General features: G+C 34.1%; 5 protein-coding genes and 1 pseudogene across 6 annotated transcripts; 4 read left to right on the forward strand and 2 right to left on the reverse strand.

The window, feature by feature from the left end:
- The first annotated feature begins 270 nt into the window (after nucleotides 1-270).
- LOC128158632 (MAM and LDL-receptor class A domain-containing protein 1-like) lies at nucleotides 271-13371 on the forward strand. Of its 2 annotated transcripts, none has more exons than XM_052821563.1 (6): nucleotides 271-685; nucleotides 4536-4590; nucleotides 4807-4892; nucleotides 5173-5299; nucleotides 6675-6853; nucleotides 13276-13371. In XM_052821563.1, the coding sequence occupies exons 1-6, from the start codon at nucleotides 389-391 to the stop codon at nucleotides 13354-13356; spliced, it is 825 nt and encodes a 274-aa protein (XP_052677523.1). In that variant the 5' UTR covers nucleotides 271-388; the 3' UTR covers nucleotides 13357-13371. The 2 variants fall into 2 exon arrangements, with proteins under 2 accessions (XP_052677523.1, XP_052677522.1); XM_052821562.1 differs by lacking the exon at nucleotides 13276-13371 and adding an exon at nucleotides 7854-8195 and having other exon boundaries at nucleotides 275-685.
- Nucleotides 13372-17998: 4627 nt separating this feature from the next.
- Nucleotides 17999-27614, reverse strand: LOC128158626 (uncharacterized). Its single transcript, XM_052821555.1, has 2 exons — nucleotides 27521-27614; nucleotides 17999-19878 (listed from the first exon to the last, which is right to left on the reverse strand). Exon 2 carries the CDS (start codon nucleotides 19876-19878, stop codon nucleotides 18145-18147), a length of 1734 nt encoding a protein of 577 aa, XP_052677515.1. The 5' UTR covers nucleotides 27521-27614; the 3' UTR covers nucleotides 17999-18144.
- Nucleotides 27615-31372: 3758 nt separating this feature from the next.
- Nucleotides 31373-38295, reverse strand: LOC128160980 (inhibitor of nuclear factor kappa-B kinase subunit epsilon-like). The gene is made up of 7 exons (XM_052824256.1): nucleotides 38200-38295; nucleotides 34588-34717; nucleotides 33784-33853; nucleotides 33556-33646; nucleotides 33144-33301; nucleotides 32679-32789; nucleotides 31373-31592 (listed from the first exon to the last, which is right to left on the reverse strand). The coding sequence occupies exons 1-7, from the start codon at nucleotides 38293-38295 to the stop codon at nucleotides 31565-31567; spliced, it is 684 nt and encodes a 227-aa protein (XP_052680216.1). The 3' UTR covers nucleotides 31373-31564.
- Nucleotides 38296-40885: 2590 nt separating this feature from the next.
- LOC128160981 (uncharacterized) lies at nucleotides 40886-43075 on the forward strand. The gene is made up of 7 exons (XM_052824257.1): nucleotides 40886-41260; nucleotides 41383-41442; nucleotides 41683-41766; nucleotides 41904-41954; nucleotides 42073-42135; nucleotides 42413-42490; nucleotides 43013-43075. The coding sequence occupies exons 1-7, from the start codon at nucleotides 40886-40888 to the stop codon at nucleotides 43073-43075; spliced, it is 774 nt and encodes a 257-aa protein (XP_052680217.1).
- Nucleotides 43076-46763: 3688 nt separating this feature from the next.
- LOC128158628 (uncharacterized) lies at nucleotides 46764-53008 on the forward strand (annotated as a pseudogene).
- Nucleotides 53009-55441: 2433 nt separating this feature from the next.
- LOC128160982 (uncharacterized) lies at nucleotides 55442-56770 on the forward strand. The gene has a single exon (XM_052824258.1). It carries the CDS (start codon nucleotides 55442-55444, stop codon nucleotides 56768-56770), a length of 1329 nt encoding a protein of 442 aa, XP_052680218.1.
- Nucleotides 56771-125857: the final 69087 nt, after the last annotated feature.

Raw genomic sequence — 125857 nt, forward strand, 5'->3', positions numbered from 1 at the left:
GTACGTAAAACTGGGCCAAGCCACAGTCACATATATATCATCAGTGTGTTTGACGAATAAATCTGGCGTAATATAATTTTATTTTTTAAGTTGATACGTATCCAAAAGTGGTGCAAGATATTGTAATATATAATTCATTCTGTCTGCTTTTCTGTAGATCCCGTGGGGGCATTTTAAAGATCAAACATGTTGTATACAAAATAATATCTCCCTAAAGACGCACCTAACCTATGTAGTATTAATGTAAAATGAAACTTTTTAATAGCGTATCCTCAACCGGAGAATCGCTTAATCATCTGTGTGGTTTAACCGTACACTGTAGGTCAATCAACACTATTTGTTATATGCAGCCCACAACACATCTCAACAACTCATATACTGGAGCAGAATGAAATTTCTAAGAGCTTTGCCGATGATGGTCGGTTTTGTTGAGTTAATCCATGGCTGTATTCAGTTTGACCTCTCACGTGAGGTGTCTTTCTTTGCCACTGCTCAAGTGATTGGAACATACCCAGGAACCTCTAGAGAAGAATTATTTGGCGTGTGTGCTTCAAGATGTACCAAAGACATACGATGTAACGCTATTGACATCTGTTCTGAAAATTTGAAGTGTAGATTAATCAGAGGCTGGACACCCCTAACGCCAGGAAACGTATCTGGAGGAGTGTGTCAACGATTCCAAATGGTAAAACAATTAGCCTCTTTCAATTTAAAATTATCTTTGATAAATAATATAAATATGCACTTTTGCTAAAAAATCTGTTTTGTTTGATAAGATATGACATTGTATGAATACATTACCTTTTTTATTTTAATGTAATTAACAAAATCTTGAAAAAAAAGTTTTTAAATGGACGATTTTGCCTCTTTTAGTCGATTGGATAGTCTTCTTAATAAAAGCATTTTAAGATTCAATTGTCATTTGGTTTATTTTTATGCACTAAATTTGCTCTCTGGCCTTTAAAAAATTCTTTGTTCTTCATTAAAAAAAAATTAAGTCGGGTTAACTCTCTTTTGAAAGATATTTAAAAAGGTACGAATTTACGAATTTACGAATTTACGAATGAATCTCGAATTTCATCAGTATTAAAGAAACAATAACGCAAAAACAATTAAAAATACGAGTGTCGTTAGGAAAGTTCGTGGAAGTAGTAATTTACGGAAACATTGCTGTGTACTTTGAAAAAAGGCGTACTGGTATGTTTTATTAAATGATTATCAATTGAAAATAAATGTTCAAAAATCAGATGATGTTAATATTTTTTTCTTTCAAATTTTACAGCGATTTTCATTTAACATGAATTAAATTTACGGAGCACAATGTCATATTTCAATGAAGTCAGGTAACGTCAAAAAACTGGAAGGCAAACCTATCACTCTTTTCGGAAGTAAACACCTTTCAGTTCCACACACTTTTCATATCTCTGTAATCCACTTATAAAATGCATCTTATTATAAACTTGTCACGTTTGTTTAACAAGTATTTTCGGGCGTGTCGTAGATCATTTAGATCCAAAAATCTCTTTTCAAGCAGTTCTAATTTTAGAGAAAAAATTAAGCGAAATCCATAGGTGCAAAATCCGGGCGGAATGGGACTTTTTTCGTCATAATAAATATCAGTCTTTCTATCTTTAAACCTTTGATGCCATTTGTAAACCAATTTTCTAGACTTATGTGGGTCATGTCAAGCAGCATCTAAGATCCCTTTTGTCTTCATCGTTGATTTTTTTGCTCGTAGACAAAATTTAATGACCGCCCATTGCTCCAAGATGAACTTTGACCTGAACGTTTTTGACAAAATGTTCAAGCGTTGGCCATCCATATTCGGCAATAAAACAGTCGGAAATTATTCAATTTAATTAAAATTTCTACAAATTGCAGTTTTTATGTTATTGTAATGTCATGCAAAATATATATGGAGGGTAATCGTGTTCAAAAATCCAGACATGTAAACTTGTAAATCTGAATATGCAATCGTGTTGATGTGTGAGCCTGAGCATGAATATGTGTAATTCTGATCGTGTAACCTATAAAACTCGGGCATAAACACGTGTAAGATTTGACTCAGTTCCTTCGCATGATGCACATTTTGCAACTTTATTGTTTACATTAGTTAATTAAACCTTAAACTTTGCACACTTTCAATCCGTAGTTTCTGCATTTGTAACTTCAGGCTCGGCAATAGCATATCTGACATGATACAAATTGACAAATGTAAAGTCTACAAGTTTGTCGAATTTTGACATGACCTTACATGGAAACAGTGACGTCACTGATAGAAAAAGGCTAGCTGCAGGTTAAGGCATACCGTAATCGCCGGAATAGGGACGGAATAAATAAAAAAAATATATTAGGTAAGCACATAATCATATTATCTCTTGATAACAACATTTCATAGAGTTTTATTTTTCGGAAAATTAAATTATGAGATTGGTATACATTTTATCAAGAGAACGTATAAAAGATGCGAGTAAAGAATTCGATCGGCTTCAGATATCCTCTTAGAACTGAAAAAAATTACATTTAAAGACTTTGTTTGAATACACGTGTATAAAGATATATACGCATTTTTATTCATAGGCGTCTGAACCGGGAAAGGGGGGGGGGGGCCTACGGGGGGGACTTAGCCCCCCCCCCCCCACTTTTTTGCCAAGTTAGACCTAACCATTAGGAACATAGCAACAGGGAGGATTCGAACCCCCCCCCTACTTTTTCCTCGCAACAAACAAAATTGTTCCTTAAAAGACCTTAAAGAGAATGAAATATTAATAGTTATATTGAAAATTAGAGTCATAGTATGTATACTAGCACCCCCCTCCCACCACCACCACCACGGGTTAGGAATTTCATGATTTTGGGGGGGGGGGGATTGGGCAGGTAAGATTGGAGTTATTGGTATACCCTCCCCCACGGATTAGAATTTTCATGATTATGGGAATTCTTGTCAATATTTTTCATGATTAGTTTAGCCCCCCCTTTCAATTTGCTTCCGACGCCACTGTTATTAGAGTACATGCAACAAATTGTTAAAGTATATACCTCGGCTGATTTAAGAAAATATCTCCAAATGCATCCTTATCGCTACCACAAAGTTGTGACAAGACCCCCCCCCCCCCCCTCCACGCGAAAAATTACACGGGGTCCGTCAGCTGAGTTGCAAAGTTATTGATAAGAAAAACAAACTATGTAAAGACATTGGTTTTGAGATTGTGATTACCCGGTAATATGAGACATAAGAAGCGACACCCTCTTTAAAAAAAAGGAATAAAAATTCCAAAGATAAGGTTAACTGTCGTGAAATTAAAATGTGTATAAATTATTTTAAGAAATGTTTCTTTGCAATTTTTACTATTTCAATAACGGAAACCCGGTTAAAAATTCACTCTCATAATTCTTAGAATTCAGAATCAATGGAGTTACATGGGACCTCACGGCGGTCTTCGAACCCCATGCCGCTCAAAATATATTTACCCCCTTAGGAAATTTCTTGATCCGTCTCATTTCTAGAAAAGAGTACGCATTTACTTATATTCCAGTTTAAATTACATGTCAATTTTTTTTTTACAGATATAAGATATTAGGCATTTCCTTTTATAATACCATCAGAATTATATTACGGAAATTAGCGCATTCGTCACATCGGCAACGATTTTTTTTCTACATGAACCTCGTCCTGTTTGGTCCAGTTTCAATCATACCTCAATTTTTTTTCCAAAAATAATACCGGTGTTTTCGATAGAAAAGTTGTCGTTCATTAAAAACTTATTGCAACAGTTTAGCTGAATATTATGTTTATTTTTCGTTCATTCCGGTCCGGCGGTTACGGCATGTCTTTTCCCGCAGCAAGGCATTTGCCATATAAGGTCATGTCAAAATTCGACAAACTTGTAGACTTTACATTTGTCAATTTGCATCATGTCAGATATGCTATTGCCGAGCCTGAAGTTACAAACACAGAAACTACGGATTGAAAGTGTGCAAAGTTTAAGGTTTAATTAACTAATGTAAACAATAAACTTGCAAAATGTGCATCATGCGAAGGAATGAGTCAAATCTTACACGTGTTTATGCCCGAGTTTTATAGGTTACACGATCAGAATTGCACATTTTCATGCTCAGGCTCACACATCAACACGATTGCATATTCGGATTTACAAGTTTACATGTCTGGATTTTTGAACACGATTACCCTCCATAAATATAGTGCATATTTACTCACTTAAACGCTACAATTACATTTCAAAAGAAAAAAAATGAATATAAGATATCAAATAATTACAAAAAACTGAATTGCTCCATAAAACATATCTTTTAATGCTATTTAAGCTGTATATTATTATGGTGCTTTTAAAAAAACAAACCTTTACATTTTTATTAGAAAATACGTCAAGTTTAAAATTGGTAGGTTTCACTGATATCACAGGCCGCTCACAATTGAAACCGTCTGCAAACTTTCCGAACAACCCTCATATAATGTTTTAAAAGATTTTTTTGATGAATTGTTGAGTTAATGTTATACAATGTACATTTTCCAGATGTGCCAAGATGGATATTTTTATGACAGACAAAACGAATCTTGTCTTCAGCACTGTAAGTCTTAAACATTATCCAAATGTCATTTCTTCACAAACTAAGAAATAGTTTCCTTAATAAATCTTCATACTTAAAGGATAGAAGTGTACTAACCGTAAATGATACAACGCCGCTCAATGATATAAATACCATTGAGCGTTGCAATAGACTAGAGGCTCAATTTTACTTTAATCTTTGTTTTATATTTCCTATCTTGACTTATCTTTATTTCAGATTATTGCGACTTTGAGAGTAATCCAGAATCGGCTTGTTTTCTCTCCGAGAGTCCATCGGACGAATTTGATTGGACCATTCTTTCGGTGGGTAGTTAACAAAATTATTAATTATAGCAAAGCATTCCTATTTCAAAAGCCTGCTTATAAAGGAGTAGGTTGGAGGTAAAGTGAAAAATTTGGAATCAAATAACAATGATTATTACCTTTATTGGGGCTACAATATCTGAATGCAGCAATTAAGGTTTTTGTTTTATGTGTTCATCTTTACAACATTATGATTAGTTAATAACAATCAATTATCTGTGATTGATACAAAGGACCAATTTTCAAGTCCTTTCTAATAAATAGGGTTTATTTAACACAGGGTTCGACAGGATCCGTAGGCACGGGTCCTACCTCAGCGTATCATGGATTGCATTACAAATACATTGAAACATCCACAATTGCGTCCGGACAAAGAGCAATACTGGAGAGCTCAAAGACATTTCAAGGTACACTGCACTGCAATGGCTTTCCAATAATTCTTATAAATCATTTATACACATAAAAAAATATACCAGTCAGCGTATTATTCAGTTTGTAAATATATTGAGGAGTCCAATTTCTGTCAATAAAGGTTAATTTACTAAGATGAAATCAAAAAATAGTTTTGTAGGTTTTATTTTAAATTCTTTTAAAGCATCATCTGATTTTTTTCCGAATTAAAGTACAATATTGTTTAAAGTATTCCAAATTGTATCTCTAGATTTTAGTTAGAGAGTCTGAGGTTGAAATATTAAACAAAAAAGGAGAATAGTTATTTTGATTGCCATTTCTGGGACATTTTTTCCAAATGATAGCTTTACGTTTCTTCAAAAGTACTTTATTTTATCCACAAGTCTAAGAAATATGAACAACAGTTGTATTATTTATTGGTAGATTTATTTTCGATTAAATGATAATAAAAGGTCTTATTAACAATACTAAGCATGGTTTAATGGTAAGAAAATAATATCAGGCATGTTGCATCAAAGGGCGGGGCGGGGGACAGGGACCATGGGGCCTTCTGCCTCCCCTGTTTTCGCAGCAGACGTTTATCGGATATTTACATACAAACAAATGAAGTACATGTACCATGCCCCCCCCCCCCCCCCCCATCAAACACACCCTTTGTGGGAGTATGTAACAAGTTATAAAGTTATAAAGAATTTACTACTCACCCCTACACTCTTCCCACCCTACGAATTAAGAATAGTTCATGATTTTGAGAATTTCTTCCTTTTTATGTTTGGCAATTTTTTTAAGGTACCACACTTACTTTAAAACGGATGCTACTTGCCTGAATATCATGCATCTATTCACAACAAATTTTGAACTGTCTAGTGTGTAATTGTAACGATAACAGATTTTCAGTTTTTCATACCGATGAAAATTTTTTTTTTTCAAATAATTAAGAGTATATATATAATTTTTCTTGAACAACGAAATCAGTTACATGTATCTGAATCTACTTTACCGATACATAAAACAAAATTTGGATGTGTAAATGCAGCATCCTACTTTCAAGAATGAAGTGGCATTACTGCCTCGATTGAAAGGTTTGATATTTTATCTTTCAAGAGGAATGATGCGTAGATTACTTTTTTCATTGCATTAATATAATTAAATTTAAGTGTATTATTTAGTCATAAATGTAAATACTTTCATATACAGTTATGTCTATTATATGTCTTGAAAGGAAAAAAACCTGTAATAAATATATAATGAATATACCAATCAATCAACTTTGTATAAAAGAGAAACTATTTTAATCTTGTCTGGTGATTTTTTGTATCTTATTCAAAATCGCAATAAATGTGCAAGGACTTTAAACTTTTATTTAACAAGCGCAAACCTACTGCCTGACGATGTACTACCACATGTATGGGGACACTATAAACACTCTCACCATCAGAACTCAGAGAGGAAGCAACGCCGCCATAGACCGCTGGGAATTGTCTGGTGACCAAGGCAACGTCTGGCACCATCTTTCTGGGGCCAACCTTCCTTTGGACTCCCAAACAAAAGTAAGAAATTAAAGGCAAAGAGTTTTTACAACAACCAAAGTTTTACAACTGCGAAAAAAAAAACTACCAGTGTGACATATGCTGCTCTTCAAAACACTATACTTGATAAATAAAGGAAAATATGCTATCCGGCCATCTTGTATATATGTGGACCAAAAATGGATAAATTTTTTGGACAGACTTGTTTATATCCAAAACTGATCAAAAAGTCTTTCGAAAGATAACAAAAAATATATTTATAATTTGATTTTTATCTTTTGACAAAAATGTTGGTCCTGCAATCTTTGGCATAAATTAAACGAGTCAGATAAAAACAATTAATAATTTTGGTCCATAAAAATGTACAGACGACCGGACAACCCCCCTTAAACAAGTGCCGAGGTAGCATTTTTTTTTAACCGACAAAGGGAAATGTTTCGAAAATGCAACTTTGTCATATAATAAACCACTGCTTACAATGTTTATAACCACTTTTTAAATGTAACTCACCTGCCAGATTAGATTTTTATCTTAAAATTAAAAAAAATTCAAAGGAAAAGGTAACTTTTCTCATCAGAAAATAAGAATTAAAGAAATTCCAATAGAAATTTAACTTCCGATAGATTGTGAACAAAGCATATACAGTTTTTTTAAATTTTGATAGGAATTGGATTTCTTGTTCTAAGACTGGGTGTCTGAATTAATTCCAGGAGGAATGTTTTTTAATCTTTAGGAAATAAAATTCCTGTAGGAGTTTTAGAAATCCTTTTTTTTTTTTTAAGTTTTATATTAATTTTATATTAATTTTCAAATGTAATTGCCTTACCTGTCATGCGAGACACACGGAATACAAAAGTGCCAATAGACTGGTCTATCATTTGATAATGTTTACACATCTTTTACGAAACTGTATCTTAAGTGGTTGCGACAAATTCCACATTTCCACCAATTATCATCCTGCACAGTGTTACTAGATAGTATCACTGAACTTACAATAAATGTGTTTTCCTCCGTATTTTAGATTATCATCGAGGCTACTAAAGGATCCAGTTTCACTGGCGATACTGCGATCGATTACGTTGAACTTTGGCCATTTGCATGCCCGTAGAAGATGACTTCATGAGTAAACAGTGTACTGTTAATCAAAGTTAACAACTTGACGATAAACCGCAGAAGACGTAAACATGACACTTTTATATTTTTTAAAAGGAGTTTCGATCCTAAGGGGGGAAACATTCTGGAGAAAGTTGTACTATTGATAAACATGCCAGTGTTTTAAAGCTATTTTATGTACTCTTCATTATTTCGATTTACATTTTTTTTTGTTATTTCTTTACGTATGTTGCTCTTTAAATATTTATTTATTATCAAATGATACATCATGCTCATTTTAATTCATTCCCGCTGACGTTCAAATAAAAAGATGGATTGCAATTCCTAGGCTTATTACATTTTATACGACAAGATAAATTGAAAATGTTAAGTCATTTTAAGAATAAAAAAAGAAGTTTTCAGAAAAAAAACACCAAACTTTACCGTTTAAATGATGAAAAAAAAACGAACGACAATGAGAAACGGGCATCATCAATGTGAGGACATTAAGGAATAATATTTTTAAAGAAGCTCAGAATTTTAACTTGAACATACTTAAGTAATTAAAACTTTTCATGGTTTGACAATTGAAGAGAAAAGAAATTCAGTTTTGAAGAAGATGAATACAAAATTGTTGTAAAATATACCTTCTTTAGATTGATAGGGACAAATTTAAAAATTATAGTTTAAAGATGCTTAAAAGGAAAAAAAATGTTTTTGAGATTCATATTACAATGTGCGCGCATTAATTCTGAGAATCAGATGTATAATATCAGATAAAAATATAGTAGTTAATATAATGTTCTCGTACTAATATATTTTAAGACGTTGTTGCTCACGTAAGCCACGTGGCCAAGGGCTTTTTTTTTCAAAACATACTTATTAGACATAAACATTTTTAAATAGAAGCTTCAAATTCATACTTTCATTTACCTTTCATGTTAATTACATACAATTAAGATTATGACAGATAATCGACTTTTACGTATTATACAATAAATTAAATGCAATTGTACAATACAATTTTTGCTAAGACATTTGAGCAAAGTAAAGAATGATAACTCTTTGATGATTTATCTCCTTACAAGAAACGTTGTTAAATAAACAGGGGACCCAAAGTTATACTGAGTTACAGATTGGTACAGGTGGTAAAAGCAAAATCAGAGATATTATAAAATATATTTATAAAAAGGCCATGCACTATTTTTGCTAGAAATTATTAAACACAATGTACTAATGTTGTATAAAAGGCATGCTTCGTTCACATGATTGGCCACGAATTATTTTTGCGCAATATTTGTACCGTCAGCAAAAATGTTAAGAGAAACAAGTGGAAACTTTTATGTTCATTTTCCAATAATATGCGCGTTAAAAGCACGAATTGCATTGCCGTGGTTTATGAGTTGTACTCATTGATTGACAATTCCTCATACTACGCACTAAAATGTATATTATCAGATATTCATTAAATTTTAACGAGAAAATTGGGTGATTTGACATGTCATTAACCCCATACAAAGAATACCTTGATGACGATATGGTGCTCAATTAGAACTGTTACTAAAAGCAATTGATTTTTACAGTAATTTTACTGTAATCTCAATCATGGTGATAATCTCTTATCAATATTATTATACTCATATACAAATATGGGATTTAAGAATACGGCGAAAAAAGAGATGATTTTAGAATCCAATGCATTTTCTTTTTTACAATATCGTAGTTTAATCTTGAAAAAATCAGTCGGTAACGAATTAAGTGCATATATATTGTATGTATTTTTCTTTTGGCTGCTGTCACAGTATTTTCAAAAAGCTTTCATCCCGTAACTTTTTTTAAGGTCAATGCAATAGAGAATTAAACAAAAATTATAAAGTCGTGATTACATTTCCTGGTTTCAGTAATTGAGCTCTTTTGTGACATTGATTCCAAGATTGGAATTTGACCATGGCATCATCCGAACATGGTGGCATGTGTATCAAATACTCAGATCTATCGTGTAGAGAGAAGATACCTAGCGTCATATTTCGAATTGATTTCATAGTTGTCATCATGGACTTGTAAATTATTCATCATAGTATACGTACCTTAAATTCTCGATAAAAAAATATCTTAAAACGTTCAGTTACCTGCATGTTCACCATGGCACGGGAAGTTATTATTTTGTTATTATTCTCTATGTTTTACGGAACGGAACATTGTGAGAATTTCCGGTATACGAAAGATGTTGCTGTGCCAAACGCAATTCAAATCATATCCAATATATCTACGGAGTTTCTAAACTATCTCAGCGTTGCGTGAATCACTAACTGTATGTCTAACATTGACTGTAACGCCATAGACGTCTGCGGGACGTATTGTCGTCAAATTCGAGGCTGGGACTCCTTGTACACCGAACAGGACGTGTCAGCGACCTGCCAACGATTTCAGATCGTAAGGATATTTTGTTTGTTAACCGGGATTGGGGGGGGGGGGGCTTATGTCGTTTATACTATAAGATGTATAGGGGTATGGCATATTCTATTTAGAGCAGAGAAGAGGTCAGTCGTTCATAGAGAATAGATAGATTTTGTATTTGTACTACTACTAGTTTTTTTATGAGAGAATTACATGTATTATTGTTTTTTTTCTTTTGCTCTTTTTTATTGCAACCGTAATATCTGGTTTGATTTCTGACTTATCAACATTTCAAAAGTATATTCGATTTAAGGTCCATAATATCAAGTTGTAACTTAAGGAAACTAAATGAGCGTAACCCCCCCCATTTTTTTTTTTTTTTTACAATATTTGTTATTGTTATAACTTGTATAAAAACAGGAATCAAAAGTTACAATCTAACAATGACTTTATTTTTTGCGGAACAAAGGCCTAGAAAAAAAGTTCTTGTAATTAGGGATAACTGTAGATTTTTTAACGTGATTTTCATTTTAACAAAAACAACAACAATGCATTGTATTTAGCTAAAGATAACTCATATATAGAGACTTAGTTTTCAAAGCGTATTTAGAATACGATTTTCCAAACAATTACAAATTTTATTAGTTTTTCAATTGTTCAATCAATTAAAAAATAAGTGGGAAGAATGACAAACCCGGATTTTTCAAACTTATTCAATTATCAATACATTAGCTTTTCTATTTATTAAGTCTTCATAATACACATGTCCAGATAAGAAATTATATAACAATATTGGAAACAGGAAAATGATCAAAATACCTTAGCAATTTAAGAAAATTAGAAGAAAATTTGCTCGAACCTGGAAAAAAAGTGTTTATTCTGTTCTAGGAATGTGCAGCGGGGCAGTTTTACGACCGTGCATTGGAGAGATGCGTTGCTAACGGTATGTAGCATATTTACTTTTATCACATGTTTAGCTCAATATACGATGGATTTTTGATGTAACACTGTGATGATGATGTGATGATGATACATGTGTATTTCTGTTACAATCATGTTAGAAGTTTTGCATGTTTGTAACCATCAATCTGATTGGCTAATACATCCAATGATTAAATAGTGGTTTATAAAACAACTGTTCCAATCCATTTTATGTAAAATCATGTACAAGTATAACTTTGGTAGCCATTGACTTCATATTTTATAATTTAATTTTTTGCTATAAGTTGTGGTCATTAGACCTTTAAAATAAGTTAAGATTTTATATGTTAGTAAAAATAATTTTGAATACTTTCTGTTGGTTTTATCGCACTTTTTCATTTAGATAATCGTGTGACACGCACTATAAAAATATTAAAAAATGCTTAAAAACGATAGAACGCACTATATCTCAAAACTTTGATCATTGACATCATATAAATTTAATGCCAGCAGAGTAAGGTGAATATGATTAGTTAAATACTATAAACGATTTAGTATTATCATCATTCAGTATTTTTTTAAAATCAAAAATGGGTAGAGATTTGAAAACTGATAGAGGATATTCGGACAGGAATATTTATAAAAATTGTGAATGAAAACTTTATGCTTTGTATATATTTCTTGTCACTATCATTCATAAACTGAATTTTTTTATTAAAAAAAATGTAGCAATTTGTATTATTTCCACAATTAAGAAAATCTAAATCATAGTGTAAAATTTTTAGGGATTTTACTGAAGTTTAAAAAAAAATGGCCATTAAATCCAAAAGTAGGTCATTGACCTACTTTTTTGAAAGTGAAAAATAGCACTACCATGATAGTTCTATAACACACAATATATTTTTTTTCAGAGTAAACGTATACCTTGAATTATTTTTCGATAAAATAGTAATTAACACATTAATTATGATTAGAACATGATTAGAACATTTGATTAAAATAATCTCTCGTGGTTTGTGATTTCTATTTGCAACGTACGTGATAGTTATCGTAAAAATGCAAAAAAAACAAAACAAGACCATAATTGCTAAATTTACCAGACATGCAGCATATGTCGTATTCAAAAGTCGACAATATTTACCCCCGTCTAAATCTTATTACTTATCAATTTTACAACACACTCAAATCTAATGTTACATAATTTCTGTAATGAAGATTACTGTGACTTTGAGGCTGACCCCGAGGTGTCGTGTTTTCTGACGGAGGATCTAGCAGATGATGATGGTGACTGGATACGAAACACGGTAAACATTATAAAAACATGTTTTAGAGTTGCAACTCTTTTTGTACATGGTACTGTAACCTTTCAACTGAGAATTTTTAGTCAACAAATTGTTTTGTTGGGAGGAAATACATTTTAATTCATAAATATGATTTTTACAGGGCCCGACAAACACTGGCACTACCGGACCAAATGGAGCCAGATTTGTTAGTTTCTACAAATACATGGACTCTGCTGCAATGAAGCGTAACGAAGTGGTAACACTGATTAGTTCCAAAGTCTTCACAGGTTTGTTCTCCGCATGCAGGGAAAAGAAGGGGGGGGGGTCACATATGTGTTTCTTGTATGACTTTATTACGTGAACAATTTTCTTTTATTATTGATTCTCCTCTAGGTTTTCAAGGATTGTAATGTACATAATTACTTTCTGTGTTCCACGTTCTATTGACTTGTTCGATCACAATTATTAAATAGAATCATATATATGCGTCATGTTTTATTTATAAGTACATATAAGTTTCAAACAAACTTTGTACATAAAAATTCTTATATTGCATTGCAACGAACAACACCATTTATTTTCAGAGAGAGAGAGAGCGAGAGAGAGAGAGAGAGAGAGAGAGAGAGAGAGAGAGAGATAGAGAAAGAGAGAGAGTGAGAGAGAGAGAGAGAGAAGCTTTTCGTGTTTCTGAATTTCCTCCGATATGAAACTAATGAGTTTTTTAAGTTGCTACGTATTTTTGGATTTCAGATTTTGATCACGGCTAAGAGAGATGGAAATGCGGCCGACATTGCGGTAGATCTGTTTGAGCTGTGGCCATATCCCTGTTAACAGAGGCGCATTGACTGAATATCGTTAAATTGGTACATGATAATGGTCCCCAAGATTTTCAAAGTTGTTATTTGTTATGGCTGTTGTTGTTGATGTGTTGGTTATTTTAACAGAATTAAATTCCCATTTTTATAAAGAAAGGGAACAGAGCAGCCGGGGGGGGGGGGGGGGGGGGGAGAGAGAAAAAGACAAATAACCACGATTTCAGGCAATTCAATCATACTTTCTCTCCATCTCCCATTTAAGTGTAAAGGTTTTGAATACGCCTTTAATATTACAATCTATAAATGTACCTCTTTACCATTTTTTGATTGTATATTATAAGTATATTGTTTGTTGGAGTTGATGCATGTATATATGTAGGTTCTGGTTAGCAAAGGTAACCAAACGCGATCGGAAAAACCTCACCAAATTCGATCTGATAATAAACGGAACGTGCAGATTTTACTCCTGTCAGTTTGTACAGAGCTATGAATATACAATTAATGTTCGTAATACTAAAGGGAATCATACGTACTAAGTCTTGATGGATTTAAATACCCGCAACGTTATTTTTTACAAGATAAACGAAGGGTAGGATTTACGCACGAAACGATAGGATTAACGCACGATAGAACAGTATACACGCACGATAGGATAGGATTAACGCACGAAAGAACAGTATACACGCACAATAGGGTAGGATTAACGCACGATAGAACAGTATACACAGGCGATAGGATAGGATTGTTAAACGATAGGAAAGAATAAACGATGTTCATGATAAAGTTAACGTATCATCGCTTTAAACGATCTTCCCGAATAAACTGATAATGGCAGAATTTGAGAAAGAACGCGTACAAATAAAGATTTACGTGGAATTTCTTTTCAGTAACAATTGCCGAGTTGTAACCATTTTTGCATCATATATAGAATGTATAAAAATGACCAGTTAATTTTTTAAACTAAAATTATGAGCATAAATAATCAATAAATTTTCTGTATTGTTAACATTGTTTGTAATTACCGAACACCCTAGCCGATCACTGCGAATATTTCAGCCTGAGATCAAATCACACGAAAAATAGCGTGTTCAATTATAAAAATCCAACTCTTGTTTAAAGAAAATATAAAATATATAATGAAAGTTTAATACATTCTTTCTATATAAGATAATGATGCATTAAAATGAATTATATTACATAGAAATTAAATAAATATTTAAGATTTTTTAACAATCTTTTCATTACCACATACCCTGGCCGATTGCCGAGAACATTTCAGCCCGAAACAAATATCACACGGAAAATAACAGGTTCAATTAAAATACAATTAGGTTTTAATTAAATATAAACTATATCATAAATACGTTTGTTTTCGTAAAAATATGATGCATAAAAAAACAAATTAAACTGCATAAAAATTAATGTTTACGCAGGTATTAAAATGAAAGATAAACCTGATAGGATTAACGCACGATAGGACAGAATTAACGCACGATAGAACAGTATACACGCATGATACGATAGGATAGGATTGTAAAAAATAAGGTTGCGGGGACTGTTATGTAAGGAAGTAATATATGAAATGGGAAAAATACTGATTGTTTTTATTTTTTCATTTTTTTTTATTTATTAATTGTTTTTTGTTTTTTTTTTGGTATTTTACGATTAAACCAAAATAAGTGTAACCATCTTATTCGCCTATTCTAATTAGAATTTAAACCTCTTTATAATACATGTACATTACTTGCATGATAGTAAGGGAGGTAAGGAGATTCGCATATCTCCAGAAATTGTTTTTTATGCCGAAGGAGAAGTAGTAATATAGAAAACATCGCCAGGTCTTATTGTTTATCATTTCTCGTAAAGCTACATACATTATCCTGAATGTTTACCGGTTTCTTTCTATGTTAGTTTTTTTTCAATTTGCAGTAACACGTAATATATGTTATACGTTTTTTAATTATAAAAACGATTAAAGGTTTGATATATATAGATTTAGAAATAATCTTTTGGTTGCCTAATAAGCTCGTCCTCGGAAGTTTTCATACGATTGAGAATTCACGTGGTTTCCGAAGCGGTGAAATGAACATGTGAGGTGAAATGAAAAATATGACGATGACAGGGAAATTAGAAGTTGGATTGCCCTGACACGTGACTGTCTAGAACAAATCAAGTATTTACTCTGAAGCTTCATATGAAAAGAAACTGCTAATAAGTGTGAGTTTTGTAAACTACATTGATTAATAAATTATTAACAAATGATTACGATATTTTTTTTTAAATTGTGTTAAGTTTTTACATAGTTGGCCTAAATTGTTAATTCTTTTACAAAAAAAAGAAAAACTTATTGTTGTGTCTTACCATTATAAACTTTTTTTTTCTTTTTTACATTATGCCATGTTTGTAAGATATATCGATTTTGGATTTGGATTTTAAGAGCACTTTGATAAAATATGAACAAAATTATACAATGAAGTACATGTACATAGGCAATTTCGCCACATATGATTCTCATATGATTCTCATATGTATTGCTTTCCACATGAGAATCATATGTGTATCATATGTGCATCATATGCATATCCAATCATATGAGTATCATATGAACACTCATATGTGGATCATATGTGGCGAAGTTGCCTGTATACATTTACCTGAATGGGAATACCTGGCTCATTCGATCTTTAAGTTACCAACAGTTCTAAATAATATAGATTAATATACATATGTAAATACCTCTGGTCCTCAGTCATGTTCGATAACTCGAAATCTTTCGGATTTTTTCTTTATTTGTACCAAAAATCTGCCTTTTCTATAAAAAGTGTTTGATTAGTCTTCTATGTATGTCCCAAGATATTTATGCAGTACATCCCCCCCCCCACACACTTTCAATTTGCTTCTGACGCCAGTGTACTCAGGCGTTTCACATTACATTAAAAATGAATGTGTAAATAAATGGATTGATGTTTTGCACATGTGGTACAAATTAATTAGACTTGTGTTGATAAGTCAATATATACTGATTTTAACTCAATGCGATATTTGAAAACAGACTCGAAAACCCATGTTTTTTTTTTTTTTACATGTACATGTACCTACATACATATAATAGAATTACATTTCTGATTGACGTTGGAAGTAAATCGAAAGTGGGGGGGGGGTGTATTATCGGCGTAAACCCTGTAACGTTTTAGTACACAAGCTCCCTCAGTGATGATCGAAAAAAACTTATGTAAATCGCACGAGAGTTCCGAGCGATAGGAGGGCGGATAAACTTACTTGTCCAAAATCTTGAATAGCAAAAAACAAAATAAATAAAAAAAAATGAAACAAAATAAAGTTAATTAATCAATTTAAAAAGGAAACCCATCATCGCCATTTCTCAAACTCCTAATCTGTGGGGGGGGGGGGGGCAACCACAGTGCTTTTATTTAAGGTTAATTATCCGGTTATTTTTTATTCAAATCTTCAGTTTTAAACCAGGAATGGATCCCGGTTTTGAAGTTAAAGAGGGCACTAGTTATAAACAGGGGGCCCAAGAGCCTTGAGGGGGCCCTCGCTTGTCCATGGCAAAGCCCATGGAAGCTCCTGCATTTTGAAGATAAGTATACTAGGGTATAAAACAGAATGACGTATTTAAAGTTACACTGTTGTGATAGTGATATTTCCTCTCGTAATTTGTTTTTCTCGACAATCTTAAGAAAATTACTAGCAGGGAGAGGATCCAGGATTTGAAGTGGGATGGGGGGGGGGGGGGCTTCAGTTCAAGGCAAAGGGTCTGAGCAACCCTGATAGGGGCCCAGGGGACGATTGTAAATATAAGACCTGCAAAATCCCAGCAAAGACATCCGCCATGCAGAAATATAAGGAACATTTCTGTTTACTTTTTTTCTTCTGAATGGCTGTAAATTAATCAGTTTAAAAAAATCAAGTTCAATTGGACGATGTTTAAACAAAGATAACCATGCCAGCTAGTAAATATTATAATAAACATGGAAGGGTCGTTTTAAACCCTACCTAGTATAACAAATAACTTAAAGTCGAATGACTGGTCACATTTAAACCCAAGGAAAGGGTAGTTAAAATGGGCTTTCTGTGTACGCTACACACGGGACTATTTTTATTTTATACTCATCGTTGAAATCAGTTTAATGCAGAGAAATCCCATGAGTTTTCAAAAAGTTCACATCTAAGACTTGCAAGTTGTACATCTTGTTTGATCGAAGGAGAATAATCTAACTTTATTTTGACAATTTATAGGGGGGGGGGATGCGCCGGGTACACCCCCCTCTGACTCCGCCACTGATTAGATTAGGACAGATAAAAAGGAAATATGGAAAAAAAGGAAAAATATGTTATTGTTTTAGCGATCAGTGCGTATGAAAAATAATTAATGGATTAATATTTGCTTTTTAAATGTCACTGTTTAAAATATTATTTGAAAAATATTCTAAATAATTAAATCATTGTGCGATATATCATATTTTAAAAATCATATGTAAAGCAAGTATTTTTGATAGCATTTCATTGTCAAGATTGGGTCGGGCAATTTTTAATAGCTATAAAAAAAAGTTAATACTTGTATATTTATTTGTTAATTCAATAGCAATAAAAATATTATTTCATTACAGTAATTAAAAAAAAATACATAAACGAATAAACATGGTTACATAAATGATGTACATGTACTTCAATGTACACTGTAGATACCAGTAACTGTACACTATCACAGTATTGTTGTTACATTGTCTCACAACATACACACACAGAACCTAGTTGTTGTATGGACATACATGTATAATGTTCACTGTAGATACTTGTACACTGTCACTGCGTTGGTGAACCACCGTTGTCCCACCCAAAGATTGTTCGCATCATCCACACACACACTACGGGGATCCTCTACCTTTTTTTGTGATGTGAGTAGTAGAGACAAGAACTGACCGTCCTGATCCAGGAGATGAACTGTGTCACTGATTCTATCACACACCAGGATGTGACCGAGTACATCAGTACATATTCCAAACGGATTTAACCGTGACCCCTGACCTGTGTAGGAAAACCTGTGTTGTCCTGATTTATTCACCACCACTACAGCATGTTTGTTAAAGTCTGATACACAGACATCACCATTGATGTTTTCTGTGATATAGAGTGGTAGACCATACACTGTCTGTCCTTTGTTGCATCTCTGTATGTTCTGTATTTCTGTCCCTGTCTTGTTGTACCTGGTGACTTTAGCCTCTACACCCTTCATCATCCCCACCAGTAGCTCCCCGTTGATGTGGGAGGAGTGTATACTGATTGGTTTCCAGCCTCCTGTTCTAATGAATTCAGTGATTGTATTACCCAGTGTTATCCTATTTATGACATTGTTGTCTCTGTCTGTATAGATCAGATCCCCGTCCCGTGTGACTGTGTGGTAGCCTTCAGATTCACCACTGGTTTGTATCTTCTGTAGCTGATTCCCCTGTAGATCTGTTTGGACAAGGTTACCAATATCATCACTGACCCAGAGTCTGCCTGATTTACCCAATGATATATGAAATGCACTGTAAACAACTGGTACTTTGTACTCCCTGACCTTGGTGACAGAGGAAGACAGAGACAGTGTTTGTTTCACGTCAGATTTCTCTCTGTCTTGTTTTCTCTGCTTTCCTGTCGGTTTCAACTGTGTAGAGGTTGTCTCCATGGGTTTAATTTTTCTGTTTTCTGCTTTTGTGTTGGGAACAGTTATTATACCCAGTAGTTTGGCGACATCTTCCTTGCTATGTTGACCAGCAGTAAATACGGGTGGGACTAGTTTGGATGTCTCTGGCAAGGCTCGAATTTTAAGGCTTTTTGATTTGAGAGATAATGTTAAATTTTCTATGTTTGAGGGAGATAGGTAACCATAATATGTTTGGATTAAATCATTAAGATAGTTGAGGTAGTCATCTATTTCTTGGTTTTGGCCGTTTAATGTTTGTAATAATGACTGTTCTATGTTGTTGACTTGTTCACTATTATCTGATGTGACTGCATCAACCATTCTTTTCACAGACTCAGCTTCAGCCCTCATTGCTGTTCTTATACCGTCCATGATCTTCTTTATTTCTGTGACATCTCCAGCAATTTCTTTTTTCACGTCTTGAGAAACTGGATCAAAATAGTTTCGAATTTTGTCAATTTCCTCTTGATATTGCGATACCTTTTCAGCAAAGACAATTTCTAGATCAGTAAATACGTGGCCGCGATGTTCTTTTGTGGCTGTGCATTTAGAGCAAAGGGGAATCTGGCATTGCTCACAGAGAAGATCTATGTCTTTTGTGGGGTGGACCGTGCATTTCTCTACAGGAATTCGGCGTTTGCGTTGTTTATAATGGACCACTTCATGGTTCTTGGTTTTCTTATTCTTCTGATGTTCATCTCTGCATTGTTCACACATTGGTTGGTGACAATTATTGCAGTAAAACTGGCAGTTCTTCTCACAGTCTTCAGTGCCACACACCAAATAATGCTGGGCGTCGGGTGGTGCTTGGGATTCAGATAATGCCATCTGAAATGGTAAAAGTGCCTATAAGTTAAGAGAGCTAGGCTACATGTATTTCATTAATTGTATTTGTTATCAAAAATCATTAAAAACTCTGAATTTAAGACCAATCCACCCCCTCCCCCCTACACACATACAGATACTCAGATTGATATGTTTGTATTGAGTAATATTTACATTTTCAACTGTCTTTGTCTGTAATAACATTACGAATCAAGGATGAACCCTAAAACCCAATATCTTCATAAAACATGAGTGGCACTAAATGGGTGTGTCTTATAGCATGACCAAAAAACGGTATTGGCTGCGCCGCGTAGAATTACAAAGCATGTCCTACATAAACAAAATAGTGGTTTTAAGTTGTTTTAATGTGTACAAACTGAAAGCAATTTAAATATAAGTAATAAGAAATCATTCTTTGAATATTATGAAGTGATAATTTTGGTCGGAGCGTGGTCAAATCTACTTCGGGATTTATTGGATTTGAATACCTCCCGACCGAAATTATCACTTCATGATACTCAAAGAACGATTCCTTATTCCTTATATAATCTTCAGCAGATACATATAGGGATTATGACATTCCGGTACATGTATACACTGTAATGTCACACTTTGAGGTAGAGACAATTTATTTGTCCATTCCGTATTATTAACTTATCTATCTTAGTTATGTACATGCCCGAATCCGGAATTCTTAGTGTACATGTTTTAATATTTATATAATAATGATCATAAAATATAATGCCGGTATATTATAAGGTGTATAGCTTCCCTTTGCAAATCATTTATTTGTTTACATCAAAAACTCTCAATTATAGTTGATTTATTAACACGTGAAAAACAAATGGAAGATTTAAAAAAAAAATGATATCTGACCTTGGCACTATATAACTATGAAAATGTTATGAAAATGAAAAACTTTCGGTTAAGTATAAAGAAAATATTACATACATATATATACTTTAATATTAATGTATATTAACTACGTGTAAATCCAATATTACGCCAGGAAATATGTCAACTTCTGTACCGTCAAGGGAAATAGATGTTATGATTTTACAATTGTATCAAACCAAATTATTCTAATTTACCGTTAGGTCTATAGAAAGGTAACGTGGTAACGCCCTAAAATCAGAGTGAGAAAATACTACACTTGTGTAATTTACCTCCTGGTTAAGATAAACCTTCCGGTGTAATGAAGAATAATGACCCCCGTAGAATAATGACCGGGGGTCATTTTTCGACGTAGAATAATGACCCCCCGGTCATTATTCTACGCAGAAAAAAGACCCCCCGGTCATTATTCTACGTAGAAAAATGACCCCTTTGCCTGAAGAATAAGTGTCATTTTCATAAAAATGAGCACACTCCACATGAAGAAAAGTGACCCCTGTAGAATAATGACCCCCTTGTAGATTAAAGTTTTTCAGTATATTTTTTTATTATTTGTGAAATAGTCTTTACACTATTGTAATTTTTACTGCTGCAGTTTACAGAAAGTAATATAAATTATAATTCATATTCAAATAAACTTAAAGTGAAAGAAGGGGTATATCTTAGAAAATAAAAATACTTCCGTTATAACAAGACATTGACGTATTGCATTGGGGTATGGTTATCATCTTAAAAGGGCATGGTCACGATTTTAGTCAAAAATTATTTTTTCCGATTTAATGTTCACAATGCTTCAGTAAGGCATTTTCAATAGGCAACTAAAATTTGAGTTGTCATTCGTTGAGTTATAAGCAAGTTGCAGAGCTTGAAATTCTTTGCTATGTAAACAAAGCTTTTGTTTACATTTTGAATGTTGAAGTGAAAATTCCAATTTTAGACCTAATGAATGTGTTAAACGTAAGGAACTGTTTATTTATGCTTAAAATGAATAAGAAGATAGACAAATCAACTTTAAAATTTTTTTTTACTGGTATATTGAACCTGTGTAAACAACAACAGGGCACGAGCCTTGTTTACATGACAAAGAATTTGAGCCCTGTATCTTGCTTAAAACTTTTCAACTGACCCTCAAATTTCATTTGATCAGTAGAAATGCTTTCCTTAAGCATTGTAAATAATGAAAACAGAAAATTAGAATTTGACCAAAATCATGACCATGCCCCTTTAACAATTACATTTACATAGATCTATATGTTCCGATAGGGCCACTTCGACCTTAGGGCGAAGATGCGAAGTTGCAAAGGCGATAGTGAAGATGTGATGCCTAAAGTGCGAAGGTGCGAAGGCGAAGGAGCGATACTACTGTCGCTCCTTACCAACTTCGCACTCTGGCCTTCGCATCTTCGCACTTTCGCCTTCGCCTTTTTTGATTGCATTCAGCAAGTCTCGGTCTTTTACATAGAATTTAATGCAGGCACCGTACTCGCCAAGGTTTTTCGATTAATCCAGGCTATTAATAGTACGCATGCGCTAGGCCATCGCGCTTTCTATGAATGTTTATAAATATTTTAATGTGTACATGTGACATATATGTTTACCAGTGCTAGCTATGCCTAATCATTATCTACCCCACACAAAATTTAATGTCCACCATAATGTGTACATATGCACTTCCAGGCTCCTGTCACTTACCAGCCGTCTGTTTACCGTGGACCAAACACAGTAACTTTCTAATTTCATTATGCGACACTCCTTGCTCATGTATGGATCTAGAGGGAGAGAGGGGTTCCGTACCCCCGGAAAATTTAATACCGGTATATTGATAATTTCACGTAGTGAAAGGGGAGAGGGGGTCCGGACCCTATCCCCCTGGATAATTTAATTTAATTAATTTTATAAAAATAAAATTTTCAAAATATGCCTCGTATCCTTAAACGATAGAGAGCTCCGCAATTATAGAACATAGGTAATCACATTACAAAGCTCACCGAGACGAGGCATCACCTTTATAAGGCATCACCTTTATGAGACCACCTTTATCATATTTTATGAAAACCATCCTTTATGATCTTGGATATTCATGGATTCTGTTTTGACACAATATCGTATATCATCTGTTAAAAAAATTGTACGATAATCATATGATCATATGTTAATCAATACAATAATATAAAATTAAAAATTGCATCCAATCATACTTACAATATCTATCATATAATACCATAAAATACCGAAAACAAATTGTGAGATATGATATATATTGTCATGTATGATATGACATTGTATTTTGTTAAACATTATTGTATTTGATCAAATAATACAATATCATTAAACATAATACAATAAAGTGTTATATGAAACAATATCATATTGCAAAAATACATCATAACATTGAAACATATGATATTATATTATGTAATATGGTATAATATTGTATTGTATGATACGGTATCATATTTGATAAATAATATATTGTATTATATGATACAATATTATTTGATACAACATTGAATCATATCAAATGATATAATATCATGGGAAAAATGAAATATTATAAAATTCAACTATATTATACATATTGTATCATAAGATACAATATACAAATATTGACTGGGATTGAGGGCAACATTGATTATATTAGCCCCCGAAGGACGAAATATTGCCCGACGCGAAGCGGAGGGCAATATTTTCGTCCCAAGGGGGCTAATATAATCAATGTTGCACGAAAACACAGTCAACATTTGTTTTGTTATATGAAGAAACAAAGCAAAATTAAGAAAGTAATTGAAAACAGATCGCCATAATTTTCTCGGCTCAACAAAGAATTCACGAATTCAATTTTGTGCAAAGTTCATCTCCAAAATATCCTCAGCATCAAACGGTCACTGGTGATTTTCCGCCGACCGAAAGAATTAATATACAGATGTTCTACCTTATTTTACTTCACAGTAATTTGCAAATCCTTATATCCGTTATGATAGCGAACCGTCGCATTGCGCATCTGTTGTTAACTTGCCTTGACTGTCTATTATGACGTCACCTTGTTTTGGAGTCGCGAAGAGTTATTTACGTCATCGTTTACGAATCAACTAATCAGAGGCGATTATTTGAAATAGAGGGAATGTTCTCTATATATTATTCCTACCCGGTCAATATCAAAAAAATATTGACCGGTCAATATTTTTCGGACGAGCTAATATTACAATTATTGACTATTCGTCTATATAGGGTTATATAGTGAGAATATACTACTGAATATAACAATAATATATATGACAATATCATAAAATACAATTTCATTTGATATTATATAAATAGTGCCTGTTTGGGGGGGGGGGGTAACAGTTGCAATTGACACCCCGAGAAAACCATTGTCAACCGACGCGAAGCGGAGGTTGACAATGGTTTTCTAGGGGTGTCAATTTCAACTGTTATCCTCCCAAACAGGCACTATTTATTTTGTTATACTGAATGTCTTATTTAAAATTTTTAAGAAAATTTTACTGCTTTTATATAGGAATAACGTGAATTCTACAGCGAACCGTACGCGCATAATTTTCGCGCATGTAACATTTTTTAATGTTACCCGTTGCCAAGTGCGTTGCTAACGCTGAGGTAATAGTAAATATTATTAACTGCGTCTTAACCAATCAGATTTCAGTATTTAACATGAAAGTATAACAATATTCTTTATAACAGAAACCTATATCATATTATACAATACTGTATGTTACAATATCATAGAATATACAATATTATATCAAAGGATGCAACATTATATATTGCAATATCATATGTAATAGTATCATGTGATTAAATAATTAATTAATAATACAATATAATATTATACAATATTGTATCATAATATACATAACTTTACAAAACAATATCATGATATAATATCATATCATAAAATATTTAAAAAAAATGATACAATATTATATCGTATTAAATAACCTTTGACAAAAGAACATATGGTATTATATTGTATCCTATTAAACAATAGTGTTTCATATCATACAATTCTATATCATATGAATCATGTTATATCCTTTAACAACAACCACATCTATCTATCAAGCAGGTTTGAGTGAGGTAGGAGATTTCTTTAGCATCCTTGATAATGGAGATCAGGCTCTGCATCTGAAGCAACCTCTGCGTTTCATTTATAATATCGTTAAATCAACTATGCAAGCTATCATCTATAAAACATGTGACCTGTTCAAAAAACTAAACCTCATCAAGCATCATAAACCTATGGCTCAGTTTCAGCATTCAAGCCTGCATCTGTATTATAAGACACACCATCCATTCAGGTTAGGTGAAGTTACCAAGTTTGGTGAAGATAGGACAAGTAATAGCTTAGATACAGGACCTGCAACAAAAACTTTAGCCAACTTCGGACGCCGACGCCGGGGGTATAGCATAAGCTCCCCTTGACTTCGTCTCGATGAGCTAAAAAGGCAAAAGTGCGAAGATTCGAGGGCGAGAGTGCGAGGTTGCAAAGGCGAAGAAGGGATAGTAGTATCACTTCTCCGCCTTCTCAACTTTGCACTTTCGTCTTAGCATCTTCGCGCTTCGCCGTCGCATCTTCTATATTCTTCATATTGTTCATGAATTATACTTGCATTGAGGATTTCCACTATTACAAACTGCTGGGTATGCAAGTGCATCACCCAGAATTAATGATGAAAGCAAAATTATAAAAAGTTACTCCACTGTTAGTCATTATAACCAAGCTAAAGGTAGTAAGCACTGACAGCAGTCATTACGCCAGTAGAGGTTAACGGCCAATAAGAAAATTCGTCAAAGTATTGAGGGTACTCGTACAGAAAATATATTTTACTTTATCGTCAGCATACTTTAGTAAGTTTAGTTAATATCAAGATGATTAATGCATCAATAGTTTGTATGAGCATTGGTAACTTTGGATACAATAAAGATCGTGTGATCAAAATCAAGGGATACATAAACCCCAAACATGGGCCCTAACCTCTTATCAACGCTTTTAGAAATAATCTTTTCTTATTATAATCGATCAGTGTTTATTATCTATTAAGATTTACTATAGTCAGGTACTCTTCACACATTTCCTCTAAAAGAATAAAGTCTATTCATGATCACAAATACAACATTACAACCAATGTTTAAAATATTGATGTTCATGTATTAGGTAGAAGAAAACAAAACTAACGCAAAACGATTTTTAAAAAACCACTTTCCTCAAGAAATGTAAATAAGAAGTATTCATATTCCTACGTTACCTGCCCCCTTAGTCTCTTTCCATAAAGATGTATACATGTATCATTCTAAGATTGACAATTCATTCACCGATGAATATTGCTTATATTATTACACAATAATTCTTTCATAATTATTGTTCTTTAACTATCACACAATATTCTCATTGTGTATGAATCTTTCTTTAATTGCGTCATTTCCCGCCGTATGTCGACGAGAGAAGTGACGTAAATGTTAACAATCAACTTGTGGCAATGTAAGAGTGTTTTGTGTGTGCTTGCTACGGATATCAAAAACTATATACAGCGATTTATTTACAAATTCTGTGTTTATAACTTCAAAATCAGTTGAACAGAGTGAAAAATTAAGTAATTTCAAGGTCATATCTTGGATACGGGGTTATCAATTTCTATTCATGTTTACGGGGGGGGGGGGGGGGGGTCATTTTTCTATGGGGGTCATTTTTCTTCATGTTTAACATGAAAAAAAATAACCCCTGGGTCTTTTTTCTTCAGAAAAATCCAATTATTCTTCAGCTAGGGGGGTCATTATTCTACGTCGAAAAATGACCCCCGGTCATTATTCTACGGGGGTCATTATTCTTCATTACACCGGCCTACTTTATCGTCTATGTGATATGGGTATATGTTCGAGCAGACTGATTAAAAACAACCCCCTTATCTTAACTCGTACAGACGGGTGTAAGGATAAGGGGGCGGGGCTGGTTTTAATCAGACTGGGGTACGAGGTACTTTTTTAATTTGAATTCATAAAACGAATCTCATTCTGACTTTTTGTTTTCCCTTTTTGTGAATCATCAGTAATCGATATAATAAGTAAAGCTAATAAGTTTGTTAACCAAGTGTAAGTAATATATTATAATTTTAAAAATGCGGAAAAATTATACAGTGCTATGAGAATCTATCAAAATATTGTTCTGTTTATGCAAGTCAAATACCATCTGTAAATATAACTAAAGGTGCATGTACATGTAAAATGTATACTGGTATCTTTGCAAATTATTAACATGAAATACCATATACATGTATAATAGCTGCACGTACATACATAAGTGCGAAGACGTCTGAAAGTGCATTACTTATTTATAAATATATTTATGTACAAGCCCGAATCCGGATCTTTTTTTGTGTACATGTTTTAATTTTTATTTCATGTAGAACCAACAATTTAATGCCGGTATATCATATGGTAAATAGCTTCCCTTTACAAATCGGTTTTTTTTTTTTTTTTGGTTTACATCAATCACAAATGCAAAACAAATGGAAGAATTTAAAAAAAAAGATAGCTGACCATGGCACTATTTCATTATAAAAATGGCCACTACTTTCGGTTTAGAACAATGAAAATATTACATACATATATAAACATATTAATGTTGAACTACATGTAAATCCAATATTACGCTAGGAAACATGCCAGCTTCTATACCGTCATGGGAAATAGATGCTTTGATTTTACAATTGTATCAAACGAAGTTATTCTAATTTACCGTTAGGTCTGTAGAAAGGTAACCTGGTGAAGCCCTGAGATCAGAGTGAGAAAATACGAGACTCCTGGTTAAGATAAACCTTCTGGCCTACTTTATCTTTATAGAGGGTTGTCTATGTGATATGGGTACATGTACGAGCAGACTGATAAAAACAACCCCCTTATCTTAACTCGTACAGACGAGTACGAGGATAAGGGGGCGGGCTGGTTTTAATCAGACTGGGGTACGAGGTCCTTTAATTTTAATCTGAATTCATCAAACGAACCTCATTCTGACTTGTTGTTCTCCCTTTTTGTGATTCATCAGTAATCGATATAATAAGTAAAGCTAATAAGTTTGTTAACCAAGTGTAAGTAATATATTATAATTTTTAAAAATGCGGAAAAAAGATACAGTGCTATGAGAATCTATCAAATTATTGTTTTGTTTATGCAAGTCAAATACCATCTGTAAATATAAATAAAGGTGCATGTACATGTAAAATGTATACTAGTATCTTTGCAAATTAATAACATGAAATACCATAGACATGTATAATAGCTGCACATACACATGCACATTAGTGCGAAGACGTCTGAAAATGCATTATTTATATATAAATATATTTATGATAATTATAACTAATGTCATTAAGAAAATTGGCCGGAGAAAAAAATATTATATAATATTTTAAACAGAATGCAGATATTTGAAATTATAGTGTATTATTAGATATGAACTACTGCTCTGTATGACCAATATGTTTATACAAGAAGATCATGGCTACTTTGAACATTCCCCATAATGTATAATGTATAAGCACGTATGTAATAATTTTGAAGTACAAGAATACTTAACAAAACCAATACGAACTGTATATGCACATTTTATAAGTATATACCGTTTATCTTCTCATCAACTTGAGATTGAGCGTGATGTATTGTGAACTCAAGACCTGCATGCGGAACCAAATTTCTTACAGTGAGCGCTAACCAATCGGTCATTTAGACATCTGGTACAAAAAAACAGCAACCTAGCGCGCTTGTCGCTCATGCACCTTACTTTGAGATGGACGTAAAATACAAATAAGCAAATGAACATTTCCACTACATAATTCCATGAACGAATTTCATATTATTAATAATAATTTTTTGTTTATCAAATGGATATACAGTTATTTGAAATTTTGTAAACATTCCCATCACACGGCTTTTCCGAACGGGGAGGGCGTTGTCGCATTCGGAGCAGAAGTAACTTGCCACAAAAAGGTAAGGTCTTTAACTTTCTTTCAAATTCTATATAGATAGCTAATGAAATTCAAACGTTTTCATAAACATCTTCCAAAGGCGAGAGTTTCTGATCCTCTTTGCTCTACAGAAATCTTTGACGTGGGAAGATGTATCCTAAAGGGATTAAATGTATTAGATCTACAAGCTTTTTTTAAAATCGTACATTGTTTTAACAAAATTCTGGTAAGTCAAGAATTTTTCCGTTGTTTGTGTTTAAACATAACTGAATTCCATTCAAGCCTTTTTAATTCAATAAAATTTTAAAATAAAGACTAGAATAAAGGAGAAATTAAAGAATTTTGATTTTGACAGATTTGTATATTTTTTTAAAAAATTGCGATGAACGCTCACGTGCACACTTATTGCTACTTGTAAAATTATTTGTTTACCAAAAAAAAAAAAAAACAAAAACAAAAACGCACGGGGATCGTGACTAAAATGGATTCTTACAACATGATCCACGCATTTTCCTTACCAGGAGGGTGCGCATCCCCCCTTTAAATCTTGTAATCTTGTAGTAGGCCTGTACATGTAAAATATGTTCGACTCATTCATTATGTATATCTCTGCCAAAAAAGGCCTTACCCCCCCCCCCCCCCCCGAGTTACAGGTTCCGATCCACATGTGTGTATTGCAGTGCATCCCGTAAATAAATTTCGCGCCATTTTAAATTTAATTTTGCTTTTCATTAGAGGGAAATAAGAAGTTTCGGTCGGTAGGATGCATCGAAGAAAGAAGGGGCATCATTTTGCCGGGTGATTAATAAAAAATCAGCATTGAACAGCATCTTGCAAATAACATTCATCTCTTATGTTAGGCTTTTAAATTTTACCGTATATACTTAGAGTAGGGACGTATAACAGTTATACGTCCCTGAATCGAGTAATTTTGATGCACCATCTGAACGGTGAGTTCTACGTAAATTTCTCTTAACTGCTTAATGTTAGATTCATCCTATATTGTACGCACATGTATTAGGGCCTATAGGGTAAAAGGACACTTCGTCTTAATCTTGAATTAATAGAAAGCTGGTTTATTTGAAATGCGATTTCTCGGGTAATTAACAAGAAAACATGGGCGGTACCTCGGTGTTTTTAATTGATGAACGATGTGACTTCTCATACAATATTGGCTGGGTTTCTCATTAACCACCCAATAATATTATGCAATCTAATCATTAATGAGTTTTAGATTTGACATATTTTAAGGAAAAGAAACACTATTTCAATTTTTTTTTTTAAACTAAGTTGTTTTTTTTTTTACATTTATCAGGGAGGTATACATTGTTATACATGTATATGTCTCTGTATTTGTTTATATATTTTTTATGAGTACCTGTATTATGTAGTGATATATCTCAAACTCAACAAAGTTTATCATGCCGGCAAACTTGCAAATAAATTGCTGCTCAATTGTAATTGGATGAACAGGTTAATTTGATGAGGCATGCACATTTGATCGAAGAATATAGTATAAATTTATGAAAATCATGGTACAAAAATGTAGTTCTGTATTATAATAATTATTTATATATCTGTATAATCATTACAGGATAAATTATAATGTTTTCATAAATAAGCTGATCAAACAGAGTTTTATCTTAATTTTGTTATTCCAGTTCAGCTGGAAGTCACAGCAACTCCATTGGCAAAGCGAACGGAACAAAAGGTCAGTTCTGGTCTCCGCAGGAGTCCTAATCGGCTCATTCAGCTGTCAATCAAAATGAAGAGGGTGGAGACAATCGACAGGTACTGCATGGAGATGAGAACTCAAATGTGGAGGGAGAGGCTCACTTAAAGGATGTGTTGTCGAGTCTCTCTAGGTCAGTGTTATACTCAGGGTGGCTACAATAACTACGCCAAGGCTTACTCCATGTATAAAGTTTGGTATTTTATTGACTAAGTATAACAATTTCAATTTCCTCACTCAAGTTACTATCAGAATATTACTCAAAATGTACTCCTATCTCATCTTGGTTATTATCGAATGATGAGAGTTTAGTTTGGTATTTTATTGACATATTCTAGGTATAACAATTTCAATTTACTAATATAAGTTATAGAATATTACTCAAAATGTATTTCTATCTCATCTTGGTTATTGTTGTATGATTACAAGTGTCTCGCTTCGAATTCTCTTTCTTCCTGTTGGTCACTAGGCCAAAAAAGCACTTAACATTTAAAAATGCATAACTTTACTAAAATAAAAAAAATCTTTGCTGACATATTTATACATTAACAACAAACTTGTTGACAAACTGATCATGCTGCAAGACAAAAATCAGTTCCAGCAGTGTCTTGATGATTTACTCAACAACCCTAACGCTGACGTTGCCTGACTGATGGCTTTGAGAATCATTGCAGTGGAGAGAGACGCACGGTAGTCCTCATCACGCGATGAACTGTCCTCACTCTCAAATTTATGATTCAATTCAGCAAAAAAAAAGCAACCAAATTGTTTTTATACTTGGTGTTTTAGTCAGATTTAGAATATGACAAAAGATAGGTTTAAAGTGAACTGAAGCTAAAAGAAAGTTTAATGTTTAATATAACATTGTCTTCAAATTTGAACACATTACCATTAATTAGGTTGACTTTAGAGTCCACTGGTATCCTTGTAGTAGCGAGGTCCCCTCTCTGAGAGGTAACACCACAATAGGCATCTCCGCTGAGATTACTGGGTAGGACCTCACTGGCTCCTCCAGAGAAACAGACTCCTTGAGGTCCTGGTTGTGAAACATGAAGCATTGTGATTTGATGTGGGTGTAGGTCTGCTCCTAATCGCACCTCAGTAACTCAGAAAACCTTTAAAATACAATATTTATCATTCTGTTAAATTGATTTATGACTAAGCTAAACACACTTGGGTTTTATTTCTACATTAACTTCTATACATGGTTCAATAAATACATATTGGAATTACATATATGATAATTGGTGTACTGTTGTTTATACTTTACAGAAAACTAAAAATGTTGACAATGATAATACAAGAGCATTTACAGTAACTGTAGTTCATTCTAATACTGGAAAATTATGATTTTACATCACAAACTCTGATCATGAGATCAATATGTTCAGCTTCACTTTTGTCTACACTAGTAAACTTTTAATAACAGTCATCAAAAGTCCACTTCCAATGCATGTGGCATTCCAGCAGACGAACCAACAACTCGGTCAATGTATCTCTGAGGTATCTGTGTGTGGATGAAATTATACACTGTTCATAGATGAAATTAAACACTGTTTGTGGATGAAATCAAACATGGTTTGAGGCTGATCAGCACATGTACTGTTTTCATTGTCTTCAATTCTACTTACTAGTACTGTATACAGGGAAATATTCGCCCTGGTCCGTTTTATTTTCGCCCCATTTGCCATAGTTGTCAGTGGGCAAATTCAAGACACGGCAAATTCTAATGTCTCCAATATATCTCTTCAAACACAAGTGTGTCTGGGCGAGACAGAGACGGAGAGAAATTGTTAATTGCAGGACATAGTGAAGAACGGTGAAAATTACACGGGGCGAAAAAAATAACACTGTATACAGTACTTGAGTCTTAATTAAAATTGTTTGACCCTAGGTTTGACAGGTGATGTTGAGATTTTTACTTGATACCTAACTAAATCTAGCTGTGAGTTATAACATGCATTTTGATTGGATAAAGCAAGTTACTCTTTATAACTTTAAATCACTCGACAATGCATGATCAGTCAAACACGTTATGACCTCTTATGCAGATCTTCAGAAAATAACATGAACAATGAGTGATTTTATTTGATCCCCATAATCACTCTAGCAAGGGAAGAATACATGTGCATGTACATATTAAAAAAAAAAGTGTCATGCTCTCATACAAATTCTATATAATAATTTAAAATTTCGCTTACTTTGATAGCCTGCAGGTTTTGGGTAACTCTTTAGACCAAATGATATCTCCAGTGGCAGATGTCTGTTCAACAGATATCACTCCAGATTCTTTATGAGATATCATTTGAAACCTGGAAATTGACAGAAAAAAATTTAAATCATTGACTGTAGATATTGATCTAAAACAATCATGGCTTTCTTAGCAAAAGCCTTGGAGATGTCTAATGATAGTTTTCGTGGTGGACATTGTATAATGTGAAAGTGATAGCTAGGGTAGAGGTATTTTGCAGTAGTCACTCTAAGATGTGGTGTGCATGGTAAGGGGCTGGAAGTGGGGTATATTTTCTTGGTAGTTACTAAAGGTGTTAGTGGGGGTTAAAGTATTTTTCTATTGGTGGTCACTCTATACGGTGTGGGGGTGGTGGAGTGGGGGTATTCTTTATGGTAATCACTGTATAGGAGGGATTGATGGTATTACAGCTTACATGGTATGTTTGTCCCCGCTCCCATGAAACGGCTGAAATGGAACCTTCCCAGTGGCGGTGTGATAGAGTGTGGCTCCCAGACTCCACAAGTCTACAGAGATGTCAAACTCCTGCGGTCTGTGGCGTTCAATGAAGGCCGCCTTGAAGATGTTCGGATGCTGAAATTTTTAATTATTTATCCTTCAATACTGCATCTATAATACTAATAAAGAAAATGACCAGAAGGCATGCATTGATGTACAAGTGTTTGTTTATTGTAGACACTTTTAAGTGATGGTTCCAATTATTGCTTGTTGTTGTTTATAAGGTACTTATAAAGAGTACAAGAAAATGGATTTCAAGTGAAAATTGCAGTTTAATTTTTTAGATAAAAAATTTAGAGAACTCTGTCATCAATATAAAATGTATTTACCAAGTATTCTTCTGTACCGACTAAAGACTGGAAGAAATCTCCATCCTTGAGAGGTTTAGTTGTCCCAAAGTCAGAGATATTGTAGACATAACTGTTTGTAAAAAAATAATATGAAAATCTTCATACTCTTATTCTAGCATCACCATCAAATAAATTGGAGAGCCATATTTTTGGAATATTTTGTATGATACCTGCCGTCCGTAATCTGCTATGCACACTGTCACTCACACTAAGATGTTTCCGGGTTTTATATCGCGATGGGAGAATCCATTTTGACGAAGGTGCTTCATGCTAGACACTGCAAAAATTTCAAATTTCAACTGATTTTTTACAAAATTATACTGTTATAAGATTTGGAACCATGAAGCAGTTAATGAATACCTAATCGTTAACTTTTTTGGCCTAATGAACATATACATAAGACATAATACAAATTTTCATATCATTTTGAAATAAAATATATGCAATTTTCAGTGCCATATCTTTGATACAATTATCTAGAAAGCTAAAATCAAACACAGATTACTAAATCCTACTCAATATTGATATAGTTTGATACTTGATATCTTTTTTAATTATCCCTCATGATTTTTGTAACACCTCAATCCAGGGTTGTTTCTAAAAATTGAAGTAGAAGAAAGAAATAAAAAAGTAGAAGGGGGTCTGGGGGTCTTGCTTATAGATACATTGTGTTTGAAATGCAATAATAGCCGGATAATTAAGGCATGCATTATCGACGGGTGAATTCCCCCCCCCCCCCCCCACCCCCCTGTCTTAGAGACTACCCTGCCTCCATCCCTCCCTTGTGAAATATCTCATGTAAAAGCATTTCTGATCATAGCTATTACAGGGAGTATAGCTATTTTGCAACTGTTATTATTTTAATATAATACATTTCAATTCCAAAATATTTAGTACATAAACTTGTCCTCAACAAGAATATGAACTGTATAATTTTAAACTGCTTGTTTTACAATATTCCAAGTGCACTTACCAGTATATGTAAAGCAGATAATTTGACACCATACACACCTAAATGACTAAAGAATCTGAGGTACTCTTCCTCTGGGAGACCAAAGGCATTGCTGGGCTCCCTTAGGACCTCCAGCAGGTTCCCTTTCTCACACAGTTCCATCACTAGGATTGGTTTGGCACTTTCCTTCTGTTTTGGAAAAAAAAAACAATGAGTTTGATAAGGATGGGTCTTTGTTTTCAAACAACTAAATGATATTACTGTATAGAAGATCATAGTTACTTAGCGTGTGATGTGGTTTTGACAGTTGCATTTCTAAAGAAGAAACGACAGTGAATAGATTTGACTTTTAGAAGCAATGTTTACAATATTTTGATACAAACATTTACTTTCATCTATTGAGTTGACATCTATCTGCATCAATGAAATGAGAATCATATAGGATTTATCATGTCACATTTTTATTCTTATTAAATTCTATAATCACATCATGTGAAAAGCCACGTTAACTTGAATTTTCAACTGACATTTTTAACTGTTTGAGCATGAAATATAATGCAATGCTTTAAACACATTAATTGCAATAAAAGTGTGCAATATAAATTCACATTAAGTCCATCATAACAGTCTACTTGATCCAGTATATGCCCATGATATATTCTAAGAATACTTTAAGTATATTATATATATATATGTAGGCCCCTTATGTTAGGTACATGAGAATCAGAAGTAAAATGCGAAACCTGCGGCTGTGACTGTTGTTCTGACTTTACACAGTGAAATTGCAAGTTACAGACGGGAGGTAAAATAACACGAAAAGTAGGTGGATGGGACATTATAAACTATACACCAGTAAGTTTCTGACATGTGATAGTGCAACATGCATGCGGTACGGAAGGTCAACCCTCTGCAGGGATTTAGCTGGGGGAGGTCTAAAAAGCTGAAAAATTAGCAAAATATGAAAGGGTCAAAATCTCATAAAAACCAGTATGTAGAGAATTTTACAGGTTTTGAGTAGTAATTTTCTTCAGAAATTGGTGATTGGCCTTATAAAAAGTGAATTAAAGGTATTTGTGCTGAATGGGAACTGAGGAAATTCTAGTTATAGAGTTCCGAAGACATATTGCATCCCTTGGCTACAATGAATTGTATATAAAAAACTGTCCCCTGCCACCTTCAAGACTACATGGTATTTTTATATTTCTCTTTTATGTGTAATTTTGAGTAGATGTTGTACCATAAGTAATACATTTTGTGAAAATGGATAAACCGATGATTTTCTTGGCTATAGATGTCATGACATGATTTATTAGCTATAATATTCAAGGGGAGTAACTCCCTCTTAAATGTGTAGAATGACCACCACTAGAGTAAATTGGCTAAGAGAGTAGGTATTTCCTATCCTGATGACAATTAATAGGCTTAAATTAATTACTGAGATAAGAATAAATACTTTAAAACAGTTTTTATCAATTAAATCATTAAATTTATGAATTTGCAGTCATTTTGCTGTCTGATTTTATGAAATAACATTAATCCACATGACTTATATCACCCAATTTTTTTAAAACAGCATATTTTTATTTCAAATGAACTTTACATATGTAGACAAATGCAGTTATCAAAGTATACAATATGTCAAAAAACTCAGGTTTTTGCTCCTTCCTATCAAAAAATGGTATTTTAGATGTATTTACAGAATTGAAAAAGCCACCCCCTCTTTCCAATGGACTCCATTATCATTACATGTAGGATATGTAAATGTACATTTGACCTTGAAATAACATCTGCTATGATAATTACTCTTGAAATGAACAAAAAACAACATTTTTTTACCCTTTTATTGTATATATGGATCAAAAATGTAGAAAAACATGTAAAATTTGAACATTTTTTGTGGAATTCTCATCCGTCCCCAGGTACCCGGGTGTGTCTGAATTTCATTTTAGTTAAACGCACACATCACACTTGTAGGTCTTACTAATTTAGCAAAGTTATAAGGAGACTATAAACCAGAATATATAAGATATCCACTAAATATGATTATAGGCTTAGTTTTTCATGAAAACAAGAAATCACATGTAGGGCGACATGACTTTTTGTGAATAAAAATGCTACAAATCATCCATTTACCAAAATAGATCAATTTTAAATATCAGTGATGGTTGTTTTCAAATACGTGTAAGAAATGACTCAAGGAAACTGCCACAAGTTTCATAATATTTGGTTAAAGTGTTCAAACTAATGCTTCTTGTGAAAATCAAAAGATAGGGGGAGGGTTTACATGTAAAGGTATTTCTAAGTGATATGATGCTTTTATCATGATAATATCAAGCAGATGTATGTAGTATTGAATAAGGTTTCTTATTTAAGGAGGTTGAACAACAGTTGACCTCTAAAAGATTAGGTAAAGATGCTTTATGTATGGAGAGCCCTGTGAATCTGTGTTAAATAGAGGAAAGTGGAAATGGTGGGTTCACTTAAATGGCCATAATTTTCTTAAACCTCAATGGAATTGGCAAAATGTGATGTACTTTTTTTCAGAATAGCATAAGCATTTTAATTTTAAGACAAGATGACTTTTCAGAGAATGTTAGTGTTTGTTAAAGGTAGCAAGGGACAGTTTCGAATAAAGTACCCGTCAATATTTTTGTAAAATTGAGAGTTGCTGTACTTGAAGGCTTATAAGTGTTGCTAAAATTCATGAAATGATTTTTAATGATCATCATTAGTTATAGGGGTGTCTCATGTTGAAATTGATATGCAATATGTAGGCCCCTTATGTTAGGTACATGAGAATCAGAAGTAAAATGCGAAACCTGCGGCTGTGACTGTTGTTCTGACTTTACACAGTGAAATTGCAAGTTACAGACGGGAGGTAAAATAACACGAAAAGTAGGTGGATGGGACATTGTAAACTATACACCAGTAAGTTTCTGACATGTGATAGTGCAACATGCACGCGGTACGGAAGGTCAACCCTCTGCAGGGATTTAGCTGGGGGAGGTCTAAATAGCTGAAAAATCATGAAAAATTAGCAAAATATGAAAGGGTCAAAATCTCATAAAAACCAGTATGTAGAGAATTTTACAGGTTTTGAGTAGTAATTTTCTTCAGAAATTGGTGATTGGCCTTATAAAGAGTGAATTAAAGGTTTTTGTGCTGAATGGGAACTGAGGAAATTCTAGTTATAGAGTTCCGAAGACATGCATCCCTTGGCTACAATGAATTGTATAAAAAAAACTGTCCCCTGCCACCTATGCATATTCAATTGCCTACATGTACATGTACGTACGATTGTAAGAGCATAATACAAAGGTACATGCCTAATAGCTTATTTTTTAAAATTTCTGGCATGAGAAACTATCAAAGGCTTAATTTTGTTTGATTTATCTATACACTAAACCATGTGCATGTATACAGTGAGCGATTGCTTACATTGTCAATTAAATTGTATTTATTGTATTGTACAGTAGTACATACAATTCTAAAAAAAAAAAAGTATTCGTTGAAATAGTTGTACAGTTTATAAAAATTAAACAGTGAAGATGCATGTATTTATTCATTTAAAGATAACTGAACAAGGCTAGTATGTAATATGTCTTAAAAACAGAGTTTAACTTAAGTTTCAAGTGAAACTGAAAGTAGAAATATTTAATGTCTGCGTTTACCTTGTGTACACCTTTGTATACATCGCCAGTGGCGCCACGCCCGATACATTCGTCTGTTTCATACACATAATTCTCAGTGGCACGATATGTGCTCATTTTTAACAAAATATCGCCTACTTTGGAAAGTGTAACTCGTCCTCCATTTTTTCCCCTCAAAGATCTTCAAGGGAAACAACTCTCACATCAGTAATATAACAAATGAAAAATCCCCCGAACTTGCATGCGCGGATCTAGAGAGGGGATTGGGGGAGTGGGTACCCCTTTACTCTCTAGCAAAATCAGGCGTAGTGAATTCACATTGTAAATTACTTAATGAATGTATTTCTTGGACACCCCATTTTTATTAAAACATGGCATATAGTGACATATACGCATTGTACACAATGTTATACAATCATTACTGTTGTAAAGTCAAGGTTTTCAGCTATAACGCCTTCGTCAGCTAGATATCAACAGAATAGAGAAACACCGTGGACCTTTACCCTTGGTTGGCAATAACTAAAAAAGCTAAACTTTTACCAATATGATTTACATTCTAAATAGATGATTTTTTTTAAAAATTGAAATTAGAAAAAATATTTTCACTACCCCGTTTGAAAAATTCAAAGTACAACATAGTGAATTAACGTACATGTATATTCAAATATCGAAAAAAAACTCTGATATAGTTTACCCCCCCCCCCCCCCCCAAAAAAAAAAGTAAATAAAAAAAATATATAATGACCCCCTCTTGAAAAAATTATGTGATCTGTACATACACTTCTGTTTTATTTACCATGTGTACAGTGCGTTGAAGTCCTACGAACAATGGTGAAAACCTCTCTGAAAGGTACCTGCAATTTTTGCAGGTTGAAAAATCGTTTGATTTTATTCGAATCCAATTATACAACTCCTTCTACATAGGTTAAAAAGGGGGCGGGGAAAATCAATATTTAGGAAGGGGAATAATCGACAATAGGTACATGTTCATGTAAGAGTTACCGTCCTTGTAATTTTGAGACACGTGACGCATCACTAAGCAATGACGTCATAATAGGCATCTAGCTTATCGGTGATTCTTGTTCCATTTGCGGTAGGTATATTTCCTTTTTCTTTCACACACAAAAAATGTTTATTAATCTTTGAAGAAATTAAGAGTTAACTCAGTCTGATAATTTAATTCTTAACCAATTTATTATACTTAATTCATAATTGTAAGTGTATTTCATGGTGATATATCATCCTTTCAGTTTTATTTAATTGCTGTTGTTTTTTCTTTCTTACAATATTTAATAGAATAGAGATCAACAATTTCATCAGCAAAGTTGTGAAAGCTTCGGAATATTTTCTGAGCAGGCATGTATAACTATACAGTTTATATTATATTGAATATCTTCCAAAGATCCATAATTTCTAAAAATCATAATCAAATGTCATATATATCTCTATAATGTATTACAAGGAATAAAGTATTATTTATTAAAGTAGTCCGAGTATCGCACTACGTCATAATACGGATTTTACAATATTGGTTCGACTTCAACAAAGCGTTTTTGATACCCTGTATTGATTTTGCTCTACATCGCTGTTGTAAACAATGCCAATAATAAGCAATTAGAACGGTAATATATGTATTCTATGAGAGATAGAAATGATTAATGTTGAGAAACTCGATTCTGTTAAAGTAAAATGAAAAACGAAGTTTCTGATTAACCAGGATCTCAGGTATGCTTATATCTTCTTTGTTTTGACCCCCCCCCCCCCCCCCGGGCGAATTTTTCTTTTTCTTTTACTAAAACCGGTTTAAATTTAGAGACAGAAGCTATTTCGAATTTAATCAATCGTCAATTAATTAATGTTTAAATGATATCTAACATTGTTGACAGATCTAGGCAGAAAACTCTAGCAAAATGTGATTTTTACGGATTTTTTCGTCAGCTAGGGTCTACTTGGTTTAGAGCTTATAGCGTGAAAAGTAATCCGTCAACATATAATTTATTTTACCAAATCTTTTTTCTAAGATGTCAATCTATAGAATAAACACCATGAATTTAAGTTTGAGTCCATAAAATAGTAAAAAAAAAATTACCATACGCGATACTAGCATTGCATTCTTTGTATTCTATTTTGATACATTAGGTCCATAAAGCGTACTTACTTACAAAAAATTGCGCAAAATTATTGATGAGATATGGCTTAAATAAATATTTATACTCTATTTTCTATGTTCAGTTCTATTCCCCAAATTGGTAATTATTTTTAGGAAAAACGGACGTCTGGCAAATTTCATAATTGTCAATAATTTTCGCAAGGGGGTTCACCCGTCTGAGAGGTGATAACAAACAAACTAGCATGTAAACATACATATTTTCTTTTGTATATGTATTGCTAGAATGTATATTTATCATTTAAAGCTAAGCTTTTAATGATTGAGCCCATTTAGTGCCGAGTATAGGACTACCTTAATTGGTACAAATATCTTCGCATGAATACTTTCATACTTACGATAGTTATTAATTCTAATTAAATACGTGATACAAAATATACATGTATTACATACAATGTAATAAATTTATATAATATGAACAACTGCAACTAAACAATGCCGTGATTATTGCCGAATTCCGTGTCATTTCTATCCATGTCAATTTCAAATGCAATTTGTTTTATCAAAAAAACTTTTCATGAAATTTTGTTGACAGTAACAATGGAGATGAACAAAACCGTTGATGACCCACAGGGGTCCACAGAGGCCCTCAGCGAAACCTTGCCTCAGGAGACCCTGCCTACAGGGACCCAGGTCGAGCCCACAGAGGCACAACATGTGTCCATAGAGGCACATTCCATGCCCAAGGAGGCTCAGCACGTGCCCACAGAGGCACACCACGCACCTACAGAAGAGGGACGACACGTGCCCACAGAGGCCCAGCACATGTCCACAGGGGCACCTCACCTGTTCCAAGAGCTTAAAACCGAGTCCCTAGGGACACAGAACATGCCCCCGAAAATCAATACAGAGGCACCCGGACTTATGCAAACAGAAGCAGCCTGTGAACATGTAGAGAACGATTCCAAACCCAAGGTAATTATAAAGATATCGTTTTGTTGAATTGTCAATTATTGTTACCTGGAATTATTGCATTTTTTATATTATTGTTTTTTTTACTCTATTTACTTAAATTCTGATTTGATAAATTTCAACAGACCTGTGATTTGGAGATACCGGGTCCCTCGTTTACATCGACCATACGGAGAGAATCACTGGTATGCATGACTAAATGTTACTAGATTCAAAAATAATTGTGTTGGGTGGTTGTTACACTGAACCCGCAATTTTGCAAAAATGCAGACTGTTTATTTTAAAGGGCATTTTGCTGGGCTTTTATGCTGAGAGAGAGAAAGAGAGAGAGAGAGAGAGAGAGAGAGAGAGAGAGAGAGAGAGAGAGAGAGAGAGAGAGAGAGGTGTTAAGCTCTTCTGGAAAAGTGCTTCTGTTTTTCTTTTAGGCTAATAAATGTTCGATGATATCAATGATGTTGCAACATGATAACGACGACAGTGATGACGACGAGGAAGAACTGGACCAGGCGGTATGGTCATGATTAATTGTAATCAGATCAATTATATTTTTATCATGTCACTGGTTCAATTTTTCGATTTTGTAAACATTCTCTGCAATCCATAAACAAATTTAAACATTTAATAATTCATATCACGTGTTTTACAGGCCCTGTCTAGACTTTGTGCAGTATCGGGTGAAATAATTTTAAGAGAAGAGGTACTTAATAAAAAGTTGGCCACCTTTTGTTGAAATTTATCCAAAATACAGATAAATCTAGTAAAATTGTTTTAATATTAAATATCTATATATTTCTATGTATACATGTTCTCTCTAGGCACGAGCATTGTCAGAGCTGACAATCAGAACAGTTCTGGCTGAGGAGAGAATAATCCTAGAGGTGAATATAGTAATATACGTACATGCGTACATGTATATAAACCGATAATATATCTGAGATGAATGTCTCGTTGTAAATTTCGAATTTACCAGTTAGGAGTAAATACAATTAATTATTAATATGTTAATTTTGTATTTCCTTTCACCATGTAAACTTAAAATATATACAACATGATAGTATAAATACTCAATGAATCGATAAATACCGATGCGTAGTTATTCTATGAACCATTTTGTTGAAGAATATTTGTTTATATAACTTTTATATCGGTTTTAAGGCAAGAAGGATGTCCAAGATGGCGATACAGTCTGCCTACTCAGCGGCCGTGGTTACTACACTAAGGTCCTCAAAGAAGGTGAGAAGGAAATTAAACTCGACACAGGAATAATTATTCTAACATTTAATATAAATCAAAGGCACTACATGTACATCTCTACAGTAAACGCCAAAACACGAAAGAAAATTAATTAGTTTTTGACTTTTATCCACATGGTATAAGATATAATTTAGCTGCAAGTCTGTAGCTCCCGGTCTGACAAAAAATGAATTTGGATAGTTTCCCAGGTCGTCCATCCGATATTTTTTCAGACAGGGAGCTACAGACCGACATGCATCTCTTGTTATTTTAATAGCTACATGTATGCACGGAATTGTGAAATGATTTGCCGTTCATCGATATCTATACATGTGTATTATATGGCCGCATAGATTTGCATAGTAATAAATTAAATTGCTACATATAGAATCAATAACTCGCTAATACAATTCGTGCATGTTACGTTTTAGCTTCTCATAAAACGGTTTGCTGAAAATAAATTCTTAAAAGCTACATGTTCGTAAAACAATATCCCCATTATGTGTACGTTTTCTATTTCAGCCAAACATCTTCAGGCGACTTCTAGCTTGCTGTTTTGGGTGCTGCAGGAGGAGAAATTTATAAACTTTCAATTATTTGAATAAAAAAAATCAAACAACATTCATTGTTTTATTTCTATTACTAAAAACATTTCCTAACATAGAAGTCAAAATTCATGATACTTTCCAGTTGTCAGTTTTACATATTCATCTACAAATTAGTTAATATGGTCTCAATAGCCCAATTTTCACTGTAAACCAACGACATCTCTATTACACACAACACATATTTGCGATACTTGCGGATACCGTGAAATCGTTAAAATTCGCAGTCCAGGAACTAAATTTTCTTGGATTATCTTCTATTTACACATATCGCAGAATGAGTATGAGCCTCGTACAAAAGTTGTTTTCTGATAAGCAGGATCTCACTATCGCATGCAAGTAAGCCGAGAACTTCCATTGCCCTGTCCATTCAGCGACTGCAATGGGACAAAATTCTTGCTTGATTTCGGTGTGTTTTTATATTAGCGCTATAAATGTTTGATCTGTGAAATTGATTGCTTACATGTGTGTATTAGGTTCTAGCAAGATTTGTTCTAGCTTATTCAAAATATTCTTTTTCCCAGAAAGCTAACGGCAAGATCAAGCCGGATCATGCAGGTCCTAAAGAGTTGCGTAAAAGTGTTCACGAATATAAGATAATATTTAAATTGATTTGAATTTACTAGCTGCTATTGTCGAAAACATGGTTTTGTAATTTAATATGGGATGTTACACATATGTATTTTATCCCAGTCAATATTATATACTTTATTGATAACTAATATTTACATTTTCAAATGTCTAATTGTCTGTGGTAACATTACTAATCAATTTTGAAGCCTGCAACCCAATAATTTCGTAAAACATGAATGACACAAAATGAGGCCTAGGGTGTCTTATAGCACAACCGAAACACGGTATTGGCTGCACCGTGTAGTAATACTTCATAGCATATACAAATGAAAGAAAAATAGTGATTCTAAAATGTTTGACACTGTAGAAATCAGAAATAATATAAGTATAAGTAATAAAAAATCATTATTTGAATATTATGAGGCGATAATTTGGACGGGCGACTGGTAAAATCTATCATAAAGCATTTCATGCTTTATTGGATTTCACCACGCCCCGACCAAGATTATCACCTCATAATACTAAAAGAATGATTTCTTATTCCTTAAATCTATCAATTGACGGAATGAATCAAGCTATCTTTTGTAACCCCCCCCCCCCCCATTTTATTTTATAATCCAATATACTCCTCCAAGGGTAATTGGCTCTTTTTTGATAGCAATCCCTTTAAAATCATGATCAAGTTAAGTTCACAACATGTTCAATATCAGTTATCTAAACGTTAATTTAAACTGAAAATAAACGATTAATTTAAAGCAAACTCCAACCTGAACTTTTTTTTTAATATGCGGGGAGGGGGGGGGGGGGGGTGGATTGACATTAGATGTATTTTCCGTTAATTTTTAGATCATTTAAAATGAAAAAAAAAAAATCGTATATGACTTTTAAGGAATGTGTATGAAGAACGTTAGCTACCCAGGAGGTTTAAATTGGGTTGAGAGGTGTCCTGTGGAAAAGATATTCTTAATTTTTATAAACCATTTAACAGTTGTAAACGTCAATGATTGTACAAGGTTTTATTCCATGATATCGATGGCAATCATAAATTGAAACGGTATATTTGAGTGGTCCTTGAAAAGTACTCTTAACAATTTGATGTGTATTGCAACTATTATTTCGGATTGCCGAGTAACTGTATTTCGCAAAGACTGTGTAGTGTGCAGCAAAGAGTGCTAGGTTCCATTTGTCATCCAAAGCATACACAATGTCATGTCTAGGTGGCCGAGTGGTTGGCGCCTTGGCTGGCTCTCTGCAAGGAGATTGAATCTGCAGGTCTGGAGTTCAAAGGAACAGCTTATTCATCAAACGTAAACAACGCAAGCATAGGGAGCAAGAGTAATCAGTTCATATCTAGCAATACAAATTAATGTTACATATTAAATGCATTCTGACAATGTTTAAAACCGACAGGCGTTATAAATGATCTCTTTGCACCTGTCACTCTATGCTTTTTTACTTTCATTTTACCTTGAATACACGAACATTCACATATAAAACCCAAATATTCAATTTACTTGATTGTTGAAAATCATAAACTGTTAGTAACTTAATTTATAAGATAATAAAACTATTCGCAAATTGAACGTATTGTGAGTTACAGATATCACACTTCATATTATTTACATATGCATGTCTTTGCATGATCTAGTCGGATGCCAGGAGGTTTAAATCTAATTATACATGTTACTCTATCGCCTATTCGATATTTAGAGGTCGCGTCATCAAGCTAAACACATTGTCTATGACCAGGAAGTAAATTACACAAGTCTCGTATTCTCTCACTCTAATCTCAGGGCGTCTAATTGAAACATTGATACAGAATATTCGGTAAGTTACAACTGTAGATAATTTTGTCACAATCTTATCTCATGGCGGCAGAGCATTTGACATAATTATTCATAACCGTAATAAAGATGGGTAAGTCAACATAGATAATAATAAAATAATAAATGTTTGACGTCCTTATATAATGAACCGAAAGTAGTGAACATTTCATGCGCGGATCCAGAAAAATGTTCCTTCATTCCTTTCACATTTGTAAAGAAATGTGCCATTCTACATAACAGTTATTGGTGTAAACAAAGCTTAATCTGTCAAAATGTTTGTTTACAATTATTCGTATGACCTAATTTCCGTCTATACACTGTCTGTGTTTATGATTTATAGTTGATTTGTTAAGGGATTCATTAGCTACAATGTTTTAACCTTACAAAGTTTGATATACCGGTATTAAAATTTTCTGATTTCAGATGGCATTATCTGAATCCCCTGTACCACCTGACGCCCAGCATTATTTGGTGTGTGGCACTGAAGACTGTGAGAGGAACTGCCAGTTTTACTGCAATGACTGCCACCAACCAATGTGTGAACAATGCAGAGATGAACATCAGAAGAATAAGAAAACCAAGAACCATGAAGTGGTCCCTTATAAACAACGTAAACGACAAATTCCTGTAGAGAAATGCAAGATCCACCAAACAAAAGACATAGATCTTCTCTGTGAGGAATGCCAGATTCCCCTCTGTTCTAAATGCACAGCCACAAAAGAACACCGCGGCCATGTGTTTACCGATCTAGAAATTGTCTTTGCTGAAAAATGTTCGCTCTGCAACACAGAAATTGCCAAAATTCGAAGCTATTTCGAGCCAACCTGTCAAGATTTGAAAAAGGAAATTGCTGAAGATGTCACAGAAATAAAGAAGATAATAGAGGGTATAAGAACATCCATGAAGGCTGAAGCTGAGACTGTAAAAAAGCTGGTAGACACAGTCACGTCAGATCAAATGGAACAAGTCGACAAACTAGAACAGTCATTATTAGAAACATTAAACGGTCAAAACCAACAAATAGATGATTACATCAACTATCTTAAAGATTTGATCAAAACATTATATAGCTACCTATCTCCCTCAGATATTGAAAATTTAACATTTTCTCTCAAATCAGAAAACTTGCTGATACAACCCATACCAGAAACATTCAAACCAGCCCTACCTGTATTTACTGCTGATCAATACAACAAGGCAGATGTCGCCAAACTACTGGGTAACATAACTGTTCCTAACACTAAACCAGAGAACAGAAAAATAAAACCAATGGAGACTGTCTCTACACAGCTGAAACCTACATGGAAACAGAATAAACAAGACAGAGAGAAATCTGATGTGAAACAAACACTGTCTCTGTCTTCCTCTGTCACCAAGGTCAGGGAGTACACAGTACCAGGTGTTAATGATGTATATCATATATCACTGGGTAAATCAGGCAGACTCTGGGTCAGTGATGATTTTAGCAAATTTGTCCAAACAGATCTACAGGGGAATCTGCTACTGAAGAAACTCACAATAGGTATAATTAGAGATGGAGGCTACCACACAGTCACACAAGACGGGGATCTGATCTGTACAGAAAGAGACAACAAAGTCATCAATAGGAGAACACCAAATAATACAATCACTGAATTCAATAAAACAGGAGATTGGGAACCACTCAGTATACACTCCTCCCACATCAACGGGGACATACTGGTGGGGATGAGAAAGGATGTAGAGGCTAAAGTCACCAGGTACAACAAGACAGGGACAGAAATACAGAGCATACAGAGAGACAACAAAGGACGGAAACTGTATAATAAACCACACTACATCACAGAAAACATCAATGGTGATGTCTGTGTATCAGAAAAGATGTATAGAACACACGCTGTAGTGGTGGTAGATAAATCGGGACAACACAGATTCTCCTACACAGGTCAGGGGTCAGGGTTTATTCCCTATGGAATATGTACTGATGTACTCGGTCACATCCTGGTGTGTGATTGTATCAGTAAAACAGTTCATCTCCTGGATAAGGACGGTCAGTTCTTGTCTCTACTACTCACACCAGAACAAGGTGTAAAGCGTCCCTTTAGTGTGTGTGTGGATGATGAGAACAGTCTCTGGGTGGGACAAGGTAACACCAACACAGTGACAGTGTACAAGTATCTACAGTGAACATTATACATGTACAGTGTATGTCCATACAATAATTAGTTACTGTGTGTATGTTGTGAGACAATGTAACAATAACACTACGATTGTGTACAGTTACTGGTATCTACAGCGTACACTGAAGTACTTGTTATATTAGCATTCCTATCAGCCTGTGCATGTTTATAAATCTAATCATAATGAATTATACATGTATTAATTGCTAAAAGATTGACGAATAAAACTGCATGTATTATATTTCTTTCTTTTTTTAGCCATTAGATACTTTTATAAAAATCTTGACAATAATTATCAAAAGGATTTGCAGTACATGTATTAAATTTTATCTAGCAATGATTGAAGTAATCCGAATGTTTTCCGAAATACAATGATATCAAAACCGTACAGTGTACTTAAAATACCTCAGAACAATATTTAAATTTCAGTTTTCCATTAATTGATGAATTTGAATAAGATGTACATAGTTGACATCTTACTACATGTACATGTAAAATGCATTGACAAAAGATTCGATTGATTAACAGAATGTAGATTTTAAAATGAATGAAGATATTTCTGCCTGGTATTTTCATCTTAAATTTTTTAATAAAAAAAACCCTACGCTTTTCAACATAACTGAACATACCCGGCTTTCTTAAGTGGATGTCACAGTACTGTAGTAAGCTCAAGTTACTTTTGACGCGCCAAGCAAAACCCTTCCTTAAACTGTTAAATGAAAAGTTTGACAGTTTCAGTTTGATTCTTTGTTACTATGATGCTCCAAGATGGCGTCAAGCTGGTCAGTCAAGAACCCGCCCTTAATCAGTTTTCTTAGGGTCAACCAAGGTTATGACAGATATTTACTAGGGGGGAGGGTCACTGTTTCGTGACCAATTATTGTCATCTACATGAACCGATCAAACGACTAATTGACTTCAATTAGCAGATTGATGTAGGTAATTGTTTGGTTTACATCAAACTTTACCCCCTCAGGATATGTGTGTACTAATCGGGAACATAATGTCCAAATCGGAGACATACTGACCAGCAAGGATTTAATTACGGTCATTAAAGGATCATCACCTCAAAACAATACACCCCATAAATATGTAAACATGGTAGCTATTGGCTCTCTCTCTGACCTTCCTTTAAAGCAATAAAGTCTTTGATGGACACATAATATTCGTGATTCAATTTACATGGAATATACATTAAATAAAGGTATTTACTTTACGAAAGCATTCTATACTGATTCTGAAATTAAATGATAAAGTCAAATCACAATTGTTCAAAGAATAATATATAACGTCAAATCAGTATAGTCAAAGTTGTAGGATACGAAAAATATAAAGTCCAATCACCAGTGTTCGATTATATAATGATAGGTAACAAGAGCTATTTTGTTACACACCTCCACCACATCGGGAAAAAGTTGCTCAATACACTGCAACTTTTTAAGCACAGTCTCTATACACAAAACAGGCTTTTTACACACAAAAAGCCTCTATACACAAAACAGTCTCTTTACACAAAAAAGTCTCTATAGAGTTCAGCGTCCGGTATTATCGGAGAATTCATCGAATAGAGTATGACACTTCCGGGATCATCGGAAACGAAACACAGGTCTGGTGTAGGTTCGTCGTAGTCGGTGTCATCGGTAACATCTTCGAAGTTTATACTAGAAAGTTGATACTTCTAGTATTATCGGTATTTCCTCGGCTCTGGTTGTGATTATACACAATATACACAAAAAGTAGAAGGTAATTCTTCCTTCCGTCATCATCGGAATGTTTAACATATTCCATTTCTCTCATCTGCTTCACTATACATGATTGTAGTTTGCTGTAACAAGTATTTAAAAGTTATTGGCTATGGGTAACTTAGCTCATACCCAAGAAAAGTTCTTTAGGAAAGTCCAGGTCGTTGATACAAGTCCAGGTCATGTCAAATAAGGCCGTTGATTTACATGAGACGTGCCCAATACATCCCATGTCCGGTAAACCGGAGATGTCCTAATTTGCCTTATTCAGTAGTAGATGTCGGAGCTGACCCAATTAAAGATGAGACCCGTCTTGTAATCAGTTCAAATCTTGGTAGGTTTGGATAGATAGGCCCGTGTTCAGCAGTCATCCTTAGTGTCTCTGGAGATTGTTGAGGTAACAAGGTCGTAGTAGGTTCAGTCTCTGCAGGTGGTGCAGTGGATACTGTAGGAATGTCTCCATCTTGGGTCATGACCGCTGCATACGTAGGCAGTACAGACAACTTATATCCCCCACTATCCCCCTTTGTATTCCAGAGCCCGATCATTGTACTCTTGATTCATTTACGACATTTAATACCAATTAAACATACGACAATGAGTAAGATACCCAAAATCCCTATGAAAGGAAAATACCAATGGGGTAAGTAGAACTTTTCTTCAGGTGTAAAATACATGTAATTTAGCTCTTTTTGCAAATCATCCATTTCAATGTTTTTAATTTTGTTTAATTTAAAAGGATAAGTAGAATAGATAAAGTTTGGTAAGGTTCGGTGAAATTTTTCCCAAATATTTTTGGTGTTGAGGGTGTGTACAATTGTAATATTAAGGTGGTTTTCAGGGAATTTGACAGTCGTTTCTCGGCGAAAATATGGGGATAAGGTTATTTGACCGTGTACAGCTCGACATGACATCGGTAAACGCAGCACGCCAACCGGAGGCTTTACAGAACGAATCGTGGTCTCTGTACCGAGTTCACTTGTCGGGCAGACTTGAAAAAATTTCAACTCTTGGACTGTCGACACAGCCCACTGACCATCGCTAATATACTGCGCCAGCGGCAAATTACTCACATGAACTACTTTTTTACAAAATGTTTTTATTGCATTCGACTTTTCCATAAAGAGGGCTACTAAGCAGGTTTTACTCAAATGCACGGGATAAAGGGGACTCTTAATAGTACAAAAATCTTTGACAACATTGGTGCACTTATCTAATTTGTGTGAAATTAATAGCACATACTGGGTTTGGTCTGAATTGATTGCTAGCATTTCATTTTCATGTTTATTAATTCATAAGGTTTCATAAATGTTAACAGATTGAACTTATTATCAGTTACACATTATACGTCTTTGTATGCGTGCTTTGAACATCTAGTAGAACGTCAGGAGATTTAAATCTAATTTTGGCTCAAGTAAATTACACAAGTCTCATATTTTCTCATTCTGATCTCATGGGGTCTTTATTGTTACCTGGATACATAACACAAGGTAAGTTATATAATTTTGTTTTATGTAGTTAGAAACAAATGACTATAAATAACCAGTTTATCTCATGATGGTACAGCATTTGACATACCAGGCCCTACCCGTAATCTAGATGGATAAGTCTACAATGGATAGTAATAAATGTTTGTCTTTATTGCTGAACCGAAAGTAGTGACCATTTTTAGAGACATGGTGAAATTATCCAATTTGATTCTTCCATTCCTTTTGCACTTGAAAAGAAATGTGCTATTTTATAACAGTCACTAGTGTAAACAAGGCTTAATCGGTCAAAATGTTTGTTAACAAATATATTCGTAACACTGTTCCATTGTGTTTATAAGTTATAGGTGATTTGTAAAGGGGATAAATTACCTTCCTAAGTTTTATATACCAGGCAGTAATTAAACTTTTCTCATTTCAGATGAAATTATCTAAATCCCAAGTACCACCCGACGCCCGGCATTATTTGGTGTGTGACACTAAAGACTGTGAGAAAAACTGCCAGTTTTACTGCAATGACTGTCTACATCGAATGTGTGAACGATGCAGAAGAATAAGAACACCGAGAATCATAAAGTGGTCCCTTATAAAGAACGCAAACGTCAGCTTCCTGTAGAGAAATGCAAGATCCACCCAACAAAAGACATATATTTTCTTTTTGAGGAATGCCAGATTCCTCTTTGTTCTAAATGCACAGCAACAAAAGAACATCGCAGCCATCTGTTTACCGACCTAGAAATGGTCTTTGATGAAAAATGCTCGCTTTGTCACGTAAAAATTGCCAAAATTAGAAACTATTTTGAGCCTACTTCTCAAGATCTGAAAACGGAAATTGCTGAAGATGTCACAGAAATTAAGAAGACCATGGGAGACATAAGAACATCGATGAAGGCTGAAGCTGAGTCTGTAAAAAAGCTGGTTGACACAGTCACATCAGATAAAATGGAACAAGTCGACAAAATAGAACAGTCATTATTAGAAACTTTAAGTGGTCAAAATAAAAAAATAGGAGACTACATTAACTATCTCAATGATTTAATCAAACATTTTTATGGCTACCTATCTTCCTCAAATATTGACAATTTAACATTTGCTCTCCAATCAGAAAACCTATGATACGACCCATACCAGAGACATCCAAACCAGTACCACCCGTATTTACTGCTGGTCAATACAACAAGGCAGATGTCGCCAAACTACTGGGTAACATAACTGTTCCTAACACTAAACCAGAGAACAGAAAAATAAAACCAATGGAGACTGTCTCTACACAGCTGAAACCTACATGGAAACAGAATAAACAAGACAGAGAGAAATCTGATGTGAAACAAACACTGTCTCTGTCTTCCTCTGTCACCAAGGTCAGGGAGTACACAGTACCAGGTGTTAATGATGTATATCATATATCACGGGTAAATCAGGCAGACTCTGGGTCAGTGATGATTTTAGCAACTTTGTCCAAACAGATCTACAGGGGAATCAGCTACTGAAGAAACAAACAATAGGTATAATTAGAGATGGAGGCTACCACACAGTCACACAAGACGGGGATCTGATCTGTACAGAAAGAGACAACAAAGTCATCAATAGGATAACACCAAATAATACAATCACTGAATTCATTAAAACAGGAGATTGGGAACCACTCAGTATACACTCCTCCCACATCAACGGGGACATACTGGTGGAGATGAGAAAGGATGTAGAGGCTAAAGTCACCAGGTACAACAAGACAAGGACAGAAATACAGAGCATACAGAGAGACAACAAAGGACGGGAACTGTATATTAAACCACACTACATCACAGAAAACATCAATGGTGATGTCTGTGTATCAGAAAAGATGTATAGAACACACGCTGTAGTGGTGGTGGATAAATCGGGACAACACAGATTCTCCTACACAGGTCATGGGTCAAGGTTTTATCCCTATGGAATATGTACTGATGTACTCGGTCACATCCTGGTGTGTGATTTTATCAGTAAAACAGTTCATCTCCTGAATCAGGACGTTCAGTTCTTGTCTCTACTACTCACACCAGAACAAGGTGTAAAGCGTCCCTTTAGTGTGTGTGTGGATGATGAGAACAGTCTCTGGGTGGGACAAGGTAACACCAACACAGTGACAGTGTACAATTATCTACAGTGAACATTATACATGTACAGTGTATGTCCATACAATAATTAGTTACTGTGTGTATGTTGTGAGACAATGTAACAATAACACTACGATTGTGTACAGTTACTGGTATCTACAGCGTACACTGAAGTACTTGTTATATTAGCATTCCTATCAGCCTGTGTATGTTTATAAATTTAATTATAATGAATTATACATGTATTAATTGCTAAGAGATTGACGAATAAAAATGCATGTATTTTATTACTTTCTTTTTTTAGCCATTAGAAACTTTTATAAAAATCTTGACAATAATTATCAAAAGGATTTGCAGTACATGTATTAAATTTTATCTAGCAATGATTGAAGTAATCCGAATGTTTTCCGAAATACAATGATATCAAAACCGTACAGTGTACTTAAAATACCTCAGAACAATATTTAAATTTCAGTTTTCCATCATTTGATGAATTTGAATAAGATGTACATAGTTGACATCTTACTACATGTACATGTAAAATGCGTTGACAAAAGATTCGTTTGATTAACAGAATGTAGATTTTAAAATGAATGAAGATATTTCTGCCTGGTATTTTCATCTTAAATTTTTAATAAAAAAAAACCCCTACGCTTTTCAACATAACTGAACATACCCGGCTTTCTTAAGTGGATGTTACAGTACTGTAGTAAGCTCAAGTTACTTTTGACGCGCCAAGCAAAACCCTTCCTTAAACTGTTAAATGAAAAGTTTGACAGTTTCAGTTTGATTCTTTTATATATATATATATATATATATATATATATATATATATATATATATATATATATATATATATATATATATATATATATATATATATATATATATATATATATAAAGCACTAAAAATGGCTAACGACACGAACAATAGAAATTGTCAAATTTTCGGGACAACCAGTCCCTTCTTCAGGACCAAAAAATAAATTACATGAGTACAAAACAAAGAAAACAAAATCTAAAGCTACTACTAAACTACTTAAGAAACTATAAAAAAGAACAGCTACATTTTTACATTTTAATACAAGTTGCCACAAATGGGAAGACATGACAGTATTGGTTATTGACCATAATCCTCATTGGACAGACGCGGAGAGGAAGAGCAAGGAAAAGTTCTGGATGCGCAGACTCAAATCATTCAGACCTGATGGCATGAACAAACAAATGGACTTAACTAAAATGAATGTCTCATAGCCATACATCACCTGACACCCACATAGTAATTTCATGAAATCTGTCAGCTGCGCCTCTTTTATTCATTTATTAGTTTCTTTACTACCTTTTATTTGTAAATCATTTTTTTTTTCAATTTTATTTATTTATTTTCATTGAATTTTATCTCTTTTTAATTAAAATTCGAGTCTATATCATAAGTGCCGTACGAGTTAACAACGGGGGTTCAAATTTTCATTAGATAACTCGGACGCCAATTTTAATTAGCTAATTAACTTAATCAGGCGTGAAGTTGGCAGTCGATTGATTACTTTAGAGCGATCGGCGACAGTAGCAACACCTTCTTTAAGAATGTGAACAAATGTTTATAATGTAGCTGTTCTTTTTATAGTTTCTTAAGTAGTTTAGTAGTAGCTTTAGATTTTGTTTCTTTGTTTTGTACTCATGTAATTTATTTTTTGGTCCTGAAGAATGGACTGGTTGTCCCGAAAATTTGACAATTTCTATTGTTCGTGTCGTTAGCCATTTTTAGTGCTTTTATATTCAGTTTACTGGCTTAGTATCTATATATTAGATCCGACACTTTAAAGATGCCTAGTGTTGTTGATTCTATTCAGTGCTTTTTATATTATTCTTGATCAACTGTATCTTTAGATCCACTAGCATCTTTTATCGGTACAGAGTCTCGTCCTACCATGGTAGGATTTGAATTTGTTCCGTGTACATAGCTTTAACTTACCCGTCATTTTTACTATTTATTCTTTTTATTTATTTTGATTTTCCTTCACTTTTTCTTTTTGTTTTTTTTCTACCCCCTATTTTATTTGTTTGTGATTTCTAGTTCATACTTTCTAAATTTGACATAACACAGTCTCATTTCTGGTACGATCTACCACTTTTCATATTCTATGAGAAATATTAAGTCGTACCTGATATCATTTATTTTGGATAACCTTTTTCTTAAAAATTAAACATTTCGGCTATTTAGTTTTTTTTGAAATTAAATTTATTTCCATGGCTCTTAAACAAAACAACACCTTTAAACTTTTGAAAAAACAAAATAAGAAATGTATCAAAACCAAACACAGAATATCAAATTTAGAAACGTATATCAACTGTGATATTATACCAAAAGGCTTTCAGATAAATGTCACTCCCAACATAGGGTTAGTTTCTAAAAACTTCCAAAAACGCTGGGATTTCATATTAAGAAGATGCTCCAAAGAATTAATGTCTCTCTGTCTGTCGTGGGATAACCACAGACTTCGACAACTTGAGAAAGATGTAGTTTCACTGGAGTCTTCTCGTAATAAATCCACTTCCCATGCAGACTTTGTTGAAGCAAAAAGCATTATTACAACATTCAATACAACCCTATCTAATGATCTCAACAATGCCCAAAACAGGAAGTTCCTTCGGGATGGTGTTCCAGCAACAAACAGAACTAGGTCTAATATGTTGTCATCTCGTCCTTCTGCTAAAAAACAGCGCTCTAGACGCTTCAAGCGCAAGAAGCAAACAAGTGAAGACGAGTCCTTGGTCGATACCAACACCTGCCCAGTTCTGAACACATCTAAGGTTCCTCTCACAGACGTTGAGACTTCGCTACTATCTAAAGGTCTCAATTTCTGTCCAACACCGCATGAGGTCGATGACAAAAAGGTTAGAGAGGACACCAGAGCATTTTTCCGAAGGCTAAGATTAAAGGAACACTTCTCGCGAAAAAAATCCAGCAATGATCACACAGACGAACCTCCTCCGCCCTTGCACGACTTAGAGGAACATAAGTTGTACCGACCCAAAAGTACTTGGGAACCGGCACCGGGCAAATGTGAAGCACTTGAGTCTTACATTGATGCTGTTGAGTCAGACATTGAGGAGCTCCTGACCAACCAAAAAATCGTCCCTGACAATCTGACGAAAGAAGAGAGATCTGCTCTACAAAGGTTGAAAAACAGAGACGACATAGTCATAAAGAAAGCAGACAAAGGATCCACAGTGGTTGTCCTAGACAAACAAGCGTATTTAGCTGAAGCCAACAGACAGCTGACAGACGATCGTTTTTACAAGAAACTGGACTCTGATCCTACTGAAGAGTTTTCAGCTCTCATCACTAACACCCTGGACAAAATGTATGAAAATGATGAGATTGGTGTTAATGTTTATGAAACGCTTCGCCCAACCAACTGTGGACCAGGTCAATTTTATATGCTTCTAAAAATCCACAAGGAAGGAATGCCTGGGCGCCCTATAGTCAGTGCCATCGGCCACCCCACGGAGAAAATATCTGAATTTATAGATTTACATCTCCGTCCACATGTAGAAGATTTGCCATCATACCTCAAGGACACTACAGATTACCTGAATAAAACACCTTCCTCTGGCCTGCCAGACCATACTCTTCTCGTTACAATGGACGTCACGTCCTTGTACACGAATATTCCTCACGATGAAGGTATCGAGGCCTGCAGGGAGGTATGGGACAGTAGAACGATTCAGCAGCCGTCAACGGAATCTCTACACAAGCTCCTTGAACATGTTCTTAAGCTGAACAATTAAGCTGAACATGAACATGTTTAATGGCGAACATTACATACAAATAAGTGGTACAGCTATGGGCACCAAAATGGCCCCCTCTTACGTCAATATATTTATGGGAAGATTGGAACGCAACCTGCTTCTCAGAGCCTTTCAAACCTTTAAGCTGGTTGCGGTTCATTGATGATATTGAGATGAAATGGGTCGAAAACCGAGACTGCCTAAATGACTTCATCACCTTTGCCAACTCCTTCCACAATTCGATTAAATTCACAGTGGACATATCTAGTTCCAAAAATGTATTTTTGGATACTACATCCACCTTGGAAGATGGTGAAATAAAATTCAGTCTCCATACCAAACCCACTGATTCTCACCTCTACCTCAAGCCATCGAGTTGCCACCCTCCCCATACTTTTAGAGGAATTCCTAAAGGATTAACAACCCGAATCAGACGAATCTGTTCTTCTAATGAGATCTTTGAAGAACAGAGCAGAATATTAAAATCCCATCTGTGTAATCGAGGCTATAAAGCCCACACAGTTCAATCTGCAATTGATGAGATTACTACAAAAGACAGGAAAACCCTTTTACAATACAAAGAGAAAACAGACAAAAGCAGGGTTCCACTTGTCACTACATATCACCCCGCCCTTAAGAACCTCAACACCATCCTTAAAAATAATCTGCCCATTCTTTACACTAACGAAAGAATGGCTGATCTTTTCAAGGATCCACCAATGGCTGCATTTAAACGCCCGAGGAACTTAAAGGACATGGTAGTGAGGGCAAGATTAGACAACCCGTTGCCAAATGGTGGTTTTAAAACATGTTCCGATACCAGATGCCTGTTGTGCAAACACAGCACCAACGCGGACAGTTTTAAAAGCCCCATCACAGGTCGCACCTACAAGATATTTGGCAACACTTCTTGACGCACAGACAACTGCATCTATCTCATCAGTTGCAAAGTCTGCTCTAAGCAATACTTCGGTGAAACAGGTGACCTCCGCAGAAGGATCAACAACCACCGCTCTACCATAAAGACCAAAAAAGTCAAGGAGCCCGTCGGAGAACATTTTAATACAAGTGGCCACAAATGGGAAGACATGACAGTATTGGTTATTGACCATAATTCTCATTGGACAGACGCGGAGAGGAAGAGCAAGGAAAAGTTCTGGATGCACCGACTCAAATCATTCAGACCTGATGGCATGAACAAACAAATGGACTTCACTAAAATGAACGTCTCATAGCCATACATCACCTGACACCCACATAGTAATTTCATGAAATCTGTCAACTGCGCCTCTTCCATTCATTTATTAGTTTCTTTACTACCTTTTATTTGTAAATCATTTTTTTTTTCAATTTTATTTATTTATTTTCATTGAATTTTATCTCTTTTTAATTAAAATTCGAGTCTATATCATAAGTGCCGTACGAGTTAACAACGGGGGTTCAAATTTTCATTAGATAACTCGGACGCCAATTTAATTAGCTAATTAACTTAATCAGGCGTGAAGTTGGCAGTCGATTGATTACTTTAGAGCGATCAGCGACAGTAGCAACACATTCTTTAAGAATGTGAACAAATGTTTATAATGTAGCTGTTCTTTTTTATAGTTTCTTAAGTAGTTTAGTAGTAGCTTTAGATTTTGTTTTCTTTGTTTTGTACTCATGTAATTTATTTTTTGGTCCTGAAGAAGGGACTGGTTGTCCCGAAAATTTGACAATTTCTATTGTTCGTGTCGTTAGCCATTTTTAGTGCTTTTATATTCAGTTTACTGGCTTAGTATCTATATATTAGATCCGACACTTTAAAGATGCCTAGTGTTGTTGATTCTATTCAGTGCTTTATATATATATATATATATATATATATATATATATATATATATATATATATATATATATATATATATATATATATATATATATATATATATATATATATATACAACTTATTCTTTTGTTCTAAAGATATACAGCATTACATATAGGCCTATTTCTTATTATAAAGGTGTCGCAAGAGCAAATTAAAATGTAGAATTGTATGCTTTGACCTCGACCGCGCAAATATAGACACCTTATAAATATTGCTATATTAATGTTTTTACATATTTTAAAAACAGTAAATATATTTGAATTTACTATCTTATTTTGATTCAATGTATTTCAAACAATGAATAATGTATGAGATATGGAATGGTATAAATGATTCAAAATTAAAAAAATATACAAACAATCTCTGCATTTTTCTTGAAGATGGTGTAAATAATAAATGTAAACAAAACACGATAAAAGTACATGTTATTTCATATATATATATATAAGCGTTGTGTTGTGCATGTACTAGCCTACTAAGTAGTCAGATTTTGGTAAACACTGAATAAGCCAGAGGTGTAATATGTTCCCTATACGAAACGTTCGCTGTGCTCTATTTTTACAAAGTTCGTTCACACTACATACATACATGTACTACCGATGTGGAATGGTAGATGAGTTTATTCATCTACTTTTTAAAATCATATACTTTATAGGATTTTAAAAAAGGATAATCTAATGAAAAAATTGAGTAAAGTCCTGGGGGTTTAGGTACTTTGGTTCGGGGATGGAACGTGGGGGGGGGGGGGGGGGGGGTCCTGTTCACAAACATCTCTGAAATGCACAATGTATAGTATGTTTTTGTATTTGGAAAATTGCTTTTAAAATTTTGGATAAGAATGCTAAAAAAAATTACATTGTCTGCTGGTCTATTAGTGCAATATTGTTCAGCTCCTATATCTGTTCTGGAGAATTATCGTCAGTACCTACTATGCCTTAGTTCTTTAGATAATTAATCTTTACGCGCTGCATCACTTGCCATTTTGTATAGGAACACATACATACAAATAAAAAAACATGACTGTACCTGGCAAGACCGTAACTATGTGTATGAAGTATGAATTATTTCGAAAAATTGTCAAACAATTTTGATTTGATATTTCTATTTGTTGAAACATGCTATTTCTACAACATGTTGCCGAATAAAAGACAGAATTAAGCTAAGATGATCAATCAGAGAACGACTACAACACTACCACGCGTATCTTACGTAAGTAGTGTACACGTTAAGTAAAAGTCTTAAGTGATCGTATAGTGGTTTTATTCGTCAAAAAGCAAACTAAATACACAGTCCCAATTCGGGGAAGTCAGTCAGAGAGAGATGTTGAGAGTTCGAAAGAGCGTCGGAATTAACCTACCTTGCGAGAAGTTAGTAGTTTTATACTATTTGGGGAAAACAACTATCAAAGTAAAACAAGTGTTCATTGGTTGTTGAAAAGCCCCGTAAGAAGGCGCCACCACCTTGTTACTTTGATGCTCCAAGATGGCGTCAAGCTGGTCAGTCAAGAACCCGCCCTTAATCAGTTTTCTTAGGGTCAACCAAGGTTACGACAGATATTTACTAGGGGGGAGGGTCACTGTTTCGTGACCAATTATTGTCATCTACATGAACCGATCAAACGACTAATTGACTTCAATTAGCAGATTGATGTAGGTAATTGTTTGGTTTACATCAAACTTTACCCCCTCAGGATATTTTTGTACTAATCGGGAACATTATGTCCAAATTGGAGACATACTGACCAGCAAGGATTTAATTACGGTTATTAAAGGATCATCACCTCAAAACAATACACCCCATAAATATGTAAACATGGTAGCTATTGGCTCACTCTCTGACCTTCCTTTAAAGCAATAACGTCTTTGATGGACACATAATATTCGTGATTCAATTTACATGGAATATACATTAAATAAAGGTATTTACTTTACGAAAGCATTCTATACTGAATCTGAAATTAAATGATAAAGTCAAATCACAATAGTTCAAAGAATAATATGTAACGTCCAATCAGTATAGTCAAAGTTATAGGATACGTAAAATATAAAGTCCAATCACCAGTGTTCGATTATATAATGATAGGTAACAAGAGCTATTTTGTTACACACCTCCACCACATCGGGAAAAAGTTGCTCAATACACTGCAACTTTAAATGATAAAGTCAAATCACAATAGTTCAAAGAATAATATGTAACGTCCAATCAGTATAGTCAAAGTTATAGGATACGTAAAATATAAAGTCCAATCACCAGTGTTCGATCATATAATGATAGGTAACAAGGGCTATTTTGTTACACGACTGCATACAAAGCCACATTTCATCCTTTTTAGAATTTCTAAACTGAATATGATCTTGACAGACCATGTATATTTCCAGCAAAGAAACCAACCAACTTTTGGCTCTAAAAATATATGATTACATTTGTGAACAAATTGTTAACATTATATAACCTTGCGATGCATGGAAAAAAAATTACTTTCTCAAAAAAAGAATACAATGTTATATCTAGTTTAAAATTAAAAACCATTTTCTTTCTATAATTCATATTTAAAACAGTGATGTAGATTGAACATTCTTATATTGTATATATTCACTTTAAATCTCTCTCTCTCTCTCTCTCTCTCTCTCTCTCTCTCTCTCTCTCTTGCTCTCTCTCTCTCTCTCTCTCTCTCTCTCTCTCTCTCTCTCTCTCTCTCTTATGTGGTTTTGCTTTTTGTTTTTTAAATGTTGTATAACATCGCCAAAAGTACATCAACTGTGTTTTTCAAATTGATTGTAGAAAATAATAATCAATAGGAAAAAATACAAACAGAGAAGACTTTTTATTACATGCACATGTATAACCATGCCTTAAGTTTATCTCATACGACTGTGATAGCACAGAACACATTATACAATTTTAAAATCAATTGTTATATTTTTTTCATGAGTTCCAGTGGGATGAATCTGGTGAATGAAAATGGAGGATGTTTAAAGGTATAATACAAGATATTTTCCTCAGTGGAAGGAATGCACAATCGTTTGAATGAATGTCGATGAAACATTAATTTAAGCAATAAAACCAAAACAATGGGAATAGAAATTTATCAGAACAGCTTAATTTACATGAGGAATAACATAAGTTTACACAAAAATTAAAAACAATAGGAGTAGAAATAATTAAGGAGAGTTTCTATGCGTGTGCATCTGCCAAGAGAAAGGACAGCACAATATGTTTTCAAAGGGAAATACGTTTTATTGTCCCCCGCCGCAACGCGGTGCGGGGACATAGAAATGCCGGGCGTCCGTCCGTGCGTCCATGTGTCCGTGTGTCCGTCCGTCACACATTTTTGTAAGCGCTCTCATGCCTACACATTTTGACAGATTTTCATTAAATTTATACCAAATGTTTATACCACTAATACTTTGGTCAAGTTCGAAAATCAGCATTGGTCGATACTTTTTGTTGGAGTTATGGGACTTTGACCAGAATAATGACTCCGTTTTATCCAAAAATTGGCCTTGTAAGCGCTCTCATGCCTACACATTTTGACGGATTTTCATTAAATTTATACTAAATGTTTATACCACTAATACATTGGTCAAGTTCCTAAATCAGCCTTGGTCAATAGACTCGATACTAGTATACTGCTTGACCGGCGAGGGACCCAGGAATTATATTCTTGTTTCATTATGGAGGTAATCAATGATCCTGAATAAGCGAAAGTAATTTGTATAAAGAATCTGACAAAAAATGAACAATATAACATTATCACAGCTCGAAAAAAAAAGAATTAAATATTCCATACTAAGAATCCATATACTCTTTTGTAAAATCGAAATTAGTGATTTTATTCCTGAAATGTGGACTTTTGAGTGCAAGAAATGACATGTAGTGATAACGAATGGTGTTCAAAATCAAAATATCAAGGAAAGGTGCAAAACAGAGACAGAGCAAACACGGACCTTAAACGTATAGGCAGGATCAGGTGTTATGGAAATTTGAGCATCCTCTGCTGACCGGTCACATCCACCGTTTGTTTTTTTCGCAATTAGGAAACGAAGGAAAACGAAAAAATCCGTTTACGCAATGATATAGGTGATTAGCATACTTAGTATATATTGAATGCTTCAGAAAAGATGACTCAGAGATGAATTTGATACCTTATGACTATTTTTTGTACACGTCACCGTAACATTACAACACAACTACATGCATTTAATAAAAAAAAACACGAACTAAAAAATGTTTTCATTTTTCATCTGATAAATAATAAATTCGTTTGTTGTTTTAACGTAACGAACAAAAACTGTTGCGTTCGCCTTTCTAAAACATTTATAGCAAATGGTAAAATTGTGGGAGAGTTGTGGAAGGAGTATTGCAAAGTAGATGCAGTTCGTTCCTTGCAAAGAACGTGTGCATTGGTGACATTTTATGCCTAACATGCAGAAAAAAGGTTTATAGATTAAAAAGAGGGGTGGGTCAGTTTGAGTTTTCCATTCCCTTGCCATCCAGGCATCAGCTACGTCCCCTTATACGAGGAATACAGCTGTTAATACGGAAACGAATTAAGTTAAATGTACAGTAATGTACAGTAAACAATTATAGTGTTCGAACGCCTCGTAAAAAAATCCTTCTACATCTACAAGCATAAGTCCCTTTGTTTCTGTTGGAAAAACTAAGGCGACGTGCATTATTTGTCACAAAGAGTCAAAGGGTTTGCGACGGTTTGCAGTTCGTCAGCTGTTGTCTTGGCCACTATCGACCTCTTTTTTCGTCGGTCGACCATATGTGTGTCCGTCAGGCCAAGTTATAAGTTTTAATTATTTTTAAGAACCAATGTTAAGGAGTAAATGTATGAAAACTTGATTGTGTAGTGTTTAGTTTTACGCAATGTGAAACAAAAAAAAACCACGTTTCACTTTTAAAAATGAAACATAATATTTTGAAATATACTGAAAGAGTAGTTCAACATGTCGGACTCCTTGACTGTAATAAATTATGAAATGAAACAGAATAATTAAGGTCTTCCGTTTCCAACGGAAGACCTTGTACTGATTCTGATGGTTCTTCTTCATTATTAGGGTCTTCCGTTTTCAACGGAAGACCCTCTTGTTTTTCTTCGGTTTCTTTTTATTAGGGTCTTCCGTTTCCAAACGGAAGACCCTCTTGTTATTCTATTGTTTCTTTTTATTATTATTAGGGTCTTCCGTTTCCAACGGAAGACCCTCTTGTTATTCTATTGTTTCTTTTTATTATTATTAGGGTCTTCCGTTTTCCAACGGAAGACCCTTTTGTTTTTCTACGGTTTCTTTTTTTTCTTATTAGGGTCTTCCGTTTTCAACGGAAGACCCTCTTGTTATTCTATTGTTTCTTTTTCATTAGGGTCTTCCGTTTTCAACGGAAGACCCTCTTGTTATTCTTCGGTTTCTTTTTAGGGTCTTCCGTTTTCAACGGAAGACCCTCTTGTTATTCTTCGGTTTCTTTTAATTATTATACTTTTTCTTTTTTTTTCTGACTTCTTTTCGGCTTCATAACTCAAAAAGTTTTTAACCAATTTTTATGAAACTTTCAGAGATTATGTGCAATTATAACACCTCGAAGATGGTAAAGTTTCTATAGTAACGTCACTTCCGCTTTTACGTTACGTCATTTTTAAAATTTTCAAAAAGTCATTTTGTCCGCGGCTCTTTTCAAAAACGCTTCAGATAGAAAGTTGAAATTTTTCGTGCTTTAATATTGATCGTTTTGCCTTTGTAATAAGGCTGGAAATTAAAATCCGTCACTTCCGGTCGAAACCGGAAGTAAATCAATTTTTTCGAAAAAATGAATTTTCTGATCAAATCAAAAATGAATATGTGTTTTGTAGACCTTATCAAGTTGAATCTAACACTGAAAACCGTTTTAAAATCGGATGATGCATTTCAGAGATATCGGGGTTTAAAAATTGATTTTTCCGGAAATTTTGATTCCGCGTCCTTGGTTTAAAAAATGGCGTAATGTTAAAAGTAAAATTAACTCGTACCATAAATAATTGTTAAGTCGTACTGTAACACATTCGGATTTTTTTTGTTAAGTTGTTCTTGAAATCGGAAAGGTTTCTGTTAAGTCGTACTTAAAATCATTCGTATTTTGTTTAGTCGTACCAGGAATAATTCGATTTATTTTATCTTTTTATTTTAGTTACTCTTGTTATCGGTTAAAGAGCTCTGCTTCTTACAGGAACTTTCAGCTTTACTTCCGACATTTACGGAAGACCCACTCGTTGCTTTGCAACGAGCTTTGCTCTAGTTATTATTATTATACTTTTTCTATTTTTTTCTGACTCCTTCTCGGCTTTATAACTCAAAAGGTTTCCAACCGATTTTGATGAGATTTTCAGAGATAATGTGAAACTAATATCGCTTAAAGATGTAAAAGTGTTTTTGACAACGTCACTTTCGTTTTTACGTTACGTCATTTTTAAAATTTTCAAAAAGTCATTTTGTCCGCGGCGTTTCTCAAAAACGCTTTAAGATAGAAGCTTGAAATTTTCAAGGGTTATGATTTTGTCGATTTACCTCTGTAATAAGGCTCGAAATGAAAATCCATCACTTCCGGTCGAAACTGGAAGTAAAACAAATTTTTTGAAAAAATGAATTTTCTGATCAAATCAAAAACGAATATGCGTTTTGTAGAGCGTTTATAGCTGAATCTAACACTGAAAACCGTTTTAAAATCGGACGATGCATAAGAGAGATATCGGGGTTTAAAAATTGATTTTTCCGGAAATTTTGATTCCGCTTCCTTGGTTTAAAAAATAGCGTAATGTTCGAAGTAAAATTAACTCGTACCAAAAATAATTGTTAAGTCGTACTTGAACACATTCGGATTTTTTTTGTTAAGTTGTTCTTGAAATCGGAAAGGTTTTTGGTAAGTCGTACTTAAAAACATTCGTATTTTGTTAAGTCGTACCAGGAATAATTCGATTTTTATTATCTTTTTTTTTTAGTTACTCTTGTTTTTGGTTAAAGAGCTCTGCTTCTTACAGAAACTTTCAGCTTTACTTCCGACATTAACGGAAGACCCACTTGTTGCATTGCAACGAGCTTTGCTCTAGTTAGGGTCTTCCGTTTCCAACGGAAGACCCTCTTGTTATTCTATTGTTTCTTTTTATTAGGGTCTTCCGTTTCCAACGGAAGACCCTCTTGTTATTCTTCGGTTTCTTTTTATTAGGGTCTTCCGTTTCCAACGGAAGACCTAGTTATTCTTCGGTTTCTTTCTATTATTATTATTATTCTTTTTATTTTTTTTTCTGACTCCTTTTCGGCTTTATAACTCAAAAAGTTTACAACTGATTTTAATGAAATTTTCAGAGGTTGTGTGCAACTTTAATACCTCAAAGTTTGTGAAGTTTCTTTGAAAACGTCACTTCCGTTTTTACGTTACGTCATTTTAAAATTTTTCAAAAAGTCATTTTGTCCGCGGCGTTTCTCAAAAACGCTTTAAGATAGAGGCTTGAAATTTTCAATGGTTATGATTTAATCGATTTACCTCTGTAATAAGGCTGGAAATAAAAATCTGTCACTTCCGGTCGAAACCGGAAGGGAATCAAATTTTTCGAAAAAATGAATTTTCTGATCAAATCAAAAATGAATATGTGTTTTATAGAGCTTATTTAGCTGAATCTAACACTGAAAGCCGTTTCAAAATCGGACGATGCATTACAGAGATATACGAGTTCAAAAAATGATTTTTCCGGAAATTTTGATTCCGCGTTTTTGGTTAAGAAATTAGTATCAAGTTCTTGGTTAAATTAACTTGTACCTAAAAATTAATTGTTAAGTCGTACTGTAACACATTCGGATTTTTTTGTTAAGTCGTTCTTGAAATGGGAAAGGTTTTTGTTAAGTCGTACGTAAAATTATTCGGTTTTTGTTAAGTCGTACCAGGAATAATTCGATTTTTTCATCTTTTTATTTAAGGTACTCTTGTTATTGGTTTAAGAGCTCTGCTTCTTACAGGAACTTCCAGCTTTACTTCCGACATTAACGGAAGACCCACTCGTTGCTTTGCAGCGAGCTTTGCTCTAGTTATTATTATTATTCTTTTTCTTTTCTTCTGACTCCTTTTTTGCTTCATAACTCAAAAGGTTTTTAACCGATTTTGATGAAATTTTCAGAGAGTTTTGCAAGTTGGCGTCCCTCAAGAATGTTAACGTTTTAAGGACAACGTCACTTCCGTTTTGACGTGACGTCATTTTAAAAAACTTCAAAAAGTCATTTTGTCCCGGACTTTTTTCAAAAACGCTTTAAGATAGAGGCTTGAAATTTTGAATGGTTATGATTTGGTCGATTTACCTCTGTAATAAGGCCGGAAATGAAAATCTGTCACTTCCGGTCGAAACCGGAAGTGAAACAAATTTTTCGAAAAAATGAATTTTTAGATCGAATCAAAAATGTATATGTGTTTTGTAGAGCTGATTAGGCTGAATCTAACACTGAAAACTGTTTTAAAATCGGACGATGCATTACAGAGATATCGGGGTTTAAAAATTGATTTTTCCGGAAATTTTGATTCCGCGTCCTTGGTTTAAAAAATAGCGTAATGTTCAAATTTAAATTAACTCGTACCAAAAATAATTGTTAAGTCGTACTTGAACACATTCGGATTTTTTTTTTTGTTAAGTCGTTCTTGAAATCGAAAAGGTTTTTGTTAATTCGTAGTCAGAATATTCGGATTTTGATAAGTCGTACCAGGAATAATTCGATTTTCCATTTTTTTTATTTCAGTTACTCTTGTTATTGGTTCAAGTGCTCTGCTTCTTACAGGAACTCCCAGCTTTACTTCGGACATTAACGGAAGACCCACTCGTTGCTTTGCAACGAGCTTTGCTCTAGTTATTATTATTATTCTTTTTCTTTTCTTCTGACTCCTTTTTTGCTTCATAACTCAAAAAGTTTTTAACTGATTTTGATGAAATTTTCAGAGATGTTTGCAAAATGGCGTCCCTCAAAAATGTTAAAGTTTTATAAAGAACGTCACCTCCGTTTCGACGTGACGTCGTTTTTAAAAATTTCAAAAAGTCATTTTGTCCCGGACTTTTCTCAAAAACGCTTTAAGAAAGAGGCTTGAAAATTTCAATGGTGATGATTTGGTCGATTTACTTCTGTAATAAGGCTGAAAATGAAAATCTGTCACTTCCGGTCGAAACCGGAAGTGAAACAAATTTTTCGAAAAAATGAATTTTCTGATCAAATGAAAAATGAATATGTGTTTTGTAGAGCTTAATTAGCTGAATCAAACACTGAAAGCCGTTTTAAAATCGGACGATGCATTACAGAGATATCGGGGTTTAAAAATTGATTTTTCCGGAAATTTTGATTCCGCGTCCTTGGTTTAAAAAATAGCGTAATGTTCAAAGTAATATTAACTCGTACCAAAAATAATTGTTAAGTCGTACTTGAACAATTCGGATTTTTTTTGTTAAGTTGTTCTTGAAATCGGAAAGGTGTTTGTTAAGTCGTACTTAAAATCATTCGTATTTTGTTAAGTCGTACCAGGAATAATTCGATTTTTTAGCTTTTCATTTTAGTTACTCTTGTTATTGGTTTAAGAGCTCTGCTTCTTACAGGAACTTCCAGCTTTACTTCCGACATTAACGGAAGACCCACTCGTTGCTTTGCAACGAGCTTTGCTCTAGTTATTATTATTTTTCTTTTTCTTTATTTTTCTGACTTTTTCAAAGCTTAATATCTCAAAAAGTTCTCAACAGATTTACATGAAACTTTCAGGGATTATGTAGCATTATTGTGCATCAAAGTTTTAAAATTTTCAACTACAACGTCACTTACGATTTTACGTTACGTCAATTTTTAAATTTTAAAGTAATTTTGTCCAGGGCGTTTTTCAAAAACGGTTCAAGATAAAGACTTGGAATTTTCTGTGTTGAAGTTTTTATTTGGACATAAGACTGGAAATTAGTTTCCGTCACTTCCGGTCTAAACCGGAAGTGTTTTAAAATTTTCGAATTTTCGAATTTTTCGTTTTTACTTAACAATTATTTTTGGTACGAGTTAATATTACATTTGAACATTACGCTATTTTTTAAACCAAGGACGCGGAGTAAAAATTTCCGGAAAAATCAATTTTTAAACCCCGATATCTCTGTAATGCATCGTCCGATTTTAAAACGGCTTTCAGTGTTAGATTCAGCTTATTAAATTCTACAAAACACATATACATTTTTGATTAAATCAGAAAATTCATTTTTTCGAAAAATTTGTTTTACTTCCAGTTTCGACCGGAAGTGATAGATTTTCATTTCCAGCCTTATTACAGAGATAAATCGATCAAATCATAACCATTCAAAATTTCAAGCCTCTATCTGAAAGCGTTTTTGAGAAAAGTCCGGGACAAAATGACTTTATGAAATTTTTAAAAATGACGTCACGTCAAAACGGAGGTGACGTTCTCTTTAAAACTTTTACATTTTTGAGGGACGCCAACTTGCAAAAATCTCTGAAAATTTCATCAAAATCGGTTTAAAACCTTTTGAGTTATGAGGCAAAAAAGGAGTCAGAAGAAAAGAAAAAGAATAATAATAACTAGAGCGAAGCTCGTTGCAAAGCAACGAGTGGGTCTTCCGTTAATATCGGAAGTAAAGCTGGAAGTTCCTGTATGAAGCAGAGCCCTTAAACCAATAACAAGAGTAACTGAAATAAAAAGATGAAAAAAATCGAATTATTCCTGGTACGACTTAACAAAATACGAATGATTTTACGTACGACTTAACAAAAACCTTTCTGATTTCAAGAACGACTTAACAAAAAAATCCGAATGTGTTCAAGTACGACTTAGCGATTATTTTTGGTACGAGTTAATTTTACTTTGAACATTATGCTATTTTTTAAACCAAGGACGCGGAATCAAAATTTCTGGAAAAATCAATTTTTAACCCCCGATATCTCTGTAATGCATCGTTCGATTTTCAAACGGATTTCAGATTCGTGTTCAGCATAACTAACTCTACAAATCTCGTAAACATTTTAAATTTAAACGAAAAATTCGAAAATTCGAAAATTTTAAAACACGTCCGGTTTAGACCGGAAGTGACGGAAACTAATTTCCAGTCTTATGTCCTAATAAAAACGATCATTGCTTCAACACAGAAAATTCCAAGTCTTTATCTTGAACCGTTTTTGAAAAACGCCCTGGACAAAATTACTTTTTTAAAATTTAAAAATTGACGTAACGTAAAAACGGAAGTGACGTTGTAGTTGAAAATTTTAAAACTTTAAGGCACAATAATGCTTCATAATCCCTGAAAGTTTCTTGTAAATCTGTTGAAAACTTTTTGAGATATTAAGCTTTGAAAAAGTCAGAAAAATAAAGAAAAAGAAAAATAATAATAACTAGAGCAAAACTCGTAGCAAAGCAACGAGTGGGTCTTCCGTTAATGTCGGAAGTAAAGCTGGAAGTTCCTGTAAGAAGCAGAGCTCTTAAACCAATAACAAGAGTAACTAAAATGAAAAGATAAAAAAATCGAATTATTCCTGGTACGACTTAACAAAATACGAATGATTTTAAGTACGACTTAACAAACACCTTTCCGATTTCAAGAACAACTTAACAAAAAAAATCCGAATTGTTCAAGTACGACTTAACAATTATTTTTGGTACGAGTTAATATTACTTTGAACATTACGCTATTTTTTAAACCAAGGACGCGGAATCAAAATTTCCGGAAAAATCAATTTTTAAACCCCGATATCTCTGTAATGCATCGTCCGATTTTAAAACAGCTTTCAGTGTTTGATTCAGCTAATTAAGCTCTACAAAACACGTATTCATTTTTAATTTGATCAGAAAATTCATTTTTTCGAAAAATTTGTTTCACTTCCGGTTTCGACCGGAAGTGACAGATTTTCATTTCCAGCCTTATTACAGAGGTAAATCGACCAAATCATCACTATTGAAATTTTCAAGCCTCTTTCTTAAAGCGTTTTTGAGAAAAGTCCGGGACAAAATGACTTTTTGAAATTTTTAAAAATGACGTAACGTCAAAACAGAGGTGACGTTCTTTCTAAAACTTTAACATTTTTGAGGGACGCCAACTTGCAAACATCTCTGAAAATTTCATCCAAATCGGTTAAAAACTTTTTGAGTTATAAAGCAAAAAAGGAGTCAGAAGAAAAGAAAAAGAATAATAACTAGAGCAAAGCTCGTTGCAAAGCAACGAGTGGGTCTTCCGTTAATGTCGGAAGTAAAGCCGGAAGTTCTTGTAAGAAGCAGAGCTCTTAAACCAACAACAAAAGTAACTAAAATAAAAAGTTGATAAAATCGAATTAAAATGGTACGACTTAACAAAATCCGAAGATTTTAAGTACGAATTAACAAAAACCTTTCTGATTTCAAGAACGACTTGACAAAAAAAATCCGAATGTGTTCAAGTACGACTTAATAACTATTTTTGGTACGAATTAATTTTATTTTGAACATTACGTTATTTTTTAAACCAAGGACGCGGAATCAAAATTTCCGGAAAAATCAATTTTTAAACCCCGATATCTCTGTAATGCATCGTCCGATTTTCAAACGGATTTCAGATTTGAATTCACCATGGCAAGTTCTATAAGACTGATGTATTGTCTTATTTTGTTAAAAAAAAATGAAAATATCCAAAAATTGGAACTGCTTCCGGTTTTGAACAAAATTGATGAACAAAATTTTAAAACCCCCAGTACAATATAGAATTGATACATCTATCATCAGTAAACATTTCAAAGCGATATCTTAAAAGTTTACGGAGATTTCTTCCGGACAAAATCACTTTTTTTAAATTTAAAAATGGCCGCCAAATTTGAACGGAAGTTACGTAAAAGCTGAAACTTTAACATCTTTTAGGCACGGTAACTTTACAAAAGCTCTGAAAATTTCATTAAAATCGGATGAAAACTTTTTGAGATATAAAGCCGAGAAGGAGTCAGAAAAAAAATAAAAAATAAAATAATAATAAAAAGAAACCGAAGAAAAACAAGAGGGTCTTCCGTTGGAAACGGAAGACCCTAACTAGACACGATCTCGTTGCGAGCAACGAGGAGGTCTTCCGTCTGATTTTAGAATTTGAAATATATGTTCGATCTTGATTTTGCTATTTAACAGCTTAACATGATTTAGAATAGAAAAACAGGGTCTACATTCTAAGGGCTAGATACTATTTTGTTTCAGGGATAAGAGCTTTGTTCAACAAGTGTTTAGAGATACGTCACCGTTCTTGAGATATCTGAGAAAAAGAAAAGCTTTAGGGGCCAGTCCCTTATCTCCTTATTGGAGCCGCTGAACCAAAATTTGAAGGTTGCATTTTGTAAAGTACATCATTTTGAGCATCTTTTCTTCTATACTGCATTTCAAAATATTTTCCTTTTTCAGATATAGGTTGTCATAGTTTATGGACTCTTGACCCCTAAAAAATCCTTATTACATAACACATGAATAAATCATTACATTACTCGGATACATAACTGTAAGATAAACATATTTACTTCTATAGCCTTTCATTAAATTTCCCTCAGTAAAGAGCTACAGATGAAAGATTTTAGAACCCTTTAGCTCCCTAATTTGAGGGGCCAGCCCCTTTTTCTTGATATCAAGTAAAAGGTCATTTAATTCTCAACAGATTTTGTTCAACAGCTGTTGAAAAATTGGTTACCGTTCTTGTGATATATGAGAAAGAACGTTTTAGGAGCTGATCCCTTAACTCCTTATAGAGACTGTTTAAAAATTTGGAAAATTGCATATTATTTAGTACATCACTCTGAGTATCTTTTTTTCCATACTGCATTTCAAAATATTTTTCCTTTCTGAGATATTGGTGATCAAAATTCTGGACGTTTGGCCCCTAAAAAACCTAATTACGTAACATATGATAAAATCATTACATTGCCTTCATACATAACTGTAAAATAAACATACTTGCTTCTATAACCGTTAACAAAATATCCCTCAGTAAAGGGCTACAGATAAAGGACTTTAGAGCCCTTTGGTCCCCTAATTTTAGGGGCCAGCCCCTTTTTCTTGATATCAAATAAAAGGTCATTTAAATCTCAACACATTTTGTTCAACAACTGTTTAGAAATTCGTTACCGTTCTTGAGATATATGGGAAAGAACGTTTTAGGGGCTGATCCCTTAACTCCTTACAGGGGCTGTTTAACGAAATTTTGAAAATTGCATATTATTTAGTACATCATTCTGAGTATCTTTTCTTCTATACTGCTTTTCAAAATATTTTTCCTTTCTGAGATATTGGTGATCAAAATTCTGGACTTTTGGCCCCTAAAAAACCCCTAATTACGTAACACATGACAAAATCATTACATTGCTTGGATACATAACTGTAAGATAAACATATTTGTTTCTATAACCGTTCACAAAATATCCCTCAGTAAAGGGCTACAGATAAAACCCTTTAAAGCCCTTTGGTCCCCTAATTTTAGGGGCCAGCCCCTTTTTCTTGATATCAAATAAAAGGACATTTAAATCTCAACACATTTTGTTCAACAACTGTTTTGAAATTCGTTACCGTTCTTGAGATATATGGGAAAGAACGTTTTAGGGGCTGATCCCTTAACTCCTTATAGGGGCTGTTTAACAAAATTTTGAAAATTGCATATTATTTAGTACATCATTCTGAGTATCTTTTCTTCTATACTGCTTTTCAAAATATTTTTCCTTTCTGAGATATTGGTGATCAAAATTCTGGACTTTTGGCCCCTAAAAAACCCCCAATTACGTAACACATGACAAAATCATTACATTGCTTGGATACATAACTGTAAGATAAACATATTTGCTTCTTTAACAGTTCACAAAATATCCCTCAGTAAAGGGCTACAGATGAAAGACTTTAAAGCCCTTTTGTCCCCTAATTTTAGGAGCCAGCCCCTTTTTCTTGATATCAAATGAAAGGTCTTGTAATTATAAACTTTTTTTGCTTTACATGTCTTAACAAAATATTTTTTAGAAAAGAGATAAACTAAATAAACCATGAAAAATTACGACGTTTTTTTAGTCTAAATTTTCGGGACAAGGCGAGCTTGAAAGCCTTTTGAGCATGACAAATATGAATGCCAAATGGCACATCTACAATCTATTGTCTACAATCCCTGAAAGTTTGAACTCAATATCTTTTACCGTTTAGGAGGAGGTCCCTGGACAAGCCGACCCTCTGAAAATCGCTAAAACGTCACTATCTTAAGAACGGAAATGACGTCATCAAAATAAAAAAATGTATATTAAGTTTAGATCAATATCTATTAGATCTGAAAGTTTCATGAAAATCGGCCGAGCCGCTTTTGAGATATCGCGGGCACAAAATTTGTAAGAAAAAAAAAAGAAAAATAATAATAATAGGGAAAAAGAAACCGTACGAAAACAATAAGGTCTTCCGTTGGAAAACGGAAGACCTTAATAATAATAAAAAGAAACAATAGAATAACAAGAGGGTCTTCCGTTTGAAACGGAAGACCCTAATAATAAAAAGAAACTAGAGCAAAGCTCGTTGCAAAGCAACGAGTGGGTTTTCCGTTAATGTCGGAAGTAAAGCTGGAAGTTCCTGTAAGAAGCACAGCTCTTAAATTAATAACAAGAGTGACTAAAATAAAAAGATGAAAAAATCGAATATTCCTGGTACGACTTAACAAAATCCGAATGATTTTACGTACGACTTAACAAAAACCTTTCCGATTTCAAGAACGACTAAACAAAAAAAATCCGAATGTGTTACAGTACGACTTAACAATTAATTTTTAGGTACAAGTTAATTTAACCAAGAACTTGATACTAATTTCTTAACCAAAAACGCGGAATCAAAATTTCCGGAAAAATCATTTTTTGAACTCGTATATCTATGTAATGCATCGTCCGATTTTAAAACGGATTTCAGTGTTAGATTCAGCTTAATAAGCTCTATAAAACACATATTCATTTTTGATTTGATCAGAAAATTCATTTTTTCGAAAAATTTGATTCCCTTCCGGTTTCGACTGGAAGTGACAGATTTTCATTTCCAGCCTTATTACAGAGGTAAATCGATTAAATCATAACCATTGAAAATTTCAAGCCTCTATCTTAAAGCCTTTTTGAGAAACGCCGCGGACAAAATGACTTTTTGAAAATTTTAAAGATGACGTAACGTAAAAACGAAAGTGACGTTTTCGAAGAAAATTCACAAACTATGAGGTATTATAGTTGCACACAACCTCTGAAAATTTCATCAAAATCGGTTGTAAACTTTTTGAGTTATAAAGCCGAAAAGGAGTCAGAATAAAAAATAAAAAGAATAATAATAACTAGAGCAAAGCTCGTTGCAAAGCAACGAGTGGGTCTTCCGTTAATGTCGGAAGTAAAGCTGGAAGTTCCTGTAAGAAGCAGAGCTCTTGAACCAATAACAAGAGTAACTAAAATAAAAAGATGAAACAATCGAATTATTCCTGGTACGACTTAACATAATCCGAATGATTTTAAGTACGACTTAACAAAAACCTTCCTGATTTCAAGAACGACATAACAAAAAAAAATCTGAATGTGTTCAAGTACGACTTAACAATTTTTTTTGGTACGAGTTAACTTTACTTTGAACATTACACTATTTTTTAAACCAAGGACGCGGAATCAAAATTTCCGGAAAAATCAATTTTTAAACCCCGATATCTCTTTAATGCATTGTCCGATTATAAAACGGATTTCAGTGTTAGATTCAGCTTGATAAGCTTTATAAAACACATATTCATTTTTGATTTGATCAGAAAATTCATTTTTTCGAAAAATTTGTTTCACTTCCGGTTTCGACCGGAAGTGACGGATTTTTATTTCCAGCCTTATTGCACATGTAAATTGCAAAATTCATAACCACAGAAAATTTCAAGACTCTATCTTAAAGCGTTTTTGAGAAATGTCGCGGACAAAATGACTTTTTTTAAAGTTTAAAAATGACGTAACGTCAAAACGGAAGTGACGTTGTGATGGAAACTTTAACATCTTTGAGGCATTATAATTGCACATAATCCCTGAAAGTTTCTTTTAGATAAGTTAAAAACTTTTTGAGTTATGAAGCCGAAAAGGAGTCAGAAAAAAAAGAAAAAGAAAAAAAATAATAATAACTAGAGCAAAGCTCGTTGCAAAGCAACGAGTGGGTCTTCCGTTAATGTCGGAAGTAAAGTTGAAAGTTCCTGTAAGAAGCAGAGCTCTTTAACCGATAACAAGAGTAACTAAAATGAAAAGATAAAATAAATCGAATTATTCCTGGTACGACTTAACAAAATACGAATGATTTTAAGTACGACTTAACAAAAACCTTTCCGATTTCAAGAACAACTTAACACAAAAAATCCGAATGTGTTACAGTACGACTTAACAATTATTTTTGGTACAAGTTAATTTTACTTTTAACATTACGCTATTTTTTAAACCAAGGACGCGGAATCAAAATTTCCGGAAAAATCAATTTTTAAACCCCGATATCTCTGTAATGCATCATCCGATTTTAAAACGGCTTTCAGTGTTAGATTCAGATTGATAAGGTCTACAAAACACATATTCATTTTTGATTTGATCAGAAAATTCATTTTTTCGAAAAATTTGATTTACTTCCGGTTTCGACCGGAAGTGACGGATTTTAATTTCCAGCCTTATTACAAAGGCCAAACGATCAATATATAAGCACGAAAAAATTCAACTTTCTATCTTGAAGCGTTTTTGAAAAAAGCCGTGGACAAAATGACTTTTTGAAAATTTAAAAAATGACGTAACGTAAAAATGGAAGTGACGTTACTATAGAAACTTTAACATCTTCGAGGCATTATAATTGCACATAATCTCTGAAAGTTTCATAAAAATCGGTTAAAAACTTTTTGAGTTATGAAGCCGAAAAGAAGTCAGAAAAAAAACTAGAGCAAAGCTCGTTGCAAAGCAACGAGTGGGTCTTCCGTTAATGTCGGATGTAAAGCTGGAAGTTCCTGTAAGAAGCAGAGCTCCTAAACCAATAACAAAAGTAACTTAAATAAAAAGATGAAAACAATCGAATTATTCCTGGTACGACTTAACAAAATCCGAATCATTTTAAGTACGACTTAACAAAAACCTTTCTGATTTCAAGAACGACTTAACAAAAAAATCCGAATGTGTTTAAGTACGACTTAGCAATTATTTTTGTTACGAGTTAATTTCATTTTAAACAAAACACTATTTTTTAAACCAAGGGCGCAGAATCAAAATTTCCGGAAAAATCAATTTTTAAACCCCGATATCTCTGTAATGCATCGTCTGATTAAAAAACGGATTTCAGTTTTGAACTCAGCATGAAAATTACTGTAAGATACGTACGTAAAATGTTTAAAATTGAAAAACATGAAAATTCAAAAAAATTGGTTTTGCTTCCGGTTTCGACCGGAAGTGTCCGAAATGAGTTTCCAGCCCTATGTCATAAGTAAAACGATTGTTCTACCTTCTCTGTAAATCTCATAGCTTTATCTTAAATCAAAAATGAGAAAAGCTCCGGACAAAATCACTTTTTAAAACGTGAAAAACGTCAATATCTGACGAAATTGATGACGTCATCAAAAAATTTTTTCATATCATAGAGATCTTTTAGATACACATTACACATGTAAATTTCAAAACAATCGATGCAAGCGTTTTTGAAATATTTGAGTTGGAAAAAAAATAAAAAGAATAATAATAATAATAATAATAACTAGAGCAAAGCTCGTTGCAAAGCAACGAGTGGGTCTTCCGTTAATGTCGGAAGTAAAGCTAGAAGTTCCTGTAAGAAGCAGAGCTCTTAAACCAATAACAAGAGTACCTTAAATAAAAAGATTAAAAAATCGAATTATTCCTGGTACGACTTAACAAAATCCGAATAATTTTACGTACGACTTAACAAAAACATTTCCGATTTCAAGAACAACTTAACAAAAAAAATCCGAATGTGTTACAGTACGACTTAACAATTAATTTTTAGGTACAAGTTAATTTAACCAAGAACTTGATACTAATTTCTTAACCAAAAACGCGGAATCAAAATTTCCGGAAAAATCAATTTTAAAACCCCGATATCTCTGTAATGCAACGTCCGATTTTAAAACGGCTTTCAGTGTTAGATTCAGCTTAATAAGCTCTACAAAACTCGTATTCATTTTTGATTCGATCAGAAAATTCATTTTTTCGAAAAATTTGTTTCACTTCCGGTTTCGACCGGAAGTAACCGATTTTCATTTCGAGCCTTATTACAGAGATAAATCGACCAAGCCATAAGCATTGAAAATTTCAAGCCTCTATCTTAAAGCGTTTTTGAGAAACGCCGCGGACAAAATGACTTTTTTAAAATTTTAAAAATGACGTAACGTTAAAACAGAAGTGACATTTTCAAAGAAACTTCACAAACTTTGAGGTATTATAATTGCAAATAATCTCTGAAAGTTTCATTAAAATCGGTTGTAAACTTTTTGAGTTATAAAGCCGAAAAGGAGTCAGAAAAAAAAATAAAAAGAATAATAATAATAATAGAAAGAAACCGAAGAATAACAAGAGGGTCTTCCGTTGAAAACGGAAGACCCTAAAAAGAAACCGAAGAATAACAAGAGGGTCTTCCGTTGGAAACGGAAGACCCTAATAATAGAAAGAAACAATAGAATAACAAGAGGGTCTTCCGTTGGATGTTTAAAATAAACAACATCAATCAACCAGACTTGATATTGAATTATTAGGACCCGACACTCTAAACCACACCTGATTGTTGCATCATGATAATATTGAAAAAATACATGTAGTTATAATGGTAGTTGTAGAGTGTTTCGGCGGTTAAGTAAGCCTCATCAGGGGTCCAGATTTAATGTATCTACTGCAAGCGAGATTTTATCAAAAGATCTCCGATATTTTTGTGTTTGCTGTATGCAATGATAGGTTCCGTGTCAAATAACTGTTTGCAAGTTGAGTCCGTCTTCAAAATGTTCCAGTACTTTAATAAACGTTTTTTTAATCCTTTGACGCGGGGGTTGAATTGTGTAACCATGACGTGTGGATGCTTGAGTTTAATTTTTTCCTCTGTTTTACTCAGTAAGAGTTGCCTTTCTTTTCCTGAGATTTCGTCAATGATCGGATTTATTTCCTTTTCAGAGTAACCCCTCTTTAATAAGTGCCCTTTGAAGTCCTCTAAAGTTATATTGAGGGTGGATGGATCGTTTGTGTTTCTTGAATGCCTGATACATTCTCCTTTGATGAAACCTTTAAATACTGATGCGTTGTGAGCGCTATTTCTATGAAGGTATTGAAAATTATTCGTTGGTTTGATAAAGGATTTGATATCCAGTTTTTGACATTTGCTAAATCTTAGGCCTTTGTAGACCGTTGTATCAAGAAAATCCACGGATGTTTGAGAAATTTCAAATGTGAATTTAAGATGCCTGTGACAGTTGTTACTGATGTCAAAAAACTTAAGGATTTCTTCTTTCGATCCAACAAAAATGATAAATCCATCATCTCTAAATCTTCCGTGAAATAGTATTTTGTTAGAATACTGAAATTGAGATTCTATGTATCGAGTAATTTCGTACATTCTCATATCCGAAATTTCTGGCGAAGGTATTGCACCCATGCTACATCCTATAATTTGCTTGTAGTATTTCCCGTCAAATTCGAAGTAATTGTTTTCTAATACGCATCTGAGCAGGAAAATTAAATCGCCGACATCTGGATGCTGTATGTCTAAATTGCTCTTATTAGCGTTGGTGTACGCATGTTTAACAGCGTTAAGTAGTTCTTCAAATTCCATGTTTGTATACATACTGGTTACATCATAAGTGATCAGTAGCGCATCAGTAGGGAGTTGTAAAGATTCGATCTTATTGATAAAATCAGTTGTATCCTTGATATAGGTTGATTGTTTTTGTACAATTGGGATAAGAAAGTAATCACAATATGCCCCAATTTTTCTTGTTGGTGTATTGCATTGAGCAATAATTGGCCGTCCGGGGGGTAGCCGTCTGATGCTACATAGGTCATTAAGGAGGGCATTTCGGACGTTGTCCTGAATTTTGTGTATTTTAGGGAGCAGGTAGAAATTACCGCATTCAAGCAGCTGCTTTTGTTCCTTAAGAAATCGTAGAGTATCTTTATCTATGGAGCCCCTTGCGTGCATTTCAATAATTCTCTTTTGAATTAGGTCGTGCAAGTGTTGTAAGTCAGGTTTTTCTACTTGCATGTAATGTTTTGAAAGTAATTGACGCTCCGCCTCAGAGATATACTGATCTCTGTCCATTATAACTATAGTATTACTTTTGTCAGCTTTTTTTATGACAATATTGGAATTGTTCTTGAGCGAAGAGAGTGCGTTTCTTTCACTATTTACCAGATTATCTCTGAGTGTTTTGGTTGTGATAGACGACAATTCTAATTTCGTTTTGTCAATGTAATGTTCGAGCTCATTACAAGTTGTAGGGGGTTGATACCCCGACGATTTTCTAAATGGGTGAAGTTTTGAAACCGCACCGGTATCAAAGTGATATTTGCATCTTAATTTTCTTGCAAACTCATCAAAATCTTTCAAAATACGCCTCTTTATATTCTTCTGTTTTGGTGATGGAATAAATTTGAGCCCTTTGGCAAGTAATGAGTATTCGTTGTCATTGAGCTTATGTCTGGATAGGTTCAAGACAAATTTGCGTGCCTCTGCTAAATCTTGACATGATTTGTCAATTTTGAGGTTTGCAGCGTAAGGCTTGATTCGTTGTTTTGATTTAGATTCTTTTTTCCGCCTATTAAAACGTCTTGCCATTTTAATAGAGGAGTTCACTGCCGAGTTCGTAATAATATTGAAGCTGTAACTTAAGTTCCGCCTATCACACGTTTTAACGTTGTAATAGAGGACTGCCCGTGATTAAGTGAAACAACCCGTCTAAGTATCAGAGTGTGATAAGTTAGAGGGTTTTGATAGTTTTACTTAAGCACGAAGCTACACAAATTTTATATAATAAAATGGAGTGTCACGTGATCAATGACACGCCTTCCAAGTGTGACATTAAATAAATAAATCAGCAAAAAAGAGGGTATACAAGAAAAGTTAAGTTGCAATATATTTGATAAAATAAACTATAACAACACAATTTTCAATCTCACTTTAAGTACTGTACATGTCCAATAGTTAATACGGTTTGTTGCGCTGTGTCTGATAACGATGGCCTTTGTAATTTACCGAGTAATGGCGGCGCTGATAGTTTTGTCTACGGTCCTGTCCGGGTTTTCCTTGGGATGGCCGGTAACCGTCCTGTTCCCGTGGTTTGTCAGTTGCAGTTGGAATGGAGTGTAGTCTGTCCCGAAAGTCCTGCAGATCCTTCAGGTGCTTGGTGTTGGTATTCAAAATGATCTCGTCAAAGTTTTTCTGCTCGCGGTTAAAGTTAAAGGACGTATTCTTAATCCGTTTTAGAGCTGATACTCTTAGATTGTGAATTACTCCCTCCTTCTCTCTAATTTCATCATCAATAAAGTTCACTACTGCCTGAGCAGTTTCCCTTGTTTTATTTGAAGCTATCTGTTTGAAGAGGGCTTCAAACTTTTCATTATCTTCTTGTCCAAGGTTTATTGTACACGTTAACCTTGCCGAAAACCATGAGGGGTATCGTCCTGTGCGTAAGCCATGGTTTATGCTTTCTTTTCGTTTTGATAGAATTAAGCGCTTCTCCAACGCCTCCATAATTTCGTTCAACTCCTGGGGAGGATTCCAATGCGAATTGACGCTTGTATCCTCAGGCAAATTGATTGATATGTCCAGGTCCGGTATTTTGGATACTGCTTCCTGATTCCCTTGAATGTCGTCATCAAGATCAATAGGTTGTTGTTCCATTTTTTTCAGCGAAAGTCTGTTGAAGCGATTGAGCATATTCTAGATTCAAGTGAGTTGTGGTGAGAATTGAGTATTGTACTTGTAGTATATCGGTAGCGATTTATTGTGCAGTTATACTGGGTGAGACCAAATTTCTTAGATGTGACAAGTTTGTTGGAGTCCAGCGGATGCGATTTTTGTTAACGAAGTGTAAACTGATGTTTCAGGGTGGTCAGAGGAGAGCCCCAATAAATCGACCAAGCCGATCGCTGTCATCGAGATGCGATACGCGGGATGATGTCGGTGGAACATTGTTCCTAGATCAAATGTTTAAAATAAACAACATCAATCAACCAGACTTGATATTGAATTATTAGGACCCGACACTCTAAACCACACCTGATTGTTGCATCATGATAATATTGAAAAAATACATGTAGTTATAATGGTAGTTGTAGAGTGTTTCGGCGGTTAAGTAAGCCTCATCAGGGGTCCAGATTTAATGTATCTACTGCAAGCGAGATTTTATCAAAAGATCTCCGATATTTTTGTGTTTGCTGTATGCAATGATAGGTTCCGTGTCAAATAACTGTTTGCAAGTTGAGTCCGTCTTCAAAATGTTCCAGTACTTTAATAAACGTTTTTTTAATCCTTTGACGCGGGGGTTGAATTGTGTAACCATGACGTGTGGATGCTTGAGTTTAATTTTTTCCTCTGTTTTACTCAGTAAGAGTTGCCTTTCTTTTCCTGAGATTTCGTCAATGATCGGATTTATTTCCTTTTCAGAGTAACCCCTCTTTAATAAGTGCCCTTTGAAGTCCTCTAAAGTTATATTGAGGGTGGATGGATCGTTTGTGTTTCTTGAATGCCTGATACATTCTCCTTTGATGAAACCTTTAAATACTGATGCGTTGTGAGCGCTATTTCTATGAAGGTATTGAAAATTATTCGTTGGTTTGATAAAGGATTTGATATCCAGTTTTTGACATTTGCTAAATCTTAGGCCTTTGTAGACCGTTGTATCAAGAAAATCCACGGATGTTTGAGAAATTTCAAATGTGAATTTAAGATGCCTGTGACAGTTGTTACTGATGTCAAAAAACTTAAGGATTTCTTCTTTCGATCCAACAAAAATGATAAATCCATCATCTCTAAATCTTCCGTGAAATAGTATTTTGTTAGAATACTGAAATTGAGATTCTATGTATCGAGTAATTTCGTACATTCTCATATCCGAAATTTCTGGCGAAGGTATTGCACCCATGCTACATCCTATAATTTGCTTGTAGTATTTCCCGTCAAATTCGAAGTAATTGTTTTCTAATACGCATCTGAGCAGGAAAATTAAATCGCCGACATCTGGATGCTGTATGTCTAAATTGCTCTTATTAGCGTTGGTGTACGCATGTTTAACAGCGTTAAGTAGTTCTTCAAATTCCATGTTTGTATACATACTGGTTACATCATAAGTGATCAGTAGCGCATCAGTAGGGAGTTGTAAAGATTCGATCTTATTGATAAAATCAGTTGTATCCTTGATATAGGTTGATTGTTTTTGTACAATTGGGATAAGAAAGTAATCACAATATGCCCCAATTTTTCTTGTTGGTGTATTGCATTGAGCAATAATTGGCCGTCCGGGGGGTAGCCGTCTGATGCTACATAGGTCATTAAGGAGGGCATTTCGGACGTTGTCCTGAATTTTGTGTATTTTAGGGAGCAGGTAGAAATTACCGCATTCAAGCAGCTGCTTTTGTTCCTTAAGAAATCGTAGAGTATCTTTATCTATGGAGCCCCTTGCGTGCATTTCAATAATTCTCTTTTGAATTAGGTCGTGCAAGTGTTGTAAGTCAGGTTTTTCTACTTGCATGTAATGTTTTGAAAGTAATTGACGCTCCGCCTCAGAGATATACTGATCTCTGTCCATTATAACTATAGTATTACTTTTGTCAGCTTTTTTTATGACAATATTGGAATTGTTCTTGAGCGAAGAGAGTGCGTTTCTTTCACTATTTACCAGATTATCTCTGAGTGTTTTGGTTGTGATAGACGACAATTCTAATTTCGTTTTGTCAATGTAATGTTCGAGCTCATTACAAGTTGTAGGGGGTTGATACCCCGACGATTTTCTAAATGGGTGAAGTTTTGAAACCGCACCGGTATCAAAGTGATATTTGCATCTTAATTTTCTTGCAAACTCATCAAAATCTTTCAAAATACGCCTCTTTATATTCTTCTGTTTTGGTGATGGAATAAATTTGAGCCCTTTGGCAAGTAATGAGTATTCGTTGTCATTGAGCTTATGTCTGGATAGGTTCAAGACAAATTTGCGTGCCTCTGCTAAATCTTGACATGATTTGTCAATTTTGAGGTTTGCAGCGTAAGGCTTGATTCGTTGTTTTGATTTAGATTCTTTTTTCCGCCTATTAAAACGTCTTGCCATTTTAATAGAGGAGTTCACTGCCGAGTTCGTAATAATATTGAAGCTGTAACTTAAGTTCCGCCTATCACACGTTTTAACGTTGTAATAGAGGACTGCCCGTGATTAAGTGAAACAACCCGTCTAAGTATCAGAGTGTGATAAGTTAGAGGGTTTTGATAGTTTTACTTAAGCACGAAGCTACACAAATTTTATATAATAAAATGGAGTGTCACGTGATCAATGACACGCCTTCCAAGTGTGACATTAAATAAATAAATCAGCAAAAAAGAGGGTATACAAGAAAAGTTAAGTTGCAATATATTTGATAAAATAAACTATAACAACACAATTTTCAATCTCACTTTAAGTACTGTACATGTCCAATAGTTAATACGGTTTGTTGCGCTGTGTCTGATAACGATGGCCTTTGTAATTTACCGAGTAATGGCGGCGCTGATAGTTTTGTCTACGGTCCTGTCCGGGTTTTCCTTGGGATGGCCGGTAACCGTCCTGTTCCCGTGGTTTGTCAGTTGCAGTTGGAATGGAGTGTAGTCTGTCCCGAAAGTCCTGCAGATCCTTCAGGTGCTTGGTGTTGGTATTCAAAATGATCTCGTCAAAGTTTTTCTGCTCGCGGTTAAAGTTAAAGGACGTATTCTTAATCCGTTTTAGAGCTGATACTCTTAGATTGTGAATTACTCCCTCCTTCTCTCTAATTTCATCATCAATAAAGTTCACTACTGCCTGAGCAGTTTCCCTTGTTTTATTTGAAGCTATCTGTTTGAAGAGGGCTTCAAACTTTTCATTATCTTCTTGTCCAAGGTTTATTGTACACGTTAACCTTGCCGAAAACCATGAGGGGTATCGTCCTGTGCGTAAGCCATGGTTTATGCTTTCTTTTCGTTTTGATAGAATTAAGCGCTTCTCCAACGCCTCCATAATTTCGTTCAACTCCTGGGGAGGATTCCAATGCGAATTGACGCTTGTATCCTCAGGCAAATTGATTGATATGTCCAGGTCCGGTATTTTGGATACTGCTTCCTGATTCCCTTGAATGTCGTCATCAAGATCAATAGGTTGTTGTTCCATTTTTTTCAGCGAAAGTCTGTTGAAGCGATTGAGCATATTCTAGATTCAAGTGAGTTGTGGTGAGAATTGAGTATTGTACTTGTAGTATATCGGTAGCGATTTATTGTGCAGTTATACTGGGTGAGACCAAATTTCTTAGATGTGACAAGTTTGTTGGAGTCCAGCGGATGCGATTTTTGTTAACGAAGTGTAAACTGATGTTTCAGGGTGGTCAGAGGAGAGCCCCAATAAATCGACCAAGCCGATCGCTGTCATCGAGATGCGATACGCGGGATGATGTCGGTGGAACATTGTTCCTAGATCAAATGTTTAAAATAAACAACATCAATCAACCAGACTTGATATTGAATTATTAGGACCCGACACTCTAAACCACACCTGATTGTTGCATCATGATAATATTGAAAAAATACATGTAGTTATAATGGTAGTTGTAGAGTGTTTCGGCGGTTAAGTAAGCCTCATCAGGGGTCCAGATTTAATGTATCTACTGCAAGCGAGATTTTATCAAAAGATCTCCGATATTTTTGTGTTTGCTGTATGCAATGATAGGTTCCGTGTCAAATAACTGTTTGCAAGTTGAGTCCGTCTTCAAAATGTTCCAGTACTTTAATAAACGTTTTTTTAATCCTTTGACGCGGGGGTTGAATTGTGTAACCATGACGTGTGGATGCTTGAGTTTAATTTTTTCCTCTGTTTTACTCAGTAAGAGTTGCCTTTCTTTTCCTGAGATTTCGTCAATGATCGGATTTATTTCCTTTTCAGAGTAACCCCTCTTTAATAAGTGCCCTTTGAAGTCCTCTAAAGTTATATTGAGGGTGGATGGATCGTTTGTGTTTCTTGAATGCCTGATACATTCTCCTTTGATGAAACCTTTAAATACTGATGCGTTGTGAGCGCTATTTCTATGAAGGTATTGAAAATTATTCGTTGGTTTGATAAAGGATTTGATATCCAGTTTTTGACATTTGCTAAATCTTAGGCCTTTGTAGACCGTTGTATCAAGAAAATCCACGGATGTTTGAGAAATTTCAAATGTGAATTTAAGATGCCTGTGACAGTTGTTACTGATGTCAAAAAACTTAAGGATTTCTTCTTTCGATCCAACAAAAATGATAAATCCATCATCTCTAAATCTTCCGTGAAATAGTATTTTGTTAGAATACTGAAATTGAGATTCTATGTATCGAGTAATTTCGTACATTCTCATATCCGAAATTTCTGGCGAAGGTATTGCACCCATGCTACATCCTATAATTTGCTTGTAGTATTTCCCGTCAAATTCGAAGTAATTGTTTTCTAATACGCATCTGAGCAGGAAAATTAAATCGCCGACATCTGGATGCTGTATGTCTAAATTGCTCTTATTAGCGTTGGTGTACGCATGTTTAACAGCGTTAAGTAGTTCTTCAAATTCCATGTTTGTATACATACTGGTTACATCATAAGTGATCAGTAGCGCATCAGTAGGGAGTTGTAAAGATTCGATCTTATTGATAAAATCAGTTGTATCCTTGATATAGGTTGATTGTTTTTGTACAATTGGGATAAGAAAGTAATCACAATATGCCCCAATTTTTCTTGTTGGTGAAACGCTATGGCATCCAGACAGGAAAATTTCCGACTTGGTTTCATACCCGGTCTTACTGTGCGTTAAACTTGGACGGCGAAGGAAATGAGAAGTTTGAAAAATTCTGGCGAGACTTGGCCGAATCCCAGAATAAACAAACAGCCCAATTAGTCCTTGACTATGTGGAGGCCGAAATCAAAACCAAGGAAATGGAGAGTAACCAAATCCGTAATCAAACTCTCCAAGCAGTAAGGCGCCAGTCTGTTGATTTTGAAATTGAAAAGCGTCACTTTGACGAAAACATTACCAAAATCAACCAAGAACAGATATCGGAAATCCAGGAATTCAGGAGCAGGTTAGCAACAGCAACCCAATCTAACTCCCAAACGCGGGACCAGTCTAAAAGACCACGCGGAAGACCCATCCGTAGACCTGGACCACGCAGACAACAACTAAGAGGCAGGCCATATTGACACTTATAATGTTCTGACCAACGGGGTGTTCACATCAAAATTTCTGGAAACACTCTACCCGAAATGAATATAGCGTTTTTGTGACAATGTGATGCACAATATTCTATGATTGGAAATTTTAAACCCTCATAATCAAGAACATGCATAAAATTAATAACTAACTTTGTTAGTTAAAGATTATAATACTACTGTATTATTTATATATCGTGTGATACCAGAATATACCATTATACTTGCATTATTTGTTTTTATTCATTATCTTTTGATTGTTTACACAACTTGGGTTGTGGTTATTTAGGTGTATTAGCCTCAGTTTCAAACGGGGCGTAGTTTGAAGCCACGTGCTATCTTCTCTGATGTCTTCCCAAGGATTTTAACAAACCAGTTACTTTCCTCTACTACATCGACCAGTCGTTTAGTAGACGGAACCTTTGATTCTCATAAGTAACAAAGATCTACTACATTTCTGGGTATTTTTTATTAAAATGGCAAGACGTTTTAATAAACGGAACAAAACCAGAAAAAACTACCGTAGATCCCAATCTAATCTAATGCAATTTAAAAATACATACAAAAATAACGAGAACAACTCTCAGAAGTATGTACTCAATCTATCTAAGTACAAAGTCAACCAACACGAGTATTCTGTGCTCAGTAAAGGTTTAAAATTTATACCGACTCCACAAAACAGCAACACTAAAAAAGTCATCTTGAACGACTTTGACGAGTTTGCTAGAAAACTCCGATGCAAGTATCATTTTGACAAAGGGGAAAATCTTCCAATTCACCCATTCAGAAAACCCTCTGGTTACAACCCCTCATTCACATGTTATGCATTAGAGGATTACATCGACAAAACTAAATTAGAATTGTCATCTATTCCAATCAAGAAAATTCAAAATAATACGTCTAAGCTTGAAAGAGAAGCACTGACGTCTCTGAGAAACAATAACAATATTGTTATCAAAAAAGCGGACAAAAGCAATACAATTGTTATTATGGACAAAGACCAATATATTGCAGAGGCCATGCGCCAACTCAAATCAAAACATTACATGCAAGTTGATAAACCAGATCTACAGAACTTGCATCATATCATACAAAATAGAGTAACGCAAATGTACTCTAAGGGCTCAATAGATAAGGAAACGTATCGTTATCTCTGCGATAACAAACCATCGCTTAAATGCGGTCATTTATACTTGCTCCCTAAAATACACAAAATCAAAGATGAAGTCCGATATGCCCTTCAAAACGGCCTATGCAGCATCAGACAATTACCACCTGGCCGCCCGATTATTTCACAGTGTGATACGCCAACACTGAAAATCGGCGCATATTGCGATTACTTTCTCATTCCCATAGTACAAAATCAATCAACTTATATTAAGGACACCGCCGATTTTATCAATAAAATTGAGACTCTCGAACTTCCAGCAGAGGTGTTACTAATTACATATGATGTAACTAGTATGTATACCAACATGGAATTCGGCGAATTACTCAGCGCCGTCAATGAAACTTACAAAAACGCAAACAAACCACAAATCGACATTCCTTATCCAGAGAGCGAAGATCTTATCTTCTTATTGAAATGCGTCTTGGAAAACAATTACTTTGAGTTCAATGGAAAATACTTTAAACAAATTATAGGATGCAGTATGGGTGCAATACCATCTCCAGAAATTTCAGATACAAGAATGTATCAAATCACCAACTATATAATGTCAAAATTCAAACTCGCCAATCAAGTTCTTTACCACGGGCGATTTAGAGACGATGGTTTTATAGCCTTTAACGGCACACAAAATGAAATTCTAGAATTTTTTGACATCGGCAATACATGTCACGAACACCTGAAATTCACGTATGAAATCTCAGAAAAAAGCGTCAATTTTCTGGACACTACTATATACAAAGGCGTGCGGTTTCAGGAAAATAACATACTTGATATTAAATCATATATAAAACCAACAAACAATTTTCAATATCTACACAGAAAAAGCACTCACAGCCCTTCTGTCTTTAAAGGGTTCATAAAAGGCGAATGCATCAGACATACAAGGAATACCAGTAATCCTTGCATTCTATCTACAATTCTAACGGATTTCAAGACACACCTTTCAAAGAGAGGTTACTCTGATAAGGAAATAGATCCCATTGTGCGTACAATGGAAAACACAAATAGAAAAAAATACTTGGTGAAAACAGATATAAAATGCAAACAACGACCACCAAATGTCATGATAACCAAGTACAACCCACACTTGAAGGGTCTCAAAAAGCGCATCCTGAAATACTGGAATGTCCTTAAAAATGATGAAATATGCAAAGAACTATTTACCAATGAACCTATAATCGCCTACAGTAAACACAAGAATATCGGCGAAATGATAATTCAATCACGATTACAAAAATGTGAAAATCATAATAGGTAGACCCCTGATGAGGCGGGCCTTAAGAGTTAAAACCATAACTCTTACAAAAACCGCCGAAACACTCTATGCATCCATAATAACAATATCAGTGTATAACGTGTACTCATAATGTGGTCTAGAGTGTCGGGTCTTAATAAATTTACAACAAGTTTGGTTGATTGATGTCGTCTTTTTTCAAAACTTGTGATCAGGGACAATGTCCCACCGGCATCATCCCGTGTATCGCCTACCAGTGACAGCGATCAGCTTGTTACGATTTATTAGGGTCTCTCCCTCAGACCACCTTGAGTGCTGAAGATCCGCAAACTCAAAAACTTCGATTTGCATCTCTCTAACAATTGTCACATCCGCTCATCTATTCAAATGAACGTTACTTCAAAGATATTTCACACCTTACAGTGGTCATCACCAATAAAATATGTTCCTTACGACAAACTATAAGGCAGTGTACCAACTTCACGATCTCATTCCTATAATATGTTCCACAGATTCAACAGACTCTCTCTTAAGAAACAGTCTAATACTAGTAATATGCAGAACAGTTATGAAAGCAAAATGGATGATGATTTGGTTCCATCAAACCAGGAAGCCTTATTCGCAATCCCAGACCTTGATCTGACGATCAACCTTCCAGAGGGAAGTGATAATTCATCTACTATAATTTCTGAAGGACTGGGAGAAATTCGCAAAACACTACAAAACCGCCTGACCCTGGCAAAGAGGAAAGAAAGCTTACGCTATGGCATCCAGACAGGAAAATTTCCGACTTGGTTTCATACCCGGTCTTACTGTGCGTTAAACTTGGACGGCGAAGGAAATGAGAAGTTTGAAAAATTCTGGCGAGACTTGGCCGAATCCCAGAATAAACAAACAGCCCAATTAGTCCTTGACTATGTGGAGGCCGAAATCAAAACCAAGGAAATGGAGAGTAACCAAATCCGTAATCAAACTCTCCAAGCAGTAAGGCGCCAGTCTGTTGATTTTGAAATTGAAAAGCGTCACTTTGACGAAAACATTACCAAAATCAACCAAGAACAGATATCGGAAATCCAGGAATTCAGGAGCAGGTTAGCAACAGCAACCCAATCTAACTCCCAAACGCGGGACCAGTCTAAAAGACCACGCGGAAGACCCATCCGTAGACCTGGACCACGCAGACAACAACTAAGAGGCAGGCCATATTGACACTTATAATGTTCTGACCAACGGGGTGTTCACATCAAAATTTCTGGAAACACTCTACCCGAAATGAATATAGCGTTTTTGTGACAATGTGATGCACAATATTCTATGATTGGAAATTTTAAACCCTCATAATCAAGAACATGCATAAAATTAATAACTAACTTTGTTAGTTAAAGATTATAATACTACTGTATTATTTATATATCGTGTGATACCAGAATATACCATTATACTTGCATTATTTGTTTTTATTCATTATCTTTTGATTGTTTACACAACTTGGGTTGTGGTTATTTAGGTGTATTAGCCTCAGTTTCAAACGGGGCGTAGTTTGAAGCCACGTGCTATCTTCTCTGATGTCTTCCCAAGGATTTTAACAAACCAGTTACTTTCCTCTACTACATCGACCAGTCGTTTAGTAGACGGAACCTTTGATTCTCATAAGTAACAAAGATCTACTACATTTCTGGGTATTTTTTATTAAAATGGCAAGACGTTTTAATAAACGGAACAAAACCAGAAAAAACTACCGTAGATCCCAATCTAATCTAATGCAATTTAAAAATACATACAAAAATAACGAGAACAACTCTCAGAAGTATGTACTCAATCTATCTAAGTACAAAGTCAACCAACACGAGTATTCTGTGCTCAGTAAAGGTTTAAAATTTATACCGACTCCACAAAACAGCAACACTAAAAAAGTCATCTTGAACGACTTTGACGAGTTTGCTAGAAAACTCCGATGCAAGTATCATTTTGACAAAGGGGAAAATCTTCCAATTCACCCATTCAGAAAACCCTCTGGTTACAACCCCTCATTCACATGTTATGCATTAGAGGATTACATCGACAAAACTAAATTAGAATTGTCATCTATTCCAATCAAGAAAATTCAAAATAATACGTCTAAGCTTGAAAGAGAAGCACTGACGTCTCTGAGAAACAATAACAATATTGTTATCAAAAAAGCGGACAAAAGCAATACAATTGTTATTATGGACAAAGACCAATATATTGCAGAGGCCATGCGCCAACTCAAATCAAAACATTACATGCAAGTTGATAAACCAGATCTACAGAACTTGCATCATATCATACAAAATAGAGTAACGCAAATGTACTCTAAGGGCTCAATAGATAAGGAAACGTATCGTTATCTCTGCGATAACAAACCATCGCTTAAATGCGGTCATTTATACTTGCTCCCTAAAATACACAAAATCAAAGATGAAGTCCGATATGCCCTTCAAAACGGCCTATGCAGCATCAGACAATTACCACCTGGCCGCCCGATTATTTCACAGTGTGATACGCCAACACTGAAAATCGGCGCATATTGCGATTACTTTCTCATTCCCATAGTACAAAATCAATCAACTTATATTAAGGACACCGCCGATTTTATCAATAAAATTGAGACTCTCGAACTTCCAGCAGAGGTGTTACTAATTACATATGATGTAACTAGTATGTATACCAACATGGAATTCGGCGAATTACTCAGCGCCGTCAATGAAACTTACAAAAACGCAAACAAACCACAAATCGACATTCCTTATCCAGAGAGCGAAGATCTTATCTTCTTATTGAAATGCGTCTTGGAAAACAATTACTTTGAGTTCAATGGAAAATACTTTAAACAAATTATAGGATGCAGTATGGGTGCAATACCATCTCCAGAAATTTCAGATACAAGAATGTATCAAATCACCAACTATATAATGTCAAAATTCAAACTCGCCAATCAAGTTCTTTACCACGGGCGATTTAGAGACGATGGTTTTATAGCCTTTAACGGCACACAAAATGAAATTCTAGAATTTTTTGACATCGGCAATACATGTCACGAACACCTGAAATTCACGTATGAAATCTCAGAAAAAAGCGTCAATTTTCTGGACACTACTATATACAAAGGCGTGCGGTTTCAGGAAAATAACATACTTGATATTAAATCATATATAAAACCAACAAACAATTTTCAATATCTACACAGAAAAAGCACTCACAGCCCTTCTGTCTTTAAAGGGTTCATAAAAGGCGAATGCATCAGACATACAAGGAATACCAGTAATCCTTGCATTCTATCTACAATTCTAACGGATTTCAAGACACACCTTTCAAAGAGAGGTTACTCTGATAAGGAAATAGATCCCATTGTGCGTACAATGGAAAACACAAATAGAAAAAAATACTTGGTGAAAACAGATATAAAATGCAAACAACGACCACCAAATGTCATGATAACCAAGTACAACCCACACTTGAAGGGTCTCAAAAAGCGCATCCTGAAATACTGGAATGTCCTTAAAAATGATGAAATATGCAAAGAACTATTTACCAATGAACCTATAATCGCCTACAGTAAACACAAGAATATCGGCGAAATGATAATTCAATCACGATTACAAAAATGTGAAAATCATAATAGGTAGACCCCTGATGAGGCGGGCCTTAAGAGTTAAAACCATAACTCTTACAAAAACCGCCGAAACACTCTATGCATCCATAATAACAATATCAGTGTATAACGTGTACTCATAATGTGGTCTAGAGTGTCGGGTCTTAATAAATTTACAACAAGTTTGGTTGATTGATGTCGTCTTTTTTCAAAACTAATAGAAAGAAACAATAGAATAACAAGAGGGTCTTCCGTTGGAAACGGAAGACCCTAATAACTAGAGCAAAGCTCGTTGCAAAGCAACGAGTGGGTCTCCCGTTAATGTCGGAAGAAAAGCTGGAAGTTCCTGTAAGCAGAGCTTTTAAACCAGTAACAAGAGAAAGTAAAATAAAAAGATGAAAAAATCGAATTATTTCTGGTACGACTTAACAAAATCCGAATGATTTTAAGTACGACTTAACAAAAACCTTCTTGATTTTAAAACAACTTAACAAAAAAAAAATCCGAATGTGTCTAAGTAAGACTTAACAATTATTTTTGGTACGAGTTAATTTTACTATTAACATTACGCTATTTTTTAAACCAAGGACGCGGAAACAAAATTTCCGGAAAAATCTATCTTTAAACCCCGATATCTCTGTAATGCATCGTCCGATTTTCAAACGGATTTCAGTTTCGTATTCAGCATGAACAACTCTACAAACCTCGTAAACATTTAAAATTAAAACGAAAAATTCGAAAATTCGAAAATTTTAAAACACTTCCGGTTTAGACCGGAAGTGACGGAAACTAAATTCCAGCCTTATGTCCAAATAAAAACGATCAATGCTTCAACACAAAAAATTCCAAGTCTCTATCTTGAAGCGTTTTTCAAAAAGGCCCTGGACAAAATCACGTTTTTAAAATATAAAAATTGACGTAACGTTGAAACGGAAGTGACGTTGTAGTTGAAAATTTAACATCTTTTAGGGACGATAATTGTACATAATCCCTGAAAGTTTCATGTAAATCTGTTGAAAACTTTTTGAGATATTTAGCTTTAAAAAGTCAGAAAAATAAAGAAAAAGAATAATAATAATAACTAGAGCAAAGCTCGTTGCAAAGCAACGAGTGGGTCTCCCGTTAATGTCGGAAGTAAAGCTGGAAGTTCCTGTAAGAAGCAGAGCTCTTAAACCAATAACAACAGAAAATGCAATAAAAAGATGAAAAAATCGAATTATTCCTGGTACGACTTAACAAAATCCAAATGATTTTAAGTACGACTTAACAAAAACCGAATGATTTTAAGTACGACTTAACAAAAAAAATCCGAATGTGTTTAAGTACGACTTAACAATTATTTTTGGTACGAGTTAATTTTACTTTGAACATTACGCTATTTTTTAAACCAAGGACGCGGAATGAAAATTTCCGGAAAAATCAATAGTTAAACCCCAATAACTTTGTAATGCATCGTCCGATTTTCAAACGGAGTTCAGTTTTGAACTCAGCATGGAAATTACTGTAAGATGCGTACGTAAAAATTTTAAAATTGAGAAACATGAAAATTCAAAAAAATTGGTTTTGCTTACGGTTTCGACCGGAAGTGTCCGAATTGATTTTCCAGCCTTATGTCATAAGTAAAACGGTAGTTCTACCTACTCTGTAAATCTCATAGCTTTATCTTAAATCGAAAATGAGAAAAGCTCCGGACAAAATCACTTTTTAAAACGTGAAAAACGTCAATATCTGACGAATTTGATGACGTCATCAAATACTTTTTTCATATCATAGAGATCTTTCAGATATACATTAAAACTGTAAATTTCAAAACAATCGATGCAAGCTTTTTGAAATATTTGAGTTGGAAAAAAAATAAAAAGAATAGTAATAATAAGAACTAGAGCAAAGCTCGTTGCAAAGCAACGAGTGGGTCTTCCGTTAATATCGGAAGTAAAGCTGGAAGTTCCTGTATGAAGCAGAGCCCTTAAACCAATAACAAGAGTAACTAAAATAAAAAGATGAAAAAAATCGAATTATTCCTGGTACGACTTAACAAAATACGAATGATTTTACGTACGACTTAACAAAAACCTTTCTGATTTCAAGAACGACTTAACAAAAAAATCCGAATGTGTTCAAGTACGACTTAGCGATTATTTTTGGTACGAGTTAATTTTACTTTGAACATTACGCTATTTTTTAAACCAAGGACGCGGAATCAAAATTTCCGGAAAAATCAATTTTTAACCCCCGATATCTCTTTAATGCATCGTCCGATTTTCAAACGGATTTCAGATTCGTGTTCAGCATAACAAACTCTACAAACCTCGTAAACATTTTAAATCTCGTACTTGGACACATTCGGATTTTTTTTGTTAAGTCGTTCTTGAAATCAGAAAGGTTTTTGTTAAGTCGTACTTAAAATCATTCGGATTTTGTTAAGTCGTACCAGGAATAATTCGATTTTTTCCATCTTTTTATTTTAGTTAGGGTTTTCCGTTTTTCAACGGAAAACCCTTCTGTTATTCTACTGTTTCTTATTATTATTTTTTTTTTCCCGCAAATTTTGTGCACGAGATTTCTCGAAAAATGTTTGTCTGATTGCTATGAAACTTTCAGGGTATGTAGATAATATTAATATCTCTAGACGTTTTTTCAAATTTTTGAAATTTACTTCCGGTTATGAGTTATTGCCCTTTAATTGAAAATTGGGGGGTCTTTTGTCCAGAGTTGATCTCGGGAACTACAGATGATAGATGCATGAAATTTGGCGAAATTATCGGTAACATTTTATAATTTTGCTGGCATGAAAATTTTGGTAATTTCTTTGTTAGTTTTTGAGCTATTTGTCGCCAAAGTTTAAGATTTTTTCGGGGCTGAAATTTTGTTGCTTTTTGTATTATAACCTTTAAACTAAAAATATTTTGTTAATACATATAGAACAAAAGTTGTTTAGAATAACGAGAGCTTTCATTTAAAATTAAGAAAAAAGGGCTGGCCCCTATAATTAGGGGTCAGCAGCTCATACACGTATTTTTCTGATAGCAAAAATCGTTATCATTTTATGAAAAAAAATTAATTTAGTTATTGTTAATATATTAAATAATGTCATTTGGTATCAAATTAAACAAGTTCTGTCCTATATTTTTTTAAATTTCATAAAACAAATATGTGAGAATCGTACATGAACGAGTTAATATGTCTACATAGACACACAAGCGAACAAATGCCACATTAAGGCCCAGGCATTTACTGCATTACGCTGTGTTGCGTCTTAGATAAATTGTTGTGATTCAATTTCATTTTTTCATCTATATCATTTATGAATTCAATGAACACACATTATTTAAACGTTCTATGTGCAACTATTTGTCGGGTCGCCCCTGTTTGTGACCCCCGCGCGCGCGCGCCGAATGTAAACAGTAACGAACGGCATTGTAGAAAAGAGAGAGCCGTAATGCAGAAGAGAAGTTGTGTATTCTTTCGGTGTACACATGCATTTTCAATTTGCTGTGAAACATATGAACATGCACAGGGAACAATACTACATATTTGTTTAAGGAGGATATTTTTCTCGTGTGAATCGTTTACGAGGAAATTCTGACAGCCACACTTCTGTCGACGATCAGCCGTTGATAAGCTACGAGTAATAAAGGAGAAAAGATGGACATTAAAGTGTGTGATTTATGTGGATGTTACTGAAGAAGGTGAGGCTTTTACTCCTTTTAAAGTTTCTTGTTAACTGGTTAAAATTTAGTATATAGTATAGATGTACATCACAGTACATGTAAGTACGTGCACACTGTTAGATGTTTTTGTTATGGTGTGGGTGTTTGTTTACTAACGTGTAATTTTTACATGTTTCATGGGTGTTTAGACTCGCTCGAGGTTCATGGGGGACTGGAAAGGGTAACTGAATTTATCTATTGAAAAAAATAACAGATTGTGAATTTTCAACTCAAAATTCAAAGCAGGGTCTAATTAGAAACATATCATATATTCTTGTGCAGAGGACTCCAAATGTAGTCATGAATACCCTGTACACATAACTTCAAGTAAATAAAATTGTATACTTCAGACTTCAGAGTTAAAACATGACTTTAATATCTTTATGATGCTGATCATTGTATCATTAAAGAGGTATAGCAGACCAACGGGTACCTGGTACATGTACTTGTACATGTAGGTTACAAGTTAGAACTATGCCTACCATTCTACCAGTTCACATAATTTTTCTTGTTTAGCAGTTATGATGTGTACTTAAATTGTCCTTGTTAATGTTTTAAATGTTATTTTTTATTCTCTTTTTTTAATCTGACTACTGGCAGTACTGGCGTGCGAGCAGTTCTCGCCGAGGACCATTTCTCGCTGGTGCACTGTTACATCATATTTTCGTATATAATTTTATATGTTGATAAAATGACGTAACAATGCACTGGTGAGAAATGGTACTCGGCGAGAACTGATGGCACGCAAATATTGATTAATTACAGAAAAAAAATGAAGGTTGGGAGTGTTATTTTTAATTGAACAACATTGTTTAAAATAATTCTTTATATATGTGACGATCAGACCGGTTTGAATACCAGTGCCAGATAGCTCAGTTGGTAGAGCACCTGACTAGAGATTCAGGGGGCCCAGGTTCAAATCCCTTCATTATTTCTCCCATCCTGTTACAATATTGGTGTTGTGACCAACCCCTGGAACTAACAGGTTAACTCGATCCTGCCAGGGATGATCTTCGAGGGTGAAGATCATTTAAGGGGGAGGAATGTGACGGTCAGACTGGTTTGAATACCGGTGCCAGATACATGTAGCTCAGTTGGTAGAGCACTTGACTAGAGATTCAGAGGGCCAGGTTCGAATCCCACTTTGTTCCGTCGTTATTTCTCCCATCTTTTACATATACATGTATATCAGATATATGACAGATGATTAAAGTTATCACATGTTTTGCAAGATGCAATAAGTGTTAAAAACCTTTACTTTACAACAGAATACATTTAAATGAATATTTATGTTTCTTGTTATTATTTGGTGTGGTTTTCTTGACAGTGTCGTATAAACAATTTACCCGCTCCTAAAACACAAACTTTCTTTTTGTGGATTCAGCTTACCGCTGATTGGCTGCTGTTGCAGCAGACAAATAAGATATGCACGCACAAAACACAATGAACTTATCAGAGAATGAGTTGAGTTTATTTAAACTGTTGGAATTTGGGTATTTTTTTTTAAAATGTATACTTGTGACAAAACATATATGTGGTACATACAGCTGTAGCTTTATGAAGAAAATTTTGGTTAGACCATATATACCTATCATGCAAGTAAATGATATTTACAAAAAACTTGCAATTTATGGCGCACGAAATATACGCTAGTTTTATAAAGATTGACATACATGTAATGTACCACATTCTTTGAAAAATAATCTATTAAAAATTCTTCATTAAGTTTACTCATACATGTTTTATGCTTATTACACGTAGTATTGTTTTTAAAACATGTAATTTATAAGAAAATAAACAAAAACCCTCGCTAAATTTATTTGCAAACAAAAAATACACAGTAGAATTGATAAAAAATGGTATACCAGAAGCTAATACCAGTACATGTACTTTGACGCTGTTCGGTGGGTAATATTCGTTTGTAATTTACGAATTGAAATATTGACTGTTGCACTCTCTCTCTCTCAAACTCTCTCTCTTTCTCAATTTGATAAGTGTTTATACCTATGAAAATTTTTTAATATTATATCATGACTTGATATGCAAATTTTTGATCTTGTACTGCCTAAATGTTATGTCATGTATTGGGATATGTCATACTTATTACACTGCATGGTCAGTGTATTTTTTACAGAAATACTATGCATATGTTAATGTAAACACAGCTATTACTAGTACATGTATGTAAACACAGCTAATTATTTTTTTTATTTATTTCAGCTCAAAACAGACTCTTGTTACCACATGGCTTTTACCGGTACCTGTTGATTCTTGTGGGTCAGCTCCTGAGATTAACCTGTCACCTCTATCCACATGCATATTCCTTGTGTTCTACAGACTATTTACTGGTAATTCAAATTAAATCCGATAATGCATGAACAATAATGGAACTTGAAGAAAGCATCATGCCATGTTGTGGTTTGTGTTTGATAAGAAATTATGAAAACAAAATTAAGAAATTCATAATTGCTGTGAAAATTTGTTTTTCAATAAAAGTATACAATTATGTTTCCTTTATTTTTTATTTCATAAAGATATTTAGATGTGTTTACATAATTGAAACCCCCCCCCCCCCTCTATTTAATTGTCTGCATTAAGATTACATGTAGGATATGTAAATGTACATTTGACTTTGAAATAACATCTGCTATGATAATTACTTTTGAAATGAACAAGAAACAACCTATTTCTACCTTTCTAAGGTATATATGCATAAAAAAGTAGAAAAACATGTCAAATTTGAACATTTTTCATTGAAATCAACTCTGTCTCCAGCTACCTGGGTGTGTTTGAATTTAATTCTAATTTAAGGCAGATGTCTAACTTGTAGGTTGTAACTTACTGTTTTAGCATGGTTAGAAGAAGACTAGAAATCAGAATAGATTAGATATTCACTAAATATGATTGTTAGCTTACTTTTTTCATGAAAACAAGAAATCACAAGCAGGACAGCTGTCTATTTGTTAATTAAAATGGTACAAATCATACAATAAACAAATAAAGATCACATTTTAGAATCATTGATGATTGTTTTCAAATATGTGTGAGAAATGACTCAAGGAAATTGCCACATGTTTCATAAAATTAGGTAAAACATTTCAAACCATGACTTTTTATGAAAATCAAAAGATTGCGGGGTGGGGGGTATACATGTAAGGGTATTTCTAAGTGATGTGAAGCTTTTATCATGATTATATCATGTAGGCATATGTTGTATTGAATAAGGTTTCTTTTTAAAGGTGGTTGAACAAAAGTTGACCTCTAAAAGGTCAGATAAAGATGTTTTACTATGGAGAACCCTGTAAATCTGTGTTTACTAAAGGAAATTGGAAATGGTGGGTTCACTTAAATGGCCATATTTTTATTAAACCTCAATGGAATTGGCAATATGTGGTATTTTTTTTCTCAGAATTGCATTAGCTTTCTTATTCTAAGACATACCGTCTTTTCATAAAAATGTTAGTGTACTAAGTTAAAGATACAAGGAACAGTCTCGGATAAAGTACCGTCAATATTTTTGTAAAATTGAGAGTGACTGTACTTGAAGGTTTATCATTGTTGCGTAGATTCATGAAATGAATTTTAATGATTACCAATAGTTAGAGGGATGTCTCTTGTTGGAATTGGTAAGCAATATTAAGGCCCCTAATTTTAAGTACATGAGAAGCAGAAATAAATTGTGAAACTTGCGGCTATGACAGATATGTTGACTTTACAGTGAAATTGAAGGTTACAAACAGGAGGTTATATAACATGAAATGTAGGTGGATGGGATATTATATGCCTATTTAGTATTTACTGGGTATGAGGACAATAGCAAGTTTATTGTCCCCCAAGACAGCAAATATTTAATGAGGCAAAGCCAAGGGAAATAGTAGCTGTGGAATGGGACAATAAACTTGCTATTGTCCGAATAGTCAGTTAATTGGCATTTCATTATACAGAAGAAAACTTTATTTGTCAGCGATGCAGAATTTCTTGATGATAAACAAATTAGAGTTAAATCAAACTTTGTATTTAATGCGGCGATCTTATTAGGTCAGAGGTGTTCCGAGTTTAAGGTGATATGGGACACTTCCATGTTGTGACGTATTGTTTATCGAAATAAACAATAAAATAAAGTGTAATTATATAAGTACATGTAGTTTCTTCTCAAAAATGGTCACCTAACTCCTTAGCACAGTGGGTTAGAGGGTTTACTAGGAACCTGTAAGTCATGAGTTCGAATCCCGCTGGGGTTTTTACAATTTTTACCTTTTCAAATATTTTTAAAAGCTATTTTTTGGTTAAATATTGTAAAATTTGAAAATTCTAAACCGGTGAAAAGTTTTCAATTATATAGTACTTTAATCCACATTAATATCTACAGATGTCCCATACCACCTTAAAAAGGAGGGAAATCAAATTCTGCTAATGAATGGTTTTGATGACTATTCACCATGGGCAGATAGCATGGATACTATTTTAGATAAAAAGGCATGTTTATGCGGGCGCCTTCTAGTGATCAATTTGTCGGTCTGTCAATCCGAGATGGCTTGACAGGAGCATAGCTTCTCTCCTCTTGGCCCAATCTGGCTCATACCTCATCCACAGGGTTCCTTTGGTTGAAGGATGTGCAGTGACCTTGAACCATGTTTTTAGGTATAAGGTTAAGGTCATAGCAGAATTATATATATAAAATCCTTGTCTGGGGCATATCTTTTTTCCCTTTGGTCCAATCTGGCTAATACTCACAGAGTGTCTCTATGGTTAAACGATGTGCAGTGACCTTGCATGAAATTTCTAGGTAACGGGTGAAGATCATATCGGATCATGCAAAAATCCTTTTTTGAGAGCATATATAATTTCTACTAACCCCTATTTGGCTCAGACTTCACATAAGCAGAGCTTTTGAGTAAAGGGTGAAAGGGTGTGTAGTGACCTTGAACCTATTTTCAGTGAAAAGAAACTGTGAAGGTCATATCAGAATTATATTTTTAAAAATCCTTGTCCGGAGTATATCTTCTCTCCCTTTGCTCCATTCAGCCTCATACTTTACCCACATGATGCCTTTGTTCAAAATATATGCAATGACCTCGAATGATATTTGTAGATGAAGAGTCAAGGTCATATCAGATCACACAAAAATCCATATTTTAAGAGCATAGATATACTCTCCTTTTAGCCCCTATTTGGCTAATATTTTACCTTTACAGAGTTTATTGGTTAATGGCGTGCAGTGACCTTGAACCAAGTCTGTCAATGTGAAGGTCATAGCAGATCTTTTTAAAATTAGTTTTAAATAGTAGATTATTTTCCAAATATGCTTAATCTTGGTCAGATTGAACAAAAATGCATGTATGTTAGGGGGAATGAAATTGAATTAAAAGTTCTATGCCAGCTGGAAAAATTTCAAGTTATAGGTCAAGGTCAAAGCAGAATTCTCTAAAATAACATAAGCGGGGCCCTTTGAAATGTTCACCATTTCAATGTTGTCTGGTTCATAGTAATTTTACATAGAAAATATTCACAGAAGTACAGTAAAGTAAACTTAACATCGATAAGTTTCTGACAATTAATGACGCAACGAGCACACAGTACGAAAGGTCAACCTTTTGAAAAGCAGTGAAGAGGAAAAGTTGCCCAGAATTATGTTTTAAACAAAATTGATTTTTTACATAAATTTTAATTTTGCATTCTGGGTTAAGAAAAAAGATGTTAGTTCAAGGTAAAGTAAACTTGTACCTAAAATGAAGTCAAATTTGTTAAGTCGTACTTAAACACATTGGTTTTTTTGTTAAGTCGTTCTTGAAATGGTTAAGGGTTTTTGTTTAAGTCGTACTTAAAAACATTCGGGTCATGTTAAGTTGTACCAAGAATCATTCGATTTTTTTTTATCTTTTTGTACTTAAGTTTCTTTGTTACTAGATTAAGAACTCTGCTTCTTAGACGTACTTCTAGCGTTGCTTTCGACATTAGCGGAAAACCCACTCGTTGCTTTGCAACGAGCTTTGCTCTAGTTACTCTTGTTATTGGTTTAAGAGATGTGCATCTTACAGGAACTTCCAGCTTTACTTCCGACATTAACGGAAGACCCACTCGTTGCTTTGCAACGAGCTTTGCTCTAGTTACTCTTGTTATTGGTTTAAGAGTTCTGCTTCTTACAGGAACTTCCAGCTTTACTTCCGACATTAACGGGAGACCCACTCGTTGCTCTGCAACGAGCTTTGCTCTAGTTATTATTTTTTTTTTCCCGCAAATTTTGTGCACGAGATTTCTCGAACATTTTTTGTCTGATTGCTATGAAACTTTCAGGGTATGTAGATGATATTAATATCTCTAGACGTTTTTCTCAAATTTATAAAATTCACTTCCGGTTATGAGTTATTGCCCTTTAATTGAAAATTGGGGGGTCTTTTGTCCAGAGTTGATCTCGGGAACTACAGATGATAGATGCATGAAATTTGGCGAAATTGTCGGTAACATTTTATAGTTTTGCTGGCATGAAAATTTTGGTAATTTCTTTGTTAATTTTTGAGCTATTTGTCGCCAAAGTTTAAGATTTTTCGGGGCTGAAATTTTGTTGCTTTTTGTATTATAACCTTTAAACTAAAAATATTTTGTTAAAACATATAGAACAAAAGTTGTTAAGAATAACGAGAGCTTTCATTTAAAATTAAGAAAAAAGGGCTGGCCCCTATAATTAGGGGTCAGCAGCTCATACACGTATTTTTCTGATAGCAAAAATCGTTATCATTTTATGAAAAAAAATTAATTCAGTTATTGTTAATATATTAAATAATGTCATTTGGTATCAAATTAAACAAGTTCTGTGCTATATTTTTTTTCAAATTCCATAAAACAAATATGTGAGAATCGTACATGAACGAGTTAATATGTCTACATAGACACACAAGCGAACAAATGCCACATTAAGGCCTATAGGCATTTACTGCATTACGTTGTGTTGCGTCTTAGATAAATTGTTGTGATTCAATTTCATTTTTTTCATCTATATCATTTATGAATTTAATGAACACACATTATTTAAACGTTCTATGTGCAACTATTTGTCGGGGCGACCCTGTCTGTAACCCCCGCGCGCGCGCCGAATGTAAACAGTAACGAACGGCATTGTAGAAAAGAGAGAGGCGTAATGCAGAAGAGAAGTTGTGTATTCTTTCGGTGTACACATGCATTTTCAATTTGCCGTGAAACATATGAACATGCACAGGGAACAATACTACATATTTGTTTAAGGAGGATATTTTTCTCGTGTGAATCGTTTACGAGGAAATTCTGACAGCCACACTTCTGTCGACGATCAGCCGTTGATAAGCTACGAGTAATAAAGGAGAAAAGATGGACATTAAAGTGTGTGATTTATGTGGATGTTACTGAAGAAGGTGAGGCTTTTACTCCTTTTAAAGTTTCTTGTTAACTGGTTAAAATTTAGTATATAGTATAGATGTACATGTAAGTACGTGCACACTGTTAGATGTTTTTGTTATGGTGTGGGTGTTTGTTTACTAACGTGTAATTTCTACATGTTTCATGGATGTTTAGACTCGCTCGAGGTTCATGGGGGACTGGAAAGGGTAACTGAATTTTTCTATTTAAAAAAATAACAGATTGTGAATTTTCAACTCAAAATTCAAAGCAGGGTCTAATTAGAAACATATCATATATTCTTGTGCAGAAGACTCCAACTGTAGTCATGAATACCCTGTAGACATAACTTCAAGTAAATAAAATTGTATACTTCAGACTTCAGAGTTAAAACATGACTTTAATATCTTTATGATGCCGATCATTGTATCATTAAAGAGGTTTAGCAGACCAAAGGGTACCCAGTACATGTACTTGTACATGTAGGTTACAAGTTAGAACTATGCCTACCATTCTACCAGTTCACATAATTTTTCTAGTTTAGCAGTTATGATGTGTACTTAAATTGTCCTTGTTAATGTTTTAAATGTAATTTTTTATTCTCTTTTTTTAATCTGACTACTGGCAGTACTGGCGTGCGAGCAGTTCTCGCCGAGGACCATTTCTCGCTGGTGCACTGTTACATCATATTTTCGTATATAATTTTATGTGTTGATAAAATGACGTAACAATTCACTGGTGAGAAATGGTACTCGGCGAGAACTGATCGCACGCCAATATTGATTAATTACAGACAAAAACTGAAGGTTGCGAGTGTTATTTTTTATTGAACAACATTGTTTAAAATAATTCTTTATATATGTGACGATCAGACCGTTTTGAATACCAGTGCCAGATAGCTCAGGTGGTAGAGCACCTGACTAGAGATTCAGGGGGCCCAGGTTGAAATCCCAGTTTGGTCCTTCATTATTTCTCCCATCCTGTTATAATATTGGTGTTGTGACCAACCCCTGGAACTAACAGGTTAACTCGATCCTGCCAGGGATGATATTCGAGGGTGAAGATCATTTAAGGGGGAGGAATGTGACGGTCAGACTGGTTTGAATACCGGTGCCAGATACATGTAGCTCAGTTGGTAGAGCACTTGACTAGAGATTCAGAGGGCCAGGTTCGAATCCCACTTTGTTCCGTCGTTATTTCTCCCATCTTTTACATATACATGTATATCAGATATATGACAGATGATTAAGGTCATCACATGTTTTGCAAGATGCAATAAGTGTTAAAAACCTTTACTTTACAACAGAATACATTTAAGGTGCCTCACTACACCTTGAAATATTCTCTCAAATCAGCAGAAAATTACTCGATTATGATAGATAGCATGTTGGATAAGAAGTATATGTGTCAAATAGGCGAAAAATGTGCAATTTTAAATAAAAAATGATATTTTAAAAAATTTCATTCAGTAAACATGAACAAAAGCCCCAGGCGGATTCGAACTCATGACCTGCGGTTCACAAGCCTGATACTTTAAACACTGAGCTATTACGATATACATCTGAATCGATTGATACAAACAGTTGAACAAAACATTTAAATCGCCATCTTGTGACGTAGTGTCTTACAAAGTATAAGCCTCGGTGTAGTGAAGTACCTTAAGTGAATATTTATGTTTCTTGTTATTATTTGGTGTGGTTTTCTTGACAGTGTCGCATAAACAATTTACCCGCTCCTAAAACACAAACTTTCTTTTTGTGGATTCAGCTTACCGCTGATTGGCTGCTGTTGCAGCAGACAAATAAGATATGCCACACAAAACACAATGAACTTATCAGAGAATGAGTTGAGTTTATTTAAACTGTTGGAATTTGGGTATTTTTTTTTAAATGTATACTTGTGACAAAACATATATGTGGTACATACAGCTGTAGCTTTATGAAGAAAATTTTGGTTAGACCATATATACCTATCATGCAAATAAATGATATTTACAAAAAACTTGCAATTTATGGCGCACGAAATATACGCTAGTTTTATAAAGATTGACATACATGTAATGTACCACATTCTGTGAAAAATAATCTATTAAAAATTCTTCATTAAGTTTACTCATACATGTTTTATGCTTATTACACGTAGTATTGTTTTTAAAACATGTAATTTATAAGAAAATAAACAAAAACCCTCGCTAAATTTATTTGCAAAAAAAAAAAACACAGTAGAATTGATAAAAAATGGTATACCAGAAGCTAATACCATTACATGTACTTTGACGCTGTTCGGTGGGTAATATTCGTTTGTAATTTACGAATTCAAATATTGACTGTTGCACTACAAGTACGGTAATAAGCTCTCTCTCTCTCTCTCAAACTCTCTCTCTTTCTCAATTTGATAAGTGTTTATACCTATGAAAATTTTTTAATATTATATTATGACTTGATATGCAAATTTTTGATCTTGTACTACCTAAATGTTATGTCATGTATTGGGATATGTCATACTTATTACACTGCATGGTCAGTGTATTTTTTACAGAAATACTATGCATATGTTAATGTAAACACAGCTATTACTAGTACATGTATGTAAACACAGCTAATTATTTTTTTTATTTATTTCAGCTCAAAACAGACTCTTGTTACCACATGGCTTTTACCGGTACCTGTTGATTCTTGTGGGTCAGCTCCTGAGATTAACCTGTCACCTCTATCCACATGCATATTCCTTGTGTTCTACAGACTATTTACCGGTAATTCAAATTAAATCCGATAATGCATGAACAATAATGGAACATGAAGAAAGCATCACGCCATGTTGTGGTTTGAGTTTGATAAGAAATTATGAAAACAAAATTAAGGCTGTTTAAAGAAATTCATAATCGCTGTGAAAATTTGTTTTTCAATAAAAGTATACAATTATGATTCCTTTATTTTTTATTTCATAAAGATATTTAGATGTGTTTACATAATTGAACCCCCCCCCCCCCTCTATTTAATTGTCTGCATTAAGATTACATGTAGGATATGTAAATGTACATTTGACTTTGAAATAACATCTGCTATGATAATTACTTTTGAAATGAACAAGAAACAACCTATTTCTACCTCTCTAAGGTATATATGCATAAAAAAGTAGAAAAACATGTCAAATTTGAACATTTTTCATTGAAATCAACTCTGTCTCCAGCTACCTGGGTGTGTTTGAATTTAATTCTAATTTAAGGCAGATGTCTAACTTGTAGGTTGTAACTTACTGTTTTAGCATGGTTAGAAGGAGACTAGAAATCAGAATAGATTAGATATTCACTAAATATGATTGTTAGCTTACTTTTTTCATGAAAACAAGAAATCACAAGCAGGACAGCTGTCTATTTGTTAATTAAAATGGTACAAATCATACAATAAACAAATAAAGATCAAATTTTAGAATCATTGATGATTGTTTTCAAATATGTGTGAGAAATGACTCAAGGAAATGGCCACACGTTTCATAAAATTAGGTAAAACATTTCAAACCATGACTTTTTATGAAAATCAAAAGATTGGGGGGTGGGGGGTATACATGTAAGGGTATTTCTAAGTGATGTGAAGCTTTTATCATGATTATATCATGTAGGCATATGTTGTATTGAATAAGGTTTCTTTTTAAAGGTGGTTGAACAAAAGTTGACTTCTAAAAGGTCAGGTAAAGATGTTTTACTATGGAGAACCCTGTTAATCTGTGTTTACTTAAGGAAATTGGAAATGGTGGGTTCACTTTAATGGCCATATTTTTATTAAACCTCAATGGAATTGGCAATATGTGGTATTTTTTTTCTCAGAATTGCATTAGCTTTCTTATTCTAAGACAAACCGCCTTTTCATTAAAATGTTAGTTTACTAAGTTAAAGGTACAAGGAACAGTTTCAGATAAAGTACCGTCAATATTTTTTGTAAAATTGAAAGTGACTGTACTTGAAGGTTTATCATTGTTGCATAGATTCATGAAATGAATTTTAATGATTATCAATAGTTAGAGGGATGTCTCTTATTGGAATTGGTAAGCAATATTAAGGCCCCTAATTTTAAGTACATGAGAAGCAGAAATAAATTGTGAAACTTGCGGCTATGACAGATATGTTGACTTTACAGTGCAATTGAGTTATTTAGTATTTACTGGGTATGAGGACAATAGCAAGTTTATTGTCCCCCAAGACAGCAACTATTTAATGAGGCAAAGCCAAGGGAAATAGTTGCTGTGGAATGGGACAATAAACTTGCTTTTGTCCGAATAGTCAGTTAATTGGTATTTCATTATACAGAAGAAAACTTTATTTGTCAGCGATGCTGAATTTCTTGATGATAAACAAATTAGAGTTAAATCAAACTTTGTATTTAATGCGGCGATCTTATTAGGTCAGAGGTGTTCCGAGTTTAAGGTGATATGGGACACTTCCATGTTGTGACGTATTGTTTATCGAAATAAACAATAAAATAAAGTGTAATTATATAAGTACATGTAGTTTCTTTTCAAAAATGGTCACCTAACTCCTTAGCACAGTGGGTTAGAGGGTTTACTAGGAACCTGTAAGTCATGAGTTCGAATTCCGCTGGGGTTTTTACAATTTTTACCTTTTCAAATATTTTTAAAAGATATTTTTTGGTTAAATATTGTAAAATTTGAAAATTCTTAACCGGTGAAAAGTTTTCAATTATATAGTACTTTAATCCACATTAATATCGACAGATGTCCCATACCACCTTAAAAAGGAGGGAAATCAAATTCTGCTGATGAATGGTTTTGATGACTATTCACCATGGGCAGATAGCATGGATACTATTTTAAATTAGATAAAAAGGCATGTTTATGCGGGCGCCTTCTAGTGATCAATTTGTCCGTCTGTCCATCCGAGATGGTTTGATAGGAGCATAGCTTCTCTCCCCTTGGCCCAATCTGGCTCATACCTCATCCACAGGGTTCCTTTGGTTGAAGGATGTGCAGTGACCTTGAACCATGTTTTTAGGTATAAGGTTAAGGTCATAGCAGAATTATATATATACAATCCTTGTCTGGGGCATATCTTTTTTCCCTTTGGTCCACTCTGGCTAATACTCACAGAGTGTCTCTATGGTTAAACGATGTGCAGTGACCTTGCATGAAATTTCTAGGTAACGGGTGAAGATCATATCGGATCATGCAAAAATCCTTTTTTGAGAGCATATATAATTTCTACTAACCCCTATTTGGCTCAGACTTCACATAAGCAGAGCTTTTGAGTAAAGGGTGAAAGGGTGTGTAGTGACCTTGAACCTATTTTCAGTGAAAAGAAACTGTGAAGGTCATACCAGAATTATATTTTTAAAAATCCTTGTCCGGAGTATATCTTCTCTCCCTTTGCTCCATTCAGCCTCATACTTCACCCACATGATGCCTTTGTTCAAAATATATGCAATGACCTCGAATGATATTTGTAGATGAAGAGTCAAGGTCATATCAGATCACACAAAAATCCATATTTTAAGAGCATAGATATACTCTCCTTTTAGCCCCTATTTGGCTTATATTTTACCTTTACAGAGTTTATTGGTTAATGGCGTGCAGTGACCTTGAACCAAGTCTGTCAATGTGAAGGTCATAGCAGATCTTTTTAAAATTAGATTTAAATAGTAGATTATTTTCCAAATATGCTTAATCTTGGTCAGATTGAACAAAAATGCATGTATGTTAGGGGGAATGAAATTGAATTAAAAGTTCTATGCCAGCTGGAAAAATTTCAAGTTATAGGTCAAGGTCAAAGCAGAATTCTCTGAAATAACATAAGCGGGGCCCTTTGAAATGTTCACCATTTCAATGTTGTCTGGTTCATAGTAATTTTACATAGAAAATATTCACAGAAGTACAGTAAAGTAAACTTTACATCGATAGGTTTCTGACAATTAATGACGCAACGCGCACACAGTACGAAAGGTCAACCTTTTGAAAAGCAGTGAAGAGGAAAAGTTGCTCAGAATTATGTTTTAAACAAAATAGATTTTTTACATAAATTTTAATTTTGCATTTTGGGTTAAGAAAAAAGATGTTAGTTCCAGGTAAAGTAAACTTGTACCTAAAATGAAGTCAAATTTGTTGAATCGTACTTAAACACATTGTTTTTTTTTTGTTAAGTCGTTCTTGAAATGGTTAAGGTTTTTTGGTTAAGTCTTACTTAAAAACATTCGGATCATGTTTTAGTTGTACCAAGAATCATTCGATTTTTTTTTATCTTTTTGTACTTAGGTTTCTTTGTTACTCGATTAAGAACTCTGCTTCTTAGACGTACTTCTAGCGTTGCTTTCGACATTAGCGGAAAACCCACTCGTTGCTTTGCAACGAGCTTTGCTCTAGTTAGGGTCTTCCGTTTCCAAAGGAAGACCCTCTTGTTATTCTATTGTTTCTTTTTATTATTAGGGTCTTCCGTCTTCAGCGGAAGACCCTTCTATTATTGTAATGTTTCTTTTTCACTTTTCTTATTATTAGGGTCTTCCGTCTTCAGCGGAAGACCCTTCTATTATTGTAATGTTTCTTTTTCACTTTTCTTATTATTATTATTAGGGTCTTCCGTTTTCAACGGAAGACCCTCTTGTTATTCTATTGTTTTTTTTTATTATTATTATTCTTCTTGTTTTTCCTTCTGACTTCTTTTTTGCTTTATATCTCAAAAACTATTCAACCGATTTGCAAGAAATTTTCAGGGATTATGTTAAATACTTGTCCCTTGAATCTTTTAAACTTTCAGTCATTAAGTCACTTCCGTTTTCTAGTTACGTCATTTTAAAAATTTTCAAAAAGTGATTTTGTCCAGGACTTTTCTCGTAAACGGTTGTTTATTAAGACTTCAAATTTTCTGTGATTGTAAATCTGCGGATTTACTAATGGCATTTTTACAAAAAAAAATATTTTATCACTTCCGGTAGAAACCGGAAGTGATTTTAATTTTTCGAAAAATTGAATTTTTTGATCGAATCTAAAACAAATATGTGTTTTGTAGAGCTTTTTAAGCTGAATCTAACACTGAAAACCGTTTAAAAATCTGACGATGCATTACAGAGATATTTGGCTTTAAAATTTGATTTTTCCGGAAATTTTGATTCCGCGTTTTTGGTTAAGAAAGTAGTATCAAGTTCTTGGTTAGATTAACTTGTACCTAAAAATTATTTGCTAAGTCGTACTTAAACACATTCGGATTTTTTTGGTTAAGTCGTTCTAGAAATCAGAAAGGTATTTGTTAAGTCGTACAAAAAAAAATCATTCGGATTTTGTTAAGTCGTACCAAGAAGAATTCGATTTTTGTCATCTTTTTATTTTAGTTACTCTTGTTATTGGTTTAAGAGCTCTGCTTCTTACAGGAACTTCCAGCTTCACTTCCAACATTAACGGAAGACCCACTCGTTGCTTTGCAACGAGCTTTGCTCTAGTTATTATACTTTTTCTTCTTCTTTTTTCTGACTTCTTTTCGGCTTCATAACTCAAAAAGTTTTTGACCGATTTTTATGAAACTTTCAGAGATAATGTGAAATTATAATGGCTCAAAGATGTTAAAGTTTCTATAGCAACGTCACTTCTGTTTTTACGTTACGTCATTTTTAAAATTTTCAAAAAGTCATTTTGTCCGCGGCTTTTTTCAAAAACGATTCAAGATAGAAAGTTGAAATTTTTAGAGCTTATATATTGATCGTTTTACCTCTGTAATAAGGCTGGAAATGAAAATCCGTCACTTCCGGTCGAAACCGGAAGTAAATCAAATTTTTCGAAAATTTGAATTTTTTGATCAAATAAAAAACGTATATGTATTTTGTAGAGCTAAATATGGTGAATTTAACACTGAAAACCGTTTTTAAATCGGATGATTCATTACAGAGATATTGGGGTTTAAAAATTGATTTTTCCGGAAATTTTGATTCCACGCTATTGGTTAAAAAAATAGCATAAAGTTAAAAGTTAAATTAACTCGTACCAAAAATAGTTGTTAAGTCGTACTTGAACAAATTCGGATTTTTTTTGTTAAGTCGTTTTTGAAATCGGAAAGTTTTTTGTTAAGTCGTACTTAAAATCATTCGTATTTTGTTAAGTCGTACCAGGAATAATTCGATTTTTTCATCTTTTTATTTTAGTTACTTTTGTTATTGTTTTAAGAGCTCTGCTTCTTACAGGAACTCCCAGCTTTACTTCCGACATTAACGGAAGACCCACTCGTTGCTTTGCAACGAGCTTTGCTCTAGTTATTATTCTTTTTTTGTCTTACAAATTTTGTGCAGGCGATTTCTCGGAGATGACTCGTTCGATTTCCTTCAAATTTTCAGGGCTGATGCCTAGTCATATGAATTTTATACCGCAGGAACAATTTTTAAAAATTCACTTCCGGTCGGAAGTTAACGTCGTTTTACGATTTTTAAAAGTCAATTTTGTTGGCGATGTTTCTCAAAAACGAGTAAAGATAGAGAATTGAAATTTTCAGAGATGATAGATCTAGCAATATCCTCGTGCACCTCGGTCAAGAGAATGTTGGCCGTCACTTCCGGTCGTCACCGGAAGCAAATTTAAAAAATGAAAAATTTCAACTTTTTGTTTAGATATATTTTTTCAAATTAGATGATAGTGACCCTTTTACTGATTCAGAATATGTAATTTGTTTTAAAATCGATCAAGGCATTCTCGAGAAATTAAGCGTCAAAGTTCTGAAGCGGAGTCCGAGTAGCTCAGTCGTTATAGTCGTGGACAGGGCCAAGGCGACCCGGGATCAAGCCTCGAGTGCCGCAAAATTTTTTTCTCTTTTTTTCGCTTAGATCTATGATTTTATCTTTGAATTGATAAGTTTAATCTTCAAAAATTGGACGGAAGACCCACTCGTTGCTCGCAACGAGATCGAATCTAGTTATTAGGGTCTTCCGTCTTCAGCGGAAGACCCTTCTATTATTCTATTGTTTCTTTTTCACTTTTCTTCTTATTATTCTTTTTTTTTCTTACCGATTTTGTGCAGACGATTTCTCGGAGATGGCTGGGTCGATTTCGCTCAAATTTTCAATATAAACGTGTTTTTATCTAAAGCTGATACATTTTTTTTCATTTTTGAAAAAATACTTCCGGTCAGAAGTTATCGTCCGTTTACGATTTTAAAAAGTCAATTTTGTCTGTCGGGTTTCTCAAAAACGAGTAAAGATAAAAGGCTGAAATTTTCAGAGATGATAGATCTACCGTTTTTCTAATGTACCTCGGTATAGAGAATGTCCGCCGTCACCTCCGGTCGTCACCGGAAGGAAATTTCAAAAATTGAATTTTTCGTCTTTTTTATTTTTTAATATTTTTCTTTGAAATTTTTAAACCTTATAGTGACTCTTTTACTGATTAAGAATATGTAAATAGTTTTAAATTCGATCAAGGCATTCTCGAGAAATTAAGCGTCAAAGTTCTGAAGCGGAGTCCGAGTAGCTCAGTCGTTATAGTCGTGGACATGGCCCAGGCGACCCGGGTTCAAGCCTCGAGTGCCGCAAAAATTTTTTCTCTTTTTTTCGCTTAGATCTACGATTTTATCTTTGAATTGATAAGTTTAATCTTATCTTTTCAAAAATTGGACGGAAGACCCACTCGTTGCTCGCAACGAGATCGAATCTAGTTATTAGGGTCTTCCGTCTTCAGCGGAAGACCCTTCTATTATTCTATTGTTTCTTTTTCACTTTTCTTATTCTTATTAGGGTCTTCCGTCTTCAGCGGAAGACCCTTCTATTATTCTTCGGTTTCTTTTTCACTTTTCTTATTATTATTATTATTATTATTATTAGGGTCTTCCGTTTCCGGAACGGAAGACCCTTTTGTTTTTCTTCGGTTTCTTTTTATTATTATTATACTTTTTCTTTTTTTTCTGACTCCTTTTTTGCTTCATAACTCAAAAAGTTTTTAACCGATTTCAATGAAATTTCCAGAGATTTTAGCAAGATATCGTCCCTCAAAGATGTTAAAGTTTTAAAGACAACGTCACTTCCGTTTTGACGTTACGTCATTTTTAAAATTTTAAAAAAGTCATTTTGTCCGGGACTTTCCTCAAAAATGCTTTAAGATAGAGGCTTGAAATTTTCAATGGTTATGATTTGGTCGATTTACCTCTGTAATGAGGCTATATGATAAATATTCGTCACTTCCGGTCAAAACCGGAAGCGAATCAAATTTTTCGAAAAATTGAATTTTTTGATCAAACAAAAAACGTATATGTAGTTTGTAGAGCTTTTTATGCTGAATCTGATGCTGAAAACCATTTGAAATTTGGAGGATGCATTAAAGAGATATCGGTGTTTAAAAACTGATTTTCCCGGAAATTTTGATGCCGCGTTCTTGGTTTCAAAAATAGTGCAAAATTCACACTGAAAGTAACTTCTACTGTAACAATTCGTACTGATAATAAAACTTTATAAAAAAAAACATAAAATTAGATGCATATTGTAGAGTTTGCAAAGCTTAATACAAAACTTAAATTCGTTTTAAAATCGGATACTGCATTGCAGAGATATTGCGGTTTAAATATTGATTTTTTCCGGAAATGTTGATTCCTCGTTATTGGTTTTAAAAATAGTGCAAAATTCACACTGAAAGTAACTCCTGCTGAAAAGATTTCGTACAGGTCATAAAACCGAACTCCTTTTTTATATAGTTAATCAGAGTGTTTATTGAAACAATTTCGTTAATTCGGTCGATAATTACGTTGTAAGTTTTTAATAGTCTTAATAGTTTTAATCGAAATAATTATCGTACGATTCACCATGTCAACTCGCCATGTTTTGATTGCGAACAACAGCTGATAGCGGTGTGTCAGAAGAATGGCCTGCAAGACGGCGATAGTTGAAATGTCAGCTCAACTAACGTATGACAGATTATAAAGGTATGTTTCAATACAGGATATATCGTATTGACTTTTTCTTTTCAAAGTGTTTGTGCACTTTTCAATCTATTCCGACATTCCTCTGACTCTAACCTCCGCTTTTGACGTGCGTAGCTATATGAAAGCGGGCATTTGAGTCAGAGAAATCTCGGGATATTATCTGTCCAATGTATTTTCACGTGTATGTTTTGCACACTGCTCTTTTGAATTTCTATTTATTATTATGTATATGTATGTCTTATTTTGTATTGAACAACACACCACACACTGTAAAACTGTGCAATTAAAAGGGCTGGGGGTCCAAAGGCACACAAGAGTAGAATGTTGTAATTAGAGTGCATGTTTGCATGATGATAACTTTACCCTAAATATTTGAATATAGCAGATCTTTACCATATCACCTCCACTTAATTAATGAATTAAAGAACTCAGACAGGCTTGTGCTTATGTGACAGTGGGTTGTCCCAAAGAAATAAACAAGTCCACTTTAAGGGTTCTTCATTTTATTCGGATACATGGATAGGATTAAACCCTGTTTATGGAACAAGGTTTCATGCACAATCCTGATTACTCTGAGAATGGCACTTTCTAATATAACTGACTGCTTCAAATATGTTGATGAAATAAATAAATAAGTGTAATCGTCTCTTGAAGAAATTAGGTCTTACTCTTAAGAATACTAGCCTTGGTCTGTCACAAAGGCTACTCAGTTAGAGCGGGAAAAAATTATAAAAACATACTATTGGTTAAGTAAACCACCTGATCCTGTCCACATGTATGTAAGTGACCATACAGGTGAAATGACTTAGGGCTATAAAATATCAGAAGCCACTAGAATAGGTAATTAAGTAATGATTACTTGATAGATGCATAAAAGACAGGGAGTTATAGGGATATTAGTCTGTTTCTAAATATGTACATGTAAAATATGGAATATAGGATGATGATGATGATGTTGATGATGAAATATGAATAATATTCATGAATGTAATTATCATAAAATGCACCCTATTACACTTAATTAAATAAATATATTTGACATGGTAAATATTCAGTCTAATTAAAATTATAACTTATGTTTGGCTCGCCGTTATATATGATTATTGCCTGTGAAAGAGCATGTAAAACAGAGTGCAAGATGAAAAGAACTTTAAGTTCAGATTTTAGATTTATGTTCCCTGATATCTATAAAACATTTTTCTCAAGATTTGATTATTTCACAGAACCATTGTAAATTCTTTGAGATTAGTTTATCTTTTATATATATTGAATTTTATTGATTCATTTTAGGTAAACTTTACATGCAGAACACATCTACATTGTAAACAATTTTTACAGTAAGACTAATGTATGTAATAATTTTTACTACATGTGCCTCAGATCTCTCTCTCTCTCTCTCCCTCTCTCTCTCTCATGCTTTTAATCTTGGCAAAGCATCACAGAGCAACATCATTTTGTGCATATCTCTATCTAGTAAAAGAAATCAACAATGCTTTAAATTTCAAAATGAGCATGTATTATCGTGCAATCCCTCATTTTTTCATTGTGCAACTAAATTCCAAAGCTTTGTAAAAAAATTTATGGAATTTTATACATACTAAACATAATATTGTTTTTAAAACCTGTCATTAATAAGAAAAGAGAAAAAAATCCTCGCTAAATTTATTTGCAAAAAAAAAAACCCAGTAGAATTCATTTAATAAAAAATGGTATAGCAGAAAATTATACTTTGAGGCTGTTCGGATGAAATACTGTAAGTCGTTTTAATTCCACCGTGTTAAAATTTCATGATTTTTACCTAAGTATCGATTGCGATGGTTTTAATTTCACGCTGCTTAAAAATTCAATTGATCAGAATAGAAGCATTTAAATTTCATATTTGGTTAAAGTGTTTAATGCTTCTTAGGAAAATCAAAATATAGGGGGAGGGTATACATGTAAGGGTATTTCTAAGTGATGTGATGCTTTTGTCATGATAATATCATGTATATGTATGTAGTTTTGAATAAGGTTTCTTATTTAGGGAGGTTGAACAACAGTTGACCTCTAAAAGATTAGGTAAAGATGCTTTATTTATGGAGAGCCCTATGAATCTGTGTTAAATAGAGGAAAGTGGAAATGTTGGGTTCACTTAAATGGCCATACTTTTCTTAATCCTTAATGGAATTGGCAAAATGAGGTATACTTTTTCTCAGAATAGCATAAGCTTTGTAAGTTTAAGACAAGATGACTTTTCAGAGAATGTTAGTGTAAGACTACATGGTATTTTCAGATTTCTCATTTAACTGTAATTTTGAGTGGATTTTGTACCAAAAGTAGTCTATTTTGGGAAAATGGATGATTTTGTTGGTTATATATGTCATTACATGATTTATTAGCTATAATATACAAGGGAAGTAACTCCCTTTTAAATGTGTAGAATGACCACCACTAGAGTAAATTGGCTTAGAAAGTAGGTAATTCCTATCCTGATGGCAATTAATAGGCTTAAGTTAATTACCAAGATAAGAATTAATACTGTAAAAGAGTTTTGATCAATTGAATTATTTAAATGATAAATTTGCAGCAATTTTGCTGTCTGATTTCATGAAATAACATTAAGCAACCTGACTTATATAACTTAATTTTTTTAAAACAGCATATTTTTCTTTCAAATAAAATTCACATGTAGACAAATGCAGTTATCAAAGTATACAATATGTCAAAAAACTCAAGTTTTTGCTCCTTCCTATCCAAAAGTGATATTTTAGATATATTTACAGAATTCAAAAAGCCACCCCCTCTTTCCAATTGTCTCCATTACCATTACATGTTGGATATGTAAATGTACATTTGACCTTGAAATAACATCTGCTATAATATCTCGAAATGATCAAGAAACAACATATTTTTACCCTTTTATTGTATATATGCATCAAAAATGTAGGAAAACATGTAAAATTTGAACATTTAATTATCATGGAATTCTCATTCGCCCCAAGGTACCCGGTTGTGTTTGAATTTCATTTTAAGAAAGAGCAGACATCACACTTGTGGGTCTTACTATTTTAGCAAAGTTAAAAGGAGACTAGAAACCAGAATAAATAAGATATTCACTAAATATGATTACCGGTACAAGCTTACTGTTTCATGAAACAAGAAATCACATGTATGGCGGCATGTCTTTTTGTGAAAAAAAATGTTACATTTCATCCATTTATCAAGAAAAGATCAATTTTCAATATCAGTGATGGTTGTTTTCAAATATGTGTGAGAAATGACTCAAGGGAATTGCCACAAGTTTCATAATATTAGGTTAAGGGAACTCCATACTTGTAAAATTCTCTGATGAAAGTTGAAAAACCGAATTGATTTCAACTTAATAGACTTTAATTTCATCAATTGTTAGAAAAAATATACATGTCATCACACTTTTTGAGATGCCAGATAAACATAAACTAAAGCATATTTTAGCATCAGAAAACCGTATTTTTTTGGTTAAAATTAAAAATTTTGTAGGCAGAAATTTGTTTATCTTGTTTAATTTTATTGTCAACTTTATCAGAAAACTAAAACTACAAAAATCTTTTAAAATTCATTGTTGGGATTAGAAAAACTATGGCATTTAGGCATACAACTGATAGAAAAGTAAGAAAAAGAGTTCTTTCCCCTTAGCATCGATAAAATGTATAAGAAATTGGAAATTTTGCATAAAATTAAGCTGCGAAAATATCTTGAACCTACCAATAATTCTAATTACTTCTGTGTTATTATATTCGCATAAAATAGATAAAACTATCTTGCACAAATTTTAAAGAACTCAAAGTTTTACAAAAAAGTATGACATTACAGAACACTGGATCTACTTTAAAGTGTTCAAACTAATGCTTCTTAGTAAAATCAAAAAATAGGGGGAGGGTATACATGTAAGGGTATTTCTAAGTGATGTGATGCTTTTGTCATGATAATATCATGTATATGTATGTAGTTTTGAATAAGGTTTCTTATTTAGGGAGGTTGAACAACAGTTGACCTCTAAAAGATTAGGCAAAGATGCTTTATTTATGGAGAGCCCTATGAATCTGTGTTAAATAGAGGAAAGTGGAAATGCTGGGTTCACTTAAATGGCCATACTTTTCTTAATCCTTAATGGAATTGGCAAAATTGGGTATACTTTTTCTCAGAATAGCATAAGCTTTGTAAGTTCAAGACAAGATGACTTTTCAGAGAATGTTAGTGTAAGTTAAAGGTAGCAAGGGACAGTTTCGGATAAAGTACCCGTCAATATTTTTGTAAAATTGAGAGTTGCTGTACTTGAAGGCTCATGAGTGTTGCTAAAATTCATGAAATGATTTTTAATGATTATCATTAGTGAGAGGGATGTCTCTTGTTGAAATTGATATTCAATATGTAGGCCCCATATGTTAGGTACATGAGATTCAGAAGTAAAATGCGAAATCTGTGGCTATGACTGTTGTGTTGACTTTAGACAGTGAAAATGCAAGTTACAGACGGGAGGGTAAATAACACAAAAAGTAGGTAGATGGGACATTATAAACTAAACACCGGTAAGTTTCTGACATGTGATGGTGCAACATGCACATTGTACGGAAGGTCAACCCTTTGCAGGGAATTGGCTGGGGGAGGTCTAAAAAGCTGAAAAAGTAGCAAAATATGGAAGGGTCAATATCTCATAAAAACCAGTATGTAGAAAATTTTACAGGTTTTGACTAGTAATTTTCATCAGAAATTGGTGATTGGCCTTATAAAGAGTGAATTAAAGGTATTTGTGCTGAATGGGAACTGAGGAAATTCTAGTTACAGGGTTCCGAAGACACACGTCCCCAGGCTACACTGAAATGTATTTAAAAAAACTGTCCTGTGCCATCTAATGTCATGAATCGGGATATGTCATACTAATTACACTGCATGCATGTTCAGTGTATTTTTTTTTTCAGAAATACTATGCATATGTTAATGTAAACACAGCTATTATTAGTACCGGTGTTATATAGTGCCTTTTCCCCCTAGCCATCTTTCCCCCCGGAAAAATGGCTATATAGCAGTTCTTCCCCCCGGAAAAATGGCTATATAGCAGTTTTTCCCCCACGGAAAGCTGACTATATAGTGGGCTTTCCCCCTTTTTATAGCCAGATTACCCCCACGGAAAACCTACTATATAGTGGACTTTCCCCCATTTTTACTTTCCGGCCATGTTTATTGCGGACCACTCGTGACAATAATTTGCAATAACTGATATGATATTAATTTCTCACAAAAAAGGATAATTATGGCATTTATTAATACATAGAATAAAATACATGGTTTTTCAACCCCAAATATGAACTAAGGCATGCGCCTTCATAACATGCATGTGTTATCATCGTTTATTTCACCTGTTCTCACCCCTTTTTGGAACACCTTTTACACGGATTTCGGAATACCTCGAATCTTTTTCATCTAATCGGTGCTTATCTACAGTTTTGATTTCGACGTTATGAACAGGCGAGAACACATTTGAGTGAAAATACGCTGGTTTGGAAATTTAATTTTCCAATGTATTACCATTAATGTATAAGCTTCTCCCAGGGAACTAACTGACCAATCTTGACTTAATTTTGTAGAGAAAGGGAATAAAAAGTGGAAATGTATTACTCCCTTCGTCCAAAAGGTTATCAATTAATTTTAAATTAATACCGTTAGAATTTAACGAGGCCGAGTACAGAACGAGTACGCACGCTTTCGCGCAGCGTTTCATTTGTATTGTGACGTCATCTTTTTGCTTGGTTGACGCCATGGCTTGATAGTTTCAACTGCAGATATTCAGCGAAAATTGTTGAAAATATCTCGTTTGATGCGTAAAAATAATGTTATATTGTAGAATAAACATAAATGTCTCGAAGTATAAGCTATATTTGGGCTCGGGTTGAACGTGAAGAGGGTTCAGCAAGCCAAGTCCGTTTCTTAACCCGCCTAAAAATAGCTTAATTCATATATTTCAAGACAGTAACCATGTATTTTATATTGATGACCCTTAATATGTGATGTTATATATTTTTTTATTACTTAAATATGTCTGAATGTTTTAATAATACTATATAGATCACCTTTTCCGCCTTTGTCAAATAAAAGATAGCCATTATCTGACGAATCTGGGAAATTGGGCATACAAAAATCAACTTTGATAAGACCCCTGGAACAAATCAGGAGGTAAAATGTTTTTTTTATTTGACTATATGATGCCTTTTAGCAATAACTTTAATATGTAGAACAGAAAAAGAAATCCCTAGGGCAGAAGTTTTGAAAAAATGTAAAAAATATGCAAAATTGATACATTTCAAGCAAAATCCCATAGGGTCCTATGTTAAAGATTAACAAACTTTGAGATGACCCCCTAAACAAACGGTGTGGTAAATGTCTTATTTTTTAATCTTAAAATAATGATTATATCAGTAGAAATTCATGTAAAAAGTTTCATCCAAAAATCTAGGGTAGAACAAATTAGACCCGGCCTCGTTAAGATCTTAAAAACAAATATATATTTCTTCTGATAAATATCAAACGGGAGACAGGATGCAATGATATGATGAGAAACTAAAATGTTTTAGTTTTACTTTGATTGATGGGGTTGTAAATCATGGCATAGGCGTCGGAACGGGGGGGGGGGGTTGGGGGGGGGGGGCTTAGCCCCCCCCCCCCACACTTTTTTTGCAAATGTAGACCTAACCATTAGGCACATAGCACCATAGAGGGTTTAGCCTCCCAATTTTTATCGCCGAAAATATAATTGTTCCTAAATTAGCCTTTAAAAATTGAGAAAGTTGGAGTAAAAGGCGTACTCACACCCCCCCCCCCCCCACCCATGGATTAGGAATTTCATGATTTGGGGGAAGAAAAATTTTGGTAGGTAATTTTTTTTTTTTGGAGAGGTATACCCCCCCCCCCCCCCCCCCAACGGATTAGGATTTTCGTGATTTTGGGAAATAGGTTTTTTTCGCAATATTTCTGAGGACTAGTCTAGCCCCCCCCCCCCCCCCCCACTTTCAATTTGCTTCCGACGCCAGTGCATGGGTAAGGGGTATTTTAATTATGTATTAAAAGCATATGTGAAGTTAGTGTTTACCATTTCGTTTTAAAGTTACGCATATTCATATTTTAAGCACATTTCTACGAAACGCGAGATATTATGATTTAAACATTTTAAAAAACAATGAAATGTCTTCACAACCAGAATAATGTCGGTATCTTTGCTGGTTACTTTGGAAAATGTGAAATGGATCCTGAACTAACTTTATGTTTATATTGTCACTCACTATTTGCTAATTTTTCCACTTTTAAGTTTACAACGTGATTTATAAATATAAAATTTTGAAAACGATGCCATATAAATCAAGATGTACGATTCCATTACCTAAAAATTTATACTATTTGTTTCATATTCTTGCAATAAAGATTTACTTGTGTACCATATTATTTCTTCGAACAATTAAACAAGGGTAATTAAAAATACAAAAAAAAACCCCAAAAAACTCAAAAAACAACCAACACATATATTGTGATGAGCTGACTTTTTTTTTTAAATATACCTCTTGTTCTTCTCATCAACTAACAAGTAAAAAAGTCGTATATGCGCTTAGGTTGTTTATTTATTTTTGATTTTCGGTTTCTCCTTTTATGAATAAACGTTCATTGATTTATTTATCTAATTATCTTTTATATCATTAGTCATCTTATGAATTGATTAAATGTTTTGAAGAATAATGAATTTTACCCGCGTACCTTTTTAAAAAATTTTGTTTGTAAGTTAAAAAAAAAAAGCAGCAGAATTAAACGTAATTTTCAATCATTTTGATAAAGAAATATATGAGTGGTTGTGTATTTTTAAATAATGGTTTTACTTTTAAATGACCGTAAAAATATGTTCATGTGGTCATCTGCAGTTTTTGAGATATGGGGCCCGAAAAGTACACATTCTTTATAATCGGATTTCAAACATCGGGCTCGAAAACAACAAAGGCTCCTACCCTGCATGGGGGCTTAAATTTTCGGTGTCATCTACTAGTGGTATACCACTATCACTGTGAAAAAATGGTTAATTGGTTATCTCTAGAATTTGAGATTCGGGTCACCACTCAAAGAACACTATTCAATCATTATAATGGGGTTTTAAACATCGGGCCCTGAAACATTAAGGGCCCCTACCCTGAGGGCTGAAATTTTCAGAGTCATCTTCAAGTGGTAAACCTTTGCCACTATAAAAATATGGTGACATGGTCATCTCTAATTTTTGAGACATTGGACCCTAAAGAATATGCACTATAAATATCATAATAGGATTTTAAAAATCGGGCTCTGAAACATCGGAAACAAAATTTCTCTAAAACAGAGGTTTAGCCTGGATGAATTTTCACAAACAGACAAGCAGTCTGATAGATTTATCAAGAAATTCTTAAAACATTCTCGTTTAATACAATTTCAGAACACAGAATTATGAATATAAGTGTATAACTTGTAAAACTTTTTTCAATAAATTACCTAAATTAAGTTCTATGTGTAATTCCATTACACACATGTTCAACTTTCAGCATCGTCTATAAAGATAATAAATCGGCAAAACGAAACTTAACCTGTACAGATGAATGCAGATATACATGTACATGTATGCAACATGGGAGTGTAGAAACATTGATTTTAATCCTTACTGGATTTCCATAAATATTTTTTATAAAATCTGAACCAAAAACGTGCGGGAGAAACCCTACTATGGGGGAAAAGCTACTATATAGTAGCTTTTCCCCCCGGGGGGAAAGGCTACTATATAGTAGGTTTTCCGGGGGGAAAAGCTAATATGGGGGAAAAACTGCTATACAACACTGGTACATGTATTAACACAGCCTATTGATTTTTTTTATTTCAGCTATTGGTGTCCACATGGTTTTTCCTGTTGATTCTTTTCAGCTCTTGAGGTTAACCTGTCACCTCTACCCACATGCATATTCCTTAATGTGTTCTACAGACTATTTACCAGTAATTCAAATTAAATCGGATAATTCATGAACAGTTACTGTAATGGAACTTTAAGAAAGCATCATGCCTTGATGAAGTTTGTGTTTGATAAGAAATTATAACAAACATATGTTTAAAGTAATTTACAATTGTTAGCTGTGAAAATTTGTTTTTCAATAAAAGTATGCAATTATGTTTCCTTTATTTCATTTTTAGCTCACCTGAGCCAAAGGCTCAAGTGAGCTTTTCTGATTACAATTTGTCGTTGTCGTTGTTGTAAACTTTTCATATTTTCATCTTCTTCTCAAGAAACACTGGGCAGATTTCAACCAAATTTGGCACTAAGCACCACTAGGTGAAGGGGATTCAAGTTTGTTCAAATGAAGGGCCACACCCTCTTTAAAGGGGAGATAATTGACAATTGTTTAAAATTTGTTGGTATTTTTCAAAAACCTTCTTCTCAAAAACTATTCTGCTGAAATGCTTAAATTTGTGTGGAGGCATCCTCAGGTAGTGTAGATTCAAGTTTGTTCAAATCATGGTCCCTGGGGGTAGGGAGGGGCCACAAGAGGGGGATCAAGTTTTACATAGGAATATATAGAGAAAATCTTTTAAAATCTTCTTCTCAAAAACTATCAGGCCAGAAAAGCTCAAATAAAAGTGGAGGCATCCTCAGGTAGTGTACATTCAAGTTTGTTCAAATCATAGTCCCAGGTGGTATGGTGGGGCCACAATGGGGGAATGGATTTTTACATAGGAATATATAGAGAAAATCATTAAGAATCTTTTTCTCAGAAACTAATCAGCCAGGAAAGCTGAAACTTATGTGGAAGCATCCCCAGGTAGTGTAGATACAAAGTTGTGAAAATCATGACCCCGGTGGTAGGTTTGGGCCACAATGGGTGGGGGTGGGATCAAAGTTTAACATAGGAATATATAGAGTAAATATTTAAAAATCTTCTTCTCTGAAATTAATCAGCCAGATGATTCTTTATAATTGTTAAGACTTTGGCCCCAGGACAGTTCTTTGGCCTCACAAGAAGGTTCAGAGTTTGATTTATCTTTATATCCCATATATAAACTATTGTTAAGGATCTTTGTGAGAACTGCAATACTCAACATGTGTCGTACAGGAATATTCGACTTTTTTCATCTTTTTATTTTAGTTACTCTTGTTATTGGTTTAAGAGCTCTGTTTCTTACAGGAACTTCCAGCTTTACTTCCGACATTAACGGAAGACCCACTCGTTGCTTTGCAACGAGCTTTGCTCTAGTTATTATTATTATTCTTTTTTTGTCTTACAAATTTTGTGCAGGCGATTTCTCAGAGATGGGACGATCGATTTCTCTCAAATTTTCAGGACTTAAGCCTCGTTATCTGAAATTTATACCGCTGAAACAGATTTTGAAAATTCACTTCCGGTCGGAAGTTATTGTCCGTTTACGATTTTAAAAAGTCAATTTTGTCTCTCAGGTTTTTCAAAAACGAGCAAAGATAGAGAGCTGAGAATTTCAGAGATGATGGATCTATCGATTTCCTGGTGCACCTCGGTATAGAGAATGTCCGCCGTCACGTCCGGTCGTCACCGGAAGAAATTTTGAAAAATTGAATTTTTCGACTTTTTTATTTTTTAATATTTTTCTTTGAAATTTTTACACCTTATAGTGACCCTTTTACTGATTAAGAATATGTAATTAGTTTTAAAATCGATCGAGGCATTCTCGAGAAATTAAGCGTCAAAGTCCTGAAGCGAGAGTCCGAGTAGCTCAGTCGTTATAGTCGTGGACATGGCCCAGGCGACCCGGGTTCAAGCCTCGAGTGCCGCAAAATTTTTTTCTCTTTTTTTCGCTTAGA

The sequence above is a fragment of the Crassostrea angulata genome, chromosome 8 (assembly GCF_025612915.1).
Source record: "Crassostrea angulata isolate pt1a10 chromosome 8, ASM2561291v2, whole genome shotgun sequence".
Lineage (NCBI taxonomy): Eukaryota > Metazoa > Mollusca > Bivalvia > Ostreida > Ostreidae > Magallana > Magallana angulata.

What these genes read in the sequence shown, in the direction of transcription:
- LOC128158632 (XM_052821562.1), top strand. Translation starts at nt 389, where the DNA reads ATGAAATTTCTAAGAGCTTTGCCGATGATGGTCGGTTTTGTTGAGTTA. An exon ending in TGTGTCAACGATTCCAAATG is followed by an intron (nt 686 to 4,535) that starts GTAAAACAATTA and finishes TACATTTTCCAG; the next exon opens with ATGTGCCAAGATGGATATTT. An exon ending in CTTTGGACTCCCAAACAAAA is followed by an intron (nt 6,854 to 7,853) that starts GTAAGAAATTAA and finishes TCCGTATTTTAG; the next exon opens with ATTATCATCGAGGCTACTAA.
- LOC128158626 (XM_052821555.1), bottom strand. Translation starts at nt 19,878, where the DNA reads ATGGCATTATCTGAATCCCAAGCACCACCCGACGCCCAGCATTATTTG.
- LOC128160980 (XM_052824256.1), bottom strand. Translation starts at nt 38,295, where the DNA reads ATGAGCACATATCGTGCCACTGAGAATTATGTGTATGAAACAGACGAA. An exon ending in TCGGTACAGAAGAATACTTG is followed by an intron (nt 33,302 to 33,555) that starts GTAAATACATTT and finishes TAAAAATTTCAG; the next exon opens with CATCCGAACATCTTCAAGGC. An exon ending in AGCGGGGACAAACATACCAT is followed by an intron (nt 32,790 to 33,143) that starts GTAAGCTGTAAT and finishes GTCAATTTCCAG; the next exon opens with GTTTCAAATGATATCTCATA.
- LOC128160981 (XM_052824257.1), top strand. Translation starts at nt 40,886, where the DNA reads ATGGAGATGAACAAAACCGTTGATGACCCACAGGGGTCCACAGAGGCC. An exon ending in CCATACGGAGAGAATCACTG is followed by an intron (nt 41,443 to 41,682) that starts GTATGCATGACT and finishes TTTTTCTTTTAG; the next exon opens with GCTAATAAATGTTCGATGAT. An exon ending in AGGAGAGAATAATCCTAGAG is followed by an intron (nt 42,136 to 42,412) that starts GTGAATATAGTA and finishes ATCGGTTTTAAG; the next exon opens with GCAAGAAGGATGTCCAAGAT.
- LOC128160982 (XM_052824258.1), top strand. Translation starts at nt 55,442, where the DNA reads ATGTCTCTCTGTCTGTCGTGGGATAACCACAGACTTCGACAACTTGAG.